Here is a 144,179-nt window from a genome sequence, read left to right as displayed (position 1 = left end):
ATAGCAAAATAGAGTGGAAACTAATCATTCACTGAACTCAATATAATAATATGCCATTGCGATTTTGTTCACAAGCCGATATGGAGACAAATGTGAGGACCTACGTAGGAGCCTCACATTTCCAATTCTTTCCAGAAATGACTATGAGAGAGCTGGAGAGATATGCTATAGCTAGAAGACATGGGAGGGATGCAGAGATGGAATTCAGACAGTATTATTTAGGCTCTGTATATTAATATGCCTTCACTTGTACCCATTGAATCATAAGGCTGGGCGAAAACACATAACTGCACTCTCTCACCCACAACAGAGATGTGTGATGCATAGGGATGTATGATGTAGACACACTTTTTGGGGGTTAACCAACTGTTCTTATCTTCTCTTAAACCAGTTTGAGTTGGTGATGGCTTGAAGCCCATCCCCTTGTTCTTTATCCATATCATTTGAAGACAGGCCAATCTGTTTTCACGAGGTGCATTAATGGAAGTATAATCCATTTTAATGCACGGCTAAAGCACATCAAGAAAAGCACATCCCCACATTCCTGTGTGTGGAGTAAAAGCTGCTCAGGGCTACCATGTCCTCAGGATGTGTGTGTGGAACCACCATTAGTATTTAATAGAAGCTGGGCATGTGCATCAAGAAGATAATATTATAGTTCCTGAGAATTGGAAAGAGCTATATAATATTAGGGTTTTCTTGTGGAATAGACATAAAAATGATTGAAATCCTGGTTTAAGAAAAAAAATGTATTCACTTTAACTGCCTTCTTTGGTGGTATTTATAGAAACAACCTTTATTCTTCTCCAACAGTTTTCCTGTGGAAAAAATAAATGATCTCAATACAATGCAATGTAATCTATAAACCCGGTACTTGCAGTTGTCCTGTGTAGCATTCAAGTACAAATAGCCATTTGGCTGGAATTTGAAAGGGCTAAGGTGGACTACTTAAAAATTTGCTTTCAATTGAGAACAAATTAAAAGATTCTTTTGGTGAGTCTTTATGCGTATGTTTGTGCATATAGGTATGAAATGATTCCATGGCACATTAAGAGATGGAGGTAAAGCAATCAATGATCAAACTCAAATAAAGAGTTTTTTTTTTTTTCCTAAGTGTCGATTTACTCCAAGAGACCATCTTTTCAAGGTTGTTGGCTTAAAAAAACTATAACACATGTTTAAGCCTTTCTTCTTAAATTTCCTCTTTCTGGTTCTCACAAGATAAAAATAATTTATTTTAAAAAAAAACTTCCTAATAAACTGTGATTGATTAAAATGGGGAGATTTAAAAAATTCTAATTATCTTCCCACAATTATCACTAAGCTTAGTGTGATGAGGCTTCGTGGCCTCCATTACATTTTTTTAAAAAAATTTTTTTAACGTTTATTTATTATTGAGAGACAGAGAGACACAGAATGTGAAGAGGGGAGGGGCAGAGAGAGGGGGACGCACAGAATCCGAAGCAGGCTCCAGGCTCTGAGCTGTCAGCACAGAGCCTGATGCGGGGCTCGAACTCACAAACCGTGAGATCATGACCTGAACCGAAGTCGGACGCTTAACCGACTGAGCCACCCAGGCGCCCCCATATGTGCTGTTTTGATTGTGTTTCTGTGAGGGCATTTCATTTTTTAAAAAGTCAATCCTTTCATTATTTAAGTCTTTCTAAATTTTACAACTCCCCATTACTTATATTTGAGCTCTTTTTAGTAAACTCTAAGTGAATGACTTTGTTTATTTATATTTCCATGATTTTTGAGGTAATTCATCCTGAGTATTTATTATATTGCCATGTATACACAATAAATGAAAGTGTTTTTTCATTATCTCAAGATTTTGTAGAAAACATGTCCATCAGTGGGGTGCCTGACTCAGTACATACAGCATGCGACTCTTGATCACGTGGTCATCAGTTTGAGCCCCACATTGGGTGTAGAGCCTACTTAAAAAAATGTGCTTATCAAAAAATAAGCTAAATTCTAACAAAAAAGAAAAAAAAACACATTTGCTTCAGTCTCAGCTCTATTTATTCTTTCTATGGTTGATCCCTTCCATTTTTTTTTTCTCTTTATCCTTACTTAGAAACAAACTAAAATCTTCCTTTTTCTTTGATCCGGTCTCCTTTTCTTTCCTGTTGTTCTTCATTTTTTAAAATCTTTTTCTCCCCCTTTGTGAATATTAGTGGATTTTTTCAGGTAATTGCTTCTTGGGTTGGAAAATGCAGGTTCATTCAGTTCCTGAATCTCTTGCTTTTAATAAAGATTTCTCCAGCAGGTGGCACTAAAACACTGTAAAAAGATAGAGTCACAACTAAATTTTAGTCACCTGGAAAAAAATATCTGATGGGTCATGAGGTTGTTACATGTACAGAAGGTATGTTTGCAAACAATAAACATTTTGCACTTGAAAAATCTTAGCACTGCGTACATCTAAACTACTACCCATAGTTTAGTCAGACCTCTTCCGTACAAAAGAAATCAATATGTTTATAGAAATAGTAGGAGTTTATATGAATATGTTTATCTCTGTTGGGGAGAATGAATTGAGACAATTTTTGTCTCCACAGAGTTTGCTAAGTGTTGTATAAAATATTATGTTAAATCTGCATAAAATCAGAATTAAAAATGTATTTATTAGTATCCATATGGTTATGTTCCCATTTTGACACAAGGGAATTGGTACACATACTCTAACGCCTATTAGTGTTAATGGGAATTATATGTGTAAATCCCTAAGTCCCAGTGCACTGAGATGAAAATCTCCATAAGGATTTTAAAATCGTATTTGTATTGCTTTTGCTTATGAAGAAACTAAAAGTACGGTAGTTGTTCTTGTATCTTTAAACTTAGTAGGGAGAAGTTGCACCTGAAACAACAGACCTTGAAGTGTTATTTATTCCAGTTAAACATTCAGTTTTAGTGTGATGATCAATTCAGAGCCAAAAACTGGAGAGGTTTCTCAGATTGCCAACCCTGAGTTCTGGAATGTAGCCATCCCCAAAGAGCTACCACAGCTGTTCCCATAGTAGCAGAGAGGTTGCTCCTGGGTCTAGCTTCCAAGAAGAAATATCTTCCTTTTGATGCCAGTTCAAGCACATTAAAAACAGCATAGCTTTCTTCTCCCTTCCAACCTTTATCTCGGCAGTATTTCCGCCTCCCCCAATAGGGTTGCACAGTCTCCTGGGCACCTGTTGTTCCTGGGATCTTTGGAACACCACCTGAATTTGAAGCTGCTCCCCAGTGACCCTGTAGAAGTAGGTTCTTTCCAGAATACCTCGGGCCCAGTCAATGAGGAGTAAATGCCAGCTGCACCATGGCAACCAGCTCTTCATGATTGACACTTCTGGTTTGGCGCTTAACCAGGAAAGTGAAGAGAAGGTTTTGACAGCTGGGAGATCTTCTGCCCTACAGATCTAGAAGATTCTTGTGCCAAGAAAGAAACCCTTCCATGCGGGAATGCAAGGAGCCAGCCAGTCTTCTTCTCAGCTGACTGTCTTTCCCAGTTCTGCTTTTTTGAGCTTCACCCTGCCTGGATGACTACTAAGTCTGATACCTTGAAGAGTCTGTGTGGCCTCCATCCAGCTGCATTCTGCACCTCCCCTGGTCCCAAAGGCTTTCTGGCCCTAGTTAAAAGCCCTCCTGTTCTTGCAAATATATTTCCAGTAGCCGGAGACTTTAGTTTTCTGTCACTGGATAAGTTGATTAGCCAATATTTATTGAGTATCAACAACGTGGCCAGCACTATTTTATGCCAATTATATGAGGAATAGGGGAAAAGATTCCCATTCTTTTTCAATTTTCTCAACCCTCTTGATTCTGATGAACCAGCTCTGAAGTAAAATAGCCTTGCCTTTTCTTTTCTTTCCTTTCCTTCTTCTAGGTTGGCTATGTCTACCATTTCTGTCTCTGCTTGCTGTATTTGCCAAGGTGATCGCTGTCACGTATTTATCTGACCTCCTGTATCTAATGAGCGGGTTTTTAAATGCATGATTGGAGACAGTGTATATGATAGATAGAGAATTCCCCCTCTGGTTTGAGGAAAAGATGAAAAAGAGTCTTTTATGTTAGCCTGGAAATTCACTCTCCTTTGTATCTTGTCGGATTTTAATTCCTAAAGCAAAAGCAAAAGAAAAAAAAATTTCTTTTCCATTTCATGCTCAAGACAGACTGGAGAAGTGCGACACCAGCACCATGTGGTTAGTAATGATCTGCTTCACTGATAGAGCAAATTGGTTGTTGACAATGGCTGACTGCAACTGACACTGCCTAATAAGGGAAAGAGGCATTTTATTGATTATAAGACAAAAGTGCCCAAACTGGGTTTTGTCCCTTTAAATTTTATGGACTATAAGATGGAGACCTTGTACCTTTTAAATTTGAATGTAGTCTGATATTACAATTACTTTTACTATCATTCTATTCATGATCTCTAAAAGGGTATACATATTTATTCGCAGGAAAAAAATCCTACTCTTTAGCAGGTATGTTGCTGTGGAATACTTACATACAGTCTCATGCAGAGAAAAATTCAAAGGGAAAGATAAATGTTTAAGGGGAGCTCTGAGGTCATTGCTAAAATTTTTTGATTTGAAGTCATTACTCCAAGTTGAATATGGCAATATTTCTTTAGCACAGGATTCTCAATCCATATCTCATTTACCATATTTAAATCTTTAATCCTCTAACACCAATTCAAATAACAGTCCACTTGCTAGCTTCCAGCTTCAGGTCACTATTCAAAGAGAAGTGACAGGCAGTGAAATCAGAAAGGCTTAGTGGCAGGTAGGTAACGGATGTCAAAGAAAGCCCACATGACTCATAAACAGCCAGAACTTATAAATTATCTATTAAACAAATATTATCTGAGCACTGTGCAAGGCAATGGGGGCAGTGACCGAAATAATCACCATTTTCAAAAATTGTCACTGTTCCCAAGGGACCCATGGTCCGGCAACAGAGGTTGATAGTGAGGAAACTACAACACCGAATAACCGCCATAAAGCTAGTAATTCTAAATGTCACATACCTGCTAAGCACGTAATATATACCGTCTTGCTAATCTTCACAACCACCTCATGAAATGTAAATTATTATCTCTATTGTGTCAATGAGGCAGTGAGGGCTTAGAAGGATTAGGTTACATGGCTAAAATGTACCTCATTAAGTGACAAAGACATCTCTCGAACCCGGGATTGTCAAGCTTTGGAGACAGGTCTCTCTGCACACGTTGCTATTCCATCTCTTGGGAATGAAACGGTCAAGTCAAACTTTCTGCCAGGAACACTGAGGCAAACAGGTACACAGAGAAGGCATTTTTGGGGACTGGGGACTACGTTTTCTTGGCACATTTCATTAGCTAATTTAAAAAGAAGTGTTGGAGTGTTGCTAGGTAGTTTATATTTTATTCCATTTGAAGTTGGAAAACTACCTTGCTTTAAAGCTTTGTTTTTGTATATATTCTTTGTGGGGTGGATCACATTGTAGGCAATTTGGAGAAAATGTTTATAGTTGTACAGGCTGAGAATCTGGTCCTTCCCCAACACATATTTTAATGTATAGCAAAACACAGCCACAATATAGTCCTGCTGTTCATGAAGCAAAGCTTGATTCTGGGACATAAACACGAGTGTAACTATAGAAGACATGAGTTAATCCTTACAGTTCTTAGTGTTTGTAAAGCTTTGGTAAGAGCCTCGTGTTTAGCACTGACCAAAGAAATTTAAATAGATATGTGGAACCTGGAGAGAATCCAGGGGAGAGAGCAGGAATGATGTTAAAATTCCTCATGTAAAGAAAGTTGCCTTGTGTAAAGAAAATAATTCAGTTCAGCAAACACTCACGTGCAAGATGTCCCTGTGGGAAAGCCACAGCCCAAGCGGGCTGGGCCCACATCTGTTTTTTAAATTAATATTCCCGTAGTTCTTTGCCCAGTTCTGGGTACATAGTAGCACCTCAGTTCTTATGTGATGAATTAGAGCCTTGGAATCTAGTAGGGATGCAAAAATAAAGGCAGGTCTGCAATCCACGGAACAAGAGGTCAGCAATACAGTACATGCACAGATAAAGAGGGAAGAAAAGGATTCATTCTGGCTGGATTATCATCGAAGGCTTCACGGAGCAGTCTAGTGTTTGAGATGGGCTATGGACGATGGGGAAACTTGCACAAGATGAAGAGAATGTACATTTGTGGATATGGGGTCAGTCTGAAGACAGTTTATGCTGACCTTGGAATGCAGAATAGAAGAGCTGCGCTCTGACGTTTTTGGGGGAAACTGAAACAGAGAAACAAGACTGGAAATTAGGTGGATTTCAGGTTACAGAGGCTGGAACATCATGTTAGAAATTTTGTGCTTTATTCTTTAGGTAGTGGAGAAGATGAGCACTACAATCGAGCTATGGTAATACCACGTTTTATAGTGAGTAAATACGCAATTTACAAACACTATCTTACTTAATCCTCAAAACCAAGCTGAGGCTTAGAGAGTTGAAGTAATATTCCCAAAGTCACATATGTGGCTAATAGCATATCTGTCTGAATCAAGATCTATCTGACTCCAGAGCCAGGCTATTAACCATTATACTAAACTGCTTTATTATCAAAAGCTTTTGGAGGAGGAAGTGGTGTGATTGGAACCATGTCATCAGTGTAAAGAATGCAGTGGAAATAATGAAACCGTAAGATGATGGCAAGAGTCTAAGCAAAGTGTAATTTAAAGCCTAGCTCTAGGAATGACAGTGGAAGAGAATTTAGGGAGCACGTACTATGTGATATTTACTACTCATGAAGTTTCTTATTTAGTTCTAAGAATCTATTACGTAGATACCATTATTCTCTCTATATCTTGGTAAGGATCTGAGCTACGATTTTGTAAGAGAGCTTGGCTGATGATTTCTTAGGTAAATAAGATAGGATATGAGTCTAGGCAATTGTCCCCTAGTGACAACATTTTTATGCATCATGTTACCCCTTTCATCATGTTTTCTGGTCAGAAAAGCTGGCATAATGGTTCTGCAATATTGGTTGAAGAGGGAGTCGGTTCCTTGAATATATGTTCAGAGATTATTATCTTTAAAAATATTTTTAGGAAGACTTGGAACTTTCAGAAGCAAACATTGGGAAGTTTCATGTAACACTTGTGAGAAATGTCAAAGCTAGTGTGGTAGGCAGAATAATGCCCCTCTTCTCCAAAGATGTCCATGTCATAATCCTCAGAATGAGCAAATATGCCATCTTATAATCAAAGGATTTTGCAGGTGGCTCAGTCGGTTAAACATCTGACTTCAGTTTAAGTCATGATCTCGTGGTTTGTGAGAGCCTGTGTCAGGCTCTGTGCTGACAGCTGGGTGTTTGGACCCTGCTGCGGATTCTGTGTCTCCCTCTCTCTTTGCCCCTCCCCCACTCGTGCACACGCTCCTTCTCTCTGTCTTCTCTCAAAAATAAATAAACATTACAAAAATATAAAAATCTTGAGATAGGAGATTATCCTGGATTTTCTGAATGTGCTCAAGGTAATCACAAGTGATTCTATAAGGAAAAGAAAGAAGGTGAGGTCTTAGAGATCTTAGAGTCAGAGAAAGACAGGAATATGTTGGATTGTCAGCTTCCAAGGTAGAGGAAGGGGTAGTGAGCCAAGAAAGCAGGTGGCCTCTCTTAGCTGGAAAAGGCAGGGAAACCAATTCTCCCCCAGACCATACGGAAGGAATGCAGCCCTGTCCAGCTATTTTAAACTGCTGACTCTAGAGCTGCAAGGTAATACATTTCTGTTGCTTGAAGTCACTACTTTTGTGGTAACTTATTATAGCAGCGATAGGAAACTGATACAGCAGTAACGGTGTACATGGGATTTATCTAAAGCAGCTTCATAGCTGGGGGACTGGTGAGGGTGTTCGGAAGGGGAAGGTAAAGCGAAATGAGAAGGGCTCAGATACTGAGCTCAGGACAATTATAAGTTGTCCTCAGGAGGAACTCAAGGTAAGAGGACACAGTCAATGACAAATAGAAAATAGGCAGCTCTACAGGAGAAGAACTAGAAGTGGGATGTGGGACGGTTACAGGTCTGCTGTGAGCTTGGTGCTGCTCTCTCTGGAAGAAATGGTGAAATTGACTCATATGCCAATCACAGCAATAGAAACTTAAGAAAAATAGGGCATACATATATGGAGCTTTGGCCCAGCCAGTTCAGTAATGATACAACAACAATATTTTATTATTGATAGTTTACCATATACTGGGTACTGTTCCAAGGAGTTTACATTTGTTAATATTTTTAAACATTGCAACAACCCACTAAGGCATGCACTATTATTAGCTTAGTTTTGTAAGTGAGGAAATGATTTGTGACAGCAGAATTTTAAGTGGAAAAGCTAAGAATCCAGGCAGTCTGCCACAGAGTCTATATTCCTAACCCCAATGTGATAAATATTTAAGAGAAATAGAAAAGAATAAGACCATTGTAAAGGGGATCGATTCTTTGATTTCTCTTTCTGTTGCTTCATTATTTGTGTATAGGAATGCAACCAGAGGGTATTACGCTAAGCGAAATTAGTCAGTCAGAGAAAGACAAATATCATATGACTTCACTCATATGAGAACTTTAAGACACAGAACAGATGAACACAAGGGAAGGGAAGCAAAGATAATATAAAAACAGGGAAGGGGACAAAACATAAGAGACTCTTAAATATGGAGAACAAACAGAGGGTTACTACTGGAGGGGTTATGGGAGGGGGGGTGGGCTAAATGGGTAAGGGGCATTAAGGTATCTACTCCTGAAATCATTGTTGCACTATATGCTAACTTGGATGTAAATTAGAAAAAAAATTAAATAAAAATACAGAAAAAACCCCCCAAAGAATAAGAATCATTGTAAGTTCAATTCTGTTAGTCCATTTAGTAGATATATAACCTTGGAGATTTTTAATTGTTTTGCACTTTATTTCCCTTGTTTTTAAAATAAGTGCAATGATAGCAGTACCTATTTCATATGGCTGCTAGGAGGTTCACTATACCAGACCCAATTGGTTGCAGATAGTAGAAACCCAGCTCGGGCAAGCTTAAACCACCCTCGCTTCCCATTGAATAGGAAAGGTAGACATATTGGAAGTGTTCTGAGGGGGTTCTGAGATGGAAAGAGGATCAGGGACTCTCAGAAAGGAGAGAAACGAAACTCTCTGTGTGGATCCCAGCAATTCAAATGACATCAAAGCTTTTTTTCCTGCTTGTGTCTCCTCCTTACCTCTCTCTGCGTGGGCAATTTGTCTCTCTCCTACAGAAGAATGCTTTCCTCCATTCTGTGAGGAACATGAGATTTTGGACTTCTCAGGCTCTTCCCTGTCACCTTCAAGAGCACAGGCCCGAGATTTGGCCCATGGATATTTCTCAGATCTTCTTTCCTTCCACTCTTCTGGTTCCCCCAGCCAGTGATACTAAGTTTCCTTTTGTCCCTTGAAACTGCCAGACATGCTACCATTGCAAGTCCTCTCCTGGAATTCTCCACCCCAACAACAATAGATAACACTCAACTGTAGAGTATTTATTATGTTCAGGTACGGTGCTGTGCACTTTATGTAGAGAGTAATTCATTGAATACTCCGCATCAAACCTCTGAAAAAGATACAATGTTATCCCCATTATACAGATGAAAGAAACGAATTCACTGAAAAGTGTTTTACTCAATGTCACACAGTCAGTAGCACAGTCAGATTCAAGCCCGGGCAACTTGGCTTCCGAGTCTGTGTGTTTACATTTTCATTTTTACTTCCTTTAGGATGCAGTTCAAATACTACCACCTCAAAGACCTGACCATCCTATCAGCTAAAATAATGCTTTTGGTACTCTCTTTTTTCCATGCTTTATTTTCTTCTAAGCATTTTAGCAGTACTTGGGCATTATATTATATATTTGTTGGTTGTTATCCGTATGCTCCATAGTCACATAAGTTCAATGAGAACAGTTTTTTTAAATTAATTTTTTTTCATTTTAAATGATTTCTAGTTAACCTACAGTGTTATATTAACTTCAGGTGTACAATATAGTGATTCAAAATTCTATACATCACCCGGTACCCATCACGACGATTGCAGTTCTTAATCTCCGTCACCTATTTTATCCATCCCCTCACCCAGAAGAAAGTCTTGATCTGTTTGCTTGGCCACCTGACACATAGAAACATTCAAATATTGGTTGGATGAATTGAATGAATGAGTTATTGTGCGCTTACTATATGCCAAACACTATTCTAGATATTTGGAATGCATCAAAAATCCTTACTTTTGAGCAATTCATATTAGATGGGGACTTGGGGGAGAGAAAACAAATTAATTATAAAAGTACATTTTTTTTTGTAGTTTGAAGGTGACAGAGTCTATGAAATGGGAAACAAGTAGAGCAGGGAAACAGGAGATTGGGAATGGTACTGAGGAAGGCCGTTGCTAATTCTACACAAAGGTTTAAAGGTAACGGAGTAAACCATACGGGAGAGCATTTCTGGCAGAGAATATAGCCAGTGCAAAGGCCCTCAGGCTGGAGTTTGACTGAAAGTTGTCCATAATGTGGCCAAATTGAGTGAGGAAGAAATCAGAGTGAGGAGTTGAGGTGAAGGAGATCAGAGGCAGGGGAGAAAGAAAGGGGCCAGTTGACCAAGAGACTTGAGACTGACTGTCAGTACTTGAAAAGAAATGATACAGTTTTGCTGAATGAATAAATAAATGAGTGATTATTTAAAAAAGGAAAAACTATAACATGCTGGCTCTACTTTAAAAAAAAAAATGCTTGGGGGTGCCTGGGTGGCTCAGTTAAGCGACCAACTTTGGCTCAGGTCATGATCTCATGGTTGGTGAGTTCAAGTCCTGCATCAGGCTCTGTGCTGATAGCTCAGAGCCTGGAGCCTGCTTTGGATTCTGTGTCTCCCTCTCTCTCTGTCCCTCCCCCACTTGCCCTCTCTCTCTCTCTCTCTGTCTTTCAAAAAATAAGTAAGTGTTAAAAAAAAATCCTTGGAATACCTGAGCCACTCTGCTTTGGCCTTGGGTCTATTTCTTTCTTTCTTTTTTTAATGTTTACTTATTTATTTTGAGAGAGAGAGTGAGAGCATGCACGTGTGTGGGAGGGGCAAAGAGAGCTGGAGAGAGAGAATCCCAAGCAGGCTCCTCATTGTCAACACAGAGCCTGATGCGGGGCTTGATCCTACAAACTGTGACATCATGACCTGACTTAAAATCAAGAGTCCTATGCCTAGCCAACTGAGTCACTCAGGCGCCCCACCCTGTGTCTATTTCTGAATAAATTCCATGACCATGACTAGGAACGGAAGTAGCAAGGTTAGCTCACATTTGGTCAGTTGCCCACTCCTCAGAAAAGAAAAATGAAAACAAAAGTACTTTTTGGATAGAAAGGTGAATTAATATGAGAAAGTGGTGATTCAGTTTAAGGACATTTACTTAGATTGGAGGAAAAAGAAAGTTCCCCAAAAAGTCAGAGTGGGATCCTAGATATTAGCTGGGGAATAACCTGGCAAACAGTAAATTTTAATTAAATGGAAATGTTCTTTTATCTCTTTTGGTCATTTAGAACCATTCTGTTTGCACTTGCGGTATCAACTTTAGATTATCTTTCATTAAACCCACTGTTCCAGGCACTGGGGACATAAAATTAATTGACCAAGATGTGCCCTCAAGAAGCTCACAGTCTAGCGATACAAAATGTAAACAAATCACATTAATATGATGTGCTCCCTGACATAATGGAGAATGCACTGCCTGCTATGAGGACATGCTGGATGGAGCACTTACCTTATAATTTTCACAGATCAGAGTGTCACAAAGTGTCCTCCATGGGCTGCCTGCATCAGAATCACCTGGGGAGTCCTTATTAAAATGCAGATCTCTGGGCCCATCCCAGACTGATAGAATCAGAATCTCTAGGGATAGAGCTTAGGAATCTGTTTTTTATAACAAGGCTCCTAATGACTCTTACCCACACTAAAATTTAGGAATGATTGCCATATATTCTTTCTTTCCTCCCATGCTGCCTGGTAACAGTGCTGAGCACAAAACCAGCTGCAACGAGCTGGTTTACAGCTTCACAGAGTCACAGGGGAATTTGCATGGTAGTCATTCTGCCACAAGGCGCACAGATCTGAAAATTCAGAACTGAAAATAGAACAGCACAGGCCCCCAAGCTACGCTTCAGATTTGTAAGCCAATGCTGTGGTTGCCTGTATTTAGAAACTAAATATTACTGTGGGTGATAGGCTTCATTATTTTTTTATTGTCCATTGTGACTTAATTATTTTTAAAAACACTAGGCTTTTGAGAAAGTCATTCTTTGACCACTGATAAGCCAATTGTAGTTTTCCTCAGGGTCAAATAGACATAGTTATCCAAGTTAACCTGATTGCCTGATTGGGGGCCTGGTGGTTCAACCAAACTGTTCTTTACATAGAAAGAAAGAAAGAAAGAAAGAAAGAAAGAAAGAAAGAAAGAAAGAAGAAAGAAGAAAGAAAGAAAGAAAGAAAGAAAGAAAGAAGAGGAAGGAAGGAAGGAAGGAAGGAAGGAAAGAAGGGAGAAAGAAACTCTCTTTTTCTGTTTAACTCTCTTCTGTTAAAATTTTGGATGTAGGTGTTATTTATTGTCCTTACAAAGAATTTATTTGTTATCTATGAGTTCAATTAGGGAATCAGTTCTGATGATGTTCAACTCAGTAATCCAGACCTCTCGAGCTTTGTTTCTCAGGATCATACAATAAGTGTCTCTTTTTTTCAACATTCATTTCCATTATTGTAGTCTATGGCTCTTATGTTCCCAAATCTAGCTTGCTTCAATATATTCCTTGTGGTTCCCTTTGCTTGTCTTTTACCTAGCTGTAAGATTCAGCAGTACTGCCTAATAAATATGCCCTAATGTATCACTTTCATAATGCCAGTGTACTACTTAGGGTTATTATTTTTTTTTTTCAATTCTTGCAATGAAAGAACAGACTTCTCTTTATTTGGTATCTTTATTTGGTGTGTTTTTTACATAATACTTTGTTGTCTAGTTGGCTTCTGTGGGTCAGTATTGGCCTTGCACTGGGGTTTGTGGGTATTTGGACCATATATTACTGTGCTTGTGTGGTATAGTGCTCAGTCCAGTTCTAGACACGTAGCACTCAAGTAACCATTGTATAGACAGCGAGAAACAGTATAAGCAATTGGTAAACAGGAAATTACCCAAATTACTGCCACAAGGGTGATGATCAGCAATACTATCCAGAAAGTATCATGTTAATTCGTCAGCCGGAAAGTTATTTTCAATATGAATCCCCATCAGTGAGAATGATTCTTTTTACTAAAGAAAGAGGATTTTTTTTCCCTCCTTCATCAATGCACCTCAAAAAGGTCAATCTTGATTTGTAAAGGCACAAAAACTAGAAAGAAAGTCCCCGGAATGGAGTAGAGGATTTAATTCTAGTGCCAGATGCTGTAGGGGTGAGGTTACTATTGGGCATACAGAAAAGCTACAGTGGATCTGTGACATGAGTAAGTAAAGAGAAACCCAGATTCAATTGATTCAAAAATTCAAAAATTTTCTTTTAGTCTTCATTTCCAAGGTTTCTTACCAGTTCTTAAGTGAGCAAATTAACATCATAACTTATGTTGTAGTATCCAAAGTTGCTTTATTAATGTGTACCTGGGATATCTGTATGAGAATTTCTGTCCTTCTATATTCCTTCTCATATAAACCATTTTGATTGAAAGTTATTTCTTGTTAAAGATTTTCTTTCAAGTATTCTTAATCATAGGTGACAGAACTAGGTAAACTTTACTCAGATCAGAAGGACTTTTCAGCATAGGTGTTGGAAATTCAATTTAAATCACTGTGAGCACAAAAGGGAACTTATTGGGTTGTATAAACTGGAAATCAAGGGTAGATCTAGTTTCATGGACATTAGAATCTAGGACTCTAATGATGTTATCAAGCTTTTCTCTTCATCCCTCGACTCTGCTTCTAACTATGTATCAGTTTGAATTTTTTATACACCAGATGAGCTTTTCGCATGCGGTTAGCTAAGGAGACTACCAGAGGGCACAATTATCTGTTTCTAGCTTAACAACACTAGAGGAAATAGATATTCTCTCTCTAACCTTTGTCTTCAGAAAAGACTGATTGGTCCTGCAAGACATTCAGTTCCTAAGAACTAATTACAAAGGCACTGGGTTTTATGATTAGTCAGGTTGGCTGTGTCCCTCCCCTCTCACTTCCAGTAGCCAGGGTATGCGGGGCCCCACATGTAACAGCACCGTACGATTACACGAATTCTTAGACCAAAAAAAAAAAAAAAGTTATGTTGGCCATTCAAACTATGTCTACAATTATGATCTGATAGTGGAGATTACGCTGTCCGTATTGGGAACACTGAGGGAAGCAGGACGCACCCCGACAAAATTTATTTTTGCCTTATGGTACTTTGTAAGACGGTATGGTGTAAAGATGGCTACAACAAATCTTCTATCTCATGTATTTTCTTCAGTGTGATCTTACCACATCCTAATCAAGAAATGTCGTCTAACTCCTTCCTGCTGCCACCTAAGTCTGGACTGTCAGCCATAGAATGTGGCAGAACTGGTGCTGCAGAGGCTTCTGGAGCCAGGCTAGAAGGCTTGCAGCCTCTGCCATCATCTCTTGGAAAGCTTGTGCTTGGAACATTCCCTCCTGGAACCCAGAATCCACACTGTGAGAAGCCCAAGTCACACGGTTTGGCCACAAGTACATGTTCTGATCGACAGAGCTAGCTAAGCCAAGCCTTTGAGTGATTCCAGCCCAAACACCACCCATGTGAATGAAATAACGGTCTTGGAAGTGTCTGCATCAGTGCCAGCCTTTTCCGCTGCTGGTCATTTGTGTCCCTCTCAGCCGAGACTCCAGACAAGAGTCTGGAGAAGGTAAATGACACCATTGTGTCCCGGTAAATTTGTGAGCCTCCAAATTAGTGAGCCTAATAAAAAAGCAGTTGTTTTATGCCATTAAGTTTGGGTTGGATTGTTCTGAAGCAACAGATAAGAAAAGCATATTTCATGTTTTAAGTGCCCAGCATGGGTTTTGGCAGAGGACAGAGAATGTATTTCCCTCTGGACATCTGAAACACAATTATTCCAGATGAGAAACATATATTCTGGAAATAGCATTATCAGAGAGGAATTTACAGATAGTAGAAGAGACAATCAGATATATTATTTTAAAAGGGTGAGATCTGAATTTTGTGATCATAATTCAGTGAAGGATATTAATTATTGGAGAGAAATGTAAAATAAAATCCAGGATAGGGCAATCAGTGATCAGCACGTACTTGGGAGAACAATGAGATGCTGACTTGATTGAAATGTATGGATGGGAGTAGAGATGAATTTCAAAACAGGATAATTTATTGGGGTCTTAAATGCTCTGCTAAGAAGTTTAGATTTAGATAAAGACTAATAGGAGAGTGTGAAAATGCATTCTATTTGAAAGTTATATACCAACTATGGTAAAAGAGATTGCTATAACCATGTTTAAATGACATAGAGTGAGGAGTAAGAGAAGCAGTAAAGGTAACAATTTCATCATGCAGTGAGTGACAAGAGTCTGCAAAAAATATTAGCATTGAATACGTGTAGAAATGGTGGAAGGAAAATAGGATTATTGTGTGGCTGATTGTAATTGGAGGTTAATCATAAATTCTTGCTTCCTATAGATAATTAATCTCCACAATAATTCTAGAGTCTGGCTACAGTTGGTGGTAGGGAGCAACTGGGGAAAAAAGCTACTTTTAAGGGAATTTTAAGCATAAGTGGTTAGTATGGAGATGTAGTTTTCAAAAATAGCAGAGGAAACAAAAATGTTCCCACTTGACATATTTGTGATCTTAGGTTTTTCACACCAGTCTTATCAATTGTGGTTCCCAAACCAGACTAACAGAATACGTTGCACTTGATAGACTGTAGTTTTGGTTTAGGATTTTGAAATCTCTCCACTAGCTATGGGATCTAGAGCAAGTAACATTCTTAGAACTTAGTTTTAACATTGGGAAACTACTAGTTGACTACTTCATTGATTTTGTGGGAGAATTAGATAAATACATAGATGTGAAATGTTTTTGCACACTAACAAGTGGTATACAGTTAGGATTCTGAAGATGAACCTATTTTAGGAGGACTCACAAGAATAGATTAGAATATTTCAGTTATATCAAAGAGTACATTATAGAGATAAAATCTCTGAGAGATATACAAACTAGGGTGGTGTCCTGGATTCTATGTGGTGCTATCAAGAAGGGTGGGTTGGGTGGCTCAGTCGGTTAAGCATCCTACTCTTGGTTTGGGCTCAGGTCATGATCTCATGGTTTGTGAGATTGAGCCCTGCATCAGCTCATGCTGATAGCGTGGAGGTTACTTGGGCTTCTTTCTCTCTCCCTCTCCCTCTCTCTCATTGCCCTTCCCCTGCTCATGCTCTCTCTTTCTCTCTCAAAGTAAATAATTAAACATTAAAAAAAAAAAGAAGGGTGGATCAGCCCAGACTGAAGGTTGGGGAACACGACTGGATGTTGGATTAGACTTGACCCATTTTATGGGACAAGGAGCCAGAAGTGGGTGCAGAAGTAACAAAGCATAGGTACCAAAAGGTAAGAAATGAGGAATCAAATAAGGTCAGTCAGAGAAACAGATTTAGATAGACTGAACGGCGTCATAAAGATATCATTGGGTATCAGTAGGAGAGACAGAGACACTGGTATGACCAGTTTGTTCTATTCATTGGTCCTCTTGGTGTGGGGCTTTCCCCCAAGGGGTTAATGGGGATTTTCTCATATGTGTATACTTTGTTATGACCTGTATCCTCTTCATTCTTAACAGTTATCAAAACTGGTGTACCTGAAAGTTTGAGTAAAAGAATTCCTGTTCATGTCTCGAGCTTAAACTCTGAGAGGTAAGGAATATAAAAGCTCTTGTCCTATTTGGCTCAGGCTCAGCATCACTGACAGAACACTTCAATTATGAGGGCAGGGGATACCATAGGCACCATATATAAAGTCTCTGCTTTGTGTCATGAATCCCAAAGCTGCTACTATAGTTTCCTTTATCCCTTTTACAATCCTGTTGCCTCAGAAGTCACTCTACCACCTTGCTGTCTTCTTTGGATTATTCATTTTACCAGCTTGGGTCTTCACCCTTCTTTTGAGCCTAGAGAATGTCCATCGTCTTTTGATTCCATGCCTCACACAGCCACAGACCACCCTTGCTCCACTCAAATATTTTAATTTGGTTCCTGTTGTCAGGGTCAAAACCTTGAAGAGATTAGTCAGCTATGGCAATTACATATACTGGTAGGTAGGCGTTAATGTGGTCAGTTATATTTCAGGTCAAATGCTGAGGTTATCTCCTGTTTCCATATGTTATTTGAGTGATGGAGAAGAATTTTATCATTACCAAGTAATGCTGTGTATCTGAAATAAACAGAGATTGGACGGTGGGTACAGTTTACAAATAAAAAATGTAAGACATATATTTTCCACTTGCAAATATTTTTTCACTTTCTGGCATAGGATTTCAATTACATTTCAAGGTAAAATTGAAGGAAAGATTCATTGAATTAAAAAAAGTCTTTTCTATTTCAGAATAAAAATCCTATATTTACATAAAAATTGTGCAGATAGTACAGAGTTCCTACGTAACCCCAAACCCAGTACATTTGTCACACCCAATGAATAAGTACAGATACATTATTATTATATGAAGTCTAAAACCTAAATAGGTTTTTTGAGTTTTCATCTAATTCCCTTTTCTGTTTCAGAATTCCACTGAGGACACCATGCTACATTTAGTCTTAGTCTTTTTAGGCTCTTTGTGATAATTTCTCAGATTTTCCACGTTTTGGATGCCTTTGATAGTTTTGAAGAGTACTGGTCAGGATTTTTGTAGAATGTCATTCAACTGGAATGTGTTTAGGTTTTTCTCTTTATGATACTAGGATTATGGGCTTTGAAGAAGACAATCACAGAGATAAATTACCATTCTTACTGTATCAAGATTACAATCTAGCAACATGACTTATCACTGTAGATGTTGACCTAGATCACCTGACTGAGGTAGTGTTTATCAGGTTTCTCCACTTTTCTTTTTTCCTTTTTTCCATAATGTAATCTTTGGAAGGAAGTTTCTATGCACATTCCACAATTAATATGTGGGGAGTTAAGTTCCAACTACTTTAGTGGTCATATGTATATGAATTTTTTTGAATTATATTGATGGAAGATTTGTTTACTCTCTTCTATTTAATCTTCTTTTATATCAGTATGAACTCATGGGTATCTATTTTACACTTTGGGCTATAATTTAATACTTTATTTAATAAATTTCATTTTAGAGAAGTTTCAGGTTCCAAACAAAATTGAGTGGAAGATGCAGAAAGTTTCCATATACCTTCTGCCCGTACACATGCACAGCCTCTCCCCCATCAATATCACACACCAGCGTGTTATATGTGTTACCATAAATGAACCTAAATTGACATGATTATCACCAAAAGTCCATACTTTACATTAATGTTCACTTCTGGTGTTGTACATGCTATGAGTTTTGACAACTGTATTAGAACATGTACTCGCCATTATGATATCATACAGAATTACTTCACTGACCTAATAGTTCTCTCCACTCTACCTACTCATCCCTCCCTCCTGCTAATCCCTGTCAACCACTGATCTTTTTACTGCCTCCATAGTTTTGCTTTTGCCAGAATGTCATATAGTTGGAATCAAACAGTATGAGACCCCATCAGATTTTTTTTTCACTTTAATAATGTGTGTCTAAATTCTCTCTGTGTGTTTTCACACATTGACAGCTTACTTCTCTTTAGTGCTGAATAATACTTCATTGTTTGTATGGCACCACAGTTTATTTATCCATTCACCTACTGAAGGATGTCTCGGTTGTTTGCCAATTATGAATATAGCTACTATAAACATCTGTGTGCAACTTTTTTGTGGATAGAAGTTTTCAGCTCCTTTGAGCAAATGCCAAGAAGTGTGATTGCTGGATCATTTGGTAGGCACATGTTTAGTTTTGCAAGAAACTGCCAAACTGTCTTTTGAAGTGGTTCTACTATTTTGCATTCTCACAGCAATGGATGAGAGTTGCTGTGGCTGCACATCCTTGCAAGCATTTGGTGTTGTAGTGTTCAGGATTTTGGCCATTCTAATAGTGATATCTTGTTTTAATTTGCATTTCCTTAATGACACATGCTGCTGAGCTTTTTCCATATGCTTATTTTCCATATGTATAATCTTTTGGTAAGGTGTCTGTTTAGGCCTTTTGCCCATTTTTATATCAGGTCGTTTTATATCAGGTCCTTATTGTTGAGTTGTATGAGTATTTTTAATACTTTGGATAACAGTCCTCTATCAGATACGCCTTTCGCAGATAATTTCTGCCACTCTGTGGCTTATCTTTTTATTCTTTTGATAGTGTCTTTCACATAATAAGATTTTAAAATTTTAAAATTTTAATGAAGTTCAACTTATCAATTATTTCTTTCATAGATTATGCTTTTGATATTGAGTTTAAAAGTCATTGCCACACTCAGGGCCCCCTAGATTTTCTCCTACTTTATCATCCAGGAGTTTTATAGATGAGCACCTCACATTTAGGTCTTTGTTCCATTTTAGAATAATTTTTGTGAAGAGTGTAAGCTCTGTGCTTAGATTTATTTATTTATTTATTTATTTATTTATTTATTTATTTACATATGGGCATGCAGTTGTTATAGAACCATTTTTGAAAAGACTGACTCTTTCTCCAATGTGTTGTCCTTACTCATTCATCAAAGATCAGTTGTGTTCTTGCTTTTACCAATGGGAACTCTTTCCATTGACCAAGTATCCCCCTTTGACATATTGCCATCATTTCAATTTTTTTTTTTTTTTTTTTTTTGAGCACTTCCTTACCTTCTGGCATTACAAGATACTCCAGGCTCATTTTATATATTTCCTGCCCCACTCCTAGAACAGCTATTTATTCAAGACTGTGCTTCTTTTTATTGTAGAGTGGTATTTGAAACCAAGATCTGACTATGAGATATGCTCATTGTTCTTGGGTATCGTTGTTTTAGTTTACATGAAACTATCTGTATCTGTGTATGATATCTCCAACCCTAATGCACCACATATATCATTCTAGCCTTCTCCCCTTGCCTAACTGTGACTTCTCACTCCAAAGAGAAACTTGGCTACCACCATCCATCTTACTATTACTTAATTTTTCAATTCTGGTAAACATATATAATGATTTCAGAATTATTAACCCATACCTCTACAGAAACCAACATATATAGGATACAATATTATACACATTTCTTTTTTTCCACTTTAGTTTTACAGATTCTACTCGCTTTCAAAATTCCTTTACGTGGCACCCTTTGCCCTCATCTTCTTTCACCTTCTTTTATACATTTGTAATAGAGTTATATTCTTTCATGGCATTTTGCGTTACATCACGGAATCCCTCAACTTTCTAAATGATTTTTTTTAATATGCATGTGTTAATGTTCACTCTTTGTGCTATAGATGTCTATGGATTTGGACAACTGCATAATATCATGTATCCACCTTTATAGGATCATACATAACAATTTTACTGCATGAAAAGTAATCAATTTTTCCCCTCTCCATAGACCCACCTGCCACTTCTCCCTGGCAACTACTGATCTGTTTATTGTCTTTAAAGTTTTGACCTTTCCATGTCATTTCTGTGGAATTATACAATATGTAGACTTTTCAGTCTGGATTCTTTTACTTAGTAATTAATATGTATTCAAGGTGCATCCATATCTTTTCATGGCTTCATAGCACATTGCTTTTAATCTCAAATAGAATTCCATTGTATGGATATCCCACAGTTTGTTATCTGTTCACCTTTTGAAGACCATCTTGGTTGTTTACAGTTTTTAGTAACAATCAACAAATCTTCTATAATATTTATGGGCAGGTTTATGTTGACATTAATTTTCAAATGAATTGGATGAATATCTAGGCACACAATTACTGGATTATATGGTAAACTATGTTTAGCTTATAAGAACTGCCAAACTGTGTCCTAGAGTGGTGGCCTAGCATTCCTACCAGCAATGAATGAGAGTTCCTATTGCTCTGCATTCTTGCCAGAGACAGATATTGTCAGTTTTTTGGATGCTAGCCATTTGAATCAGCATGTAATGCTATCTCATTGTTGCTTTAATTTGCATTTACTTAATGCCAAACGATGTTGAGTTTCTTTTCCTAGGCCCATTTGCCATATGTATAACTTCTTTGGTTAAGTGTCCAGGTCTTTTGCCCATTTTTAAATTGTGTTCGGCTTTTATTGTTGAGTTTTAGAGTTCTTTGTATGTTTTGGATACAAATACTTTATCAGATGTGTGATCTGCAAATATTTTCTCCCAGTGCGTAGCTTGTCTTTTTATTTTCTTAACAGTTCTTTGCAGTTCAAAAGTGTTTAGTTTTTTTTTTTTTAAAGTCCAATTTATCATTTTTTTCTTTCATGGTTGTGTTTTTGTTGTTGTATCTAAAAGATCATCACCAAATTCAAGGTTACATAGATTCCCACTCTCACCCTGTTTCCTTCCAAAAATGTTATAGTTTAAAATTTTATATTCGGGGCTATGATCCACTCTCAGTTATCTCTTTGTGTAAGATGTAAAGTCTGTTTCTAGTTTTGTTTTTGTTTTTCTTTTAATACAGATACCCAATTGTTCTGGCACCATTTATTGAAAATACTATTCTTTCTCTATTGAATTACCTTTGTATCTTTGTCAAAAATCAATTGACTATATTTGTATGAGCCTGTTTTTGGAAATTAGCCAAATATACAGTCAGAAGACACAGTCCCCACAAGACTACTCTCATTTCGGACACCAGCCATAAGGTCAGGGGTTCCCTAGGATTACCCTCACTTGAGACCAGTTGGCCACTGTTATTACTAGTCTTATGTGTCAATTAAGCGAGGCTATAGTGCCCAGATATTTATTCAAATGCTAGTATGGATGTTGCTGTAAGAATATTTTGTAGATATTGTTGACATCTGCAATCAATTTACTTTAAGGAAAAGAAATTACCCTCTATAATGTAGATGAGTCTAATCCAATCAGTTGAAGTCCTTAAGAGTAAACACTGAGGTTCCCCAGGAAGAGAATTCTGCCTCAAGACTGCAACATCAACTCTTGTGTGAGTTTCCAAACTGCCAGTCTGCCCTACAAATTTTGGACTTGCCAGCCACTATGAAATTTCATAAGCCAATTTCTTATAAAAAAATTCTTCCTCTCTTAATGATTAGTCAGGGTTCCCAAGAGAAACAAGGTTTATGTATGTAATATAGCTACTATACATGATACAACTACAAATTCAAGGGGTCCCCTTGATCACTCACACGTTTGATAAGCCACTAGAACAACTAATCCAGGAACGCACTATACTTAGGATCCAAGTTTTTATTACAGTGAAAAAATACAAATTAAAATAAGCCAAAGGAAGAGATGCATGGGGCAGAGTCCAGGAAGGGTCCAAATGTGGAACTTCTGGTTGTCGTCTCCCATGGAATCATAGGCGACTTTACCTTCTTTTGGCCACAGTGTGAGACAATGCATACAGAGGATTGCCAGAAAGGGAAGCTTACGAAAGCCTTGGGTGTACAGAGTCTTTACCTGGGCCTGACTTTATACTTCCTGTACAGCTGACCTTTGGTCTCCAGCCCCTCCTAGAGATTGAGCTAATGCCATTAGTCCCTAGTTCCTCAGGGGTTCAGAACCAATATGGTGTGACTCAAAGCTTCTGTTAGAAATCACACTGTTGGGCTGTCTGGTGGCCAAAGTCTCTGAGCCAACAAAGGCACTCCTATCAGGCAGGACATTTCAGAGATCTGGAGATAACCTTCCAGAAATTGAAGGCAAAGCTCGTACCTCTCTTCGAGCAAAGTTTATTCTTCATTACAGATCACGTAACAGAAGAAAAAATAAGGATTTTAGATATCATGAAACAGAATTTATATATGCGTGGTAGTGACAGTATTTACCAGTGCTGAAAGAATACACACTCTGAGATTTTTAAAGAGCTTACAAATTTTCTTTGTTTAAGTTGATTATAAGTTATAATATGTTTCAGTATTTTGTAACACAAACTTTTTAATAAGAAAGGTGCTTCAAATGGTCAATTTTTATATTTGGACATTTTAGTTGTTGAAGTCTTTCTATATTATCACGCGCCAGTCTTTATAGGCTGTTGTTTAGCTCTAACATTGTATGAAAGAGAATAGCCCCGCAGGTGGTCTTTCCCTCATGGGTGTATTCTTCCAAGGGTCATAATCCTTTAAAGTTAGCTTACCATTTCTTGCTTATAAAATGATATTTTTTGTGTGTTTTGGTTTTTCAGTGATTGGGTTATTACATAAAGCTCTCTTCATTGGTTTTCATTAGCTTACAGTACTTTCAAAATGCCACCTCTTGAAAACAAATTTAACTAAAAGCTAAGTAGCTTTATCTTCATTTCAAGCATATTTTGTGCCTGTAGTGCCACCAAAAGGCAATGGCCACCTACTTGGGGATACAGCTTATTAGAGACAGAATGCTAAAGGAAGACAGGCTAACTTTTGGTGGCGGCTATTTTCCCTTTAACAATGAAAGGCATAAGCTATGGTTAAGGCCACACGATGATGTGTGCGGTGTTCAGAGACTGTGTTGCTTGGGTGGTTTCAGAGGAAAACACTTTCTGAATGTAGGATTTTTCACTCTCCCCCTATTATCTCAGGCTGCCCCTGCTGGGTCTATAGGATGATTATGTCTGATTCAGTAGTCTGTAATACTCTCATCTCACTTGGAAGTGTTGCATACAAATCATCCATTAAAAGGGCAGACTAGAAGATAACACTGAATGCGGTTTTAAGATTCGGTAGATGCCTTTTCAATTTTGTGTCGCTTCAGGGGAGGCATCCCTGCAAACTGCTTTCATTTAAAGCTTCTTTCATTTCCTCACTAATTCATAAGTTCATTTTCCATTAAACACAACTTCATTATTTCCCTTTTCCTTTTGTGTCTTGTCAGAGTGAAGCAAGGACCTGAAAGTTCTTTATTTTCACGGGCAGCACACACTTCATTTTTGAATCAGTCATTTTGTCTTGAAAAAGTTCCTCAACCAGATCTAGGCTAGATGAAATCTAGTGTTAGCAGACCATCTGTTTTAGGTCCTAACCTTTTGACTCAGGTTGTCATGTAATAAGAAAACATGACATAGTTGAAGTTTGGGGTTACTAAATATATCAAACTTTTGAAATAGATTTCTTATATTTATAAATGTTTCTTTCTAATTTTTTTTGTATTAAATATTTGTCTTCCCTTATCTCTGGTCAGAAATATTATTTTGTAAATGGCGTCTACTGCCTAGAGCATTGAATTAACTAACATTAGGTCATTCACATTAATTTAGAAAATGTTACCTTGTCACTAATCTTACAACGGTTTGATTTAAAATAATATATTATGGGTAACATAAGATAATTTATATGCCATTTTATAAAAAGTAAATATTTTCATCTTAATTTTAGAATTGTAGTTTTTTTAAGAACTAATTTTTTGCAAATATGTTCTAAACTTGAAACTATTTTGAAAGGTATCAAGCAAGTGACAGAAAGACATTTATAGATTTTTACACTGACTTCAGATTTAAAATATTTTTTAATGTTTACTTTTGACAGAGAGAGAGAGAGAGAGAGAGAGAGAGGGGGAGAGAGAGGATGAGTGGGGGAGGGGCAGAGAGAGAGGGAGACACAGAATCCAAAGCAGGCTCCAGGCTCTGAGCTGTAAGCACAGAGCCCGACACAGGGCTCGAACCCACAGACTGTGAGATCATGACCTGACCCGAAGTCGGACGCTCAACCGACTGAGCCACCCGGGCGCCCCGACTTCAGATTTTATACTATAACCCGGAATTTAGTATTAGCATTACTTTATTTATAAAAGTTCACCTTGCTTGATATTTGCCTGTATACTGACCAGTGAGGATTTTAACTAAACTATTCTCAGGGTGCTACATATATGGTACAACTCTGGGCTTTCAATCACCCAATCATTTGTTATATTCTCTGGTTTATGCCCATGGTTTGCCTCTTTATAAACTCCTGAGTACTCTTATGTTGTTAATTTTACAAAGAATGCCGACTATATTCTTGGATTGATTGAATGCAAAGAGACATTATTTCATATATAACAGGTACTTAGAGTTTACTCTCAAATAGAGTACTACTCAGTATTTCTGAATGTGATAGAGTCAATAACTGTGGATGAATGACGGTAGAAGGATATGAAAACTGTATTGTATCATATCAGCACCCTCTAGTCCATGTTCTGTGCAGTTTCCCAAATCTTAATTGGTTATCCTGAGTTTAAAAAGGTATGGAAAAGCTATGTTAGACTAGCATCAACATTTTGGTTTGTGTGAGTGTGTGTGTTTAAAAAACAACAGTACTTCTCAAAAAATTTTCTATACTAAAAGAATTGACAGACTGATGCCCAGGGTCAGTGGCAGAATTGGATAATGGTCTGGGCAAACTGCACGAGTTTTTCAAAAATGTTCACTTGTGGAATACCTTTATTGTCTTATTTTTTCAAATAAGGCCCTATTACCATTAATCAGAATACTGGTGTTCAGAATACTAGGCTATAGTATGGGAAATACTGATATAGACCTGGATTTTTGAATCTACATTTGGATTAAGATACGATAGCAAACAATAGTTACCTGGGTCATATTACTTGGAACTTTTATAGCTTTATTGCTTTTACTGAATTGTTCTTTAGTGTGATTTCATTGGCTTACACTCAAGGACACTTGAGGAAAACAGTCCTATGAAATTCATTGCTTGGTCTAATGTAAGAATATTATGATATATAGATATTAGCAAGAATATAAAACTTACGACAGATTGTATTTTCCTAAAATGACCTCAATAAATATTTTCCATTTCCATATACTCTTATGCAATGTGACCTTGCCACTCCGCCATTAAAACATGGATCTCTTTCTTCAACCCCTTATATATGGGTGGGCTTTGCAACTGGCCGCTTTGGCAGAGGTCAACTGTATGACTTCAGAGGTTAGGTGATAAGAAGGTTTTCAGTCTCTACCAGGGTCTCTTGGAATGCTTGCTTTGGGATGCTTCCTCAAGGACCCCAGAACCCATGTTGTGTGAAACCCAAATGATGTGCAGAGACCACTAATGGATGCTTGGCTGGCAGCCCCTTTGGAGATGGTAGTGGACAGTTGTATAAGACGGCTGCAGCCCTGGAGAGCATCAGTCTGCAGCTTCATGAGATCCAGGGTGGGAGCTGTCTCACTGAGCCCCATCAACCAACAGAAATGTGAGAAACAGTAATAAATCCTTTTTTTTAAGGCACGTTTTAGAGTGGTGTTGTTATATGGCAAGGGATTATAGGACAGAACTTGAATGAATAAAGCACTCATGTTTAAAGTTCTTACCTCCATTTTATGACTGTACCTTTGTTTTTCCTTTGACACAACTCTAGTATGTGTTTCACATTTATGCCATCTAGCTTCTATTTTATCCATCTTTGTAAAGTGCCTTAAATTCATTTTGTAAGAGGTTTCAATGGACATAATTCTTCGTGTATAAAATTCACATCATGTCCAAGTCAAAATTATATATATTAATCTACTTACCTTTTTGAATTTTATAAAGAAAATGGAAGCATGCTAAGAAACAACACTGTACTCATAGTCTCAAGGAAATTGAGATTTGGTGAGCAAAAGAGAGCTTCGTATTCAACTCGTCTCTACAAGTAGAAAATATGTTTGGCTATGTATTTCACTTATTCAAGCTCTGCATGCAAATCTACTTGGTAAAAAAAAAAATCACACAATACTAAACATGTCTTATGCTTTAGCACATAGAAGAATAAAAACTATGTTTCTGAACTCTGAGGCTCTGTTTATCAGAACGATGAGGTACGCAGATGAGGGAGACAGATAAAACAAAATGTCTGAATCCCTAAATCTACTAATAGAATTCTTAATTCCTTTATCTCAAAATTTTCAAAATCTGGTTTCCTAAATATGGAAACTAGAAATCACCTTTATGTAAAAACAAATACATCTTATTTTTTCAGGAAACAATAATGAATAATATGTAAAAACAAATGCATCTTACCTATGACTAACAGACATTTATTAAAGAACATTTCTCCTTTCCCACTGAAAATTCCTGTATTATTGTTTTTCTCAAGTATTAAAATAGCTCATTTGCTTTTGCCTCTAAAGAAATCAAGACTGTGTTTTAAGGAACATGGTTTCTATGGTTTTACGTTCAGCAAGAGCAAACGACTACAAAAGTGTCCTGAACAAAGAACACGAAGTATCCAAATAATGCCAAAATTTTTTCTCTCTCATCTGAAGGGATATATGGAAAGCTGAGAATACCAAATTATCTTTGCTTATGTGCACTGTTTTTTTTTTTTTTTTGTTTTGTTTTTTTAACGTTTATTTATTTTTGAGACAGAGAGAGACAGAGCATGAACAGGGGAGGGTCAGAGAGAGAGGGAGACACAGAATCTGAAACAGGCTCCAGGCTCTGAGCGGTCGGCACAGAGCCGGACGCGGGGCTCGAACTCACGGACAGTGAGATCGTGACCTGAGCCGAAGTCGGACGCTTAACCGACTGAGCCACCCAGGCGCCCCAGCTTATGTGCACTGTTTAAAGAGATTATACTTTTCAAGTTCACGTAAATGCTAATACTATTTATATTTAAGTAAAAATATATTGACGTACCTTTGCACAGGAAAGCTATTTTAATCCAACTGTAGGACATTAGCCCCAGAGGGGCAGAGATTTTACATGTAGAGAGCAGTGTGAGGCCTGGGCTGCACCCCTACTTCAAAGATACGGGTCAATAACATTAAGCCTTAGAAATTCTCTCCGCCATCCTACCAGCCTCACAGAGCATGGCAGTGAAATTCGAGGTTGGAGGTTTTCAATGGGGCAGGGTGGGAGTTGAGAAGGCAAATAAGGAGGTGGTAGAAACTAGAGACAGTAACTTTATCATTACCGATTTTTATTTTTACTGTTTCCTTGCTGTTTCAGATGCAACTGGCTGATCAATCAGTACTGTAGAAATCCGCACGCTGAACAAGAGATTTATGTCTATTTTTTATTAGTTGGGTTTTACCAGTGAATTCTACCACACACCTAGAACCGCTGCTGGCACCTAGTAGGTGCACAATCAAGAGCTGTTCACCCAGGTTATAATACTAATAGCTAATCCTTCAATGTCACTTGCTATATGCCAAACACTGTAGTCATTATCTTCCATATATTAAGCGATACAATTCTCACAACGGCGTTATAAGACAGGTACTGTCCTTATCTCCATTTCTGAGATGAAAAACTAAAACACATGGCTGTAACTTGCCCAAGATCCTATGTCACCGGAGGTAGAAATAGAACTCTAGTCCTGGCAACCAGCCCGTGGAGTCTGGTGCCAGTATCGGCAACACTGCCGTGCCTCTCTGCACATTAAGTCCTGGGACGTGAAGGTGGCTGTTTACTTATGCATTCCTTTAGCGGAATCTGAGAAATTGATCTGAGTGGGAAGATCAAATTGGGGAGCACTGAGGTGGTTCTACAGAGGAGACGGGTGGCACAAGAAACAGTGTTGCTTTGTATAATTACCTTCCCCACTCAGGTCGCATAAGGTCTGGCAGAAAAGCCTCCTACATAAGATTGAGTGAAAGATGTAGTTGTCATGATCGCCGAGCAGGCTGAAGTGACAGAGTAAATGACCTCGCTGGAACAGTGCCGCTCTCCAGGAGCCAGGATGCACAGAAAACCAGAAGAATTTTAGGGTAATTTGAACAATATTTTCAGGGATGGCAGCACAGGTTTCTTTCTTCGCAGCAGGCAGGGAGTCCTTTTTAGGGCTCTGTTCTTATCACCTAAAACTTCCAAAGCTTAACTGACTGCCAGGATAATTAGCCCCCCTGCATACTGGAGGTTCTTTTAGATCCACTTCCGATACATTAACGAAAAGAAAGAAAATAATCATTTTCAGGTTGAACAGCCTGGCCCTTGGATTCTGATATATGGCAAATTGCAGCCCAACAGGAAACGAAACCACGTTTCTTTAGGACAATTTTGAAAGAAACCTATGATTTTTTTCCCTTATGTTTGAGTGCGTAAAATGGTAATATACATTATAGATTTTAGTATTTACGATGCTTCCAAATGGGGGGTTGGAATCAGAATCACGGCACATTGGTACCGGAACAGATCGACTGCCGCCAAACCAACCCTCTCATTTTATATTAATCACAACCACCACACGCACCTGTGGTGCGTCACGTCTGAATGAAACACCAAGTAGAATGCCCCGTACTTTCAGATTGCCTACTCAACGCTTGCTCAAGCCTTCAGTCTAGGGTAAATGATTCAAATCCTTTTCGCTTATAATGCTCAAGGAGATTTGTGGATCTCAAATCCATGGTACGGTTTCACTGAATACTTACAAGAAATAACAAGGAACCTCTACATCAAAGAAAGGGTTACAGTGTTTTGTCTTATCAACACAAGCCCACATCTATCAGAGGAAAAAAGATGGCTGTTGGCATTTGGTATTTTCGTCAACAAAACCAAGGCATACGGCATAGAGAACATTACTTCTGAAAGATACTGAAGTCTTCTAATGTATTACTGTATTAGTCCAAATTGCACATCAGCTGTACAATTTATGGTCCATCCTCAATACTGAATATTATTTAGTCACCCAAAAAGAGTGAGCTATACCTGTTAGCTTCCCAAGTGAGAAAAACAGGTAGAAGAGATGTTTTTATAATGTAATCTCATATTAATGATTTGAATATGATGATATAAACAGGAAGAACAATATGGAAGAATATGTAACAGGTAATTACAGTGAATTGCCTAGCTGAGGGTGTGAGTGGGGATGAGAGATAGAAATAAATGTGCAAGGAAGTGGCAATCAAGCAAAGAGAAAAGAAGAAAAACATTTCACCTTAAAACGTGTGCTGTGTGCATTTCAAATTGCACATGCATATAGAAAAGACATATCAAAATGCCATGTTAAAAAAGCATGTCGTCACCCAAGAGAACATAATTATAAACAGGAATACAGTCCTCATACTATATGAGTTTGTGGCCATGGAATGGTGGACCCTCCTATCCGAGAATATGAGCAAGTTCCTGAGTTCACACGAGGGAGCAGAACAAGCTGGGCTTTCAGTTTGAACATGAACTTTGCAAGTTCCCAGCTCTGTGATATCAAGTACTGTTCACATTGAAAAATGAAGATAGAATTGCATATGTTACTGTGAAAATTAAATGAGATCATGCAATGCAATAATTGAAAACTGTAGCAAGTTTTGGGGAGAAATAATTTTTTCCTCCTTTAAATGCCTTTTCTAAGTGATTTCTCTCCTAGCTGTCTTTTAAAACCTAGAAGTTTTAAGTTTGAACACTGCGTGACAATTTCACAATGACTCCTATCAAGTATTATGTTATCTTGTACACTCTCTATGTGGTATAGCTGTAGTAGATTGGGGAAATCGACAAGGACCAAATTGATCAGAGAGGCTTCGTGGAGGGAGATTTTGAATGACGTGTGGAATTCTCATGGGAGTAGACATTCCAGGTAAAGTAAAAACCTGAACAAGGGTACTCTTTCTGGAACCATAATTTGTGTTTTCTTCAAAGATTTCATGTTGGAGAAATTAGAGAATGATGTTGGTAATGCAGAGTTATTGTCTAACTTTAGGGAAGTGGCATTGAATTGAAAGGGACTAAAGAGATGATGTTATCAAATTATTAAGTACTCTTTGTTGGTTATGTCTAGCGTGTAGATTGTGGAGTACTTGCTGATAGATTTTTTTAAAACACTTTTCCTAATTGTTATATTGTGTATAGATACATTTATATAAATATATTTCTATTGTGTGTAAATATATTTATATACAGTGTAATCAGTCAAGCAACTTTTTTTTTTTTTTTTTACAATTGGGACATTATTATATCCAGTTAGTAGCAAATTTTCATGGGGAATTTATCTTATACTTCTTTGGTGTCCATTCTTCTCATTGTTTGAAGCCAACCTTAAAGTATCAAATTCTTTGACTGAATCCTATAACCTTGTCTCATTCCCGTATATTTATCAAGTAAAGAAGAGTTTGTAAATTAATATGACAAAACTTGTGATGCGTTTTAGAGGTTGAGGAAATTGAATCTAAAATCCTAATATTTACCACACTCACCATCAAACAAGGAAGTGAGTGTTACATGAGGAATAACGGCCAAATGGAAAATAAATCACTACTTTATTAGCAGTTTGGCAAGCTCCTTACAAATCCCCAAAGAAGATCTTTCCTGGAAAAACTGAGGTAAAGCCATATTCTGAGCTCACGTCTACACTGGTAGCCTAATCCTTCTGCCTGCTGTACCTCACCAATTTGAGATTGCTGGGCCATATCTTCCCCTGAACACTCTAACAGAGACAAGCATCGAGGGCTTTACCTGAGAAAGCCAGTTCACTGAATGGGCTTCCAGTGTGGAATACCTAAAGCAAAAGGCCAGACTATTCAGAGGGTCCAGACTCTCTTATATCAGTCATATGATCACAAGGCAGCAGAGGGCAGTAACACTGATTCATGAAGCAAAAAGGAGAAAAGGTTCCTGTCCTCAATGAAGAACAAAAGTAGGCACAATGAATGTCCTGAGTTTGGCCTAAACAATTGCAATACAATGTAATGAATATTAAAATAGGATAAGTACTAGAGAAAGTGCTGACACAAAAGTGGAAGTGATTAATTCCTCGCATGAATCCAGGAAGGCTTCATAGAGAAGATACGTTCAAGATACATGTAAAGATACATTAGGGATAAATAATGTTTGTCAGAGTAATGATGTTCACAAGGAGGAAATTCTAGGAATTGGGAATTTGGTAACTCATGGTAAGTTTTGGGAAAAAGAAACAGTTTGGTGTGACTAAAGAAATTTTCAGAGGGAAAAAAGTAAAAACTGAAAGGTCTGAAATCTTATTATTGGAGGAGGTCATCAAGAAGACTTGACATGTGGTTGACCTGCAAGCTGGACATGGGCACTTGGAGGCTCCTCACCCCTTCACTGTCCTTGGAATGTACATCCTGCTTGTCTTCAGTGCTCCAAGAAGATACCCCAACAATGCAGTCTTGAGATTGGAATGTGGCATTGAGACCATCTGGATGGTATATGTGACGGTCTCTATATAAACTTTTTTTTTTAACTTTTTTTTAATGTTTATTTTTGAGACAGAGAGAGACAGAGCATGAATAGGGGAGGGTCAGAGAGAGGGAGACACAGAATCTGAAACAGGTTCCAGGCTCTGAGCTGTCAGCACAGAGCCCGACGCGGGGCTCGAACTCACGGACTGCGAGATCATGACCTGAGCCGAAGTCGGCCGCTTAACCGACTGAGCCACCCAGGCGCCACTCTATATAAACTTTTAAGATTTGATGGGTGGGTGTAAAGATCTACTTATTTGTGGCAACCTAAGACAAATCCCATAAGACAAATTTTCTTGCTTATTGAACCTGCCTTGTACCAATCTGGAGTGGCCTGCCTCTTTCTTCGGTCTCACCCTGTCCTCCACATATGGGGGCTGTTTCAGAAGCCACCCAGGAGGCTCCTAAGGAGGTTTGAACAGTATGCTAAAGAATACAAGCTTTATCCAATAATATCTAAGGGACGGTTGATAAAAACAAGACACTAGAGTCAAGGTTTGTCCTAATGATATGAATAGTTGATTATCTCTAAAGATGTTATACATATTTCCATAATATTCCCTATGGTAGCTATAAAAAATTATCAAAAATTATCAATAAACTTGTGACAAATTTTCAACAAACTTGGTGGCTTAAACAATATACATTTATTATCTTACAGTTCTGGAGGTTAGAAGTCCAAAATAGGTCAGCCTGGGCTAAAATAAAGGTATCAGCACATCTACTTCCTTTTAGAGGCTCTAGGGAAGAATCTGTTTCCTTGTCTTTTTCAGCTTCTAGACGGTGTGAAGTTTCCTTCATTTGTAGACTTCAGAAGTCTTCAAAGCCAGCAACGGCTGGTCAAACCATCTCGGGCTGTGTCACTCTCTCGTGCTCTCCTTTCTCCCTTTCTCATTCACAAGGACGCTTGTGGTGACATTGGGCCCACCTAGATAATCCAGGATGATGTCCCCATGTCAAGGTCAGCTGATTAGCGATCTTAATTCTTCTCTCCATGTAACCTAACATAGTGGCCACAGATTCTGAAGATTAGGGTGTGAGAGTATTGGGAGAGCTATTATTCTGCCTGCCATACATCATTCGTATGTATCGATTGAACAGATTAGTTTTTCAATATCACATGCTTATAACCCTGTTCTATAATGACAATGGTAATAATAGGTCACAGGCTTAGCATATAAGAGATCAGAAGATATAATGAAAATTTATCATGGATTCTCTAAAAATGTGTAGGGACATATTGGCAGGTAGCTCATCTTTCTTGAGAAAATGACTCAGCAAACAGTAGCTGTATTCATTTAGATAACATTTTATTTGTTAGAGCAAGTTTTGACAGACTTCATTTTAAAAGCTGGAGAAATTAAAATCACAACATTTAGTGTGTTGGCATACTTCTACAGGCAGGTGCAGACAATTACATATTTTTGAAATAAAATCCCTGCTTCCACATTTTAATGAGAAGATTTGAGGATAGATAGAAACCATACATTTAAGCAGATATGCTTTAATAGATAGTAGAAAACTGTCAGAAAATATATCCACTGTGAACATTTCTACAGTTCTCAGTGATTCCTTTGTTATAAATAACATTTTTAAATGTGTACTTTTCTGAACAGAAAAAAATGGCAATTCACTTTCTGAATACTTTCATATTTACAATGCCCTTTTAAAAATAGTAAGTTAAAAGGGAATATTGTCACGTGAACTATAATATTTCCAAAATTAAAAGAAATAAAGAACTCAAATATACTAGCCTAATGAGATCCAATATTATTCACTACACTGAAAGGTTATAGAAGAGAATACTTCAATTTTTATATACACTATTTTTACATTTACAGCCATGAAAAATATTATAGTTTGACACATTTATGTATTTCTGATTAAAGATTTGAAGTTATAATCTATGAAATTAGTATGGAAACAGCACATACCTCCTTATGATGTTAACCCAAAAACCAGAACATAATTGCCTGCCTTTTCATTTGTAAAGTTTTGTGGGGTTTTTTCGAATATTAGGAAAGAAAATAAATATAGAAAAGGTCTAAGTAGTTTTAGTCTAAATTTAAGTTCAGAAAAAATCGTGCAATGGTAAGAAGTGTTTATTCAATTATTTCATCTATAATTTCTCATTTAGTTTACAAAAAAACAAGTTTACTCAAAATACATCTCATTGTTATAATAGCCATTTCCCTTTTACTGCTTTACATTCTGCCCCTTCATTCTCTCATATTCCACTTTCTGTAACAGAGCTCATTACTAAGGTGATAGGGGACTAGTTTCAAAGGCAACATGAGTCACAAAAATATCAATCCAGTGGTTTCCTTCAGGACATTCATATATTTCTTGTGTTAGAAAGAAAGTCTTTCCTTGGGCGCAGTGATATCACTCCTGAGAAACCAATTACTTTTCAAATATTTGCAATACTATTTTGACATAACTAACTATGTCATGTGGGAAAGCAAACTATAGCTATATGGTACATAATTATGGTATCTTATCTACAGTTTCTACACTGTAAACAGAAAAATGGATTTAAAATACTTATCTAGTAATTAATAATTAGATCATTGATTCAAGTCATTTTTATACATTGGCCATCCACAGCTTGGTTTTCTTATGTAGAGCAAAAATTATCCATAGTTCTCTATTTTTACCTTAAACATCCAAAACAACAAGGGACATTTTTGAACAATCTATAATATTCTTCTTGGATCTAAAAAGAAGAAAAAAAAAGAAATGTTAAACATAATTGCAATGGTCACATCAAATTATTTTCAAATCACATTAAATTGTTATATTTCGTTTTCTAAAGTATGATTTTCTCATTATCTGTCAGAATATGCTTAAATTAATATAAGCTATGTTTACATTCCTAAGAGCAAGTTTTTTTAAAGCATATTTCCGTACGAACAGATAGATGTTCCAATTATTTTGATACTAAAATGGACTGCATTAGGCAATAAAGACAGCACAAATCCATGAGAATAAGAATTTTTATCAATTTGGTAGCCGATGCTACATGAATATGCTATAGGGTTGACCGCAATTATAATAAAAGAAATGGCTTACTTTTCTAGATAAGACACACAGGAATAAGAAGATGAACATCCCCTGGAAAGCATTGCTGACGGTGAAGAGGTAAGCTGTTACCACTGATGCGTGCACGACATGGAGAACCCCGAAGATCCAGGTGGTGCCGAGAAGGAACAGGAGAGCAAGGGCTCCTCTGGCACAAGACCTGTAACACATTTGAAATGTTTCGGTTAAGAAAATGACATAGACTCAACACATCCCTAAACTCCTCAAATTATGTGGGAAATGGCTTTTCGGTACAATTAAGAAATCTTCTGCAAAGACCAATAAGGATTTTGAAACTGATACATCATGCTGGTTACGTGGGACAGCCTTTAGGGTATGTTACTGCACCATGACAGGGATGCACTTCCAAAATGAAGGCAACGCTATTAAAATATGGTATTTTTCAAGGAATTTCCTTAATCTTTAAAAAAATTTTTTTTTTAAAGTTTACTTACTTTAGAGAGAGAGAGAGAAAGAGAAGGGGAGGGGCAGAGAGAGAGAAAGACACAGAATGTGTAGCAGGCTCCAGGCTCTGAGCTGTCAGCACAGAGCCCGAGGCGGGGCTCGAACTCAAGAACTGTGAGATCATGACCTGAGCTGAAGTTGGCCACTTAACCGAGAGAGCCACCCAAGCGTCCTGGAACTCCCTTAATCTTAAAATATTTTTATCTAGTATACTGCAGCATATGTGCTTTGATTTCAAATCAAATGTTGTAATAATTCCTGAAGGTAAGACATCTATCTGTTAGGGAGCATTTTCCCTAAGAAACCTTGCAAAGTATACCGGGTGGACTTGGGTGAGTACATGTGCATGACATCAAAGGAAGGTTCTGCTTTCCTTTCAGGTTTAGTAAAGAAGAAAGCATAAGATATAAAACTAGATTCTTTTTTCTGCTGTTACAATACAGTTTTCTCAAAATAAATTCATGTCAGAATACCGCTTTCTTAAAAATTAAAAAAAAATACATGCACATACTCTTACATATTTTCAACTTACTGCCTATGACTTCTGGTAAAACAACATTCAATCCTGCTCACTGAGGACATTGCTTTGAAAATGAGGCAACTAATGATTATTTTCTTATTCATTCTTTGTCCAATCATTCTCTCCTGCAGAAGATGTTTTAGCAGTATACCTCAGAAAATGAGTCATTTTCAACTTTATTAAAACCAGCACACTACATGAAGCTATGAATGGAGAGGAGTAAAAGAAAGTAATCGATCAAACGTTTGCTAAATCCTAACTATAAATCTTGTGTAAGGTATTGAAACTACAGGAGTGTTTCCAAGCAACACAAACGTTAGTCGTTTCTAATGTTCCCTATAGTACACTTCAGTTTTTCCTGAACAAACCATTTTCGAGGTCTCAATAAATCAGTTTTAAAGAGAGGGTTGAAGGAAAAATCATGGCAGCATGCAAAGTAGGAGTCACAAGAAAGAAACACAGTTACTAAGCTCTGAGGAATGTTTTCCAAAGAAAATCGCTAAGGCCAATTTTTGCCTTAAAACACAGCCATCATCTTTTCTTTCAAAGGGGATTATGTTAGAAAAGATGGCTTTACTTACCATTTAATCTGTGGTGATTATAGTCTTATTAAACATATTTAAAATGCTATTTGACAATAAGTTTTTTTAATATGGCAGAAGAAAGTTATAAAAAAAATTAAAAAATAGCCTTTCCAAGAGTTATTTGTGCCTTAAGGTACTCAATCTTTTAACTACTAAAGAAATAGAGTGAAAGAGACATTTACCTTATGTTCTCATAGCAACTAACTTCTGGTTTCAACCCTGCAGTGTGACGAAAAACTTTGTATATGATAAATCCAAAAGCCAAGAGATTAACCTGAGAAAATAAATGAATTTCAAAGAAAAGACCATTTTCATAGTAAATTAGATACATATAAAAGGAATAAATAAATAGTAAAGATTTCAAATAAGATGGAAACTAGAAAATCTTAGAACTTTTATGTATATTACAAAGTACAAACCCTCTGGTAGAAACAGATCTGGGGTTGATCTTTATAATATCACTGAAAATTGTTGGTACAAATGGTAATACAATTTGCCAGACTGTATTAAAAACAACATGTTCAAGAAACTTCTTCAGATGTATGATCACATCTACAGATTGATGATTATCAGCTGCTGCCAATAATAAGATTAATATGCACATTAAGTAAAATTTTGGTTTGAAAAACTTTGTGAACATTTGAGAAATCAAATTTTTCTTCATTCAATTGTGTGCTGTTTCTTCGATGAGAAGTGTTAGTGATAATTCTGTCAGCTTTTAAAAATTTAAACTGGAAAAAGATATCAGAGGGATTAGAAAACCCAACAAAACACCTTCAAATACCTAGAAAATGTTTGAATGTACTTTCTTTTGTATGGTTCATCTAGCAATGTCGCCTAATATTTATGCTGAAATTTCCTTCCCTTAGATTTAACCTCAGAATCTTTCAAAATATCAATCAATGAAAGAAATGTTTCTGAAGGCATATGTATTTTATTAATAAACATTTATCATTCTATTATTTATATTTCTTATTATGGGCTACAAGGAATACACACAATTTTTACTCCTTTTAAAGTGACTGCTTATGAAAAGTTTCCTCTTTCCCGTATTTTTGGAAACCTTTAGGTCATATTTGTGGTCCCAGAAGACTAAATTAAGGGTACTTTTTAGTGTATGTCCACTTTAATATGAGAATTCTAACAATTAAAAATATTAAATATTATAAAAATAATTTGTAGATTAATCATTTATTGAATATATTTTATTAATCCAAACATTTTTTCAAAAGCCATTTTGTAAAAATAGCAAAATGCAGTATTTTAATCTAATTCTTATACTAGTATTTCAAGAGCTTATAGCTATGGAAAAAATTGGCTTTTTTCCCCTATATTCTAAGAAGTTTTGTATAACTTCTCAAAATTTACTAATTACTATTATAAATAGCAGTATGAAATAATGGGTCAGATAATTTCATATAGTCACTTCTCCATGGAGAAGTCCTTGAGAGAAAATCTTAGAGGGATGAGGGTCTATTCTGTTCTTTCTGCTTCCAAATGTCTATTACTTCTAATTATATGATTAATTAATTCCAAGTACAATAATTCTTTGATAGAAAGAAAAGAATTCAGCAACTGTAGAGGGGGAGAGAAAGCATATTAAAATTGATTGAATTGATAGTTTCACCCTATCTTAGCTCAAATAACTAACTGAAATGATAATTTAATAATATTTAAGTTTGTAAGGAGACTATACTTATGAAGGAGGGATGCATCATATTTTCTAGGGTTTTATAGCTATAGCTTCTTTAAGTAAATTTGGAAACAACTGTATTTAATACTATAATTATATGCATATGTTTTTAAATAATAAAAAGTATTATAATTTGGCTAGTATAAATAGTATATGTCAAACCACTGTTGGTTTGAGTATTTTCGAAGAATTTTTATGAAGTATTTATATTGAATATGTCATCTCAGCAAAGAGTTGTGAGATAGCTTTAACAAAAAAATTGTTTTCTAGTTGCATACATTTTCCATGTGACTAATTTATAATATTAACTAAAGTTTCTTAAACTGTTTTCAATAAAACAGGCTTGAAAAATAGTTGCTCATACTGCTATGTCTTCTCAGAAATACGTATATATTTGAAATGTTGTTCCACATCATTTTATAAGTATGTAAACTTATTCCCTATGGGTGATCCAGTTCTGGAAAGTACATTTTTGTGTCCAATAGGGAGAATGTTTACATACTTATAAAAACCAGGTGTTGCTGGACAAGCAGGAGACTAATTCCTATTCCATAATTTTATACTTTCCCAATTATAAGAGAACACAGATTAAAATATATTTATCAAATGGTGTTACAGTTTTACGTAATGAATAAAATCACAAACATGTTGATTATATTATCCACATTCATTGGTACTAATTCAAATATATGAAGCTTTTTACATGTATTCTAAACATTTTATAAAGGGCTCAAGTCTCTGGGATAGTGGTGAGAGGTGGGTATATTAATGAACAAAACAGACATTGTCCTTTGTTTTCATAAATGTATTAAGACAATTCTATAGTAAATTATCACATAAATACTTATAAATCTACAAACTGTGATAAATGCTATCAAGTGACAAATGTGGGTTATTAGGAGAGACAAAACGAGGGTGGATTAAGATAAAGGTTCAGAAAGTACTTCTCTTAGGATTTAGTATTTAAACCAAGACTTAATAAGTTATAATACATTAGCAGATCAAAGAACCCATGAGGCTTGAGAGAGTTGAGGATATGGTATACGCTGAAGGAATTAGCAAAGGGGACTGGGGTGTAGTAAATAAAGGGAAGGGTAGTATGAAAAGAGGTGAGTGAAGTAGACAAGGCTGAATATTACTTAGATTTTATGTTAAATGCAAAGGATTTTAATTTATTCTTCCACTTCCCTTAAAAGAACACTTTTAAGCCTTTTCCGTAAGAAACTTACAGTATAATGGAAGAGATGACCAGTCAATTGATAGGTACAACACTATTCAGTAAGTGCCCAGTGACTGTTTGCATAGTAGTGTAAAAGAACACAGGTAATGGCACACTAACATACGATTTCTAAGCCAATCTTGAATGACCAGTGAAGCCAAAGGAGGCAACGCAGAGAAAATAAGAGATTACTCAGTGTCTCAGTCATCAGATCTATCTATACATACTCATTTCCTTGGGTTATCAGACCCAATGGCTCAAAATATTATCCTTTTTTTGTTAATGTTTATTTATTTTGAAGGAGACAGAGTGTGAGTGGGGCAAGAGGCAGAGAGAGAGAGAGAGGGAGAGAATCCCAAGCAGGCTCTGTGCTGTCAGAGCCTGACGTGGGGCTCTGTCTCACGGTTAGTGAGATCATGACCTGAGCCGAGATCAAGAGTTGGATGCTTGACTCACTGAGCCACCCAGGTGCCCCTCAAAATATTATCCTTAACATCCTACCCAACTGCTTCAGTAGGTCTAGTGGCATCAGGAGTTGAACATGTCAAAAACCAAGCTGCCTTTCTTCCCCCAAAGAACCTAGTTTTGCTTCAATCTCCTCACCTCAGAAAAAAAAAAAAAAGTTACCTCATCCTTCTAGAAGATCAGGCTTCTTCATGAGCAAACCCTTCTCCTCTACCTTTACAGCATATTCAGAATATGACTACCACTTACTGTCTTTGCAGTGCCTCTCCTGGGAGAGGCCACACTGTGTCTCATCTGGACTATTGCAAAAGCCCCCTGATTGGTCTCCCAGCTTCTGTCTTCGCCTTCTATTCTCACATTACAGCAGTCAGACTGATCCCTTTAAAATGTAAGTCAGACCATGTCTCTATTTAGAACCTTCTGATGGCTTCTCATCTCACTCAGAGTTAGATCTAAGGAGTTCACAATGGCCTCTAGATTTGTCTCACTATACTTCTTCTCTCACGTCCTACATCTCTATCCTTTGATCTCGTCACTACATTCACATTGGATTCTCTGTCCTTCCTCCAGCCCACCAGCGTGCCCTAGGGTGGTTGTATTTGCCGGGCTTTCAGGAATTGCCAGGGCAAATTCCTTCACCACTCCTGTTTAAATGCCACCTTGTTACATACTGCCTCCCAGTGTATGTTTATTGAAAACTGAAACCCAAATGATAAAATCAGGCTTGAGTTCAATTCGATGGCAGTGTAAACCGTGACAGTATTCTCTACTGTTCTGGACAATGAAAATTCTGTATGCAAACACGTTCTTCCCTTGCCTTAGTCATTAGAACACTGACGAAATTCTTGACCAAACTTCAGTGAGCCTCCTCTGAGCTCTCTTCTCAACTAGGCCTCAGCATTTGGCTTCAGTGTCCATCTTTGTAGAGTTCAGTTTTATCAAGAATCCTGCTAAATCAGCCTAGAGAGAATCCTACCTCCCTTGATATCTGGTCACTCTCAATATCTAATTAAATTCCTCACCACCCCCAACCTTGGTATCTGATCACACTGGCCTGCCTTTTAGCAAGAGTCCTGTTAAGTAAATTTAGCAAGAATTCTCCCTACCCTTGCTATCTGCTCTTAGTAATTTCCCACGCATCTCCTTTCCCCAACACACAACCTGATCCTTGGCTATAAATCTCCAGCTATATTTCTTGTATTCAGAATTGAGCTGACTCTCTCTCCCCTACTGCAATAGTTTTGACACCTATCACAGTAGTCCTGAAAAAGTCTTCCTTACCAAATATAAGAATAGTTTTTTTCCTTAACAAAACTCAGAGACAAATCCACCATCATATTATAATATTCAGCAAATTTGGGGTAACGAAAAACTTACATTTGCTGCTTTTACACTGCCTGCATTCTCTCTTAATCCATAAATATATAAGCTACTTTAGATCCATGTTTAAATAGAGTGAAAAAACCATAACTAAAGAATCAGTGTCACCCAAAGGCACATGACTTTATTTACTTAGAGGTGGAAATTAAGTTGAAATTCTGCATTCTACATGGCAAGGAAAAATATTTTCAGGAGGGAATGTTTTATGAAATAAGTACAAATAGTCTGAGAAGATAAAAACAAAAGCCAAAACCAAGATTATATAGAATTAAAAGTTATTTCTGATCATGAGGAATGGTTTGCAATTATTCCAGAAGTAACGACTTTGAGGCTAGATAAATAACTGCATTTTAGGTTAAATAATTGGAAAGGTACTACTAGCACTGTGTTTATGGGCAATTCTGGCTCCATGATAACGGACTTGAATACTTGAGCGATTCTCTAAAATACAAGGAACATCATTAATATGAACCTTAATTAAGAAAATGGTGCCTTTCAAATGATTCACACTCTTGATCATTAATGTTTACCAATGTGTGCTGATTTTATCAGCTGTGGTTCCCTTTTTATTTATCACTAAATATGAGTTCCATGAAAGCACAGGGGCTAATTAATGACCTACAATTGAACAGAGTCATTCATTATCCTTTTTGTTTCAATTAAAAAAAAAAAAACAGTTTTAGCTTGTCAATTAGGAGTCCTTAATACTTTTCTGGGAATAATAAGCAAGACAAGCACGTTAGGTGGCAAACAAGAACTCTGAAATTCATTGCCGCACTTGAGAATATAGAGAGAATGAAAATAGCTGCGAAAAAAAAATCACTCAAAATCATGAAAACTTAACCCTTGAGAGAAAGCAGTATTTTAAATTTAAAGTCATTCCCCTAGCTTCATCTTAAGGAATATTTATCTATACGGAGGTCTATTTCTTACCTTTGTTAATACGCGCAGTGGCTTCAAAGCCCGGCACACACGCTCTGATGTTTGATGGAGTGCATTAAAAATGTTTAAGTACCTTATTTTTTTTTAAACAAAAAATTTACATAGATAAGCTGGGGAGAGAGCATGAGCTAATTCTGAAAGATTTAAACCTACAGGTACATTCAACCCAAGGGCTTCAAATTCAGACATCAAAATGAAGCATCCCAATCAGTCATTTTTCTTTTCTTAGTCTTTTTCTCAATAATTGATGAAGCCATCTATATGCTGATGTCAGATCTCACCAAAAAGAATGAGAAAATTTCTCTTACAGCACTTTTAGACCTATGCTTTAATTTTTCATATACATCAAATGGAATCTGGTTCATTTAAGAATGTGTCATGATTACAACTGCTATGTCCTTTCAAATAGTTTTATTACCTTTAAATTAACTGGCCTAGTTAATCTGCTTCTGCCATGGACAAAGGGTGGGTTTCTACTAGCCTACTGAGAGGGCACTAAAAGCAAAAACAAAACTCACAAAAAACAATGACTCATTTTCAGTCCCTAGATCACTGCTGAGATGGCTCAGTAGTTTGCAGTTGAAGCTTTAAAATGAGAAGATATCATCTCTTACCTAAAAAAAAATTTACTAGCTACACTGGAATCAGGTAGTCAGAGTTTTGTCTTCATTCAGATTTTATTCCTTAATTGGAATCACCCCTTACTTACTTACTATGCTAATTACAGAGTATCAGAAAAAATTAGAATATGTGGTAAGCAAAAAATGTACCCCTCTTCTGAGAAAATTGGCACAGCTAATGTCCGGAACCTGTGAATACAGCAGAAAGGATTGTGCAGATAGAATAAAGTTATGGGCTTTAAGTTATCCTGAATTATCCTGTTGGTTCCAATGTAAGCACGTGAGTCCTTAGAAATGAAAGAGAAAGGCAGGAGGGATTTAGCAGCGAGGTGCTACGGAAGAGAGGTGGGAGAGAGGAGGCAGAAGTGGAGGTCAGAGAGAACTGAAGACAAAGGAGGTCGTCAGTCAGGAAATGTGGGAGGCCCCTACAAATTGAGACTGACCTCTGTCCGACAGCCAGCAAGGAAATCAATTGCATGAAACTGAAAATGGCCAACAACCTGAAGAAGCGTGGAAACAAATTCTTCCCCCAGAGCCTCTAGAATGGCTGAGGCCTTAATTTTAGCCCGAGAGGGACTCTCAGAAGAAGAAACAGCTGAGCCATGCTGTACCCAGACTTTTGACCTCCAGAACTGTGAAACAGTAGATTTGTTGTTTTGCCACCAAATTTGTGGTAATTTGTTTTGACAGCAACAGAAATCTATGCAAGGTAAAAGACATGTAAATATAAAATATAAAGTACATATATATATATATATGAAATACCCTAGAAATACTGTGTTTCCTATATTTTAAATAAAAATTTAAAATCCAGTTTAAAAAAATACGAACTTATCAATAACTCGTATTTATTATTGATGTTCTAGATATGTGGTGAATAATCAATTATACAAAAACCTATTTGTGGATTCTGTTTCTATGTTTCTTAGAAGATCAACACAAATTATAACTAGTACACAACTTCCTTTTCAGTAAGTCAGAAATACAGTTTATACCTTCAAGCCCCTGTCACATTTTCTTCTGTATAACACACACTTTGATAAGCCCTTCTCATAGGGTTGTCTCATTAGTAAATAAAAGGACAAGATGCCTGTTAAATTTGAATTGCAGTTAGATGACAAGAACTTTTTTAGTATAAGTATCTCCCATACAATATTTGGGGCATGCTTAAAAAATAATTTGTTGTTCATCTGAAATTCCAATTAATTGGGCACCCTGTGTTTTGTACGGCCACCACAACTCCATAGCTTTAAAATTATTTTCACATCTGATCTTTTTTGTAACCTGATGACACTAGCTTCTTAGTAGAAACCCCCAAGGACATCACCCTCTCCACATATGACAGCTTGAAAAGAGATCTCAAAGGAAGAGGGGGTAAATTTTCAGATGCTGCAATTGTTGTGGAACCAGAACATGTGTGTATGTGCGGAGACTGATAAAATATATAGTATACAGTGGACGAAAGCACATACAAAAGGTTTGAGCCCAGTAAAGAACACATCCTGGCCAGGCAGAACTTCCCATTAGAAATCCCTTGATGTGCACGGTGACAGTTATGCTGAGAAGTGATGGATTAGGCCAGCACCTGTTAACAAACTTGTGTTAAGGAAATAATGGCTAGAAATAAATTTTCTAAAGCTTAGATGTAAAATTGCATTAGTACAAATTTAGTGAAAACTTGGGGCGCCTGGGTGGCTCAGTCGGTTATGCGTCTGACTTCGGCCTAGGTCATGATCTTGCGGTTCATGAGTTTGAGCCCCGCGTTAGGCTCTGTGCTGACAGCTCAGAGCCTGGATCCCGCTTCAGATTCTATGTCTTCCTCTCTCTCCCTCTGCCCCTCCCCTGCTTGTTCTCTCTCTCTCTCTCTCTCTCTCTCTCAAAAATAAATAAACATTAAAAAAATTCAAATTTGGTGAAAACTCACAGAAATTATGATGGTACAGTATTTGAAACAGTTGAAGCAATCTGAAAACATACTAAATATTTTTAAACAGGTTCTAAGTATTATAAGAGGAGAGTATCCTTCACAGAACATCTGAGATATTAACAGTATTCATGGTATAAATACCCTGAGGTTCATTCTTTAGAAGATAGCAATGCTCTCCCATCAAGCATGCGCTGCTGGGATTTACAATTGGGTGAACAGTTGTTCTGGGATAAAAAGCATTTTGCAGGTAGTTATAAATTGCTGTAACATTGAAACTTGGGTCCATAACAAAAACAATATTTATGAGCATATCTGTGTGCTAGACATTATTGTTAGTGTTATTTTTAATTCATTTCACCCTCACTCCAACTTTTATGGGGGTAATTCTTAATATTCTTAATATTATCACTATCATTACATTTATTTCACAATTAGGGCAACAGAGGCACAGAGAGGTTAAATAATGTGCCCAAGGTGACACAAGTAGGAAGTACCAGGGCAAAGATTCGTACCTAGTAGACAGGGTAGGGAAGATAATGGCCTTAAGCTCTTTACAAAACTACCAAACCACAGATGAAGGGCCAGTAAAGAAAAATTAAATTGGCATTGAAAATTTCACAAACTTAAATGTTTAAACATTTATTATATTAACTGCTAATAGTTACTTAATTTTAAAAATGGTCAAAAGTAGAAGAGTGAAACAGTAATGAGTAGTGACATGGTCAGCTGTCTGGCATTAGTGTTCATTGAACTTAGTCAAGACATCAGTGGTGAAGGTCTTGTAAACATGAGTAGGATTTAGTGCGTTATGCCAGTGATCCCCTAGTGGAGACGCCTGTCTTCACTGTTCTCTGTGATCAAAGAATCTAGGAATGTGATAGTCTTCAAATGTGGTCCATGTTGGTGGTCAAGTAGAATGCCTTAAAATAATCTACTGGGACATAGGAGAAACACATTAGAATTGCCGTTGATACTTTTCCAAGGAATATAAAGGTTTATTATTATTATTTTTTAATGTTTATTTATTATTTTTGAAAGAGAGAGTAGGGGAGGGGCAGAGAGAGAGACAGGGAATCTGAAGCAGGCTCCAGGCTCTGAGCTGTCAGCACAGAGCCCTACCCCACGAACCGTGAGATCGTGACTTGAGCCGAAGTCAGACGTTTAACCGACTGAGCCACTTAGGCTCCCCAGGATTTACTATTTAAAATATATATGACACTCATGCTCTCAAACCATTCAGCAAGATGAGTGTTTGTTCCTAAAGGTAGAGAGGTTTGCCCCTGTTGTTATGTAGTTATGTAGTTTTAACAAAGTAACACGAACAAAGTAAAAAATTAGGACCTAAAGTGTCTCCAAGTATACTATAGGTTAAAATTAATCCTGATATGGGGCGCCTGGGTGGCGCAGTCGGTTAAGCGACCGACTTCAGCCAGGTCACGATCTCGCAGTCCGTGGGCTCGAGCCTGGTGTCGGGCTCTGGGCCGATGGCTCGGAGCCTGGAGCCTGTTTCCGATTCTGTGTCTCCCTCTCTCTCTGCCCCTCCCCCGTTCATGCTCTGTCTCTCTCTGTCCCAAAAATAAATAAATTAAAAAAAAAAAAAAAAGTTGGAAAAAAGAAGAAAAAGAAAAAAAAATCTTTAAAAAATATACACATGGGACAATGACAGAACTATTTTTCTACTTATATGGTAAGTTGCTATCCAAGCTCTAAGTCCATGTAAGTCAACCAAATTAAAATACATAAAGTTCTACTCAGATTTGATAAAATGTCATTTAAAAACTCAAATTATTAAGAGGGCTATTTGAAATATGCATTTAGATCCACAATTTTCAATCATATTTAAAGTAATAATCAATTCAACACATAATTTCTCTAAAGTCAATAATACATGTTTAGCAGTTTCTTAATGTTTTCTACTTCGAGTTTTAAAAAGTCATGCACCATTGGAAAACAGCTTTGCTCTCCATGATGAGGTACGTTAATTGAAATAATATCTGGAAAATAATATGGCACAAACTTAAATGCATTCATTTATACATTTAAATACACATTCCTTTTAGTAATATTATTTCAAAGTGCAATTAGAAAGCATTACTGAAGATGTGAAGAAATGAATGTTAGAACAGAGCACTCAGTGTGATCTATTGGCTATACATTCACACAAAAGTACAGATTTAATGTCTCTTGGTGAAGTATCAGTTCTGATAACCATTAAAACCAAGTGTTAAACTGAACTTAGATCTACACTTTTGGATTGCTGTATTAAAAGTGTAATCAATATTCCATTTAAAAATATAATAATATTTTAGTGAGAATTATTAAATTGAAGCATTGTTATCTTCAAAATTTTGAATTTATATTTTCAGAATGTGTAATAATATATATTGTATATATCATATAATGTGACAGATCATATTAGGCAACTACTAAGTATATACAATTTTTCTTTTTTTTTTTTTTAACGTTTATTTATTTTTGAGATAGAGAGAGAGACAGAGCATGAACGGGGGAGGAGCAGAGAGAGAGGGAGACACAGAACCGGAAGCAGGCTCCAGGCTCTGAGCCGTCAGCCCAGAGCCCGACGCGGGGCTCGAACTCACGGACCGCGAGATCGTGACCTGAGCTGAAGTAGGACACTCAACTGACTGAGCCACCCAGGCGCCCCTATATACAATTTTTCAAGATGTAAACTATTTATTAAGGTACATATATTTTACTGATGGGCTCTTGAGTTGAAAAATTTGGAGATCATTACCTTACATATAATTTGACAGTATGAAAAGAACAACAGATGTGGAGCACCTGGGTGGTTCAATTGGTTAAGCGTTGGACCCTTGATTTCAGCTCACATCATGATCTCAAGGTTTGTGGGATCAAGCCCCACACTGGGCTCTGTGCTGACAGTGTTGAACCTGCTTGGGATTCTCTCTTTCCCTCTCTCTGCCCCACATTCACTTGCATGCTCTCTGCCTCAAAATAAATAAATAAACACTTAAAAAAAGTAACAGAAGCAACTTCAAAATAAATAGGATAAATGGACTCAGAGCCACACTTCATGGGTTTGAGTTTTAGTTCTGATACTTATTTACTGGTCAATTTATTTAACTTTTTGTATTTCATTTTGTCCTATGTAAAATATGGATACTATTACTATTTATCATAAAGGGTTATGTATAGTAAGTTAAATAATATAAAGTACTTAGAATAGTGCTCAATATATAAATTCTCAAGGAACATCAATTATTATCACTAATGGAAATTATGTTTATATAGAAATGTGTTCTTCCAAATTATCTCAACATTTGATGTGCCCAATGATAAATATAACATATTTACTCCACACTTGGATAAGAATTGTTTTGTGATATAGTCTCACTGGACCTATAAAAAGCACCTTATATCAGACTTATACCTTTCAGTCTTTATTTTGGGCAATATGACCTCAATAGAAAACAGATGATCTTTTTCCACTTTCAGGACTTTCCCCTAAAACAATGTTAGCAAAATAAATACTTTAACAATATGTAGTATAATTCAACAATAAGTCAAACATTTATTGTTCATATAAACAATTTCTTATTTTTTGTTGAAACTCCTCTAGGGTAGAACTGAAGTTTCCAGGTCAAAAATCTGGGTATCTTCAAAGGTTTATAGAAAAGGTAGGAGTAATTCAAAAGGCAATCTATAGCTAAAATTACCAGATAACTTAAATATAAGAAACATATTCTTCAGGAACCCAATATTATATTCTGGGATATTTTATGGGAGAGGATAGCTATCTTTTCTTAAATCACTCAAGTGTAGAACAGAGGTCAGGAATTTTTTTTTCTGCAAAGGGACAGGTTGTAAATAGCTTAAGTTTTGAGGACCATATGGTTTCTCTTACAAACACTGAACTTTGCCATGCCATTAAAGCAGACTTAGACAATACACAAACAAGTGAATGTGTTTCAGTAAAAAATAAAATAAAATAAATAAATAAATTTATAACAACAGACTGTGGACTGTGGCCATTGCTGACTCCTGGTCTAGAATTCAGGATCCATAAGGGTAAGGACTTTTCTCTATTTTATTCACTGACATATTCCCTAGGCCTAGAACTATGTCTGGTACATAAAAGATGCTCAATAAACATTTGCTGAATGAATAAAAGGATGAAGGATGGAATACCTAAATCTCAGTTATCCTTTATGATCCATGTGAAGAAGCATTCAACCATTAATTTGATTAAACATTTAAAAAATTTGTTTTGTTTCACATCATGCAGATTTTGACAAAACAATATCTTATTAGAAATCTATTATCCATAAATAGATATAGCAATAGAAACTGAGGGATATATTATACATTATTAAAATGTAATGACCCTCAAGGAATAATTTTGCATAGAGAAATGATGAAGTTGTACCTCCTTTATTTTATGTGTGGATACCTTGGAGTATATGCAATATTTTGCCTCTAACAGAAAGGTCAGACCCTTGGATTTTATGATGTGTATTCATTATTCACAGTCTTGGGCACGTAAGTCACAACAACAGTCTTAATCACAAGTAGGAAGCATATGGCCTCATTCGGAAAATATCTTCCCACATCCTCTCAAGTAATTGCTGAATAATTGCTCCATTTTATTATGGCTAAAAATCCTTTTTTTTTTTTTTTTAGTGTTTATTTTTGATAGAGAAAGCATGATCGGGGGAGGATCAGAGACAGATCTGAAGCAGTCTCCATGCTCCAAGCTGACAGCACAGAGCCCGACGTGGGGCTCAAACTCACGAACCACAAGATCATGACCTGAGCCGAAGTTGGACCCTTAACCAACTGAGCCACCCAAGGCACTCCTAAAAATCCCATCTTGATATACAATCATCTTAGACATTAAAAAATTCACACTCTGTATTTTTAACATGTTTCTATTAGGAATATTTCAATAGCCGAACTTGTTTTCAGTGTTTGAAAGAGTAATTTACTGTCTTCAAAATGGAATCAAAAGGTGGAGAGAACTAGAAATGTATAAACATGAAGAATAAAGTGATTCCGTGGGTGTAAGTGAATTCCATGGGCTTATTTTTGTAGCTGGTTTCAACTGTAGATGGTTATGAGCCGTAGCAAGATATTAGAAAAGGAACAAAAGCAAATGAGAAAAACTATATGTGAAGCACATTTATAACAGTTCCATTTAATGTGACAATGAAAAGCTGGTGATGAAATCTCCCTTGTTAAGATACAGGCAAGGAAATAATTTCCTTATGTATACTTACTGTGGAAAAAGAAGATAGAGGTTAGTAAAAAAAAAAAAAAAAGTGTGTGTTTACACACACATACACACACAATACACACACACACACACACACTTTATATACACACACCACACACACACACATAAGCTTATATATAGATCATTTGACTGTAACTTATATTTAAAATATCTTACCCAATTAAATTCAAAGATGTATCTGATGTTATTGCCAATTTTAAAGGTAAAAATGGAAAAGTCATAAGAATGTCTCCTAAATTATTAAAAATTTTCCTTTTTTAACTTTTGAAGGATGCTTTTATTCTTTAATTTCATTTCTTTTCTTATAGTAACTCTGTATATAGAATTGGCATCAATATCTTCATGTCAATGTTAGAAATCCAGGGCACAGAAAGAACCCATGTTGTATACTTTTTACCAGTTGGCTTCTGAAATCTGTCACATGATTTGGCCAGGACCTCACTTTATTCAGCTAAACATAAAATGCCAATGTTAGAATTCTGAGTGAAAGCATACCCTAAATAGAGAGATCAATGCAGACAGATACATATAACAGTCATTTCTAAGGAGAAAAGAAATGAAGGAAAAGTGATGTGCTCTAAGGAATGCTTCAGGTATTATCTCTTTGGAGAAGTCCTCTCAAAATAATCCCATTTCTGCGGTGGTGATGATTTCTTTAAATTTCCTTTTGGGGGAAAGGAATGAACATTTTTGACTAAATACTGTGCTTGCTGCATCATTTATTTATTTACCCAGCATTATTGCCTGAGTGATAACTACCTGGTAAACCTCAAGGATAATACAGTGAGAGAAAATCCATAAAGCTGTTTTACTCTCAAAGAGTTTATGGTCTCCTGGAGGAAACATATGAATCAATTACTAATCAGTTATTCACACTAATACATGGGTAATTATAAATTAAGGAAAACAATTTTTAAAAAAGTGAGTTTCTGTGAAGTCATATAACACAAAAAAGTACACTACGGATCAATGAGTCAGGAAGGACTTTCCTCAGAAAGTGTTTTTTGAGTTGATATCTGAAAGACAAACAGGAATTACCTAGATGAAGGGATGGCGGGAGGGAAGTGACAGGGAGCCATTTTACTGCAGAGGTGCTGAGATGGGAAGGTATGAAGCCCTGCTCAGAAAATGTAAAGCAGGAAGTGTGATTAAAACACAAAATCCCATGGGAGGGTCATGTGGCTGACAGGGGCCAGAACATGCAGTGCCCCCAAAGTAAAGTGTTCACTTTATCCCTGTTAGCTGGGCACGGTATTTTTAACGCCTGTTGCCCAGTGTTCTGTTCAGATTAGCATTTGTCCGAGTTTTTTTGTTTACATCTTATTAAGATAAGCCCAGTATGTTTGGTAATCTCCACTTCTACCCTGTCATGTCTCTTGGGGCACTGTGTGTGAGTCACATGTGCTCAAACATGGAAGATAACCAGTAATATCCCACCTCCCTCTCCAGACTCTGTCCAGATATAGCATAAACAGCCCCTTCTGCTCAAATAGGCTCAGGCATGAGTGGTTAGGGACAGCTTTCTCCTTTGTCATCAGGGAGTAGTGGAAGAAGGTTTCAAAATGGCCATCACTGTCAGTCACACGGTGCTCTATTCAAAATCACTGTTGTTGTGTCAAAAAAATTACTTTTGAAAATAGATTTTTGATTGGAGCTCTTTTAAGGGTCCATCAATAAAATGAACCCAATCTGAATGATTTTTCATTACCTACTTTCACTAAAAGTGAACCTAAAAAGGTACAGATTTTGGTGATAAGTAAGTGAATATGGTCACCTTACTGTAGGCTTTGTTAAAGATTTTAGATTTGACTCCAAGAGCAATAAAGCCAAGAAAGAGGTAAACAAGGGGTGGAAAGATGTTCAGCTTTGCCTTTCCAAAATATTACCTCAAGTACACTAATGTGTGTTGTCTTAGAATTGTTTATACATGTCAACCTGATACACTTTTTTTATTTAAAAAAAATTTTTAATGTTCATTTGTTTTTGAGAGAGAGAGAGAGAGAGAGAGAGATAGAGTGCGAGCAGGGGAGGGGAAGAGAGAGAGGGAGACACAGAATCTGAAGCAAGCTCCAGGCTCTGAGCTGTCAGCACAGAGCCCAACATGGGGCTCGACCCACAAACCACGAGTTCACCACCTGAGCCAAAGCTGGATGCCTAACTGCTGAACTGATTGAGCCTCCCAGGCACCCCAACCTGATGCACTTTTTGAGAGCAACTGTCTCCATTTACATCCCCTTAGTTTTTCTAGCACAACCTCACCTGGGGATTTAATACTTGATAAAGTTTTGACCTATTCTGAAATATTCAAAGTGTTGTACCTATTTTTTCCCAGGTTTTTTCTTTTCATACTACTTGTACTTTTATTTTGATTTAATACTACCTATATTGGTAGAGTAATATTAGTTAAGTAAAATCATAATAATTTTTCAAAGAACCCCAAAGCCTTTTTTTCTAAAAAAAATAAATCTTCTAACTAGAAATATGAAATTGAGGACAATTAAAAATGGGTGAAGCATTAAACTCACCTTTTAGCTTCTTCTCAATGACAGAAAATGGAAAAAGGAATTTGAGCAATTATTTTTTTTTAAATTTGTTTTAATGTTTATTAATTTTTGAGACAGAGAGAGACAGAGCATGAATAGGGGAGGGTCAGAGAGAGAGGGAGACACAGAATCTGAAGCAGGCTCCAGGCTCTGAGCTGTCAGCACAGAGCCCAACGCGGGGCTTGAACTCACGGACTGCGAGATCACGACCTGAGCGAAGTCGGACGTTTAACTGACTGAGCCACCCAGGCGCCCCGTAATTTGAGCAATTAGATGTCAAACAGGGCATTGGAAATTACTGATTGATGAATATGAATTAATGAAACAGTAAATCTCTATACTATCTGTATTCCACATACTGATCTGTAGTCTGATATAGTCAGGATTTTAGGTAGGGTATTTTGGTTAGTTGTTGGATATTCTTGGCAAGATTTAGATAAAGCAAAACAAAATGAGGGAAGAGATATTTATAAGGGCCAAGATTTCCCTCATTTTCAATAATATGGAAAATAATTTATTTTGACACCTTCACAAGCAAAATAAAGAACTGAAATTTTGTGAATGATTTTCTGAAACTCTGTAGTTGCTAGATCTTTCACAACTCAACCCTAAGACAGTTTGCCAGAATCTGGAAGAGAGAACAAGATCTTCATGGACCTAACAAAAATCTGCCACCTTCAGAAGGGAAGGACATGTGGTAGTGAAAAGGTGCAGAACATGAATCTGGAAAACATGAGCTTGTCTCTACCACTCAGTAGCTGGGTAATCCTGAGTAAATTGCCTAAGCTTGCTAAACCTTAGTTCTCACTTATTTAAAGTACAGACAAAATGGTGTCTGTTACCCAAATAAGTGTGAATTAAGCTCTAATGACTAAAGGCTGCACCCTAATAGTGAACAACTTGGGGTCTCTTTTTGATCAGATGTCATTGGGAGGCATGCTTTCTTCATCAGAAGGAATTTTAAATGTTCCTTTCTTGGAAAAATCTGAAACTAGATATGACATTTACATATGAGAAACAGAAATCAAGACACAGCCACACAGATAGTCCATGGTCTCAGAATGAGTCATTTGTATTTTGCAGAGAATATTGAAGGAGATGGAGGGTTATAATAAATACTTACAGGAAAGATTAAATATTTTCTCATGTGTGGAATAAGATTTCTGCAAATGCTAATAAAGACTGATTGAAAGAAGGGCTCATTTTTGTTGCAGACCAACCAACAATGTCAGCAAGGACATTGTATTATGCTCAGAGTTAGATCAGAGGTACAAGAATGATCAGAACAAGTACTGAACTTTTGGCCAAGTTTAAGGATTTTTAAGTGAGTAGAAGCTTTTATCTGTTGTAGAAGGTTTTATCTGTTGCCCACATAAGAATGTACATAATTTGCTTTAGTATAACCAGTTCTCAAGGAATTGGTATACTTGAAAAAGTTATAAATAGCAGAACCCCCATAGGGATTTATAAATAAGTCAAGGTTATAGTTAATAGATTTAGTGAAAATCTAGTAACACATTATCTCTTACTAAATGCTATTACTATTTACATTTTGTTGTACTACCAAAGCTTTTTGTGAGGATTAACTGAGGTGTTAAAAGGGTTTTGTAAAGATTAAAAGACTATACAAATGTGAAGTGAATAATAATTCTAATATACCTTGCTTTACCAACTCACTTTCACTATATCATGATGTAACATCCCTCACTGTAAAGCTATATTTATAAAACAAAATACCAGTGATGAGCTTCACCTTGGCCAGTGTTTTCTAATTGGCCTTGAGAGACCCAAGGGATATTTTTTCCAGTATTCTTTTTGGATCTCTAATTTCTATAAAGTTATTCAATTTTTATGAAACTTTGTTAGTACAAATCCCAAGGAGATTATCTGAGAAGGTATGAATATAACTTCCACGTATGAGAATGCATTGAAAACTACAAATGTATTATTTATGTTAAGTATTGTTTTAAAACTCCACTTTTTCTTTTTTAAACTCTAGCTATTATTGTTCCAAGAAGGTTGGAATAATACAAAAGAAAGTAACAAAATGTTACAGGCACTGAAATGCTTATTAATATGTAATATGAAGAAAAGGTTAGAATTGTAAAATGCCTTGAACCACAGAGGTCACTAAAAGATGCATCTAACAAACACGATGGTATTAAATTAAAAGATGTAATGAAAATGTCTGTGTTGTTATCCATAACATGTAAAATATACAAGGGCTAGTGTTTCCAGTATAGCTTCAGCGGGGTTATCTAGAGGACATTGCCCAAGTTATGATTTTAATTCTTTTTTTTTTTTTTAAATATTTTTGTTGTTTAAAGAAAGCTGCCAAACACACTCCTATAGAAGATGATTAATGTCCAAGTCTAGACTAGTGGTTCCTAATGGAGAGGATCAGGGATATCATTCCCCCTGGGATGTTTGGCTGTACTGGAGCCATTTTTGGTTGTCATGTCCAGGCAGCTGTGGTAGCAGTGCTATTGGCATCTGGTGAGTAGAAGCCAGAGATGCTGCTACGCTTCCTATAACGCAGAGGATAGGTCTTCCCACAAGATCTGGTCCAAAGTGTCAGCAGTGCCATTGTTGCAGAACCCCAGTCTATCATAATCCTTCCCTTGGGTTTATATATTCCAGGGTAGCTATACAGACACTATAGTAAATAGTAATATCTAGTGTTGGCAAAAATGTCAGAAAAGGGACATCCTCAAATATTGTTGGTATAAGTATCTACTGAAGTAAATATTTTGGAGACCATTCGTAAGTTTAGAACATTGTGTTTTGTTGCATTTCTACTCCTAAGAAGCATTTCTTAACAATTTTATGTAATGGATGTATGTAACTATATTGGAACAAGAATTCCCTGTGCATGCGGTATTATTTATAATAAGAAAATATTAGGTACAAATTAGATGTTCATCAATAAGTGGTAAAATTAATTAGAGCATAATATACACAATATGTAATGATAAAATGGGAGAATTGCATATCATAACAAAGAAAGATGAATATGACGTATTGTGGGTTATAAACGATTCAGGGTTTTTTTATTTGTAATCAAATTTTTTGCTTAAGTTTGTATAAATGTGTATGTGAAATGTGTGTGCACATATACACGCACATGCCAAAGGTCTAGAAGGAAGCAGAGCAAATATTAAGAAAAAGAGTGGTTATGAAAAATATTGAGTGTGGGATAAAATATCCACTTTTTACTTTATATTGTTTTATAATATTTGCATTTCTTTCAAGATTGGGCAGTCTGTGAAATTAAAAAATGTAGTATGAATAGCTCACACAATAATAAACATACATGGACATTGTCCCTTGTGTAAGGGTTATGTGAGGAATTCACTTTTGAGGAGGTTTTAATAGGCATTTCCTGGTGAAAGGGAATTAAGAGATTGCAGACATAGAAAGAACAATTAGAGGAGGCCACTACAAAGAACTGAGTGGAAATCTGGGCAAACCTAAAAGGAAGGCGCTAGGAGTAGTAATATAGAAACACTCAATTATAAGGGTTGTGATTTAAATTCAAATGGAAGCTCCCATTTTTAAAAGAAAATGCCTTATTTGGACACAGCTTAATTAGTATTTGCCTCAATCAAGCAAATTCTATTCTTCAATACTGAACATGTCTATGGGAAACTTCCATTTCTACTTAAAAGTTAAATTATTTTCACCAACTCTTTTTTTATATTTGTGTATTTGAATCTAATCGCTTGTGCAGTTTTAGTTGAAAGGATTCAGCATTAAAGATTAAAAATATTGAAGAAAGAAATGAATTATGGAAATTATCTTCAGTTTGCAGCTTGCTTTACAAAGATTTAGAAGCCTCTTTCTTGTACAGCTCCATCTTTCAAAAGCATGGCTAGGGCTTTTTATGTATAGTTACAATCTTAACATTTTAAATGTAGCGATTCCTAGATAGAATCCGAGGGGTCACTGGTTTATACTTCCAATTTCTAAGAGATCCTTAATATTAATGAGTCAACACCTGAGGAAATACTTTCATTTGATCAATGCAGAAAATGTTGCTCCTCAAGTACCCAAATCGTTAACACTTATCAGAGGAGATTAAAAGCTTGAGTATTCCTTTGAAGCAACATACCTGGGGGTAGAAAAAGCCACCAATGCTGATTCGAATTCAGTTCTTACTCATTTACATATTGTCTTAAAGGTATTTTACATTATAATCCCAAACCTGACTTACTTCAGGGTTTCATTCATAAAAACAAACAAACACCATTTTGCAGGACTTAGTCCCTCCTCTACAGAAGAAATGCAAGAATTCCATGTATGAATGAAAAGTACTGCCATTGTTCTACAGAGATGTCTACTCCGGAGTGCAAGTCCTCCCAGATTTGTTTAGAGTAAGTCACGAAATTAATCATATAACTCGTTTAAAAGGCGAAGCATAACAGAATCAACACTAATTTATCTATTTACATTTGAAGTTTGCGCTTACATTTTGTCTTTATCCTGTCTTTTTATTCTATGTAATTTTGATTGCTTTTAAGATATTTTACACTTTGTTTCAATTTCAGTTAAACTTTGTCTGGCAGAGTGTTCTAGAGACTTTTAACACATTCCAAAAAGTAACAGGCACGTATGTTAAATCTTATCTTGCCATAATTAAATGCTGCCACATCTTCACCAATATTTTAAAAATTAGGATTTATGCTTATATATGTATATATATGTATATATATATATACACACACACACACACACATATATATGTATTATATATATATACACACAAATACACAGTATTGGCCAAACATACCTTTCCTTGAATACATTTTTTTTTATTACTGTGCAAACCATGGCTTTAAAATTAGTCTTTATTTTCTAATACAAAACGTATAAATAAGAGAGCCAAAAATTATCCTCCAAATTATTGTGCATTTTCGCATTTTAAGTTTAAAGAATGGATGCCTTTCCTAAAACATTTCTTTTTGCTTTACCGTAGCCTTATTGTATAGGGTGGGCACTGATACCTTCATTTTAGGTGTTGGGCATCCAGGACACGGAGCAGTCACGCAGCTTTAGAAGGATCTCATGGTGTTTCTTCCTGCCCCATTTATTACTGTGGTCTTTATTAATGGATTAATTGAAATATACAGATAATTATTAAGGACTTACTAAATACTCCTATATTCTGGGTGGCCAAAAGAGCCTGTTTGATAGTCTTGGGTTTATAGAAAACGCAATGTGAGTGTTGCTCTGTTAACAGTGATTGTAATTTACTGACCAGAGGCGGCCCCTAAGGTTGTGCAACAAAATGACACTGATTATTGAGCAACATATGGTCAGCAAATCAAGAAACTCATAGCTCTGTTTGGGCATTTGGATGTAGGGGATGGGTAGCATAACGCATAAAGAAAATTACTGTGTGCAACAAAACAGAGCATTAAAAGTACTATAGAGAGTTTGAATAAAAATTCTATGGTATGTATGTTGGAGAGAGAGATTGGTTGCAAATCTGGAAAGGTTTCCATCACGTCCTGTGTTAATTAATGATAAGATTTCAGGCAGAACTGCAAGGTGGTAGGATTACTGGAGTGCAAAGGAACAAGAAAATATCCAAGAATATCTAACAAGGATGAAGTTTTTGAAGGAGTTGTTTTGTGGGAATATGCAGTGTGAAAACAGGCTGGAAATAGGCGGGATTCAGCTAAATTACTGAGAACTTCACATTCCAGCTTCTAGAATTTGGGCGATAGACAAAGGGAAATATCAGCCCTGGAATTAAGAAGGCAGGCCATGGGTTCAACTTCATGAATGTGAGTTTCAGCTCAGGTGCTTACTAGCTGTTAAGCAAGTTGTGTAATCACTTTATGTCTCAATTTCTCCAACTTCAAAATAAAATACATACATACAGTCATATTTGAGTTGTTTGGAGGATTAGATTAAATGTGCTAAAACATGGAGAATGATTAGGTTAATATCAGGAATATAATGAGGTTTAACATCAATGTTATTTTTTTAATAGTTGCTATTGTTTGAGCTGAGTTGGGGGAAGTTTATTATGGGAAGGTTAAAATGAAATTGATAATGGCAGCAGAAATGTAGGTTGATAAGGCAACTGCAAAAGAGGCAAGATAAAATGGAAAGGTAGTTTCTAGTTTCAAGTTTTCGTATCAATATTTATTTGTAGACTTAGAGCCTTGAGCCAATCACTTAACATTTTGAATCAAATCCTATTTTTTGTTAGTTATAACATGGGATAGATGGTAACAATGTGAGTGATTTAAGGAGACTGAGTATTAGCTATGAATGATAGTTGTTTAATAAACTGTAAATTTAAAAAAATCCCATTATTAATACTAGAATCTTAGGAAGGGATAGCAATAGTTTGATTCTGAAAGTAGAGGAGAAATGGATAAGTTTATGGAAGAAAATCTGATAAATAATTAATGGCATCCAGACTAGGAAGTGATGAAGCCGTGAAATGACAATAATCGAATATTCTTAGTAACAGCCAGATGATAATAATTTTGTTATTTCTGGCATTGTCTTATACACAGTGATGACCATTTGTCTGTGTTCTTTGTTTACCTTCAAAGGAAATCTGGCAAATTTATGGGGCCTCTTGTTAGAAACTTAAATTCACATTAAAAATCTGGTGTATGTAAAGCAGAATTTGCTTCTTTCCCCTTCTACAAACAATTCATTCATCTCAATGAAGATCTGTTGAATGATTACCTTGGCCCATATTAATCTCTCCCACATCTTATCCGTCATTTCTATTTTATTATATATTGTTTTTTGTCATTTGTTTTGTCTTGCTTTATCCTCATTGGTACTGTAGTGAGCAGGGGATAATTCTTCTATTTCCTTTTCTCCCCTCATGCCCATACCACCTAATTAACATGGAGAACTTAACTGTATGGCTTGGCATCCTTACCTACCAGAATATACCCAAACATAGGATAATGACTTTCCATTCAGTACATCAATGTAGATGAGTGTGGGGCAGATGAGTGTGGGGCAGCCTAGTTGCTTCTCTCATGCTGTCCCTTCACTGATAAAGCTCAATTCCTCTGCTTCATGACATCACTTTGGTTTAGTTTAGTTTTTATTATTGCTGGTAACCTTGGCTTATGTGATGGCCACCACTTAGAGGTATATGTGATTTTCTTAGTGTTTATAGTATTTCTTTTCCATTTTGGCCCCTTCTATTCTTCAGAGAAGGGCAGTCATGCCACCATTTAACCTCACCTTTCTTCAACCGATTCTCTGAGTTGTGCATAACTTCACTTTGACCTGGCAACCTTCTAGGCAACCCTACAACTTTTGTCCACTTCTCTAAGTTTCCTGTGTTTATAGGAGAGCTGAAGTTGTGTATGTTCTTTCATCATTTTATTCCTAGGCATGCTATATAATGATCCCTTCCATCCCTGATGTCAAAGGATACTCTGGTAAACATGCAGCTTGCAAGAAACTCTGAAAAAAGCAGGTCTAGTCTCTATGTTCAGATTTGGCCCAAAGTCAGGGGACATATATCAAGCTCTCATAGATACTGGATCATTTTTTTTTAATATTTACTTATTTTTGGTAGACAAAGAGACAGAATGCAAGCAGGGGTGGGGCAGAGAGAGAGGGAGACACAGAATCTGAAGCAGGCTCCAGGCTCTGAGCTGTCAGCACAGAGCCTGATGGGGGGCTTGAACCCACGAAGCACGTGGTTTCAATGACCTGGGCCAAAGTTGGACGCTTAACTGACTGAGCCACCCAGGCATGCCAATACTGGATCATTATACTCTGCTCTTATATATCAAGGAGACATGAAAATCCAGTCATGCTGGCATTCAATCTGGAATCAGAATGATAATTTTATTCTTACTATATTTCTTTTTCTTTTAATTATTTTTTTAATGATTATTTTTGAGAAGAGAGAGACAGAGCATGAGCTGGGGAGGAGAGAGAAAGAGGGAGACACAGAATCCAAAACAGGCTTCAGGCTCTGAGCTGTCAGCACAGAGGCAGACGTGGGGCTTGAAGTCACAGACAGTGAGATCATGACCTGAGCCAAAGTCGGATGCCTAACTGACTGAGCCACCCAGGCGCCCCTATTCTTACTATATTTCTGATTCCATTCTGCAAACCTTTTGGAGTACTCATCCACAACTTGTCTTCAAAATATAGGGGAGCACTTAACGTTTTTTTATTGGCAGCAAAAAGAAAAGCTTTTCAAAAAGAACATCGAACTCCTGCAAAGGCCAAGGACTCCCAGTTCTAAGACACTACTCCTGAGGCCCCCATCTCCAGTCCTCTTACTAGGCTACAGCTGGTCCTACTGTCTCTTTAACAGACCCATGGGAAGTGTCAGGCCCAAACTGTTAGGGGCTCTTTTTTCAGATGTTTGGTTCCCAATATTTCTTTTACTTCATCTCTGAACTAGAGATGTATACTATTCTGGGATGACAGGATGTGTTTCACTTAACAGTGTGTCATAGAGCAGAATAATAACAATTACGACAACATATAGCTGAATATAAAATTATAACAAACAATAACAACAACAACAACAACAACAACAAAGATAATAATAAGCCAGTGTTAGCCAGAAAAACTGGGAATAACAACAATAAATGACTTCACTTCAATCTGATAATTATTTAAGGAATTTCTGCTGTTTTTAAAGATACTGAAGAAGATAAACATTGTTCAGTTTTAGAATAAAACTGAGGTGCCTCATCTATTTCTTAAGTAGCCTGACCGTCTGGTTAAATGGAATGATTATCATACTGAAACTATGGAAGATAAATTGCTTCATTAATTCCAGCCTAGGACAGTGTGACGTTATTCATTTAGGCATCTAGGAAAGTTTGTAGGACTCATTTTTAGATAAGCCCATCTAAAGTCTGTGGACTTTACTATAAGATAATCCAAAGTTATCTTTTCCCTTACATAAGCAAAAGTAAAAAAAAAAAAACAATTTCAGGGAACACTTTCCATTTCTTACTTAAGAGCAGAATACTCCTATTTTTCTTGTTTTCACTATAATTTCTAGCTCACTACTTCTTATCTTAGTTATAAGAATTACTGATCCAAAAAACTTTCACTTGTACAAAACAGTACCAGAGATGGCCCATTCTGTAGAGAGGGAATCAGTAAAATCAGAATATACAGGGAGTGTGTTTATACAAAATGCTCCTATCAGGGCAATGCACAAAAATACAGGAAAGGAACAACATGCAGTCTATCTTCTCATGTGGGTTGAAAATTTTGGAATTACAATAAACTATGAAATTATTTTAGCTGAAATCTAGCTAATGATTTCTTGTTATATTACTAGATTCACTGTGAAAATTAGAAATAATTTTCTGTGATGATTAGGAAATACCGCCTCTGAATGCACTCTGTTTCCCCAACACCATTAAAAAATAAACCCTGATGAAACTCTCTGCTTTACATTTCAAGTCTTTCACCCTTTAGCAGCTTCCTTACAACCATAAAAACACAAGGGGAAAGAGTGAGAGAAAAAAACAGTTCAAAAAGGATGGCTAGCTTATGGTCAAAACACAGGTGACAGAGTTGTCCAAAATACTGTTACAGCTTCTCCACTGACAATTCACTCCATTCTAGAGCCTTGTCAGCCCTCCCAGATTCATTGACCGACTATTATATTCAGAATGGCTCTGAAAACTTAACAGCACTTAGAAATGCTCTCGAGATATCTACAAATGTCTTTCTTTAGAAAGGAAAACATAACACCCGCCAAATTTGTAGGTTTGAAAAACCACTTCCAATAAGAATTAAAAGGCCCTCTTCCTCACTGAAATGGGACTATCAATATATGACTTGTCTGTTCATGAAAAATAGTGGGTTCTTGTCTCTGACGTCGCAATTTAGTTTAAAATCACTTTCTTGATGACAGGGTACATACAGATGATGAAACTATAAAGATGACAGTCTAATCTTCAGAGATCACTGATCATTGATAAAAGATTAAATAACGTAAACATCTGAAACGCCAGATTATCAGCTGGTTGGCAAACTCTCAGTATTGAAGTGTGCTGAGACATTACTGATAAGTGAAAAATGCTTTTCCTGTATGTTATGCAGAAATATATCCTCCTCCAGGAGAGGCAGATGAGTTTTAGTACCTCTGAATTTAATGTGTATACATGTATTTTTTCTCAATAATGATGCAATATGTGTAAAATGTTAAAAAATGATATAGTGTAAAGTGCTCAAAATTATTGTTTTCCCTCAGAGTAATGCCTGATTGCTGAGAATTTTGATCATCACTGGAATTTGAACCAATTTTAAATATACGTACAAGAATGATTAGACATGCTGGTCCTATAAAACTCCAAATAAAGTTGTTTTCTGTGCTAAGCCAACATCTGAAAAGTAAATAATAAATCTATAAATATGTTTGTACGTACTTCACAAAGCAACATTTTCAATGATACACAAGCATATTCAGAATTGCATTTCAAATACTTACGAGATCATCTTAACTTACACTTTAGTGGTGCCATAATATCTATATCCTAGTGATGCTGAAAATCCAACTACCACAGCTGGGCTGAGATAGCCAAAGATATAAAAATTCTTGTGCAAAAATCCCTTGTTGTAGATGACACCCACAACAATGAGATAGAGGTGTATGCCTTCAATGCACATCCATGCAAAGGCAGCTAAAAAGAAATAATGCAGCAGCCCAGCAATGATTGAACAGAAGAGCTAGAAACCAAAGAAAGAAAGGAACCATAAGCAGGGTTTGCTTTAACATTAGCATAACATAACATCCTGACTTTCTCCATAAATTATGCCACTTGATACAATGCTTGCTCATATTAAAATATCCTCATCAAGTGCCAGTTTTTTAAGATGTGCCACTTCCAGGTGAGCTTCTTCAATGTGAAGCACCAGTTGCGAAGCAATCCCGTGACAGAACTAAGTGACTGTTCTTGTCCAGAGAGAGTTACAGTTTTATACATTTATATTATGGGATCGGTTGTGGATTCGTCACAGGTAAAACGTGATCTCTGTGTTATGATTTAAGTTGATTTCTGTTTTGGAGATGCCTTTACCCTCCTCAATTTTATTCATGCTCAAAGAATGAAAATTATTGCTAATACCATGCTAAATGAAATATAATAAATATCTTGATTATCATGACAAACATTAATTTACAAAATGGACGATGGATAATATATTTTACAAAAAGAATTCATTATGGAAGCACTGTAAGCTGTAAGATTATCAGGTAAGTTCAAGATGGATTTCAGTTAAATATTACTTATTAGTATTTACTTCACAAATAGAATTGGAGTTAGGCTTAGAAGAAATAATATAAAAAGAAGTAGTTACACACTTCTGTATTAATAGAACTAACAGTATCTATTGCTGGAAAAGGAATATAATTCACACTTACATACCTATTGCACTTAATAAAAAGGAGTATAATCCAAGCATAATGAGATTATATACAAAATATATTAGGGGGTACTATATAAAGTTGGGAACAAAGAGGTCACTGGTAATCAAAATTTGGGAGCTACTTTAGTGAGGAATTGAGATTAAACTATGGCTTGGTAAGGAGAAAAACTTGATAAGTGAAACAGAATTGAAAATACTCTAAGGAATAGTTTTAGGGAAAGGATAATGGGGGGATGAAACTGAAGAAAAATAAGGCATTGGAGGATAGTGGGTGGTATATAAAATTGGCAGGTGTTGGGAGCACCACTGCAAAACAACAACAACAAAAACAGTTATGAAGTTTATAGTCTAGTGTATACTATTTAAAATAGATGTTTGGTGGCATCTACTTCTGAAGAAAACCTTGATATCTAGGGGTTAGTGTCAATACTTGAAAGATTTCTACAAGGACGGCGATGTGGAGACAATTGAATGTTTTGTGGCCATGAGAATGCACTTCTCCAATCTCCACCTGCAGGGAGGGCAATTGACCTAGAGCTCCAGAAGCTGCACTAGGAAAGACATTGCCCTGTTCATGTTTCCCATAGGCTGCTGCTACTAAGACCTTCCTCTTCTTGAGATGAGAGACTAAGAGAAAAATTACCAGGTGTACTCACAACTGCAAAGAAAAGACACCCCCCCCCCCCCCCATTCCCGAAACCAGCCAGGGCGTGCCCGGTTGTGGTTTGAAATAAAGGCGGGAACCAATCAAGTTCTGCTGAGCGTTCAAATTTAAATGTCAACCAATAACAGCTCTGTAAGCTCAAAAAAATCCCTAACTTGTTGTGCCTGTCTATAAAAGAAGCTGTAAGATCCTTGCTCGGGGCCTCGTAGCGTCACCGGCAACGAGTGCAAGGAGGACCGGGTTCGAACCTGCAATAAACGACCCTTGCCACTTGGCTTTGATTCTGGACTCTTGAAACCACTCTGGTGGTTTGTTTTTGGGGGGTGTCTCGAATCGGGGCATATTCAGAGACACAGATTTGACTCAAGGTCTTCTCAAAGGACTCCTTGACAACCGTGCTGAACTTTCCTGAAAAGTGCACTGCTGTGTCAAACACTTCCACCTACTTGTCCTTCCTTCCTTCTTTCCTTTACACATCTTCTCATGCAAATACTCACTTGCGTCTTGGTCTGATGACTCTCCAGTCTCTCTCTTCCCATCATCTCTCAGCCATTCTGCCTAATTAATTTACTGCATGTTTAATCCCATTTTAATGCCTGCTCCTAGGAGGACTCAGACTAATACAATATAGAAACTGGTAAGGCCCTAGATCAATAATGGTGGGGAAGAGGTTGTTAGGAAAGTGTAATGACTAGGTGGAGCCTATTTGTCATAGCTCAACCTATGAACCCAGCTGCTTTTATGTTAAGATAAACTTTTAATTTCCAATTCTCGCTCTGTCCCTTCTGCCTTTGTTTAATGCCCAGGTAAAAACACAGCAAAACAAACAAACCAAAAAAGAAACCAAAAGGTTATTTCTTCAGTTTGTAGCAAAGTTTTCACTTGTCCCAATGGTTCATCCTAACAAGGGACACTGTGCCTAATGAAATTCACAGGCAGGTTTTAGTTATGTTAACATTAGCAAACTTAGAAAACACTTAGGAACAAAATATATACTATGTTTGCTCATTAAGCTCTTAATTACAATTCATGATTTTATGACATGTATATTTAGGGAAAAAAATTAGAAAATAAAATAGATTGAGAGAGATCTACATACCTTATTAGTATTTGTATTGATCCCAACCAGAAAAACAAGTTCAGCAAGGAATAGGTTACAGCAGAGATTTTTGTGAATTGTCGTTCTGGTGCTTTGAATTTCACTGAAGAACCAGAAGGTAAAAATGCATATGGCAAGGCAAATCAGTGAAATAATTATTCCTAGTTGAGTGATCCTTGTAAGAATATTATAATCTTTAATACCCTGAGGGAAAATAATAATAAAGCTGTTAAGAGAATAACTCAGTAACTTGTCAAAGGAACTACAACATATAATGAACTTCCTTTTTGGTGTAACATTAATCAAAATGTTCATAAAATGTAAAAATACAAATGTGCATTTAGATGAGAAAAATTTTGTACCTTTGAAAATGCTCAATATTCAGAGAAATATGATATAAATCATGTAGCACTTTAAAAGTTCTGTAATTAGTGATTTTTTTCTGGGCACAGTGTATATTAGTACATGGTTTAACAATGTTATCGTCATCAGTTTCATGATATTAGAAAGGCAATTCATTATTGTAATGTGAAAATGGTTAATTAAAACAGATTTATCAATGGTAATAACAAGTCTTATTTCTATGCAGCAATTCATCTAAAACACATTAAACAAAGGTATCAGAAATACTGAATATATAGAACATCAAAATAGTAAAGCTGAAAGACTTTGAAATGAGAAAAGTTGGTTTTATTCTATTTAAATATTAAATAGATGTCAAATATGTCAAAGATGTCAAATATTTTTACCTAATTTGTACTCGGTAAAAATAAACTTTCAAGACAAAAGCAAAGGCCCTTAAAAACCGTGATACATTTAAATATGTAAATGGTTTTTTTTCATGTCTTTCTTATTTATTTATTTATTTATTTATTTATTTATTTATTTATATAATTTATTGTCAAATTGGCTAACATGCAGTGTGTAAAGTGTGCTCTTGGTTTTTGGGGGTAGATTCCGTGGTTCATTGCTTACATACAACACCCAGTGCTCATCCCAACAAGTGCCCTCCTCAAAGCCCATCACCCATTTTCCCCTTTCCCTGACACCCCATCAAAAGCAACATAAGAGTCAATGGAGAGATATTTAACATACAGTCTACTAGCTATTATAGACTGGATAAGTCCTAGACTTTTTTAGGTTATGGTAGGTAAGAAAGCAAAGATTAAAAAAAGATAATGTTGGGGCTTTATCAATTAACTAAATATGATATTTACACTCAAAGAAACACAAAAAATCAATTCTCTTTCCTGAAATAACCAAGAAAAAAGAAGGAAATAGGCAGGTTTGTAAATATGAATTGGAAAATTATCTTACAATGGAAGGACCAGAAGACATCAAAATTGCAAAATGTGTCAGGTGGTTACAGCGGCATGAGGTATGGGTCTCATTTGAGTATGTCAGCTCACAACCCACTGAAGACCAGCTGCCATTCATGGTGTCAGGTGAGTAGTTCCAAAATGCACACTGACTCCTATACTTATCTGTAGTCTGAAAAAGAGAAATTTTACTGATGGAAAAAAGAGAAAAAATTATACATCTAGAATCACATTTGTCATATTTAATATACCATTTTGTATGTCAATATAATTAACACCTTGCCTAAAAGTAAAGTATAAAATCAATGCTAATAAATGAATGCCATTGTTATGTGGAAGGATTGAAGTTACTGCAACAGTGTTACATTTTATCAATTCCTGTGTCACAAAAGTTGTTGTGAGAATTACTTATTATCCAAAGAGATCATTTAGAATAGTGCATGACACATAATTATCATGCAATCTTTATTTAATAAAAGTTTATTGGGTACATACTAGATATTAGTCACTGACCCAAGTACTAAAAATAAAGTATTGAACAAAACAGTAAAAGTATTTGTGTTGTTGATTTTATATTCTCATGAGATGAGAAATGATTAAACAAGAAAAATAAACCAAACAAAGGAAAAAAAAAAAGTAGTTGAGGTTGGTCTGAGGAGGTCTTAGGAGATGATGTTAAAGCAAATACCTCAATGAAGTTAGAGAGAGTAAACCCCGAAGACTTGGGAACACAGGGTTCCAGCTGGAATGGAAAATGAAAAAGCTCTGAGTTAAGACTGAATAGGAATCTTCCAGAAGCATCTAGATGACAGGGTAGTTAGGGTATAGTGAATGAGATAAGGATCAGTTGAAGATAAGATCAGAGATTGGGTCTGATCACATAGACTACAGGATGGTTGTTTAGTAAATAGAGTTTTCTTTACCATATACTTAAGTAAGCATAACATAATACTATTATGACAACTACTTTTAATATTCCTTTGAGGTAATGGAGAAGTGTATACTAATTGGTGAAATTGCAAATAAATTCTCAGGGAATCAGGAAACTGAAGCTGTTTTACAGGAGATAGCTTCTATTTTTTTTGGGGGGGGGGGGAAGATAGGATCCAAATTTTATTCTAAGAAAGAGGGAAACCATGAATTAGTGAATGTGTTGTCCAAAGAAAGTGATAAAATTTCAAAGTGGTCATTAATTTGAATGGATAAAAGATTTGAACACAGAGGAAGATTAAGGGCAATCAATTTTCCCATTGGTTTTGGTGAAGAATTTTTATTTAAATGTGTGTTGTGTTTTATTTTGTCATTGTATCAGAGATTGGTGAACTGAGTTGTCCTTGGCATCTCTTCAGCTGCCAAAACATTCTACTAGTAAAAACTGCAGAAAAACCATCAGACAATGTGAAAGAACAATGTTTTGTTTCTAGTGTCTAAAGGTCATTTAGCATCTGAAAATATCTAAGTTTTGTTTCCATTCTTAAAACATTTCACATCTTCTTTTGCACTGAACATAATGCCTACCAATGTTTAGGTTTGAGCTACTATTTTCTTGTATTTTCTATACATTTAGTTTCTTTCTACATTAGATGTCTTTACTTATAGTGACACATTTGTATTGTATGTAAGCATATATGTTCTTTTATTATATGCCAATACAACTGTCTAGCTTCAAGACTCTTCAAATGGAGCATTAAAGGTACCTTATTCAGGTACTAGGACTGAAATTCTATTGAAAGTCCAAGAAACCATCAACTGTAAAAAAGCAGTGAGTAATCTATAATCTTTAGTTTCCTCATTCATTTTTAGGTATATAAAAAAAACTATTTACTTCTTTCTAATGTTTATTATGGTATAATTTTAATTTTTTGGAGCTTCAAAAAGATTTAGAATAACAATTAAAGAGCAAAGTGGTCTCAGCTAATTTCTTTATGAAATATTGTAAACTTCTCTGTGGTTTTATTGTAATCAGCATCTAAATCCCTGCAGCAAATATTATTTCAAATGGCAATTATTAATCAAACATCTCTGTCATTGCACAAATGACATTTATCTCTTTGATACATTTTTTATAACTCATTCATAAAAGGTACAGACACTTCCAAAGTGAATGATGTAATTAAAAATAAAAATAAAATATAGCTTAATTTCAGAGAATCACATGTGTAAAATTCCTTGATATTTATTAGAAAGTTTAGAGAGCACTGAAAGTAAAAACCTATTTTATAGAAAAATGAGTTGAAATTACTTTACTCTTTTATTTCTATTTTTCAACTGAAGAATTCACATATAATTAAAGTGACACAATAAAAACGTTCACTTCGAATGTTTCACAATCATAACCAGAAGTCACCAGAAAAACAGCTTACCTTTATGTGACTTAATGTAAATGTTATTTTTTCAAGTTCATACAGTGTGGGTGGGTTCGAGCTAATAGAGACTGAAATCACTGAAGAAACAACTCTTTCTTCCTCTTCAGAATTATCATAACTTTGAGGTTCCAATAAGAATTTGTCAGATGATGAAAACAAGGGACCAATACTCTTATAATATAAAAATGTAACTGCAACATTGCCTAGCAATCAAATAAGTGGATTTAGTTAAATTCTTATAAATATATACATATATATATATATATATTTAAGCTCTCAAACATAAAAATTCAACAGTCAAAATGTTTACTCTAAGGCAGTTGTACAAATACCTAGACACCAATACATTGGTCATAATAAGTCCATGTCTATATAATCACATCATATTAAGACATATTCTCTGACCTCTATGATTCTGAAACTGATCATGGACTATAACATCCCCTTTGCACAAGCTATATTTAGGAGAAAAACAGTCTTAGATAAATGTATATCCAACTCCTAAGAACAAAGATGTGAGATGCATTCACTTAAAAGGTAAATTTTTTTATCTTTGCTATGCAAATATAGGAATTAGAAAGACAGTGGAAAAAAGCTATCACTGATTTAAGAGTATTCAGGAACTTTAGAATTAAACAAGTTGTCACATGCCACTGAGTTCCACCTCATGCCCTCTGAAATGTTTCCTATTTAATATTGATGACATACGGTTATGCAGTCTCAAGGCAGGAAATTTATTGCCTTGCCAGGCAGCCATTTATCTGTGCCCCTTGACACTCTCCAAATGCATAGGAGACCCGCATATAACCCAGTACTAAAAATGTAACCTTATCAGTACAGATTACCATGTGACTATCTTCCCCTTAGCTTAGACAGTACACCTATATTAATGGATCTCACATTGTCTTGGTTTTTGAAACAGCTTATTATTACTGATATTAAGTGTGTGAACAACTCAAAATCTAGATCTATTATCTTTTCAAAATTCCTCTTGCCACTTAGATCATACACCTCCTCTATTTGTTGCACAGAATTATGGATACTAAATTTAGAACTTTGCATTCTGAATTTACTCTTGGAATCAAAAGTTCTGGTTTCAGTCATGGCTCCTACTTGTGTGGCTATGGATGAACTGCTTTGAACTTCAGCTTCCTCACTTATAAAATGATGATAGTAATACTCACCCTAGCTACTTACTAGGCTAAGGTGGAGACAAATCAAATGACACATGAGGCTTCTGTAAAATTTAACACACTATAGTAATATGATTATTGTTATATTTATTAACTAGGGACATTATGTTTTGGCTTTAGATTACTGGGACAATTTACAAAGAACTCTGTATTTGTTCCCTCAAATTTGTGACACCAGCAAATAATGTGACAGGCATCAATCAATCAAAACCATAAATACAAATGTTGGTTACATCGCCAAAAAACCCACAGAACTGTGCCCTCTAGCTGCCATCTTGGATCCCCATGTACGTGCACCTAATCTCAGGTGGTCTTCCCGAGACCCCCGAGTGTCAACCCTAGACCTCCATGCTGTGCCATTTCCACTCCAACAAGATGAAAGAAAGTATCATGAACCAGGAGACACTCGCCAAACTGTCCAACTGTGCACTGGGAGAGGAACTGCTTGCTTAAAGAAGGTGGTTCACAGAAGGGCAACAGCAGATGATAAAACACTTCAGTTCTCCTTAAAGAAGTAGGGGTAAACAATGCCTCTGGTACCGAAGAAGTGAAAATGTTCACAAACCAAGGAACAGAGATCCACTTTAACAAGCCTAAAGTTCAGGCATCCCTGGCAGCAAACACTTTCACCATCACAGGCCACAGTGAGACGAAGCAGCTGACAGAAATCCAACCCAGTGTGTTAAACCAACTTGGTGCAGACAGTCTGACTAGTTTAAGAAGACTGGCTGAAGCTCTGCCCACACAGTCTGTGGCTGGAGAAGTACCATTTGCTACTGGAGAGGATGAGGAGGAGAATAAATTTCCAGATCTTGTGGAGAACTTTCATGAAGCTTCCAAGAATGAAGCAAACTGAACTGAGTCAACTTCTGAAGAAGATAAAACTTGAAGAAGTTATTAGGAGCTGCCTTTTCAATCTTTTTTCTTTAAGTTTATTTTTATTTATTTTGGGAGAGAGCAAGTTGGGAAGGGGCAGAGAGAGAGGGAGACAGAATCCCAAGCAGGCTCTGTGCTGACACAGCCTAATGTGGGGCTCGGACTCACAAACCTCGAGATTATGACCTGAGCCAAAATCAAGTCAGACGCTTAACCGACTGAGCCACCCAGGTGCCCTGGGAGCTATTTTATATTATGACTGCTTTTTAAAATTTTGTTCACGGATCTGATAAAATCTAGATCTCTAATATATTTAAGCCTGAGCCCCTTGGATACCACAACTATTTTCAGTGTTTGTTTATAGACAATTCACTCTTTGCAGCTAATGAAGCTGAAGACGCCTGGGAATAGAGTTTGAAACGAGGTTAATTAAAAACAAAAAACAAAAAACAAAAAACAAAAAACAAAGAACCATGATACAAACCTGAGTCCTTCCACATCACAATATCACATTAATGAATAACATTTTTGGACATTGCTATGGGTATGTGAGCTAGACATTGCCAAAGTATATCATGATTCATGTTTTCTATCTTATCTAAAAAGGTATCACAAGAGAAGAAACATTGCTAAGAGGTTGCTGAAATCTACGTGTATTAGGTAAGAGTATTTTCTTGAACTGTCAGCTTAAGAAAACTTATATGAAAGAAAGAAATGAAGTAGTCTCACATGGTTGGGCTAGTGACATCATGAGGACTCCGAGTGATGGCAACTAGTCCAGCCTTTGCTGTAGACCGACCAGGGCCTGAAGCAGGATCTGAAAACCTCTGAGGTCAACTTGACCCTGTCTGGTGGATGACCCTTTCATGTTGCAGTGACTTCTCAGAAGTTGCAGTAGGAGGTGGTCCAAAACCAAATGAAGCCCCGAAAAGGTAAGATGGGTTTTTAAAGTCTGTTAATCACTCCTTTCCTTTCTCAAGGAAAATATTTAACATTAATTTTTGACTTTGGGTAAAATGTGATTCTTGCTGCATAGAATGCTTCCAAATCCCTTGTTACCTCTGTTCTGAGTACTGTTTCAGTATCTGTCCATTCTCCTCATCTGAACCTCTTCTAATTCTTAGAGGTTTCACACTAAATCTCGGCCTGATCTAGCTTTTAAGTCCTTTATCAGGTATGTACCTTCATTCAGTAAATGAGGAGTTTATTTACTAATGACAGGAACTAAAATTCAGCCTATAAAAAAGACTAAAAATCTACCTGTTTCTCCATAAACCTTCCTTATTTTCCTATGAATGACACTATGCAGATTTTAACTTGAAGCCTGTGTTTTACTAATGGGTTTTTATCGGTAAATGAATCATCACATGCAGACATCATAAAGCAGGTTTTATCAGTTTGTTAGACTTGCCCTTATTTTTAAGATACAGCCCTTAAGGAGATCAAATTTTCTCCTCGTGTTTTGTTGAGAGCTGATATTATGGTCTCTTTCAAGTGTCAGAGTTTGCATGTGTGATCTTCAAATATAACAAAGCTATCATACATTCAGACAGGATCTCTTCGAGATATTAATTCCATGACAATTTCATCATCTGTCACTATAATAAGTATTGTCAATGGCTTTATTCTTAACTTTTAAACATTACTCAAATTGTTTTTGAAATTTCAACAGTTTAACACAGTCTTTGGATTTGCTCCTAAAAATTATATGTGTGCTTGGTGAATTAGAATATGATGTAATAGGGTAAGAGCCTTGAGTTCAATGGTAGCATGGCCTAGTTATTTTTTCTTTGTTTTGTGGCCTTCCGTGTCTTACTATTGTATAAAAATGACAAGAAAAAAAAAGAGGATAATATCAACAGATTAGGAAAAAATCCCATATTAGTGTCATACAAATTTTTTTAAAAGATATTCTTCTGAGAATGAATGTGCAGGATGTTAAAAAAAAAGACACATCCATTTATGAAATGACATCTATAAAAAACCATATGTGTGTTATTAAATATGCTTTTCATTTATATTTATGACCACCCACATATTCTTTGAGAAGCTATTATAATTCATGTCTTTTCTAGGTACTATATTTTGACCTATATGAAAACAAAAACAATTCTTCTATTGGCAGAGATTTTTTTTTTTCCTAAGGGCGTTGCATTAAGAGAGCAGATAAATGGTTAAAATAGCTGCTTGCTTGCCTTTGGTTAGGTGACAAAGACAAGCTGGTCAGGGTTGATTTCTTTGTTAACTTCCTCCCTACTAGTACTGGTTCTGTATTGTTTGTTGATGTGCATGGAGACAAATCCATTAACTTCATTGTGCCTTTGCTCTAGTAACCATAAAATGAGGAAATTAAGTTAGATAATCATCAAGTCACCTGCTGGTACTGGCATTTTCTGATTCCATTTCCTAAGAAAGCCTGCCAGTTGAAAAGTTTACTGTACAAAGACCAAGAAATGACAAGTGGGAAAGAAATCCAAGCCTAAACAATAACTTTCTGTCTTTCTGAACATTATTTGTCTTCCTCACACACTCACAAATTCAGTCTCCCAATGAGGAATATGAAGGATTGCTGAAGAAGAAATATTAAAAGAATTCTATGCAAATTATAGCACCTATGACTGATGAGAAACAAGGAATGAAATGACAGTTCCTTTATATATTTCATTAGAATTTCAACAATATCAGACAGTTTCAGAGATTGGGCATAACACAAGATGGATACAGATACTGGCAGCTAAAATTCTCACCACGTATTTATATCAGAATGAAAATCTCAAGTACAAATACAGAAATTCTGTATAGAAACATCAAATATTTGCTATAAGAAATCACATGGGTATATATGATATAATCAAAGGCATGATAAGTATTTATTGCAAATCACTGACATTGAATATGAGACTATCAAAGTCTTACCATATGAATCATATGCAGCTTTTCTCTTTGGAAATATCTTTATATAATCTCCATCCACATTCATATGGGGATGAATATATTTCATGTGATTTGAATCAAAACAGAAAGCTTTGAGAGCTGAAACAAAATCATGAAAATCATAAATTCTCTGAAATTAGTTTAATCAGTGTATTCATTTAGTTAGGAACATTGTTATCCATCATTATTGTATTTCAACTTTTTTATGGTAGGTAGAATGAACACATTCTGAACATGCCTGGACCTTATAGTTTATATCTAAAAATCTAACTCAAGTTTTAACTTTCTAATTTCACCATAGCACTCATGGTTTAATTTAATCTTTATTGAGTTAAATGAAAGACAAAATATGTATGTACACCAGGGAGCTATAAACTATAATTACTAAATCAAAGATAAGCAACCACAATGGTATAGAGGATGGTGTCTATAATTTACTATACGGAGAGTGATTGAGTTAAATTCTCGAGTGATAATTTCTTTACCTGGGGTAGTTCACCTTTTTTATGCAAGAACATCACAGAAATGCAAGGCTCCTATATATTAGTCATAAAGCTTGCTACTTTAATTTGGAGTAAGTGGTAAGTATATATAACACTCTGATATAACAGAGTGATTTTTGCTTACCTGCTGTTGCACAGCAAGATGTCTCCCAGACAATACAATATAGATGAATGCAATGATTATCAGAAAATATACTTTGTTTCCTCAGAACAACTTTATAGGCATCTTCACTTTGATTCAAGATTCTGAATGTTCTAAGTACGAGATTGCATGAAGGAGGAAACGTTCTAGTTTGCTATGTTGATTGTTTCATATCAGAAAAATCTGTCTAGAACTGTCTTTGGTCAAGGTAGACCCTAAGAAGTCCTGAGATGACTAACTCAAAATGACAAGGGAGTATTGTACTCTGAGCATTTAAATGCTAAATAGCTCAGGAATAGGATAAGGTGCAGAAGGTACAAAGGAGGCAATGGTTAGGTACCCATCCTTTTGATTCATACTTCATTCATATTACTCTTGCAATGTGCATTGCCATTAGCTTCTGCATTGATCAAACAGCTGCCAATTCAATTAGCAGTATTCTATTTTTTTTATTTTTATTTTTTTATAATTTCTTTTAAGGTTTATTTATTTTTGAGACAGAGTGAGACAGAGCATGAATGGGGGAGGGTCAGAGAGAGAGGGAGACACAGAATCTGAAACAGGCTCCAGGCTCTGAGCTGTCAGCCCAGAGCCCCGACGTGGGGCTCGAACTCACGGACCGCGAGATCATGACCTGAGCCAAAGTCGGCCGCTTAACCGACTGAGCCACCCAGGCACCCCCAATTAGCAGTATTTTAAATACATTCCCTTTTTAGAATGGCTTGTTTGGGAAACACTATTGTTTTGAAATTGACCTTGGCTTCTTACCTATATCACTTGAATTAGTATCGAACTGAGTGGTCTTTTGGAAGTTCTGAGCTATCCTTAAAGTAGCCTGTTCAGTAGCATGCATCAGTTTTGTAAGATGAGTTCTTCTACGATTCGTAGGTAACTTGTCCCAAACGATAAATGTGTCCTTTTGAACAAAATTATTCACAGTTTTTACAAATTCCTGTTAGAAAAAAAATAGTGTGTCTTTTAAAAAAATGTTGGAATCTTACATGAATCACAGATGTAAGGGAAAGTTTAAAGCTCAGTTATATTGAGTTAAAGCTCAATATACTTACAGTAAGAGTTGAATTAGAAGGAGTGTCCTTGGTTGAATTAGTGCTATTCATGTCACCCAGTAATGGGGATGATTCAGCTAATATTTCTATATATGTAATTATATCCATTGGTGAAAGATCTTTCACGGAATTTCTATAGACTTCTTGTAGCAGAGCCACAGGTTCTTTTATGTGTCTAATCTGTACAAAAATGAGTCCAGAGAAAAGAAACCAAATTAGAGTAGTACTGGAGCTTTTCAAGAATGTCAAATTTATCCTAAGTTTATTTTTCTTGTGCTATGTATTAGTAAGTTATCAGACTACACCTAAACCATAACATGCAGCACTAAAATTTGAAACTATTTACAAAGGGTGACCAAATAAAAAGCACAGAAATTGCTTTAGAAAAGAAACTGCATGCTTGAATTAATAACCTTTAAACATTAGCTTTTAAAAGTTCTGAAAAATTATAACTTAATTTGAATTAGATTTTAATCAACCTGAGAAAATTCTTTACAGTGTGATATATTGGAAATTTGCTTTTAGTTGATTGTTAATCATGTTGAGAGTCACACTTTCAATCACATGACAATAATTTTGTGAATGTCCTACTTTATTTACTCTTTGAAATATTTCCTTTGAAGTACAAAACTTAGTTGCATTCATTATGTCTTCTTAGAATGTGGGAATGGGCCTGGGGTCAAAGTATGTTTTTACTATTTTATTCATCAACTTTTTTTGTATGTTAAAAATTTTTTTCCAGTATACTAATAGTGAAAAAGTAATATATGTTAAATATCTAAAAGTCTTCAATGCTTTGGGGATTTTCGAATTGCTCCTTTCTATGACTCAAACAAATTATTTAAATCTCTATACGTAAATACAAGAAGATCAACTGGTTGTTACTTTTTTTTAATGTTTATTTATTTGATAGAGAGTGCTAGTGCAGGGAAGGGAAAGAGAGAGACGGACAGAGAGAGCCCCAAGCAGGCTCCACACTGTCCGCATGGATCCTGATACGGGATTTGATCTCACGAACTGTGAGATCATGACCTGAGCTGAAATCAAGAGTTGGATGCCTAACTGACTGAGCCACCCAGGTGCCCCTGATTGTTAGTCTTTTTTACATGTGATGCAGGAAGGATTTTAACTGGAACCAAAATGTCAAAATATAATAAATTCTTAATACAACTAGTTTACTTACTTTTGTTAACCTCTTATCAATATTTGCAGCAATACAGGCATTATCTAGATGGCAGTCTGCACTCACATTTTCTGTAGAAGAAAAAAGAGTATATAGTAAATGTTTAAAAATACTTTTTTCCTAAGATGACTATATTAATTCTAATAACTTTGCTCCCTTATTTAAATATTAAAAACACATTCTTAACACTTGAGTTTTGTTTTCATTTTTTGTTTTTTTCATTAACATTTATTTACTTTTCATTATTTAAAGAATCTTACTCATAATAAAATACAGTGTTTATTTTCATTGCATTCATTTATTTTTCCTTATTTATTTCTATCTATTCTTTATTTTTACTCAATAAAATACACAATATTTTATGGCAAAATGGAAGATTGTAGTCACCCTACAGAACAAAGTATGTTAACTATGTGAAACGTATGGTGTACCTCTTCCATTAAATAAAGCAATAGCTTTTCTTATTTCATTTTATAGACAATACAGGAATACTGGAATATTTCTTAGAAGATGCAGTTCTTTGTATACTTCACTACTGTGCAGTATTATATTTTATACAGTTCTTCGATAATACATAAAATTTCATCATATGATTTACCTTGGCAGTAAGTGCCATCATTAGGCGTGAACTGAGATTTTCCTGTGGATGTCTGATAACCTTCCTTGCAGGAGCAATTATACCCACCGTCCACGTTTTCACATACCGCATGATCACCACAGGCAGCTGATCCACTGCACTCATCTATATCTGGAAATATTTAAAAAATTAAATTTTTATTTAGTACTTACACAGTTGCTACCTTGCTGATACAATATTAGGTATGGTTAATGATTTCATATCAAATTTTACAGGAAAGCAATGAAAATCCCATCATTTGCAGAATGACAGAGCAAAGAGCCGCATATCATTTTTTTAAACCCTGATTTGGCCAATCCATTTTGAAAGTGTATTAAAAACTGCCTTTCATGGAACAACCAAACTCTTGAATTATTTTCTGAAAAGAATGAGTCATCCCCAAAGCCATTAAATGAATTTCTATCATTGACAATTTTAACATTGTCCTAATTTAATAAAGAACCAATTTTTAAAATACATCAAAAATTCTTTGTTTTCTAGTATTATGCTAAACTCAGTTTAGGGTAATCTGGAGGATAAAAAAGAATAGCCCACTTTCTTTCCAAAGCTTCTTGTTTGCAAGTAAGTTATCCTAAAAATTAGCAGAATGTGTGATGTGACTCCTTTAAAATTTTACCACAACTTATTTATTAATTTTGTCCAAGTTATATTTTACTATGATTCTTAATACACAGTCATCATAGATAAAGTAACAAATTGTGCAGAATTAAGTCTCAGATTTTCAGTAGCCATATATCAAAGTCACAATAAAAATGTTAGGTTTTAAGCTCACATAATTTATATTCTTAATTTAAAATTTTACATACTGCAGTGAAATATGTCTTGAAGTTATAAATGCAGTATAAATACTCTGCCAGTAGGCAGAGTTCCAATAGGGAATGCTTCCAAGGAAGAGTCCAAATCATTACCTTAAACTAATGCAAAGATTTTTGAGTTCTCAGCCTGGCTCTGACATCTTAGAGATACTCTGTGTTAGATTAATGAATAAGCCTGTAATCTTACGTATAAAATTTGATTAAAAAAAAACTAATAGAGTGCCACAATACTGTTTGTCATAAAAAAAGGGGGGGTAGTAATCACAGTCCAATTTAAAAAGCCATCTAGCTAGTTATCTTAAAAGTAGCTGATCCTAACTTCTCACTTCCAAAATGTAATGAAGGGACAGGATACCATTAAAAATTGAACCACCCAAAACTGGAACTGACAGTGAGCCTCCCGGCAGTTCTTGAAGAAACTTCCATTAGCCAGAAAGGCAATGGTCTTAGAATTAAGACAATTCACAGGCCTGAAAAAAAAAGGATGAGAAACTCCTAATTCTTCTGTCAAGTCTGTATATTCATAATCTGTATGACCCAGGAATCCAAGTATACTACCTTTAAAGAAACAGGAATATCGTCCTGGTACCCTCAAGCTCTTCCTCTCATTTCTGCGTATGTGTGTTTAAAGACTGCCGCTCTACACACACACATACACACACACAAAGACAGAAAATAAAGTAGGAGATGAGCAAAAGCAGGTTGACTCTTAAGATTTAGTGAACCATCCACTAAAGGATTCCAGGTTAGGGTAAAGAAAAGAAGCCAGGTGGAAGTGCAGACTAGCGTTATTATTTTTAATGACATCAATGAAGTGAAAAAAATATGTATAAGAAAACTAAAGAGTAGTTCTTTCTGGATCATGGCTGAAGAAGTAGCATGTACTGTATCCAAATAGGATAACACCCCAATGAAGATGTGACAGACCCATGTGACATCATAGATAGAATCATTTATTTCATGAATAAGAAACTTAGGTTCTCTGAATGCTCATGTTATATATTTTTATTTTATTTTATGTTTTTAATTTTTTTAATGTTTACTTACTTTCAAGAGAGACAGAGAGACAGAGAGAGAGACAGAGAGAGAGTGTGAGCAGGGGAGGGGCAGAGAGAGAGAAGGAGACGAATCCGAAGCAAGCTCCAGGCTCTGAACTGTCAGCACATAGCCCGAAGTGGGACTCTGACTCACAAGCCATGAGATCATGACCTGAGCTGAAGTCAAACACTTAACCGACTGAGCCACCCAGGCACCCCATGCCCATGTTTCATATTTTTAGATGCCTTATATGGCTAACAGGAAATGAGGTATTGATTTCTCTTAATTTTAAAATTATTTAAAGGTGCAACTCTTCTTGGCAACTTTGTCCCAAACCCAATGTCTAAGCAACATAGAAATCTTTGCAAACTCAATTTCCACCCTCTCTTGTGCATTTTGGACACAGGTATATATAACGTTGGTGTTCGTAACTGACGGTGTTTCAGTTTTTCCCTGTGCATCCTCCATGCCTGTGGTGCTTCTTGGGGTCTCCGCTCTAGTTCAAGCCTTTCTACCACCACTCACTTTGCTAGTTATCATCCCAGAATGTCAGCCTTGGATCATGTAGGGTATTTCAAGCTCTAAGTTCACCAAGTGACAAAACAGTAATCAAAAATAATAAGGAGGTAGTAGCTTGGGAGACCAGCATTCAAGATTAACATTATGAAAATTTTCATATTCTGACTCCAAATGTTATACAAGAATATTAATTAACCTACCAAAGTAATCCTTTAAAAATCTTAATCATCCCATTAAAGGACTGTTTTCCAGATTATTTATACTTTTCTTGCTTATACTTTTTGTTTTTATAACTTATTTACTCAAATGTGTAAGTGCAGTTGGCTGAATTTGATATCCTTCTCACTCTGTGCCTTGGTAGTAGAGTTTATTGAATCTAACCTAATAATGGAGTGTGTGACAACTGGCTATGTACCAGACTAGTCAAAAAGCTTCTACTAGTGTCAGGATATCCCTCTACGCCCCTTGCAACCGAGTAATGTAGACAGAATCATCAGATATTGAAAGAGTATGCCATGCCCAAATAAGATGCAACTGGTTTACCAAAATGAACGTGATATTTTGCAGTAAGACCTACACTAACTTCTCTAGCATTCTCTTGCAGGGCCTCATTAGCTGAGATCTAATCAAATCACTATGTGTCCTTCTTACAGGTAAAGGCCCTGTAGAGGATCTTAACTCAAATTCTAGCTGTAATACTCATTAGTTTTGTGGCTTTGGGTAATACTCTAAAAAATACCTTTTACTTCAAAAGAGTTCTTTTTTAAAACAAATGAGGAAATGTACATGAAGGTGTTTTGAACTAGTGCCCAAGATATAATAGGCCCAGTGATTCTATTCAGACTGCATGTTTTCTTAATAGCAGGAGCCCTGTGAATATGTAAGTTTGGAGAAAACAGACTGATAATGAGTGTCTCATTAGACTGCCATGTCTTGGTACTCCCCAGAGATGTAAAAGAGGAAAAGAACCCCCACCTCAGCTTAATAAAAGTTAAATTGCTACTCTGGAATTATTTCAGTCAGGCTAGAATTGGCATACCATATTTAATAACTGATCCACTTTTTCTACCACCAACCTAACACTGGGCTTAATATTAATAAGGTGATTTTGCCAAACATAAGCACATCATAACAATTGTTTGCTTGGTTTGCACATCAAAAAATTCACTTGGTACTTTTTCATTAGTGAGGTTGTGCTTGTTTTTCATGTCTACAATGAGCCAACCCAACAGTGTTTTATCATAATCTTCTTTCAAAACATGATCATATGATTGTTTTGATTCTTACAATTTTCATCAATAACTGATTTGTCTAACGTTTAACTCACACACTGCGAAGAAAAGATAAAATGTTCAATTACTGAAAGTAATTTGTGAAGACAAACTGGATGTTAATATTATCCAAAGCCATAAAAAAATCTGAAATTATCAGCATACCCAAGGCAATGCGGCATAAAAAATTACAAGCAGTAAATGCTTGGTCTTAAGCACTTAGTAAATGTGAAGCTTTTAGGTTCTACTCATTTGGCCTTGGGAGAACCACTTTCCTATTGGATGCCTCTTTTTTCCCATTTGTGAAATGCAAGTCTGGAACCAGGTCTCTTGGGAGGAAGCTAGGTATCTGAAATTCTGTTTTACTGTAATTACAGGGGAAGGCAAATACACAGGACACTAAATCTGCCTCAAATCCTTTTGCAACAAAATGATCTTATCTGTGGCCAATAGTATTTGAATATAGACTAAAGGCAAAGAATTTTGCTTGGGTCTTTTCTTGCCCTGAATTGGAGTTTTTCATTATTTATTTTTAGAGATTCCTAATGACTATAATTACCAGACATGTCAAATTTAAGGATCAGGTAAACTTTCAAATCAGAGGCAACACAGTACAAGGTGATACACTAATGTAAAAGGAAACAGAATTATAGTTCTCTGTTCAAATTCTCCTGAAGATTATCATAGTGCACAATGAAAATTACTATAGGACTAGAGAAAAAAAAAGATACAACTGTTCTACTTCTCAAAAAAGCTTAATCCTTAAGGACAACAAAATTGGTGAGAAATAACAATGTTCCAGAGAACGAGTTTTTCAGTGAATAATCCATCAAATGAAACAGGTAGAAACTGAAGGACTCAATATTGGGTACTGGGTTTTAATATAGTTCTTGTGTTTACTGATTGCTTAAAATAGCTAAAAAGGGAATTAACCAAAACTTAGGGGCATTCTATAGTATCTCAATAATAAATGAGTGTTGGGAGAAAGAGTCATAAATTACAAATATGTTATACCTCCATGAAACGTTGGCATTCAATCATCTTTGTGTGTATGTGTTTTTTCTGTGTCTGTGATTCAATTTTTTTCTAATATAGGAATTCTCTACTTGTAAGAAACACAGACAGAGAAATACAGCGTTTTGTGAATTGAAGCATATTAAAAGTAAAAATGATCAGATGAAAAGACTGATGTCTTCCAGAGACAAAAGGGAATGGAGAACATAGTTAAAATTAAGTGATTAAGATGTTGTGAGTTATATTTCTTCACTAACTGGAACATTTCTAGTAAAGCTTACAGAGCTACGTAATTAGAACTTAACTACTAAAGCTAAAACACACATATGCATAACATTCTAAGAAGACAAGCACCAAGAGCAGAGGTTTGAGAATATCAAATGGTGAGGTATTACAAGTTTTCTGGGGAGCTTCATAGACTAGATCCTGAATATACTGTAAAGCTATATTCCAATAAAATTTTTTGCTGCAAACACTAAAAGTGAAGTTATCATTCAATTGTCTCATATTTTAAGTCTTTTATGCCCTTGCAAAACTTGATCCTCTGCACTTGCAAGATTCAGATCAATGCATAAGATGTAGATGGCCACCTGCTTTAGCCTCCTGTAGCTTTCTGGATACAAGACTGTGATTCTAATCCTCCTTTTACCTAAACATGTGAATCAGAAGTAGCCCTCACTTATCTTAGAGGTCAAATGAGGAGAACAAACTCTTTTCTGTTTATATAGCGGAGTAAATGTTATGAACCACAGGTACACGAGACAGGATAATTTCTTTGATGGAGACATTTCACTGATGAAGTTTCTTTGAACACTGTCTCCTAACTTCTCATGTGTTAATAAGAACATAGCTAGACTTCTCCTTAGCTCACTAAGGAGAATCTCAGTAGGGAACTCAGCAAAGCTTTAGTGTGATGTAGATTAGCCTGGGTATCTCTCTTTTAGCTAACTGTGTAAAGTGAAAGCAGCATATTACCTTGGCCACGTTGCATATAGAGTCATGAGTTCTAATAAAATATCTTCTCTTGGCCATGTGATTTCACTCTCAGGGTCTCAGTTCATGTATTCATTTTGCAGATTAGTATCAACCATAATTAATTATACTAGTTGTTGGTAAATTGGACAGTGTTGTATAAACCGTGATTAAGATGATTTATAACTTACTTTTAAAGTTAAAAGTCTTTGGCCCCAGAGAATTTGCCCCTGAAAATTGTTCAACTTTTTGAATTTCCGAAACAATCTTTTTATTCTCAGACTTTAATCCAAATTCTATAGGATCTGATATATCAAATGCATGACCAAATTACAACAGAAGGACATTAAAAAAACTTCTAGATACTCTCTTCAGACTCAGAATAATATTTCACTTAGGGATTTAATTGAAATTATTATCATCATTCCAGAAAACATTTTAGTAAACCTGAAATGATTTTCTAAATAGGACTCAAGTGTTTAGAAAAACTTAATGCAGATCTTAAGTGTAACTACCTTTCAGCTGACAATACTAAAAGCAGTAGAACAATTCTTTTATTTATTTATTTTTTATTTATTTATTTTTTTTTTTTAAATTTTTTTTTTCAACGTTTTTTATTTATTTTTGGGACAGAGAGAGACATAGCATGAACGGGGGAGGGGCAGAGAGAGAGGGAGACACAGAATCGGAAACAGGCTCCAGGCTCCGAGCCATCAGCCCAGAGCCTGACGCGGGGCTCGAACTCATGGACCGTGAGATCGTGACCTGGCTGAAGTCGGACGCTTAACCGACTGCGCCACCCAGGCGCCCCATTATTTATTTATTTTTAAAAAATGTTTATTTATTTATTTTGAGAGAGACAGAAAGCGAGAGCAGAGGAGGGGCAGAGAAAGGGAGAGAATCCCAAGCCGGCTCCATTCTGTCAGCATAGAGCCGGATCTGACAACCATGAGACCTAAGCTGAAACCAAGACTCCGATGCTTAACTGACTGAACCACCCAGGCGCCCCTAGAACAAGTCTTTTAGAAGTAATGCCTTTCTGAACATTTTCTGAGAAAATGTAGAGCCTATCTCAGAGTGCATATTTATAAAAGCATCAATATCTTGCCATGCAAATCGTAGTTTTCTTGAATTAACATATTATTCTCAAGTGTAAATATTTATCCTGTGGTTTGCCACCACACTAGATTTCATACTTTCATGATTTTTTTTCTTATGAACTGCTTGATTTTCTCCCCTGATTTTTTTTTCTTACATCTTTAGATAAATATTCCATAGTAACTGACTAAACAGTGTTAGAAGACTAAAAGAATTAATGAAATTTCTAAAAGTACTGCACATCTAGGGTACGCTCAAAGACTGGCAGAATTTGGTTCAAATATTATTTAATCTCTGGAGGTAATAAGCAATAAGTGAGAGGTACCGATTTTAAGTTAGGTAGTCAAACTTACCTATGCAGAGGGTTCCATCATTTGTGATAAACCTGTCCTGGTTACTGCTGGATCTGAAACCAGGTGCACACATACAGTAGTAACTTCCCTCTGTGTTAGTGCAGTTGGCATTTTCACCACAGGACTGGGTCAAATTTCCACACTCATTATCATCTGTGGACATATCAATTTAAAACATTATTTTTATATAATTGAAATTGATTTCTAATATTTCCTACGAGGATTTGGGAATTGTGACTGTTAAACAGTATAAGGTAATGCGATGTCAATTTCTAGGAAAAATTAATGGTCCGATCGACATTCCACCCTGTGTTATTCTTATTTACTGTGGGAAGCCTTCTTTGTTGTTGCAAAGCAAAATAGAATCTCTTATTTCTGAAACACGGAACATAGTTATCAGATGTATACTGGGACATTTTCCAGATTTTATATGAAATTTAATTATAATAATGTCAATACATATATACTCATTTGTAAGTTTATAATTCTCTTTATAATTAGTCAAAAGCATATCGTAAGTTAAAAAATCAGAGATTACAAATTGACATGTTCTAATCATGTACCATTTATCTTTATTACTTATTCCCTAGAAGAATTTCGCATTACTAGGTTTCTTCACTTATTCATTAATATTTTTATTCATTACTATGTGCATTTTATTGTCCTATAGAAGAGTACACAAATACAAAAAAATTATATCATCATCCAAGGTTTTGCTTAATAGTATTGTAATACAACTTATCAGAAAATATATAGGTTCATAAGCCCTTTGTAAAAATTAGAAAGCAAATTGATATAATCTGTCAAGTAAATAAAACCAAAAGTACGTGCTTTTCCATAGTGATCATGAGGGACTGGAAGAGACAGAAAATATTTTCAGGTGGCACTAAATCTTGCTGTAGGTTGAATTATGTCTCGCAAAAAGATATGTTCAAGTCTTAAGCCTGTGTCTTGTTGACTATGACTTTATAAACAGGGCATTTGCAGATGTAATCAAGTTGAGGTTATACTGAATTAGGTGGACCCTAATCCAGTGACTGGTATCCTTAAAATAAATTATATGGGAAATGTGGACATGAAGACACAGAAGAGAAAGCTATGTGAAAACAGAGAAAGAGCTTGAAGTGAATGTAGGATAGATAAGTATTGGGTAGAGAGCAGGAAGGTCACTAACAGGAAGGCAGAATGTTGGGCAAAGATGCAAGCAGAAGGTCATTGAAACATTTCTGAAGGTACAGGGAAGCCTAATTGGGGAACACAGAGAGAAATCATGAGGGAATTGTAAAAACAAAGTTGGAAAAATGCCTTTGATTTTTACCCCCCGTTTTTATCAAACCAAATTTAATTTCTCTTTAAAGAATGAATTGTTTAACATTTAATTCACACACAGGCTATTGCAGACATCTAGTGATGACTAAGAGTTGGAGAATTTTCCAACTGTTTTATAAATATGAATTCACTGAATCCTTACATAAGCTCTAGGAAGTAGCTGCCATTGTTATGCTAACTGCTGAAGAAAATAAGGACTAGAGAGAAAAGTAACTTGCCAACATCACACAGCTATTTAGTTGCAGAGCCAGGTAGTTTGGTTCCAAAGCCTGTTCTCTTAACTGTTGCATCCTGCTGCCTCTATGAGAATTATTTAAAAATGCTAAAATGTATAATAAGAATTCATCAAATGAATTATGGGTCTGTTTTGCAAGATGGAAAGATATCGAAGTAGTGATTTCAGAAGGAAAATGGAAACTTTATTCAAATTCTATTTTTTAAAGTTTATTTATTTATTTTGAGAGAGAGAGAGAGAGAGAGAGAGAGAGAGAGAGAGAAAGCAGAGGAGGGGCAGAGAGAGAGGGAAAGAGAGAATCCCAAGCAGGCTCCACACTGCCAGTGTGTAGCTGGACGTGGGGCTCAAAGTCACAAACAGTGAGATCATGACCTGAGCTGAGATCAAGCATCGGAGGCTTAACCGAATGAACCACCCAGGCGCCCCTGCATTTCATCTTTAACTTACATTTTATTTCCACTTCCTCATTTTCAAACATTAAGAATATAAGTATAGAAGTTAACATATGGCAGACAACTAAAGATGAATTCCTCTCTTTTTTCAAAAATGACTACTGTGGACAGGTCAGGTAAGATTTGCAAATCCCATTTATATGCTTTGTCACTTTGAATTATTATATTAATTATAATAGACTAACTGCTATAAATGTATCTAAACATGTAATGGCTCAGTACAATAAAAAGATTATTGACTGCTCTAGACAGACACCACAGTTAGTGTTCAGGTAATTTTTCCACAATCAATGGTTCAGGGACACAGGGTGTCCTGTGTAATGTAATGACTCCACCACCCCAGAGGCCTTCCAAACTCTCTGTATTGATCCAGGTAGGGAGCTAGGGTTGAACAGAGCGTAAGAGAGTCATGGGTCATGTCTGTAAAAGTCATCTATCACTCAAACCCATGAACCTGAGACTGATCTGAGCCAAGATCAAGAGTTGGACGCTTAACTGGCTGAGGCACCCAGGTGCCCTCATATTATGGAACTATTAAAAGATGTTATGGAAAGAGAAGGAAATAATGTCGTTGATGTCTTTTCAACTCCCACCTAACTGCAGGGCAGTTTTCTACCTTGTAGTTTTCAGGAGAACACCTTTTTTATGATTTATTTTTTATTTTATAGAGACAGAGTGTAGTGTGAGTGGAGGAGACAGGCAGAAGGAGAGAGAGAGAGGCAGACAGACAGACAGAGAAAGAGAGAATCTAAGCAGGCTCCACACTCAGTGCAGAGCCCGAGGTGGGACTTGATCTCACAACCCTGAGATCATGACCTGAGCTGAAATGAAGTTGGAAGCTTAACTGACTGAGGCACCCAGGAGCCTCCAGGGGAACACCTTATAAAACAGGGTTGTATGACTAACATTACTGCCATTCACTGAAGGCTCCCAACGAACCAGGGCACCATACTAAACACATCATATACATTATCTGACACACATTTTTAATCCTCACATAAACCTTATGATGCAGACTTTATTCCCATTTTACAAACAAAACTGAAATATAAAAAGTTGGATTACCTTGCCCAAAGGCACACAAACAATAAGTGGCAAAGTCTGATTCAAGCCTGGACCATTCTGAATGTTGAAATGATCTCATCTTTCTTAAATACATTATAAAAAGAGTTCATAGTGGTAACAAGCTCCCATTTATTGAGTGTTTATTATGTGCTAGTCACTGTGATAGAAAGATTACTGTAAAATGGAAAATACATTGTGACTAACTCAGAAGACTGTCAAGAGGATTAAAGAAATTGATGTTCAGACAATGCTCAGAGTAGAGCCTAGCATGTTTTAAGCAGTATATACAGGCTGCTAATGTCTTTATTATTTGAAAAATAATACTCCTACCATTTTAATTGCTAGAAATTTGTTTGCACTCTGCTTAAGATTCTTAACAGCTACTTGGCCACTAGCATGTAATGTCATCCCTTCTCTGTGTAGAGGAAGCTTCCAAACTGTGGGAACCAGTTTAAATCACTTATCTTTATCCATCTATAACAATAAAGATATTTGTAGGGGCACCTGGGTGGCTCAGTCAGTTGAGCATCTGACTTTTTATTTCAGTTCAGGTCATGATCTCACGGTTTGTGAATTTAAGCCCTGCACTGGACTCTGCCTTGACAGTGAAGAGCCTGCTTAAGATTCTCTCTCTCTTTCCCTCTCTGCCTCTCTCTCTCAATCTCGCACAGACTCTGTCTCTCAAAAATAAATAAATAATTTACAAAAAGAGAATCTCTAAGTTCTCAAAATTAGTTTTCCCATAATTCAGTTTTTAAAAATTTCAGTAATTTAATGCTGCTCATTATAATTCTTTGGAAGAACGCTGAGAAGAAAGAAAGAAAAGAAAATTCATTTGTAACTCCATTACACAAAGATAACCACTCATCTCTTGAGGCATTTTTATTTGAAACATAATTCAGATGCAAAATATCTAGTTTTGTATATGGCTTTACACAGTACCATTATATTAACATTTTCCCCCCTAGGAATTACATGTTATTTAAGTTAGCTGAAATATCAACAAGATGGTGTTATTTCACTTTATGATGTGGAAATATACGGTTTCCTTAAAAAAAAGATCTCTGTGAACAGACTTTTGAATATTTGAGACCTGATCTTGACTGTTAACGATGAGGTCCAAAGCTCAACAAATATAAGATCTTAATGACTAGTAAGATGTCCTACAATTCAGATCTATTTCATGGTAAGACTTGTAGGACTCTGTGTTAGACTCCTTTCCTAGGCCCAAGGGAGGCCTGTTCCTAAAACAAAGGAAGCACTTTGGAGTGTCTTTTGCTCTGAGCACACACCTAAATTTCTACAATGGGCATACTACCATTTCAACTGCTTAAAAAAAATCAGTTCAAGAGAAAAACCAGTCAGCCTTCGAGAAGCAAGAACATTGTCTCTAATATCTAGAGCAGGGCTAGGCCAGGCCTTGCACCTAGATTTGTGTGTGTGTGTGTGTGTGTGTGTATGTGTATGTGTGTGTGTGTATTTGCATCAGGCCTCTTTCTACCTTACCTTAATAGACAACTCTCTCTAATCCCTTGTTCACTGAAAGCTCTAAACCCCAGCATAATACCTGATTTATTCTTGTATAAATACGACAGAGCAGCAAGAGAAGAGTTTTGAACTCCCCTGAGAGGCCAACAACTCAGAGATAGATAAGAACAAAGATTGAGCTCTCAAAACTCTATGCTCTATAGGCCAGGTAGGTGACTCCACCAAGTGTCAGATAACAGAAGGCAGTATGGCTTGTGATACTGGGAAGTACATACTTTACCTAAAGGATTAACATTTTTAAAAATTCAAAAAGCATATTTAAAACACTTAGTTCATGTGTAGCATTTGGCTAGACATTTGTCAACCCTTAGCTAAAACACATGGAGGCTGGAGGAGTTGAGAAAAATTGCTGAGAATCTGACAGTAAAGTCAGAGAAATTTTGAATGGCTTTATATAAAGTGGGCTGAAGAGTTAATACTTTATTAACATGTATGTATTTAATTATTAATTTATTCTGTAAACAGAGATATCTTACACAACTCTAATGACAATATGTACATATACGCTCACAGAGCAAGCATTTGTTTATGTACACACACAAAAACCTAGTTTATTAAAATTAACTGAGAGTAGCTCACAGATTGAACACAATCATCTAAATCAAGTAAAAGAAAAATATCTCATAACACTAGGTTTGATTCAATCATTTAGTTACTCAAATATTTATGGAGTTTCCTAGTTCCCAAATGTGGATATGGTCTATACTGGGAAATAAGTAAAAATTAATCAAAAAGTCAGGATATGTGCCCTGCTGTCAGAGTTCACATTCTAAAGCAAGTTAACACAGGAGCATATAATTGAGTTCTTATTAAAATAAAAGTTTCAATTTTTATCTCAAAATTTGACTCCTTTTACAGCATACTGGGAGAAGTTTATATTAACTTTAAAAGAAATTGTGCTCTCAGATCAGTTATTGGTAATATAGAGAACGATGAAGATTTTATCCCTTGTGGCCTACAGCTGAAAAATGATATGCAAAAATACAGAGAAAAAGGACTCACTAGGTCTGAGGTATTGGTAAGAGTCCAAGAAAATGAGACACTATATCAACTGATTATGTTTCTAAAAGTAAATTAAACATGGCAATATGTTATTGGACCTCAACACATTTTTAAAAGTCTTGGGTGACATTATGAATAGGCAGAAAAAAAGAGATTAACAATGAGTTTTGTGTCTTTCTCTACTGTGTGGTTTTGAGCACTTGACCTTTTAGCTTTCTTATCAAGAATTGGGAAATAAAAGTATTTTGTTATCTCTCGCCCAATCTTCTGGACTGGATATACAATAAGGACTAATTCCCTAATGGTCCCAGTCAAATCTTGTTTCGTAAAATAGCACTTATCTGGAAGTAACCTCCTCACTTCCCCCAAGATAGTGGAGATAGGCAAGAAATTATCTTTGTGAAGTAATATACAAATGTGAAATATTTAAATAGACTTAAGCTTTCCAGTGTCCAGCTTCATAATAATTAATTCTCAAGGAGAAAGTTTCTTTGGGTGGATATCATATAGGAAAACAGAAGGCTGCTTCTTTTGTGCTCTTATTTCCATTGTTCAAATCAACTTACCAGTTATGCTACCCACTCTCTGGAACTCTATACTGAATCCTTTGTGTGGCATAATAAAATAAATATTTAGATTAGAGTATTACTTGAAAAGTTCATTGTAACACCATTAAGTGGGAAATAAAATTTTTAAAAGTTATAAAAACTGTTAAGGAGAAATAGTAACATTTTTTCAGCCAAAATTTTCAGTGGTTCATGTCTAACACACTGAGTTGAGCACTCCATGCACAAAGGAGTGCTCATAGCCTGTTACATAACAGGATCCACGGCTACTGGAGAGAAGATGTACAAAGGCCCAAATTATTAGAATGTAGTGTGTGTAACAAATATAAGAGGTATTTAGCAGTGCAGTGGTAACTCAGGGGAATGGTTTCCTGGGCAAATTTTCAGGATAGAAGGGTGAAGGTTATTTGTAGGGAAGGTTTAGAAGAGGAGGGGATGCTGGAAACGGCAATGAAGTATAAGAAATTAGACAAACTAGGGTGCCTGGGTGGTTCAGTTGGTCTGACTTCAGCTCAGGTCATGATCTCATGGTACATGAGTTCGAGCCCCACACTGGACTCGCTGCTGTCAGCACAGAGCCTGTTTCGATCCTCTGTCCCTTTCTCTCTCTGCCCCTCCCCCACTCATTCTCTCTCTCTCTCTCTCTCTCTCTCTCTCTCTCTCTCTCAAAACTAAAAAACAAAACTTAAAAAAAAAAGAATTTAAATGAAAGGAGCCCCCAATAATCCTTTCAAAAGAAAGAGCCTCCCCAAATGTCTGGAGGCCTGTAGGAACAGCATATTTTATAGGAGAGCTATATTGTTGAACACTGGGTATGAGGGTAGAGATGAAGAGCAAGAAACTGCGCAGGTAGGCGTGGCCTGAACTGAGAAAACACTTGCTAAGAATTTGGGACTATATTCAGTGGGTAAGAAAATAGCCATCATCAGGTTTATGTAGTAGAGAAATCGGATTAGATTTGGATTTCAAAACAGTTTTGGAAATATAAGGAAAAATAGCTAAGATCCAAGTAGACCCAACAGAACACTACAAGACATGAAGAACTAACTTAGGGGCACCTGGGTGGCTCAGTGGGTTAAACGTATGACTCTTGGTTTTGGCTTAGGTCACGATCCCGCAGTTCATTAGATTGAATCCCATATCAAGCTCTGCACTGACAGCATGGAACCGGCTTGGGATTCTCTCTTTCTTTCTCCTTCCACCCCTCTCCTGCTCATGCTTTCTTTCCCTCTCTCACAATAAATGAGTAAACTTAAAAATTAAAAAAAAATTGTATCAGCTGGATAATGGTTACATGTGGTTCTTTATATTATTATTATTATTTTTACTTTTGTGTGTTTGGATTTTTCATAATAAAATAATTTCTAAACCATTGGTGAGGATTGGAGACTAATAGGACACGAGTTAATTGGAGATAGAGGAAGTAGGGATGACTCCCAGGTTCCAAATTGGAGGAATTTCACTGACAAAATGATCCACTTACCAGGACAGGGGGAGGCAGAGGAGGAGCTTCCTTAGGGGCTAAGGAGAGAGTTTCCTTTTGGACACGGAAAGACTGAGGTGCCTTTAGGACATTTAGAAAGGAGTATTAACAGTTGGGCAGTCAACTATATAGCCATAGATTGTTTAATCGCCAGGTAAAACACAAGGCTTCCTCCTCTTCCAGGGGATGCATCAGAATCAAGAGCCTGGCATTTATTCAGCTCTAGTGCAAAAAACAAGCCTGCTGTCTTTGTACTTCTCTTTGGGTAGGCCCACTCTCCTGACTCAACCTGCTTTGATCTCCATGGTTTTCATGAGTGTTGCTGTCACCTTACTGCACTCTTGTTTTTCCTTTTGTTGTTGCTGTTGTTTCTTATATGTTTTTACTTGGGTTTGATCTTCCTACCAACTGAGTGATACAGCCCAGAGGTTAGGATGTGAGAGTAAAGGACAAGGACCAAGGAAGCCTTTTAATTTATATTTGTTCCCAGTGCTGGCCAGAAAAATCTTTGGGGTTCCACATGGTTCAATCCAGCTTACCCGAAAACCACACAGGAGTTTAAAATAATACACAGATGCATATGCCAGAAAAATCCTCTTTTAGCATATTTTTGGTCAACTTGTTCCTGTGGTTGGTGGTTAGCTACTCATTTTGTTACCATGGGCTTACATTAAAAATTAGATCAGCATGATTTATATCTTAATAATCTGAAAGAAGAGAGGAAACATTTCTCATGCATCCTGCTGGATGGCTCATTATATTTAATTGTTACAATAACACAATGATCGGTATTATTTCTATTTTATGTATGATGAAACTAAACCCCTGATAGGCTAAATCATGCAGTTTAAAAAGAAATTCTGTTGTACACAGTTTTTATACTAAAGACTACCTGGCTCTACCTTACATCTCTGCAGTGTAGAGTGACGAGTACTTTGTCATAAAGTGTTCTTTTTTTTTTTTTTAATTTTTTAAATTGATTTATTTTTTTATGTTTATTCATTTTTGAAAGACAGAAAGAGACAGAGCACAAGCAGGGGTGGGGTGGAGAGAGAGGGGGACACAGAATCTGAAGCACGCTCCAGGCTCTGAGCTGTCAGCACAGAGCCCGACGCGGGGCTCGAACTCACCAACCGCGAGGTGGTGACCGGAGCCAAAGTCGGACGCTCAACGGACTGAGCCACCCAGGCGCCCCATAAAGTGTTCTTCCAAACAAGGCACAATTAATGGGCATCTAATTCTCCAAACTCAAGAGTGCTGTGGAGTATCCAGGTAATGACACATTTTTGGCAACAAACCACATAATTGTATTACTTTCTGTATAATGAAGTTTTACTGGGTTTGTAAGACACTGGCTTTCTAGCAGTTGAGCATGATTTTAGTTTCTATTCCATTTTTTAATCCATTGATCTCAGTCAGGAATAAAAATAATTAAAGAAGAAAAAATATTGTTCTCTTTTCCAAGCACTTGAGATATTGGCGGGACTCAAATGGATTCTAACAATGTGAAAGCCACAGAACCTTAAGAGCGCATCACTCTTACACACATTTTCCCTCTGGTAATGATCTCCAGTATTGTTCCGTAAATTTGAACACTAAAATGACTATAACTATTATGTGGTTCCTTGTGAAACAGGGCCTCTATGTCAAAGGTGAAGCAATGGGAGAGGTTTTTGTTTTTTGTTTTTTGTTTTGTTTTTTTCTCTTTTCTATTTCTCCCCATGGCAGGCTGCCGGGCTTGTGTGTGTCCAGTGGCATTGGCAATTAATACTCTTCTCATCCCAATGCTCTAATGAACCGAGAAAAATCATCATTATCAGCCTCCTCAATTATGGACTTTCTTCGGTTTGTACTTATCTTGGGAATATTAAGGTTTGAAGCAACAAGTATAATTTCAAGGTTTTTGAAAGGAAAAGTATGCCTTCGAATACGGATTGGGAATTTTGCCAAGGATATGCATCCCCCTTCCAATGTATAGAATGGTTTTTGTTACTGTTTTTGCATTTACTTATTTTCTGAAGGAAATGTAGCACTTACGAAAATGTTCCCATTTTATGCTATGATCATTTTTTGGCCCTTTGTCAGAGCTATTAAAACACACATTTTAGAGCAAATAAGCAAAACCAAGTCTAAGCAGAGTAGGCAAACAGAAAGAAAACAAGCCATCTTATTTCTCTAGACACTGGAAACCACTTCTCTTGCTCATTGGCCGCAGAGGGTGGGATAAAAATCCTCATGCATTTATTTCAGATTATGAATCAATGATTCTAATTTTTTTTCATTCTGTTGTATCTATTAACTATAATAGTAAAGATGAATAATACTCGTATAATCTTTCTGGTACTTAAGTGATGGTTATGAAATACGTTTTGAGAAACTAGTTTTATTGATTTTTGTTTCTAATCATTAAAGTAATACATATTCAAGGGGAAAATCAAATCAATGATAGAGAGAAAAATCTTACAAGCTCTCAGTTACAAAAAAAGTCACCAGTTAACAAAGGAAAAATGATTAGAATAGTATCAGATCCTCACCAACATAACTGAGAGACAGTGGGGTAGCATGTGTAAGTTACTGGGATAAAATAACTGATCCTATTGTTCTCTCTCTAAGCAGCTAAAGAAATCTTTCGCTCATGGGAGTGCAAAGCATTTGTAGAAATGCATGGATTCAGATATTAGATCACCCACCCATGTACTCTGTGTTAAGTAAACATTCAACATAGTGTTCTAATCAAATAATAATGTATTTTGTATACAGGCCTCAATACAGAGGAAGATTAGACTGAGGTATAATAATGGTGGACAATCATCCTTACAATATATAAATGCAATTGGATGATGACTGTATGATTATGAATGTGTAAATTAAGAGATAATTAGGGTTCTTATATTTACTGAAATGAAAAACTAATAATACTAGGGACATAATAGGGTTCATAGAGTTGATATTACTTTGATCAAGGTGAGAATAGGGTACAGTGGGCAAGTAAAACACACTGCAGAAAAGAAATGTGGTTACCTAATTTTATTTTTTTTAATTTTTTATTTTTAAAAATTAAAAAAAAAATTTTTTAACGTTTATTTATTTTTGAGACAGAGAGAGACAGAGCATGAACGGGGGAGGGTCAGAGAGAGGGAGACACAGAATCTGAAACAGGCTCCAGGCTCTGAGCTGTCAGCACAGTGCCCAACGCGGGGCTTGAACTCACGGACAGCGAGATCATGACCTGAGCTGAAGTCGGCTGCTTAACCGACTGAGCCACCCAGGCGCCCCTGTGGTTACCTAATTTTAGTCAAGCACAAAAATATGTATTTGATGATGAGTACCAGGAATAGGTATAGAGGAGCAAGAATTTCCTGTCCTGACAAAATTTATTTTTGTCATCCACCTGTACATAGTATAATGATGATATGCTGCCTTCCATAACTTGTGATTGTAACTGTGACCTCAATATTTACCACATTTAGGCGTGACAAATGGTACTGACATGAGAAAACTATCAGTTTTGTCTGTATTTTCTTTTCTTTTTCTTTTTTTTTAGTTAAACTAAGATTTTGCTTGTCCTGTGTCTGAGTAATATTCTTTCCTGATGCCTACATTGATGATCCCAACTTCACCTATTCTTGTACATTTTATTATCCATTCCTAGATATATGACTGTATTAATAGCTGAGAAAAAAGTGGCAAAAAACTCAAAACTTATTTCTCTACCAGCCAATAGGTGCATCTTGATGTCGGACTGGTTGATATTAAAAAATAGTATTTGTTTAATGCTCAAACCTAACTTATTTTTTAATTTTTGGTAGGTCAAAGCCTAACACTCATTTTTTAAATCCCTTGATCATAGTACAAGGCCCTGAGAGCAAAGCACGTGCAGGATTGCAGGCTATCTGCAATAAACATTTAATGCATCCCTAAAATGCCTCAGTTAGCAGCCCTTTGTCCTTCTCAGAGATTACATTCACTTTGTGTTTTCATCTTTTACCCCTGGGGACACTCCTACTTTTTTTTTTTTTTTCCCTCCACGCTTGATCTCTCTGCATTTTAATTCAATAGCTACTAGATATTCCTAAAGTCTCCCAACAATTCCCTAAATTAACTATGTAAACTTTAAATTTATTACCTTCCTCTGCAAAGATGACAACCATTTTGCCTCCCTCAAGTTCTTTTTATCTACACCATTATTTCACAAGTCCTTGTGCAGAACCATGTTGAAGATACTGTTGATTCTTTCTCTCCCTGTCTTGTCCATCCAAGCATAAACTTTATCTTGACAATGTCAGAATGACACCTTTTTCTTTAGATATTTGCCATAAATCATATCAAACATTCTTCAAAAATTATACTAAAATGTCATTTATGTATTTTTGCTTTAAAACTAATGTATCTATACATATATGTACAGGTGTGTGTAAATGTAACATACATAGTTTTTATTTGTTGAAAGAAAAGAATACAGAAATTTAATTTCAATGATTTTTCCATCTTTTTGGTGACATATCCTTGCAAATCTCACAGATATCTCAATATGTACAAAATAAAGTACAATAGTGGTGAGGGCATATTTAAAAATCTACGGCCACATAAAACTAATCAAATAGCAAATTTTGGTTAATGCAAAATATGGTACTAATCTACTTGAGAAAAGTTGCCACAGAAGCTTACCATCCCTTAAGAAAACTTGACATGCAAAACTATGGTATACAGAAAAGCTTGTCTCATATTTTATGAATATTAAAATAAGATTCCCATATTTTGCTATTATAAGTTGATGGATTCTCTACAAATAGGTCCTTCATTTTAAACTGTGAGATTATCAAGGAAAAAGACCATAAATTATTGATATTTGTATATTTGGACATTTGTATATATTTGGTACATAAGAGATACACAACAAATGCTTGTTCAATGAGGAGATCGCAGTATGGAATCTTCTTGTTTGCACTCATACCTGAGCATGTCACACACCTTTTATTGTCAAACTGTTTAAAAATTTTAATGTCTATTTATTTTTGAGAGAGAGAGAGAGAGAGAGAGAGAGAGAAAGAGAGAAAGAGAGAGTAAGCAGGGGAGGGGCAGAGAGAGAGGGAGACACAGAAGCTGAAGCTGGCTCCAGGTTCTGAGCTGTCAGCACAGATCCTGACGTGGGGCTTGAACTTGTGAGCTACAAAATCATGACCTGAGCTGAAGTTGGACACTCAACCTACTGAGCCACCCAGGTGCCCCTATTGACAAACTGTTTAAAACTTGGTATGGTGCTTGTAAGAGGTATAAATCATACTAGTGTTCAAACCACAACAGAGGCTGCTCAGTGGACAATTTCCTTCATATTTCCTCCATATTTCCTTTGCCCTAACCCCACTCTGCTCCTTTGTGTACCTGTCCTTCCTACCTGATCCCAAATTCCTCTGATCCTGCCTATTTAGGAGTAGGCTCACTTCCAGAGTGCTGCCAAGATTATCTTTCTTTGCCTTCTGAAGTTTCTTTAGCAAGAGAGAACCCTCTAATTGGATTTGGATATTTGAGATCTACTTTGGGACTGTGAAAAATAAATCCTGTATTCATAGTTTTCATATCATCAGGATTAAATATGACATTGGTTTAAATTTAAATTAAATATGACATCTGCGTTAATCATACAGCATATCACAAAACTATTATTTTATCATTTATGTCTGGCTGGTCTCAAATCATCGGTCACTTGACTGTTTTATGGGATCTCTTCATAAGAAAAAATAAAAATAAATTTACACATAATAAAATCACGGCCCCAAGAAATAATTAAAGCATTTAAAGAAACGCTGTTTTATGGGGCATATAATAAACATATGGACATTTCTTCAATTCTCAGAAGAGTTCATTGACTTAAAACTTGTTGCTATTCAAAAAAAGGTGTGAGTAATTTATAGCTATTTAAATTGAAAATGATACTAGGTGTAATCAAATATCACGCTTCTAGCCCTAAAATAATTGCCTTAAGGGTCAGTTAGAAATTGCTTTCCTCCATAAGTTTTGTAGCCTCATACCACTGGTTAGGTACACTGAGCAGTAAGATGATTTAGCTAATAGTACCGACTCTGGGAAAAGACCTGATGCCTTATTTTCTGGACCAGTGATCTGACCCAATATGGGATGGTAAAACTGATTATATAACTTGAGATACAAATACTTAAGAGCAAGGGAGACTGATTCAAAAACTTTGTCCAACTTGAAAATGAATGTTCAAGATCAGAGTGATCCTGATATTACTGTATAATGTACATTTCCTTATCACTCTAGTGCTTTTCTAGCTCCGAGTATGCAGTTACCGCATTTTTTTTTTTATGTTTAATAGCATCCTTTTATGACAAGCCACTGAAGTCTTAGAGGTTTCTCATTTTTATTTCAGACACTATTTCTGATCAAAGTACAAAGCAGAAAAGGTTGCAACAATAACCTTAGAATTAAGTTGTTTACATCCCCGTATATGATGCAAAAGTAAGTGAAAACAGCAAGGACATTCTAGGCAGTTTGGATTGGGCTGCATTCCTGCTATCTACTTAAAATGTTTTCATGTTTATTTTTCCCCAGCACTATTGTTAGCAGTGTCATTTTAAAACCTAATAAAATTCTTCCATTTAAGCCCTTTTTTCCCCCCTAAAATGTTTCATCAATCATAGTAAAACTGTGTTCTGTCATGGGATAATTGCAAATTGGCAAGCCAAAAAGGGCATCTACATGTCCTCGTCCCCCTTATCTCTATACTGGGCAGGAATGACAGCCAATTTATTAGTTGAGATATAGTTAAACTCATCAAATAAAATACTGTTTTCTGCCTCTGTGATGTTTTCTGTTACAGTATCAAAGTTGTTTCTTTCAAAGCCCATTTACAGATGGCTGTGATAGCAGTTAGTTATGCCTAATGACTTTGTTGTGCAGACTTATTGAAAATGAGAACATCTTGGTTCTGGCTAAACGACTCATACTAGATATTCTGGTAGCAGAAGGACATATAATCAGAATAGAATTCTGCTTATTGCTGTGTTAAAAAATTTTACAAAAGCTTTGAGTCGAGAAGATAAGCCCCAGCCCTGGATTTATTTACAAACAGTTGTGTTATTTCAGGCAAGTCACTTAGTTCTATTTTGTCTGTGTTTTTTTCATCCACAAAGTGCTGATATTAATAATATACTGTCTAAATTTCTGCAGAAATGTTCTCAGCAATAAATAAGATGGTGAATATAACTGTACTTAAATAAATAAAACTTTGAAGCTATTTTATTCCTAAGTATTTTAATCTTTAAAATAAGAATTCGCCTACTCATAATAAAAAATATAATTGCTGCTTATGATTACTTAGTCCAGAGTTCTGAAAAAATCCAAGTATATATTTGGGGAGATTCCTGTTTTAATGTGAAATCTATAATTGTTGTATTTTTAAAAATCTTTATAACCAGGGGTGCCTGGGTGGCTCAGTAGGTTAAATGTCCAACTTCAGCTCAGGTCATGATCTTGCAGTTGTGGGTTCCAGCCCTGCATCGGGCTCTGTGCTGGCAGCTCAGAGCCTGGGGCCTGCTTTGGATTCTGTGTCTTCCTCTCTCTCTGCCCCTCCCCCACCTGCTCTCTCCCCAAAATAAATAAATATTTTAAAAAAATCTTCATAACCATCACAGTTAACTATGATTCAAAAAGCCATAACCTGTATAATACTTTGTGATAAAAATAAAACATAAGTGAAAAATTAACTGAGGATTTAATTTTAACTGTGCTAGAAAAGGAATATCTCCTTTGGAGCCCTAACTCCTTGTACTTGCTTGTTTATAGCAGGCAAACCTTGCAGGCTGACATAAAAATATAAATAATATAGACTAACATGCCAACATTTCAGCTTTTATAGTACTCCCAGAGATACCTAAACAATCAGTGTTAATTTAATGGGAAAAAAATGGAACATTTCCTTATCTCATGTCCCAACAATTTTGTAGCAAACAATAAAATGATTTTCCAAGATCAAGTATAACTAGAATCTTCTTTTAAATAACCTACTAAGGCACCTGGGTGGCTCATTCGGCTAAGCATCTGACAGTTGGTTTCAGCTCAGGTCATGATCTCAGGGCTCATGAGTTTGAACCCTGCATTGGGTTCTGTGCTGATGGTGTGGAGCGGAGCCTGCTTCAGATCCTCTGTCTCCTTCTCTCCCTTACCCTGCTCTCACGCTCTCAGCCTCTCAAAAATAAACATTTAAAAAATATATTAAAAAAATAAATAACCTACTCCAAAGACCAATACCTGGAAAGAACAAGAGATTATAAGTATTAAACTACTGGGCCCATTTACATCTATCTTTTTTTTTTTTTTTTTAATTTTAGAGTGAGAGTATGTGTGAGTTGGGAGAGAGGCGGGGTGGGGGGGGGGAAGAAAAAGATGGAGAATCTTAAGCAGGCTCCATGGTCAGAGTAGAGCCTGATGTGGGGCTCGATCTCACCACCATGAGATCATGATCTGAACCAAAATCAAGAGTCAGATGCTTAACCGACTGAGCCACCCAGATGCCCCTATCTATCTCTTATAAGAAGAAGAAAGTAATTGCTAACATTTATTGAACATTTATTATGTGCTAGGCAGTCACATTACTGTGTCATTTAAATACCAAAACAAAACTCTGAAGTAATATTGCCCCATTTTATAGATGAAAACACAGAAGGCACAGAGATGTTAGCACACAGCAGGACAGAGCATTAGACTGTCAGAGCTGGATTTTAAATCTGACAGCTGAGCTGATGCTATAAAATATTAAGCAAGACTTATATCATCTCCAATGAACATGGTGACAAAAGAACTATTTTCCAATGAGAAAGGAAAGTTTATTTTATCTTGACAGTAATGACAGCATAGAACGCCCCCCACCAAAAAAACAAAAAAACAAAAAAAAAGAAAGAAAGAAAAAAAGAAAAAAAACCCAGTAATTTGAATCCTGGTTGAAAAGAGCCATCATGAAATTGGGAAAAACACATATTGAAGAGTCACATAGGTCAAACTTTGAATCTTATATGACATGTCCAAAGTTTAATTTCCCCACCAGCAAAATGGAATCAAGGATGTCCACTGGAGGGTTATTGTGAAGATTAAGAATCCATTAAAGAGCAGAGAGGGAAGAACAGGCGGAATAAAGAGGATTTCCAGGACAGTAAAAATGGTCTGTATGATTCTATACTGGTGGATACATTTCATTATACATTTTTTCCAAACCTGCAGAATATACCCCAACAGTGAACCCTACTGTAAACTGTGGTCTTTAGGTGATAATGTGTCCAGATAAGTTCATCAGTTGTAACAAATGTACCACTCTAGTGGGGATGTTGTTGATAATGGAAAAGGCTGTGCATTTTGCCTTAGGGGGTGTATGGACAATTCTATACCTTCCTCTCAATTTGCTGTGAATCTAAAATTGCTTTAAAAAATAAAGACAAAAAGAAAAAAAAAAACATTAAATATCTTCAGGTAGTACTTGGCACACTGGAGGTGTTACACAAATATTAAGAATAATAAAACATACTAACTTTTGATTTTTTAATGTTTTTTATGTATTTTTCAGACAGAGAGAGAGAATGAGCAAGAGAGGGGCAGAGAGAGAGGGAGACACAGAATCCGAAGCAGGCCCCAGGCTTTGAGTTGTCAGCACAGAGCCCAATTCAGGGCTCGAACTCAAGGACTGTGAGTTCATGACCTGAGACGAAGTCAGACACTCAACCGACTAAGCCACCCAGGCGCCCCAAAACATACTAACTTTTGAATAAATACGAAGGAATGAAAACAATTACTTTTAACCCACTGCTTAGGTTATGCAAAGCCCATATTTATCTTTTTTTTTAATGTAAAGTCCATATTTATCATCATACTGTATGGTCTCTTTTATGTAAAGCCCATATTTATCATCATACTGTATGGTCATGATGAAAAAGTTTGAATTTTCTATCAGTATGTATTTTAGATTTAATATTTATAGTCAAATCTTCATTAAGACAGGAAATAAAAACTTATAAATTATTGCCTAATTTTAAAAGTAGAATTAATAGATTTAACTATAGATTTTATTGACTTCCAAGTTTTCTGGTGTAGCAAATTTAGAACAAATGGAAATTACAAATATGTTAAAAAGAATAAAGTCTAACACATGAGGAACTTACATTAAAAAAAAAGCTTCATTCCTATAGCAAAGCTTTATAATTTAAGGACTGTATAATTTCACATTAGTACATTGATATGAGTTTGTTAAATTAGAAAAGGAACACGCTGGAAATAAAATTTATTATTTAGAAAATGAAGAGAAGGGTGGTGGCTATTTGGTTTTACAAATATAACTGCTTACTGCCAAAACTTTCTCAAATTCTGCACAACAGTTCTGTTTTCTAATTAATTTCTCGAATTGTAAGACCTTTCACATAGTTTCATGGCCAAAATACATCTGCACATGTTTCCCCTCAAATGTTTTTTATACCACAGCGATACTCCATCTGTTGTCGCCGCCTTGCCTGTGCGGCACCAAAAGTGTGGGAAGTCTGCTTGGGAAATAAGATTGCCAGTGGACCCTGCTCCCACCGGGTGGGGGCCTCTCAGCTATGAACATCAGACTGGATTCAGTTGCAAAGCACATATTTCTGTGGTTTTAAAGGAAGCCAGACAGGTGGCACCCTTAGGTTGTTAGCATTTGCATTTTCTCTCAAATATCAAGTTCTCTCCACTTTATTCCAGATTTAGTTTCTTCTTCTTCTTCTTTTTTTTTCCCTTTGAGTTAGTTTCAAAGCATTTTTAAAAACAAGTTCCTGGTTTTGGTTCAGATTTTAAGAGTTAAACCAAGAACTTTTGTTATCCATTTTATATCTTTAAAATGAATTTAGTTTTGCTTCATGTAACAGAGCAAATATCTAGTAACTCGTTTCTGTATTCACATAAGCATTATACATAAGCTATGTATATATAGAGATTACCTTCAGTTATAAGGAAACAAAGGATTCTGAGTGACTCTTCTGATTATAATTAAAGATATTACTTAAAGGGGCCCCTGGGTGGCTCAGTCAGTTAAGCATCTGACTTCGGCTCAGGTCATGATCTCACAGTTTGTGGGTTTGAGCCCTGCATCAGGCTCTGTGCTGACAGCTCAGAGTTTTGACCCTGCTTCAGATGTCTGTGTCTCCCTCTCTCTCTGCCCCTCCCCTGTGCGTGCTCTGTCTCTCCCTCTGTCTCAAAAATAAATAGACATTAAAAAATTAAAAAAATATTATTTAAAAATACTCACATAAACATTTATAGTTTTAAAGGTATTCGTATTGGAGAACCTGGGTAGCCCAGGAGGTTGAGCATCCCACTTTGGCTCAGGTCATGATCTCATGGCTCTGCTTGTGGGGCTGAGCCCTTGGTCTGGCTCTGTGCTGACAGCTCAGAGCCTGGAGCCTGCTTCGGATTCTGTGTCTCCCTCTCTCTCTGCCCCTCTCCCACTCATGCACTGTCTCTCTCTCTCTCTCTCTTTCTCAAATACAAATAAACATTTAAAAACTTTAATAAAAAATAAAAAAAGACATTCCTATGACTATACTTAAAGTTTCAAATAAGGCATATTTTATGAGCAAGTACAATATATTGTACTTGAATATAATGTATATTTGAATAAAATGTAACATATATCAATTTCTCCTAAGTGATGTGGGATGTAGCATGCATGGCAATAGTTCAGTGACAACAAAAATAAGAAGGAAGTCTATTTATATAATGTTAATTTAAACACATAAAACACATTTTTCAATGAGTTTTGCCACCTAAAATCTTTACAATAAATTGCCCAGGTTATTATCTTTCTCCACTTGTAAACTGTGCTAAAATATCCATTATTGCTACAGGGTTTTTGTTTCATGTCATTTACTCATACGTATGCATATTCTATAGTTTTCCTCTTCAAAACTCTAAGAAGGGTTTTGACTAGTTTAACAAATTGTTTGGAGCAACTGAGGAAATCTTTGGGTATTCATGAACATTAACTTCGATTTCATTATTGGATTATTGAGCCTTTTGTGATAATCTTTAAAGAAAAGTATATTCTCTTTTCTTTGCTTGATCAGTATACTGAACACACACACACACACACACACACACACACACACACATACACACCCATTTCTTTCAAGCACCCCTTACTAGAGTGCACAACCACAGACCTTCTCCCCCTGTGATGCTACCTCTCCTAATATTCTCTCAAATATATACACAAACACAAGTATCTTTATTATATTCTAGTTCATCTTTACTGAAAAGTATTCTACTGGATTTCTAATTTGGCAGCAATTAGTCTGATTTTAAATTATTATTTAATTATTACCTATAAAATTACAGGGAAAATCACAACCCTTTGTTATATCTTCTTGTGGATACAGGTGAATTTTAGTGCCTATTAATTTTAGATTTATTTTCTTCTACTTTTTCAGGTATTTACTGGCAACTTATTCATGCCATTTGGCTTTACAATTTTTTTATAGTGTCTCTTTTAAACATATGACTCCAAAATTTTAGGAGGTAAAAAATAATAAAAAGAATGGAAATACATCCATGATGCCTTTCACTTTTATACTGTATTATACCCAAGGAAACAGTATTGCCGTATTAATTTCCTTTTACTGCTATAACAAATTACCACAAACTTGGTGGCTATAAGCAACACAGATTTATTATCTTGCAATTTTAGAGGTTGGAGATTGAAGTGAGTTCAAGGGGGCTAAAATGTGTCAGTGGGACTGAGTTTTCTCCAAGAAGCTCCAGGGAAGAATCCATTTTCTTGCCTTTCTGGCTTCTAGAAAGAGCCTCACTTCCATTGTCAAAGCTAGGAATGGCTAGTTGAGTCTTTCTCAAATCTCTTCACTCTGAAACTGATACATTCTGCCACCTTCTTCCATACTTTAGAATACTTGAGAGATACAATGGGCTCACCCAATCTAAGATAATTGCTCTATTTTAAGGTCACATGATTAGCAACCTTAATTTCATCTGCAAACGTAGTTTCTTCTTTCCATGTAACATGACATTCTTAGAGTTCTGAGAATTAGGGCATGGATATCCATGGGGGCCATTATTCTGCCTACCACCTATTTCACATGGTGAAGAAACATTAACAAAAGAAACAAATAGACTGCAGCAGGCAGGTGATAACATTTGTCTCTCAGATCCTATTACAATCACAAAGAAAAAAATAAATTAATTAACTTTTTTTTTCCTCCTACAGAATTAAAATTGGGAATTTATGTGATTATTAAGCAATCCTCAGTCTTGACCATTGTTTGTTTCTGGATATAACTCTGAAAAGTAGATATGAAATGGTTTCTGAGTTGCAACTCTGATGGAGGAAATGTTAATTATTACTTAGAAAGAATATCCAATGATAAATTAATGATATGACAATTATAACACAAAACCAATGGTGGTGAAAATCTATGGTTAAAACACCAATATAATGAGCAAAAAAAGTAGTCAAGTTTCATAGCAGGAAGAAGATAATCCTACACTAATATCGCATTCTTGTTTTACAAATAAAAAATCTGATATGCCTTATGTCACCCAGATGGCTAGTGAGAGAAGCCTAGATGTAGAAAATGAGTCAGAACAACCTGATGTTTGAGTGTGAAAAGAATATGTTTATAGAAATATAAGGTTTTAAAACTTTTTTGGCACAAAAAGTTATTATACCCACATGTAGAAAGGTGAACAAAATAAAGATGCATAGGTCAGTGGTTTTTCACAAAGGAAATATTTATGTAATAAACATTCAGGTTAAAAAATAGAACATTAGCAGCATCTCATAAGAACCCCCGTACCTCCTGCTAATCACTGTGCTAATTCACTCCCAGAGGTAACAACTATCTTGACTTTTATGAAATCTCACATTGCTGCTTATCTTTGTAATTTCATTGCACAAGTATGGTTACCTCAACACTACATACATTTGTCAGGTCCTGAGGTTTATAACACAATGTATATTCTATTATGTCTGATTTTTATTCCATTTGTTTATTTTTACTCAAAAGTATATTTGTGAGAGTCACTCATATGGCTTTATATATATACCTTTGCTCTATTTATTTTTATGATTCTATTTTTTTTAATGTTTATTTATTTTTGAGACAGAGAGACAGAGCATGAACGGGGGAGGGTCAGAGAGAGAGGGAGACACAGAATCCAAAGCAGGCTCCAGGCTCTGAGCTGTCAGCACAGAGCCCAATGCGGGGCTCGAACTCACGGACCGTGAGATCATGACCTGAGCTGAAGTCGGACGCTCAACCGACTGATCCACCCAGGCACCCCTTTATGATTCTATTTGATAATTATTCCATTATATGACTAGACTCCAATTGGCTTAACTTTCTACTGATAACGGTCAATTGAACTGTTTGCATTTTTGAATATTAGAAATATATTTTTTTTTATAAAATTTTTTTTTAATGTTTATTTATTTTTGAGACAGAGAGAGAGAGAGCATGAACGGGGGAGGGTCAGAGAGAGGGAGACACAGAATCTGAAACAGGCTCCAGGCTCCGAGCTGTCAGCACAGAGCCCGACGCCGGGTTCGAACTCACGGACCCCGAGATTGTGACCTGAGCTGAAGTCGGCCGCCCAACTGACTGAGCCACCCAGGCGCCCCGAATATTAGAAATATTGATACAAATATTTTTATGTTTTTTGATGTCTGTGTGGTAGAATTGATGGGTTATAGTGCATGCATATCTTCAAATATACTAGATAATACCAAACTGTTTTCCAAGGTGGTTATATCAACCTATATTCATATTAGCAGTGTCCCACTATTCCCAAATTTCATTTGTATTGACAATCTTTAAAAATTTTACCCATCCTGGTAAGTATGTATATTACCTGGTAAGTAAGTATATTAACTCATTGTTGTTTACTTTTAATCTCTGTAATTATTAACAAATGTGAGCATTTTTCTTATGTTTTCAGGACATTTAGATCTCTTTTCATGGCTTGCTTATTCAAGTCTGTTACCCATTTTCTATTGGGCTCTTTGCCTTATTATTATTTTTTTATAAGTTTTTTATCTATTCTATATAAAAGTCATTGATTATATGTGTTGCATTTATCTTCTCCCACTATATAGCTGGCCTTTTCTTTTTCTTTTGTATTTTTAAGTTTATTTATTTATTTTGAGAAGGAGAGAGAGTGAGAGAGAGAGAGACAGAGAATGGGGTAGGGGCAGAGACAGAGGAAGAGAAAGAATCTCAGAGCCTGCTTGAGATTCTGCAGAGTCAGTGCAGAGTCTGGACACAGGGCTGGAACCCACAAACCTTGAGATCATGACCTGAGCTGAAATCAAGAGTCAGACACTTAATGGAATGAGCCACCCAGGTGCCCCTGGCTTGCCTTTTCATTAATGATATAGTTCGATGAAAAAAATTAATCTAGTTACATTTATATTTCCTTTTATGGCTACTACTATTCTTTCCTATAAAAGAAATCATTTCTTAACCTCCCAATCTTCTTACCTCCTAACCTCCTAATCTTTTACAAGCTGTTCTGATTTTAATGTCATCTAAAGATGTACAATTCACCTGAAACTGTTATATATGTTGTAAACAGCAGACATGCTTTTCATTTTTCTATATGGATATCTAATTGTTTTATCACCACTTGCTGAGAAGACCATTCTTTCTCCAGAGATTTCTGCAAAATCTCTCTTATTATAAATAAAAACAAGCATGGAAAAGAAATAGAAAATTAACTGTTAAAGAAATTGAATCTATAATTAAATATTTCCACAAAAACAAAACACCAGGCCCTATGTGGTATACCATTTGGATGATATAAAGAAATAATGTCATTTCAAAAATTCTTTCAAAGAACAGAAAAAAATGGAATTCTATATAACTAATTATAATAAACCAGAAAAATCTAAAAATCTAGAAGCCTGAACAAGGATATTATGAAAAAGAAAAATTACAGTTCAACTTCATTCATAAACATTGATGCAAAATATCAAAACAGATAGCAGTAAATCTAATCTAGTCAAACACAAAAATGGGTAATGCATGATAGCTAATGATTTACTCAGGCAATATAAAGATTGTTGAACAATTGAAAATCAATTAAATTTACCGCACTAGTAGTATAAAGAAAAAAATGGCATGAACATCTTAAAAAAGAAGGACTTCACAAAATTTAACATCTATCCCTAATGAAAATTTTTATACGTTAGAAATAAAAGAGATAATACAATAAATACAATATTTAATGTTAAAAGAAAGTTTTTTCTTTGAGATTAGATATAAGAATGTCTGTTTTTATTACTTCTATTCATCACTGTACTGGAGGTCCAGTGAGGCAATAAAAAGCAATAAAAGGGATAAGTATTAAAAGGAAAAGAGTAATACTGTAGATGATTTAATAAATTATCAGAAATATAAATAAATGTAACACGCTCACTAGATATAAAGTCAAAATAAGAAAAATATCAGTTCCATTCCTTTTATACAGCAATAAAAGCAATAAGCTTTTTAACAATAAGAAATAAGCAATGAAGTTCAAATATCAGTTAAAACACCAAAAAGTCACAGGGATCTGCAAATAAGCTAAAAAAAAAAACTAAACAAAACAAACAAACAAAAAACAAACACACAAATAAAAAACTGTGCAAGCCGTCTACAGAGATGATTAACCACTGTTCAGAAATGTCAAATTATTGTAAAGCAGGAATATACCATGTTCATGGATTGGTTACCTCACTATTTTACAGATATCCATTTCAAACTATTTTTATATATAATGCTTGCATTTTGAAATAAAATCCCAGCCCCCCAAATCAAGCATTTATATGGAGCTATTCATGCTATTTTTTTCAATTTACATAACAATACAGAGTGATGAAAATGAATAAAAGAGATCAGATTTACTCTCTTGTCAGAAACAATCAACCTTAATGACAATAACAAAACAAGAAAAATATGTGAAACAATGGTTTTCAAGACCTTGGACAACAGATATAAAAAGACACTAATCTCTGGAGATGATTAAAAAAAAAAAATGAGGTAAGCTTCCTGCCTTGAGAGAATTTCTTGCCCATGACCCAGATGGAGCCTAATGAACCCTTTGAGTTGAACAGATGGAGCTAATAGTCCCAGAAGACCAGGGTATCTAGGGTTCACAGGACAGGAAAGAAAGGGAGGGAGGGAGGGAGGGAGGAAGGCAGGAAGGCTGGAAGGCAGGAAGGCAGGAAGGCAGGAAGGCAGGAAGGAAGGAAGGAAGGCTGCAGAGAGAAAAACTCCTAGAGGACTGCAAAGGTTCATCTGAGGATTCGGCAAGTACTGATTAGTGCTGCATGTGAAGAAAGAATCATCTGAAAGGATAAGAGCACAGCACCTCTTGCTCATACAGAAAGTTTCCGCTCCCATAGGCAGATGGAAAACAAGAAATTAGGTAGAATGTTTAAATGTTAAGTTTCAGCAGTTTCTCCCACATGTTCAAAAATTACATATAGACCTGGAGGGGCGCCTGGGTGGCTCAGTCAGTTAAGCGGCTGATTCTTGATTTTGGTTCAGGTCACGATTTCATAGTTTGTGGGTTCAAGCCCCACACCGGACTCTGTGCTCATAGTGTGGAGGCTGCTTCCGATTCTCTGTCTCTCTCTCTTTCTGCCCCTCTCCCACTCTCACAATCTCTTAAAAATAAAAAAAAAAGTTAAAAAATAATAACATAAAAAATACATATAAGCATGGAATATATATATAAAACAAAACAACCTAGAGATAAAATCTCCAATTCTGGTGTAAAAAATAACCTGCATGTCTGTTTTTGTTTTAATCTGAGTTTTGTTTTAATGTATTAAGTTCGGAAAGGAAGAAGTAAAACTGTTTTTATTGGAAAATTATACCATCATCTATTTGGAAAGAATAGTCTTTTAGCAAATAGTGATAAAATATTTGTATATTCATATGTTATAGAAACAAAAACAAAACACTTTAATCCATACCTTATACCATGTGTAAATACTAATTCAAATGGATCATAGACCACAATGTAAAACCAAATGCAGGATGAATCTGTGACTTATGTTATAAAAATGTTTTTTAGATATAGCACAAAAAGCAGAATCCATAAAAGATCAAACTGATAAACTAAACTTAATCAAAATTTAAAAATGTAAAGTCATAGACTGGGAGAAAGTTTTTGCAAAGCATGTATCTCAAGAAAGACATATCCATAATATATTGGAAAAAACCCTAAAAATTCAATAGTAAAAAAGCAACTTGGGGCCCCTGCGTGGCTCAGTAGGTTGATAGTCTGAGTCTTGATTTTGCCTCAGGTCATGATCTCACAGTTTGGGAGTTTGAGCCTGGCACTGGGCTCCACACTGATGAGGAGGAGACTGCTTGGGATTCTGTCTCTTCCGATCTCTCTACCTCTGTCTTTCTCTCAATAATAAATAAATCAACTTAAAAAAATATGAGATAATTTAAGAAAAAAAAAAGCAACTCAATAATTTTGGGCGAAATATTTGAACACATACTGCACCAAAGATAGGGAATGCAAAGAAGCACATGAAAGATGTTCAACATCATCAGTAACTTGGGAACTGCAGATTAAAGCCACAATGAGAAACCATTCAATATCTACGGAAAAAGCTAAATTTAAATGATGGCCCATACCAAATGACCATGAGGAAGTAGAGCACCTGTATCTCTCATACATTATCTATGGGAAAATAAAAGTCGTTCAACCATTTTGCAAGGCATTTTGTCAGTTTCTGATAGACTTAAACATACACTTACCAAATGAACTAGGAATTCTATTTCTAGGTGCTTACTCAAGAGAAATTTTCTACTCTAATGCTTGTATATGAATATTCATAGTTTTATTCATAATGGCCCCAAACAATAAATAACTCAAATGTCCATCAACAGTGAATAATTAATAAATTGTGAATGCTTCTCAGGAAAAAAAAATGGAATAAATTACTGACACATTCCACAACATGGATGAATCTCAAAATTATTATGCTGAGAGAAAGAAGCCATATGCAAAAAAAAGGATATATTTAATGATTGCACACATTTGAGATAAATCTAGTCTAGGATGACAGAAATTTGAGCAGGGTTTGTCTCAGACCTGGCTTGGGGCTAGGGACAAGATTGACTGTGATGGATTAAATGAAAGCTCTCTGGAGTGATGGAAATGTTCTATATATCGACTTAGCACTGGTTACATGGCTTTATAAATTTATCAAAACTCAACAGATACATTTAAAGTGGATGAATATTGTTGTATGCAAACTACGCCACAATAAAGTTGATTAAAACTGCAAATAGCTAAATACTTCTAAGATACTCTTGAAGAAAATAAGGTGAGATGAGTCTAACAGTAGAGACCTAATATAAAGCTACAGTATTTAAGACCATGTGGTACTGATGCAACGATAGACAAATGGACCAATGAAATCAAACACAGAACTCGGAAACAGATCCATATGCAAATATACGTGTGTATAGAAGCAGTAGTGATAACAGTAGTCCTAGTATGTGTGTATACTGGTAAGTAGTTGGGAGAGTAAGTGCTATTTTTCTGGCACTACTGGAATCTAGCTATGGACTATTTATGCTAATGAATACAGTGTATACCTAGGTGTGAACTTCACCTGGAATTAATCAAAATACCAGTCACCCCTATTACTTATTGGTAGTAGAAAATACTAGCAAAGAAATATAAGCCACTAGGCCAGAAAAGAAACTCATTAAATAAAAAAGAATTCAACAAATAATTAACATTTTACCAAGTTAATACTCAAATTAACAGCATTCTCCCCACCAATTTTTGCGACCTTGTAAATTTCCATAGCCATTTCTCCCTTCGGCTCTGTCCTTCCATTTACCATGACTAGGTAGAAAAGCTTTGGGGTTCAGCTTCTTTGGCATCTAAAATAACAAGACTTTGGGGCACCTGGGTGGCTCAGATGCTTAAGCCTCCGACTTCAGCTCAAGTCATGATCTCACAGTTCCTGAGTTCAAGCCTGGTGTTGGGCTCTGTGCTGATGGCTCGGAGCCTGGACCCTGCTTCGGATTCTGTGTCCCCTTTTCTTTCTGCTCCACCCCCAGGCACGCTGTGTCTCTCTCCCTCTCTCTCAAAAATAAACATTAAAAAAACAAAACGAAAACAAAAACAAACACAAAATAACAAGACTTCTATCTGGCTCTCAGACCCTAAGTCATGTGTCAAATCTTCAGTATCCCATTTTCTTCCAGTTTAAGAGTACCCATTGTGATCTTCATTCCTGACTCTACTCTCTGTGCCTATTGTCAGGCCCCAGATTTCTGGAGCTTGGGGGACTGACTTCTGGTGGGTTTTCTTGCCCTCTACAAAGCGTCTATTAGACCATCTATTGGCGTAACTGATCCTTTCATCCATACAACTATTTTTGCATTAAAAATGTACTGCCTACTTTATAGCTGACAATCTAAAAGTGAGAGGCAGTATCTTTGCCTACAAGAACATGGGGATGAAAAGCTACAATTTCCAAGTAAAAAATTGCCTGAATAATCAATGTTTCAATTCCTCTCTCATGTAATTACTTAGGCCATTGTTGCCAGACATTTCTGTTTTTATTATCATTTTTTTTCTCATAACCTTACTCTTAAGTGTATATGAAATATACTTCCCTTTGAGAAGGATTCCCTGAGAAACCTTACAGTATTTTTACAAATATGCACAAGACCAGACTAACATTTATCAAGTACATTCCAGGTGCTGAAATCTGTAAGTGCTTTACATGTGTTGTTTCAATTGATCCTTACAAAAACTCCCGTGGGTTGGATTTTATTAGTTCTATTTCACCAGTTAGAAATTAGAATCAAAGAGGTTGATTTTTCATTGTTTACCAAGCTGGAAAGCTTGGAGTCAAGACTCAAATACAAGTTAATGTAATGCCAAAGATCTTATCCATTTTTCTTCTCTATTTTAACATCTATATAATAGTATAGTATTAGTAAAGTATAGTTTAGTATAGCACAGCATATATATTAGATTGATAACTAATATCATTGTTTTACATTTTAATACTTTTGGACTGTTAATACTTACCATTTACCACTAGCAGCAGCAATATTTAGAATTAGTTATGAGTTAAATTTAATGAAAACCCATCTCCAAATGTGCCTAACTTAAATCCAGAAAACATCACAACCTCCTCTAGACCCTGCATAGTTATTTCTCTAATGGGGCTGGCCTTTCTAAGAAAATAAAACACAGTTTCCAGATAATTTGTAAATGGTTAACCTGACCCTCAAAATATAATAAACACTGTTCACAGTCATGACAGATACAGACCCCAAACTTAAATGTCATTTCCTTTCACAATTTAAAAAGCCTTTGTTTTCAAAATTAACTTCAAATCTTCTAGTTGGCTATTTAAGTCCATTGGCCACAGCTTGGTACTGAAACTCCTTCACAAGCCAGCCCTTGGTTGTATCTGCCTGTTCACCGCTCACCCCTTTGTACCCAGTGTTGCAGATCTATAAAGTGCTTGAAGATTTTCAGACAACTCACACTCTCATTTTCAGAGCCATTAAACATATGCTTCCAACATAGCATGTTTTCTTAACCTCACTTGAATAAAGAATACTAATGTTTTAGGACACACTCAGATTTCGTCATTTGCCGGCAGCCTTCCTCCTTACTCATCTGCTCATGCATGGGGTTGGGGGGTAGGGGGCACACATGCGTGCATGGAAGACTGGAAGGCTTCCCTCCCATCGTGTGCTACGTCTTTGCAGTGTTCATATTCACCCCGAGTTCTGATCTTTTGTATTTACTGTATGACTTGTTCATTTGGCGTCCTTCTAAAGAGTAAGGACACCTTTGCTTCTTTCCAGTACTTCATACTTTTTCCAGCTAATTTAGTTAAAACAAAACAAAACACTGCTTCTTACAATATAACATTGTCTTCAGGAGAGACCTATAAATCAAGTCCTTTTGAGTGTTTCATTGAAAACCAGTGCTAACTTCTACAATTAAAATACTTTACTTAATATTCTTAAAACAGAAGATTTTACAGTCACCGAGGAGTTAAAGCTTTATTTATATAGTAAGGTCAGAAAATTCAGAAGAAATCTTTAGTAACTAGTTTACCATTGAGAATACTAACTGAAGCCTAATGAAATTTATGAGCAGCTCTGAAGAAATATTTTATTTCTTCACGGAATTACAAGGCTGGGAATGAACCAGAGAGGTCGCTGAGTTCATCTCTCATGTTTAAAATCATCCTGGAGAAATAAAAAGCGACACTGTAAAAGTAGATATGACAACTTCTCTTTGTACTCCTTCCAGTACTTAACACTTTTCACCCTAAGCACCTCTCCTTAAACGTAACCTAAATTTCTATTGCTAGAGTTTAAACCCATTTCCTCTTGTACCATCACGATTCAAGCCTGAGAATAGCAGGTTAATTTCCAGCAGGTGAGCAGCAGCTTGAACAGTATCGTCTATTACTGGAGCCCTGAGCACCTCCTTTGTCTCAGTTTGAATAGTCATTTTCCAGAATTGTGTTACTCTTTATGACAATTCTCGCAATTCTTGCCGAAGGCACCAGCCTCTCTCTATAGCGGCCTTCTCATTTTTACTTCTGTCCCCTCCAAAAGCAGTCCCGTTATCATGCAAACTTCAAAGAGGACAGAATAAAAAACATCTGCTGAAAGTAAAACAAATTAATTAATACGAAGTGACTAATATAGACAAATTGGTCGTAATGAAGCCATGATTATATTATTGCCATTCCCTTCATGATGTCTCCAATTATTTTGTGTCAATTTATCCCAGTGCTGATTCAGGTATAAAATTTAAATTAACATTTTTTTTTTTTGCCTATGAAATGGCTACAATGAAACCCCCTACTTCATAGGATTCATAAGGATATTACGAGTGAATTATTGCATTTAGTAGGTGCTCAGTAAATGTTAGTTGTTAGTAGCAGTATTTGCAGTAGTACTGATGATCTTTCATTCTTTTTAAATATATGAATAATTGTGTATATAAACCACAATTTCTTTATCCATTCATCAGTTGATGGACATTTAGGCTTTTTCCATAATTTGGCTATTGTTGAGAGTGCTGCTATAAACATTGGGGTACAAGTGCCCCTATGCATCAGTACTCCTGTATCCCTTGGGTAAATTCCTAGCAGTGCTATTGCTGGGTCATAGGGTAGGTCTATTTTTAATTTTCTGAGGAACCTCCACACTGTTTTCCATAGTGGCTGCACCAATTTGCATTCCCACCAACAGTGCAAGAGGGTTCCCGTTTCTCCACATCCTCTCCAGCATCTATAGTCTCCTGATTTGTTCATTTTGGCCACTCTGACTGGCTAAGTGATAAGTCATACAGAGAAAGACAGGTACCATATATTTTCACTCTTATGTGGATCCTGAGAAACTTAACAGAAGACCATGGGGGAGGGGAAGGGAAAAAAAGAGTTAGAGAGGGAGGGAGCTAAACCATAAGAGACTCTTAAAAACTGAGAATAAACTGAGGGTTGATGGGGTTGGGAGGGAGGGGAAAGTGCGTGATGGGAATTGAGGAGGGCACCTGCTGGGATGAGCACTGGGTGTTTTATGGAAAACAATTTGACAATAAATTCCATTTATTTATTTATTTATTTCATTTCCCATTCAGTCATTCGTTAGCTGGCAGATGCCTTGCAATACATCAGTTTCCGCATCTGAAAGTCAGGTGGTATGAGGATTATATGAGTTAATATAATTCAAGATCCTAAGACAGTTCCTGGCACAAAGTAAGCATGTTATAGCTCTTATTATTTCTATTATGATTACTTCTATTATTGCAAAATAATAAGGACTAATGAAAGGAGCAAAAATAATACCAAACTAAAATACTAGACTATAAAAACAACTCAGACTAGGGATGGACGATTGGTATTGAAATATTTAAGTTCTCATATTTTGAGGGGGATGCAGAGATACTGATTATCTTTGGCTTGTTTAGTTAATTACACAAACTGAAAGTTAAAGATACTACTAAAAGAAAAGAAATGGAAAAGGAAAATGTCTGCTGGGCCCACCTGAATAAACTGTGAATGTAGCCATCTAGGGAGAAAAGGCAGGTCATTTGTGAGAGGTCAAAGTTAAACTAGCCTGAATCTTTGATATGTCTGCAGTCAGCACCAGAAGACAGAGAGTGGTGTAGGGAGTTCTAATGAAAAGACAGTTTGACTTAGAAATAGTATGTTCATACAAAATTTTTAAGTATAAAAGGGGTTGTTAGACATCTCCAATGTAGAGGACTGAAAACAGCAGTGGTCAGAAACCCTTCTTGAAAAAACATCTTCAATGATTAAACTCAGTTAATTAGAGATATTCTTAAATCACCTGAAATGGAGAATCGATAGTGAAAATTACTCAAGGGAAGCACTAAAACCTTTTAAACATAAAATCAAGACTAAACTTCTATGGGAATTGTGGTCGAACAGAATATCAATAGTACAAGCTTTGACAAAGTAAAAATAGTATAAACAAAAAATAAGCAGGTAAAAAAGAAAGAGAAGGGAGAAGAAAGTGTTATTATGATAAATGATTCATCTTTTAGTTTTTTCACTTTATTTAATTTGAGAGAGTGAATGAAGGGGGAGGGGCAGAGAGAGACAGGATCCCAAGCAGGCTCTGAACTATCAGCTCAGAGTCCAAGGGGCTTGAACCCATGAACTATGAGATCAAGACCTGAGTCAAAAGCAAGAGTCGGATGCTCAATCGACTGAGCCACCCAGGAACCCCAACTGATTCATCTTTTATAGCAGTGGACAAATCAGTACTATCTGAAATTAAAACAAATGGTTAAAAAATTATCTCAGCACTCGGATTCTATTTACACATTTTTTTTTTCTTACATTAACAGTTCTTTTAAAGTTTATTATCTTGCAGCTAAAATTAGAAATCTGCAATGAGCAATTCTTTCAGTTTTATTTCATTTTGTTACTTCCAGTAAAATGAGAGTGGGTACCTTTTAGTAACATAATAATCAGTTATAATTATCACACCTATATCTATCTATCTATCTATCTATCCATCTATCTATCTAATGTATCAACTATTTCCCTTAACTATAGTATCTTTTACAGGTACACATAAAAGGGCCACAGAATAATGTTTATTAAATACATAAAAGCTGATTTGGTGGGGGTATGGAGATTTGAGTGATGTTTTGCTTTCTCCTTCATAATTTTCAAATGGCTTAAAATTTTAATAATGAGTATATATCACACACAAAACAAAAAATTTATCTTATTTTATTTTATTTTATTTTTTTATTTATTTTAATTTAATGAGGAAGAGACTGCACAAGCAGGGGAGAGGGGCAAAGGGAGAAGGAAAGAATCCATGACCCTGGGATCATGACCTGAGGTGAAATCAAGAGTCAGATGCTCAACTGACTGAGCTACCCAGGCACCCCACAAAAAATGTTATTCTAAAATAATATTTATAAACAAATACTTATAAATAAAAGAAGTACAGAATTTATTCCTTATGTGATAAATTTAAAAACAGTATCTAAATCTTTAATTGTCTCACACAACTAACATAATATGCTTCCTGAAGTAGTAATTTCAGGTTTGTTGAGGGCTATTATAGAATCTCTCATTTCCCATCTAAATAAAGACAAGGATAAAAATTACACATAAGAAACCCTCTTAGGTTGTGGAAAATATGAGTGGCCAGACTTAAGCAATATATGAAAAATATGATTCATATTTAAGTTTTTATACAGCAGAATAATAACTAATTGACTGTTTTTTGGCAATGAAATCTACAAAAAATGTTAATTTTTTAAAAAGCAGTATGCATTATTTTTCTTCTCAAACTGTCAAAAGAGGAGAAATAAAATAATATTTTGCAACTAATAAAATAAAATTGAGATCCAAATGCAAACTATGTTTCTACTCAAATTCAAATATTTTCCAAGTTGTTGACTCATCATAACTAAAAGCAGCTGGTGTCCTATTCAAAATGACTGCAAACAATCTGAGTTAACACCTCAAAAGATTATCAAGAATAGAAAAAATGTATCTTGGCAAAGAGATTGGATAAAGTGTCTAAAAATGAATTTGACCATAAGGGAGGTGTTTTGTAGCAATAAGATGCTTTGAAGACACTTTAATCTCAATACATGTGTCAGGGAACAAAATTAGATAAATTATGGCACTATGGTATCATTTAAAAATGATATTTTGGAAGGAGCTGTCAGTGCTATTTTTAATAGCAAATTTTCAATTTCACATGAATTTTCTTAACGTTAGTTAAAAGTAACTTCAACTCTCAATATCTAAATCAATATAACAGCACAATAACCGAATTTTCCATGCATGATTTGAGATAGCCCCATAGTATACATATGACATGCTACCATGGTATACTTGTCAAAGAGAATCTCATTAGTACCAGCTGTTTTCAAATTACCATGGGGGAAATGCACTCCAAAGCGTGTACAAAAAGATCCATGGATACACAGGAAATGTTATTAACGTTTCTTCATTTATTTACATCTTTTCTTTTCTACAATTCAATTTTGGGGTGTTGCAAAATGTAGAGTAGTATAAATATAATTAATAAATGTACATATATTGGATGTGCAGTCTATAAAATTCTAATTTACAGCATAAATACAGAATCCCCCCAAATTTACTATCAATTTAAGTGGAATTGATTTTCTGACAATTCTAATCATTTGATAGTTATTGCACAATATACTGTTCTGAGACAATTGTAAGGCAATGTTCAGTCAATATTGATTAGGGATACTCTATGAATTAAATATTTATGTCCCCATAAAATGTATATGTTAATCCCCATTGTGATTGTATTTGGAGGCGGGGCTTTTGAGAGATAAGTAGGTTATGAGGGAGGAAACCTAATAAATGGGATAGGTGCCCTTTTAGGAAGATGAAGGGGTTGGAGTTTTCCCTCTCTTCCCTGTGAAGGTGCAAAGAAAAAATGGCCATCTGCAAATCAGGAAGTGTTCTCATCAGACATCTAATATGTGGGCATATTGATCTTGGACTTCCCATTCTTCAGAACTGTGTGACAGAAATGTTTGTTGTTTATAATCCACTCAATGATATTTTTTTATAGCAGCTTGGACTGATTAAGACAGAAATGATGATAATTATCTATGGGAGAAGATAGGAAACATGGCCTCATTGGAACCATCTACTGGCATGCTGCTCTAGGTGCTGGCAGATACTGTTTGATTATTTTATGTGGATAATGTTTTTGTTGCTATCCTTTTCTTTTCAATATTGCAAGACTCCTGTCATTTTTTCTAGACAAGCCACATTTATTCCCTCTTTGATCCCCACCACTCAAGAATTTGAAATAGCATGTTAGAATTCTCTAGACACCAAACTTGTGCCTGTGCTTTTGAGTAAGGCAGAATCTTTTCCTGCTCTATACCCTCACTTAGCTTGGGTGTGCTTTCCTGAGTCTGAGACCCCAACTACTTTTGTCTTCATTGAATCTGTTTCCTCTAGTCTTTTTTTCATCTTCTACTTTTTCTCAATTCTTTCCAATAGCCTTTACATTTGGTCAATTTCCATACTGGGTTTTCTGTTTGCTTTCATAGCCAAACTACCTAAAAGACTGACATTATTTCTCATGCACTGCTCAGTCCATTCTAGATTGGATTCCGTCACCAAAATTGCACCAAAGTAGCTCCTGCTAATGTCATCACTGATCTCTGTATTAAAAGGGTTACTCAGTGATTTTCCATTTTTATTGGACCTCTCAGTAGTGTCTGAAATTGTGAACTCTACTTCTCTCCTGAAATACTCATTCCCTTAGATTTAGTGGTAACATACACACTCTCTCCACATTTAAAGCCATATTTCTAAATACTCTATGCCAATTTTTATTTTCCTACTGATTAAAGATTTGAGTCTCAGAAATTGTGCTTAGTTCCTCTTTATTTTCATTCTATGGTATCTTTATCTATAGGTAATCATATCTGCTTCCATGGCTTCCATTATTACCAACATTCTATTAAGGATTCCAAAAATTTTCTGTCTATTCAAGAATTTTCTAAGTTTTAGACAAATATATACTATTGTCTGAAACTTAGATATATGAAGAGCATGTCAGTCATACCACGTCCAAAACAGAACGAATCATTTTTCTCCATATATATTTCCTTTTAACATCAAATTCATCAACATCTACCCAATTGTTCATACTACAAATCTAAGACATATCGTTCACATCTGTCTCTCACTTAGAACATCCAGTTCATCATTAAGACCTATATATCTCTACATTTTATATATTACTCCTGCCTGTTTTCTTTCATTAATCTTAACTAAGCCAATATTCTCTCTCCAACCAATGTAACAGCCCTACATTACAAGCTTGCATCCACACTTTGATGGCCTCCAACTTATTTCCTTTGTAGAAATTAATGTGATCTTCAGAAATGCAAATATCTAAAAATATAATCAAAATTTTTCTATGGATAAATCAGTACCCTACACCATATGGACACTGACCAACTTTTTAGATACATCTTCTACAATTCCAGCATTTTACTAACTTGTAACTTATTTTTATTCTTGGCCCTTGCATCTCTTTACCATTCATCACACCTTTCATGAGTGCATGCAATAATCATTCTTATCCCCCATTCCCATCCTTAAACACATTTTCATCAACTTCATTCCCAGCTCAATCCTCAGCTTAGACATTGTCTCCTTATGAAGGTCACTCAGGTCACTCAAATGATTAAGTAATCATTTGTGTGATTTTGTTTTTGATGTTTCTTTATCCTTCTAGAATCCAAAAGGGCCACATGTTTGCTCACTGCTTTACATTTAACCCTGTAAAGTGTCTAATAAATCACAAATGCTCAACTGTATATTTTGAGTGAGCAAATGCATGAATTTGTGAATAGTAATTATAAATATATTATAAATTATAAGTAAATATAAATAAATTAAAAATTAGCATCCAATTTGATTCAATATGACTGCTCTGTTGTTAAAAATTATGCTAATTATAAAATGGAATTTTAGATTTAGATTTATTGTTAGGTACTATTTATCCTATCATTTAAAATAGTTTTTCTCAGGGGCGTCTAGGTGGTTCAGTAGGTTAAGTGTCTGACTTCGGCTCAGGTCATGATCTCACAGTTTGTGGGTTGTGTCAGGCCCTGTGCTGACAGCTCGGAGCCTGGAGCCTGCTTTTGATTTTGTGCCTCCCTCCCTCTCTGTCCCTCACCTGCTTGCTCTCTCTCTCTCTTTCTGAAAAATAAATTAAAAAATTCTTTAAATAGTTTTTTTAACGGCAACTGCATTTTTTGTGTGTGTCTGTAATTCAGGAAAATTGACAAATTAGAATGAAAGTTGCAAAATATATTAGAATTAAAAATAACAAATTTAAAAGTGCAGAAATTTAAGATATAACCTGGTACTTTTTTTCTAAATTATAAAATGAAAGGTAATGGAAAACAAAGAAATGTTATTATATCAAGGGTTTAAACACTCTATTTCAGGACACTTTTTAAAACTTATATTGGTCACGAGTTCCTTGATAATAATTTTAAACAGTTTAAAAAAAGTGAGAAGAGTAAATTTAGACTTAAGAGAGCCTAATGGGAGTTTTCACCACTGGTCAAGTGCTTAAAAGTCTGTTTTGACATTTAAAAAAATATTTAGTTGAGATTTAGTCTCAAAAGGATGCCTTTTCATTCTTAATCAATTGAATTTGTATTTGGCCTCCTTACATTTCTACTGGAAAAATTTCCAAGAAATTACAGAGGGTTCAAATGCAGTGAATAAATATTTGATCATCCCAGGTTGACATAAGTTAAATTGTAACTCAGAAATATTGTTGAATTGAATAAGGGTGTCTAGACATATTTCCATTCAAATCTATCCTGATTCAGGATGAGATATATTACACTGATGAATGCTTGGACAACCACAGAACAGCAGAATCATGATAGAGTAATTCCAATCATTCCTCTCAACTAGTTTCTGTCAGTGAACGCACCTCACTTCTCCCAGGCACTGAGAATACCGGTAAGTGCTGTCCTGTGAGGTAACTATGGATCCGTGATTTCCCTCAGAGTTGAAGAATCTACGTGGAGATTATATTGAAAGGTAAGACACCAAATTCCCATCTTTGAAACAAAGTTGTGCCAAATATGAAAAATTACTTTCCCTTATACTTTTCTTAGAGTGATCCTACTCAATGAAAAGTAAATCTTGTTGTTATATTTGATGATTTTATTACATATATAGTGATGTTATATATATATATTATTATATATATTATGTTATATATATTATATATATTATTATATATATTATGATCTTATTATATATAATGTTATATATGTACACACAAACATGTATATTATGTATTTCTCTATTCTAATAAGTTTTATAACAAAGCATCCAGCCAGTCTTTTTAAACGTTGCGTAATAATAATTAAAAGCAACTATGTATGTATACATATCATCTATTTTTCTGTTTCTATTTATCTTCATATACTTTGAAATAGCTAACTTTAGTTAGAGAGTTGTTAAACAAAAAATATATAGAATTTCATAACAGAGAGAAATGTTCACATTTTTAGGTAAACCTTATTGTTTTCAAGCTGTAAAAAATGATATTAATATATTTGTTAATCAATAATGATACATAGTCATAGTAAACAAAATAAACTGTTTTCTGAGAATTTATGCTTCTTAAATCTATTTCCTACTATATTTTATATCATTCATTAGATACTATGCTTTCAAAGCTAAACATTTCAAAATAATTTTCTTTAGGTATGTGTGTGTGTGTTTGTGTGTGTTTTAAAGTTTTTCTTCAGACAAAACAAGCTTAAGATATAAGTTAAAGATTAATAAACTGTTACTAGGTCGGGAGTAATATGCCTGTATTCCAGATATATGCTGAAGTGCACATATGCATTGTTTGTTCATGGAGTCTCAGAAAAGCAGAAGAGTGTTTTGGTATTCTAGGTGTAACATCATCCTCAGACCTAGCTACCTAGATGATCTTAACCTGGTTTCCCAAATGGTTTGGGAAAGTAGAAAGAGAATGAACCTACCATAAACAATTTGGCAAGAGGTGACTGACAGATTTATGTTAATAACCGTTATCACTTATGGCCAGCGTCATAATTAAGTGCTGTATTTGTATTACCTTCTATAATCCTCAAAAAGTACTTTGACATTGATAAAACTATTTATACGGCAAAGATGTAGAAACTGATCCAAATCTGATAGTGAGTAGTAAATGACAGAACCAGGATTTAAGCCCAGGAAAGTCTTCCTCAGAGGCTGTGCTTCTTTCATGGCCCTTCATCTCCTAACAAGCTGTAATTCTACTTTTGAGGTATTTTGGTTGAAATTGTCAATAGTGTCTGAATCTAAAAAGTTGAGGCCCGTAGTTTCAAAGTGGGTCTCCGTTACAACATTTCGTCATCTGAAACCAACTTCAAAATAAATTAAAGTCATTCCTTTTCTCTTCTATATTTATTATCTGTACTTGATATCCTAGTTTTGAATACTACCATATGTCAAAATTTTATTTTAAATTCTACTCTCTAAGTGTATCATACTTACATTGATTATAAGTGTTGTTATAAGGATAATTTCTTTTCCCTTAATAAAGGGAAAGATCTGCAAATATTAAGGCATTAGTAGTAGTAAGTTCTTGGATCACAATTTATGAATCACTGTAATCTTTTATTAAAATTGTATCACCAGTAATTAACAAGTCATAAGTTTTCTTATCATAATAGTGGAATTATACTATGGGTTATAATCTAAAGCCTTACTTAAAGTCAGATTAACTCTATACTTATTTATTCTTAAAGCAACCATGTGATTTTTTTTCAAAGGATAAGTATCAAGAGATCATTGACTATAAAACAACAATTAATGCCTCTACCGAAAATTTTCTGACATATTTGTCTACTAATAAACTGAAATTCAAAGTGCAAAACACATTTAAAAAACCATTCTTCTCCACATGGTATTCCATTATGAAACTGCAGCAATGAACATGACATTAGTTGAACAAACATAACACTATAATCAAGCATCTGCTTGACTTCCTGCATTGCATACACAACAGAGATTTGTTATAGCTTTTTTTTTTTAGTATTCTCAATAGGTTTCTGTGTTTATAAAGGTCCAGGAATTATCTTTGGAACTTATCCTCCATATGGCACTAGGAAATGTGGCACAAGAACCTTTCTGACACAAAGGATACACAATTCTTTTTTTTCAAAAAATTGCTTTAAATACAAAACTATCAAACGACTGTTAGGACGACGTCAACTTCTGTTCAATCTCATCAAAATTGATTTAGTTGTCTGTATATGTGAACTTTAATTCTCAAAAATGCGCAAAGGCCAGCACATTTCTTTCCTCAAGTTCTAAATGTTAAACACAATTATATTTTTAATAGCAAATTATTTCAGACTTAGGATGTGTTCTTGTTCAGCACAGGGCCAACAGCATGACATTACTGAATCAACATGACCCAAATTTTGGTTCTTTTATTCACAAAAGAGAAATAAAATACAGATATCCCCTTTGCTGGATAATTCTTGTGTAGATAAGTGACCTGGATAGTTAAGTTTAAAAAATCTCATGGAAATTATATATTTGGGCATTCTTTGGGAAGATTTGCCAAATTGCATGATTTAACTCTTGTCTGCAATCTATTTTTCCTGAGTAAGCACAACCTGAGTCAATAATTGTTAAATAAGCTTATATTTAAAACATATTAAAGACACTTACAATGTAACCACCTTCATTCTATTTTAACTTCTTACAAACTGCATTCTAAAATGCATTGAATAATATCAATAACAAATAACATTTATGTTTTAATGGGCTTATGTGCACACACATTCTTATTTTTGATTTTAGAAATATAGCCTTTAAAATATTAGAAAATATAAATTATTGCATTTAATTTGTACATAATATCACTCCTAAATAACTTAAAGGTCTCCACCTTCAATATATTGAAACCAACTAAATACAATGTCAATTACGTAAAACCCACTTGTTATGCAATACAGGGAGATTATTCAGACACCACACCAGCAAAAAGTAGTTTCTTCCTTACATGGGTAACAAAGTGATTAACTTGCTAGTTCAACGTGAAGGAATATATATGGTTCCAAGTACGTATGGTTTCTTAAATCTAGGCAAGACACATGGCCAGATATTTCAATTAATGTGTAGCAAGCTCACAAAATCAATTTCTTATCAGTCAAAAACACTCATACAGTAAATTTTATTTTCAAACCATAATCTCTAAATTAAATCTGTGTACCTAAAAAATACAGTACAGAAACTCAGTCATTGGGTTTTCTCCCTGATAGCATTTTCACAAATGGCACAAGGCTTTGTATGCTATATATAGCCTACACTGTTTGGTTAGATTCTAATCTTCCTAGAGAACGTCATTATCTCTTTCCATGGCAAATAAAGGACCAAAGTGTTAATTTCCTCCTTAAAGTAAGTACTAGGTTTGAACAGTTTTGACATTCTATCTTCCAGCAATTTATCTGGGAACTTTTAAACAATTATAAAGAGAATCTCTGAATCTGTATACTTATCCAGACTTCTTGGTAAAGAAATTAATTATCTAAGAATATAAAATTGTGGGGAAAATCACGTTATTATAGAAAATAGTGGCACTTTTCAGTAAATCCGTATAAAGGGACTTTGTAGGAATTGAGCTTGTCTGACCAATGACACTCAAGATAATCACATTTTCAATGAAAGCTCTTTGACTTGAATATAAAATACAATCTGTTATATTCAGGTTGAAGTTCTTTCTGTATATTCCAATTTCTTTACACTGAATCTTTTTTCTCCTAATATCCTTATTCTTACCTTACTCACACTACACACAAGACTATAGTAATTTAAGTGTTAGTACCTTTTCTCTATACTCAATGGTAATGGACCAAAATAGTTAAAGGAACTGAAATACTTCAATAGCCTTGCCTTAATATTTTAATATTCAGAAAATTACAATTTCCATGCCAGATAAATGTGCTGTGTTCGCTGTTTTTTAACATTGCAAATGTTTGAGATATTTATATAAATGCTATATACACTATCCAGTGGTGTTCTCTCTTGCAACTGGCTAATAAATTATACAAATCTATTGTAAATTCAGATTGTTGGGACCAAGATGATGTTTGATGGTTGATACAGGATATAAAATTGTATCTTAAGCAGACAGGAAATAGAAAATTATCTGAGATAATACATTTAGAGTTGTTAAAATCATTTTCCCACAGCCTTCTAAACACGTAATCTTTTTAGTTGATTCCAGCACTGTCAAACGGGATAAGAATCTTTTCTAGAGCAAGAAAGTGAGTCAGTCTAGGGAAGGGTTAAAATGCATTAAAAAAAATTTTTTTTGTAGATGGAGACAATAGTTTCTTGATAATCTTTATATTTTGGAAATATCAACATTCTAAGGAAATGATTTAAAGATACAGAGAGTTAAGAATATTTCTTCCCTTTTCATGTGATCATTTATTCTATTTTAATCAAATTTAAAGTTTGATAAAAAAATGAAACAACAGTGCCTCACCTTAAACACATTAATGCAAACCAGATAAAACTTCATCTTAAATGGTTAACTAAATAATAAACACAGTTTCATATAAAGTTGTGTTTAAAAAGGTCAGTTCATTAGAAGGAGCAATAAATGAGGCAGGTGTTTTCAGTAACACATAAACTAAAATTCTTTTTTTGCAATTTAAGAAAGAACTATCAAAGTACTCTTATGATTAAAAGTAAAAATATCAGTTTTTTTAAAGTTTATTTAAAATTTTTTTTAACACTTATTTATTTTTGAAAGACAGAGTGAATCAGAGCATGAGCAAAGGAGGGGCAGAGAGAGAGGGAGACACAGAATCCAAAGCAGGCTCCAGGCTCTGAGCTATCAGCACAGAGCCTAACGTGGGGCTTGAACACACGGACTGTGAGATCACGACCTGAGCTGAAGTCAGATGCTTAACGAACTGAGCCACCCAGGTGCCCCAAAAATATCAGTTTTAAAAAAAAAATTTTTTTTAATGTTTATGTTTATTTTTGAGACAGAGAAAGAGCATGAACGGGGGACGGGCAGAGAGAGAGGGAGACACAGAATCGGAAGTGGGTTCCAGGCTCTGAGCCATCAGCCCAGAGCCTGACGCGGGGCTCCAACTCACGGACCGCGAGATCGTGACCTGAGCCGAAGTCGGACGCTCAACGACTGAGCCACCCAGGCGCCCCAAAATATCAGTTTTTAAGTGCCAGTATTTTCATACTACCTAGGATTTTTGTAAAAAAGGCATTTTTGATAACATAAGACACAAAAGGAAATACCACAGTCAACATAAATAACTCCTGGGACTTAAACATGAATACCAGGGGATCGTCCTCAAAACTAGGGGATGATCATGAAGGATTAGTGCCAAAATTGCAAATGACCCTGCCTAACACATGCTGCTTCCTAACTCATGAAAATTCTCAAAAGTGCAATAAATAACTTAATGAACATTCAGTATTGTATGGATGATCCTCAAAATAAAGTAGGAAAACAAAGATGTTATGGAAAGAAGTATGTGAAGTTTATGATGTTCACTGATCACACAAATCTTCCATATGGCTACATTGGACACTATGTATAGCAAAATATTTGTGATGGGATCATACCTAAGGTAACCTTGCTATATCAGCGTTTTACAATGCATAAAATTCAATGAAATCTAAGCACAGATTCGTACAAGTAGAGATATCATTCATTGCAATATCTTAATACATTCAGCATAGGGAAGGAACAATAAAAATAGTGCACCAACCTGTCAGAGTAGCACCTGAAAAATAGTTCATGATATTTTATATATTGGATCCAATTTTGGTAGTTTTCAAGGGTACAATCAAGAATAAGGACTAGTCACTGTCCTCAAGCAGCCATCACTGTCCCCAAACAGCCATTCCCTCAGGTACTATTAAAAAGCAGTTAGACCCCATCCAAACTTACTCCAACATTATGTATTAGTGCAAAATAAAAAGGAATTATGAAGAGAACATGAAAACATGAGCAATTATTCTTAATAGATAGAAATGAAAAAATCTTCCAAAGAGAATGACATGTACTGTGTCTTACACAATGAGTCTCAGCTTATAGTATTTCCAACATGGAAAGTGCCCAATTTCTCCCCTGAGCACAAACACAGTTGATTATCCCATCCCATTTATTGGGCATGACACAAAGCTACTTTGATGCCTATAAACACAGGTAATCCTCAGAAAGGAGAAATTTGGTCCAGGTTTCCAGCTGAGAGGATTGCTCTGGTCAATTCCATTCTCACTGTCCCTGGCTCATCACATATTCATAAACACACAATCATCAATGTACTTTTGGAATTGCAACACAAAGACAAGTTCCATTTGTAGCATTTTGTTCCAGATGTCAGTTAAATGGTGATTATAAAAGCACATGAATCACAACCCTCTTACCCACAAAATGGATATGCACACCATCTTATTCAAAGGGAGGTAGTCTCAATAACATATAAAAGTAGCTAAACCTCTCCAATAGGAAAGCAAATATAAAAATCAAGATTTTATAGCCTTCTTGATTGTTTTTAATGGTTCAAATCACTCCGCTACAGTACTTAACTTTCTGGTTGCATTATATTTAATAGCTTAGCTTTCAGCACTGCAATAGTGCAGTGCTCCTGAAGACTGGTCCAGAAATTCCTTCCAAGAGTGGAAGGTACCAGAGAAAACATGGAAAATAAGTTTCACCTATGTGCCAATCCCTATTCATTTGTAGCACCTGTCTTGAGAGGAAATTTGAGGTCACATCCTGGCTCAGCAAGAAAGAGTATCAGGATGTGTTATGGCCATGAGTCAGAGGGAATGGAGCAGAAAGAGGAGATGAAAGCATTGCTTGCCTAGGTCATGCCAGCTCCAGAGATCAGAGTTAAAAAGCAAACAAACAAAAACAACAATGAAAAGTGTACTGAGTTCAGAGGCAAGAGACCAAAATCTCTGTTTCACTTTCAGGTTTCAAATAAAGCCCCAAATCCAGGCTATTTACCTCAAAAGCGATTGAACTGGAAATTAACTACAGTTCAAATACATGTCTCACAATAATAGACCCAAATAATTTTAAAACCGGAATAGACATTGATAGTGATCCTGGTGAAATCTGCTCATTTCACAGAGAAACAGGCTCAGATGCACTTTGTGACTTATCATGAGAATCCCAGATGAACAAGACTAGAATATTGAAAACAAGTTTGGAAACCCTGCACAGCAATATTAGAATTTATATCAGAGAATCTAGTTACTAGGCCATGGCATAACAGGAAGGCTCCAATTTATAGGGCTGGGTCTTAGCTACTGCAATATAAGGATATAAGGGATGGATCTAACAATGGGAACTTGAAAAATAAGACCTTGATTTAGAAATTACTTTTCATGCCCAATTACTTTTCTTGATTTAGAATTACTTGATTTAGAAATTACATGCCTGGGTGGCCCAGTCAGTTAAGCCTCCGACTCTTAATTTCAGCTCAGGTCATGATCTCAAGGTTGTGGGATCAGGCCCTGAGCGGAGTGTTGAGCATGGAGGCTGCTTGGGATTCTCTCTCTCTGCCCCTCCCCCACTTGTTCTCTCTCTCTGTCTCTCTCTCTCTCTCTCTCTCTCTCTCTGAAAATAATAAATACATTTAAAAATTAGTTTTAAGATAATGATTAAAATCACAGGACTTTTAAATATACTCTCCCTCCCTTCTTAGGGCTACAATTAGTCTCAGAAAAGTGATGAAATGAAGTAGGGGTTAAATGAAAGTAGACTAACGAAGAAATGAGGCTCAAGAGTTTGACAAAAACTTCTCCTGTAGTAGGCATCTACATTTTTAGGCTGCTCGGCTCATCTATTCACTCTCCTGATGGCCACAGCCACCCTAAAGTCCTTTCTCTCTCTGTCCCTATGATCTGAAGAGGTCCTCACCCTAGGCTCCAGGAATGGAGTAGCCCGATAGCCAGTATTTCCATTATTATTTAAGGACATGAAGGTAACAACTTGAATGTATGAATAAAAGTGACAATGTGAAGTGAATGATACTCCTCTTTTATAGCAGGATATCAATCAACAGACATTGAAGCTGAGAAGGCTTCAATAGGCAATAAACTGAGAAGTGAAGGCATAAACATATTTTGTAGAAGATAGGTTGGATTAGAGGGCTCTTTTTATTAAAGACTCATGTCTGTCTTAAGCTCTGGGAAATTGTCAGACCTTTTATTATTTCCTTTGCTAAAGTTTGTCTTATCCTTTCTTCAGTAAGACTTCTATTACATGGATGTTAGGTTCTCCATGTCTAGTCCTGTTTCTCTGTTTTGTTCTCATAATTTTCGTCTTAACTTTTAGTTTTGCAATTCCTGGGTTATTTTTTTTACCACTTTTTTACTACTATATATTATCAATTCAACTTGGGACTAAAATTGATTCAATGATAAATATATTTTATTGGAGGAGAAAAATACATTAGGTGTGTCTGGCAGGAACCATCAAAAGTATGAGCAGGTGAATTCAGGAAATCACTTGGGAAAACAGACAATATAGTGAGACTGCATAGGGGTTCCATCGCTGTATTAATGACATTATAATGTGAAAACCACAGATAAATCAGGCAATTAGGATCAGAAAACACATCGGCTACCTAGTTTCACGTTGAGATAAAGCATGGAAAGAATTTGGGAGAGGTTTTGGCACAGATGAAGGAAAAGATCACAAAAGGGTGAAACTGTGTTATAAAAAGGATGATTGTGTTGAGCTGATCGGCTCAGAATATCTTCACTTCTTGAGTCCTGATGTATCTTCCACTGATTTGTTAATAAATTTGATATTTATAACCTCCCTGTTCCTTGTGTGACCATCTTGGTAGGGGTGGAAACCCAGGAATGGAGACTATGCTCTCAATCTTCTGGTGACTTTGAAACATTGGCTTTCATTCCTGAGAATTACAGCTATTGTCTTGATGCCTCTTGCTACAAAATGAGAGCAAAAACAGGGGATAAAGGTACGAGGAATTGAGCAGCACAAAGGTTTAAAGACATATTGAAGAAGAAAATTTTTTGTGGTATGATAATTTTTCTGTACATAGAAGCCTATTCTACTTGTTTTTGTTTGTTTGAATGCAAACTTTTTCAGAATCTCTTTGAAGATATAAGCTAGACTTTTCCCTTCAACTTCTTTTCTCTTCCTAACAGTATCATTTTCCAGGCCGATTGTTCTATTTATTCAACTTTGTGCTTTGTATTATTGGCTCTTCTCCAATGACTGATTATTCTTAAATGATCCTCATGTTTTTAAAGAGCAATGTTGATTATCTCAGGTAGCTTGGCCCAGGTTTTGCCTGCCAGCCATTACAACCTCCTTAGTACATACAAGACAGTTCAGAATTCCCTACATCTGAGGGTGGAGGGGCAGAGCAATCTCCAAGAATTATTCCTGCTGGCATAGATGGGGTATAGGCAGAAAGGTGACATCAATTTTTACTCTCAACAATTCCTTTCAGGCAGATGCCAGAGTTCCCTTTAAGAGTCTTTTTTCTTGTCTTTATTTGGGCTCAAATGCCAATGGGGAATAAGGAGCCCAATCAGGGTAACCTTTGGAAAATCACATCTAACTAAACCAGTCACCGAGACTGACACTTCCTTTCTGGGAAGGGTATAGGATATCACCACAAGGAAGAGCTGCCATTTTTGCAGAAGCCTTCTCTGATTCTGCTTTGAGAAGTTCACTCCTAATTTATAGAATTCCCGTGCCCATCCCCCTCACCCCAATCTCACTGGTTGTATTGTCAATACACTGGGTTTTAAGGAGGTCGATGAACAGGAGTTAAACAACTTTATCTGATCTATGAGTTTCATCAAGATATTGAAACTTGTAAATAGTTTTAACTTGCTTGCACTTATTCCTAAGGTATCTTAAGTATATACACCTCATACTTTTTTGTTTTTAATCAATTTCTTTGATAACATAGTAATCAGATAAATCAGGTAAAAAGCAGATTCAAGGTGGGGGCAACAACCAAAATAATTCATTTATGTCTCAGGGAGATTCAGTTTTCTTATTTGCAGACTTACTTCACAGAGTAGCTTGAGAATTATATAAAGCAATAGTTTGAATGTGCTTTCACTGGAAAATTATTTAATCTATAAATTGAGGGTAATACTAGCCCTCATTTCAAAGAGTTGTTATGAGGATTAAATTTATAAATTCATGTAAAGTGCTTAGAGCAGCATTTAGCTCACAGAAAGCACTAAAATCAACATCAATATTATTACTCTTTTTGTAAATAAACTGTAAATATGCAAGTTACTTCTTTAAGCATGAAAAAAGCCTAAATAAGGAAAAAGAAATAATGGAAAAATGGATAATCAGGAGACTGGATAATTTGCTTCTGAAATAAGCAGGAGTTGGCTGTAAAGTATGCTGATGTCCTATAAAGCTGGGGCTGTAGATAACTGACACGCCCCGGGACACAGGAAGTATCAATTTAGCAACATAAAGTTTGCGATCTTAAAATGCTGACAAAAGATCAGAGCTACAGTAAACAAAGCAGAAAAACTGGAACTCGGTGAGTTACTTCGTGGAATTGAAAGTGCTATCCCTATGATCCTTTTGTTCTTATTTCTACCAGTAGTTGTCTTGAAAAGCACAGAGGATTAAAATGTATGAAAATTCCACATTGAGAGCACAATTTCCATGTAATTTTAATTTCCTAGCAGTTCCTAAAGATATGGCTGAACAGAGAGTATAAGATGGTGTAGCTGCCATGTTCACTCTGCATGCAAAATGAACACTAATTCCAGAAAAACAATATCCATTTCCATTTTTATTGATGCCTTAGCATCAGCACATATCATAGGGCGCGCACACACACACACACACACACACACACACACACACACTTATACATAGATATATACATACTTTGTGAACTGATGTTTTAGCCTGGAACAAAAAACAAAAATGGCAGTCTTAACTTAGAAAAAAAAATCAGGACACTAATAATGTCAAATCAGATGGTAAGTCTTATTTAGAATTGATTTAACTCAGAATTTTGAACAACTCTTTGTGATTGTTTAAAACAACTCAGAAGCAATGTGTTTATTGCTAAATCTCTATGCTGATATTACTTTTCTGATTCTAAATATGCAATAAATCCACCTAGATAATACTGATTTAAAAAGATTACAGGGCGTCTGGGTGACTCAGTTAGTTAAGTGTCCACCTCTCGATTTTGGCTCAGGTTATGATCTCATGGTTCATGGGACCTAGCCCTGTATCAAGCTGTGCCCTGTCAGTGAGGAACCTGCTTGGGATTCTCTCTCCCTTCCCCTCTGCCCCTCCTCAACTCATGCCCATGTGCTCTCTCTCTCTCTCTCTCAAAAATAAATAAATAAATAAATAAATAAATAAATAAATAAATAAAAGATTAAAATGATTACAAATAAAAGAGATTTTTACATGAAGAAAACTTGTCATGATATTTCAGTATAAATTACTTGAAAAAACCCAAAATCATATGTTCATATTAAAACCTCTTTTAAGATCTCAAAATATTTCTTAGTTTGTTATCTCATTAATTCTTATAATTATCCTGTGCAATAAACATGAAAACAGGATGATTTAAAAAAATGATTTCTGAAACAGCCTGCAAAAATGACATTGTCAAGTCAGATGAGATAAGTGTTTATTTATAAAATTGTGCAGCTTATCAACAAAACTCAAATGGCACAAGTAGTAGCCAGGACCAGAACTTTCTTTCATTTTCCCTGCCTTCATTTCCCTCCCTCTCCCTCTTTCTCTTCTTCTTATTGCAATCCCTAGAGGGAGGTGGCTCCTGATTTATACATAATATTTAAATAATATTTGAACAATCAACTGGAGGTTCTAGATGGAAGAAAGTTAGATAACTCCAAGATTCATTTTCCTTCATATGTGATATACTAATAAAAAGTATTGAGGAAGCAAAGTTTTTATTTTTTGGTAAAACAAATGCATTTTTACATACTCCAGATGATCTTCTTAGGTACATGAATACAAATACAAACTTGAAAAAGTAGGAACTCTAGGGGCGCCTGGGTGGCTTGGTCGGTTAAGCGTCCGACTTCGGCTCAGGTCATGATCTCACGGTCCGTGAGTTCGAGCCCTGCATCAGGCTCTGTGCTGATGGCTCAGAGCCTGGAGCCCGTTTCAGATTATGTGTCTCCCTCTCTCTCTGCCCCTCCCCTGTTCATGCTCTGTCTCTCTCTGTCTCAAAAATAAATAAACATTAAAACAAAAAAATTAAAAAAAGAAAAAGAAAAAATAGGAACTCTAATGTGCTTTTAGATAGTCATGTATCAGATGTATTTAAAGTGAAGTACATATTTCCTTGGGATGTCTTGTACTGAATGGAAATGTAACCTATTTAAGAAATGACAGTCTAAATTAACCCAAGGCTTACATTCCAGGATGCATGATTTTCATGAACTTCCTCCAAATAAATAAAGTGCCTTTGCCAATTCCAGAAATCCTTTTCTTGTACTAGAAGTATGACCTCTTTCGTGTGTTGACAAGAAGAGGTTACACATTCGAGAGAACAAACTCTACCACAATAATTAGGTGGAATTTCCTCAAAAATATCCACTTCATAAGATGACAAATACCTTCAACATATAGGAAGAAAAAAATAAAAGCATAAACCATTTTAACACTTTCCTTAAGCTTATATTCTATTTTAATTTTTAATTCTTTAATTTATTTTGAGAGAGCCTGCAGTGTGCATGCACCCCCTCCTGAGCGGAGGAGGGGCAGAGAGGGAGAAGAATCCCAAGCAGACTCCATGCTGTCAGATGTGGGGATTGATCTCACAAAACCTGAGACCATGACCTGAGCCAAAATCAAGAGGCAGATGCTTAATTGACAGAGCCACCCAGGTGTCCCACTAAAAATAGAATTATTTTTAAAAGGAAAAGGAAAAAGAGGACTTGCATCATTTAAGTTTTGCTGATCACGTGTCTATTATGGAAATTACCAAACTGTTTTTTTGTTAAATATTTAAAACTGCAGTTATTTTTTGTAGGAGATAGTTTAGATAGTATATCTGTGGCAACTGGTGATACATGATGTACAAACACATGCACACATTTTGTGTGCTTTGCATCTGTTCTGATGACATTCGGTTTGCCCATTTTGATAAGCATCCTTTCATTACTAAAAAACAAGCTATTATGGAAGAAAATTACATGTCCTTGGTACTTATATTGTAGCCTGGGCAGAATGATGCTAGCAGATTATTCTAATGAATATTTCTCCCACATTCTGAACGCGCAGACCATTTCTTCTTCCAAACTCTTAGATAACTATTGCGACATTGTTCTCTCTACATTTACTATTGTCACAATGCTCTTTAGTTTATTATGATATTCTCCCAGCTGAATTTTGCAAGCATATATATGGCTATTAGATAATGAAGAAAACTGTTTTTTAAGCATAGAGTATGTCTCCCTGAGTGCAGGCACTGAGACTTCTTTATTTCTTATAAAGTGCTTGCGATGTTATTCATAACAAGCATGTCCCAAGCTATGAAAGATTTTTATACATGCATACAAGCTGTCAATTATATCTTTCCTGACCTTTCTTATCCTCATCTGGGACAACTTTTTTCTTACCCATTCTGACTCCATGAAATTTTCCCAAACACAGCACCACTTACTGAGTTCAGATGTGAGTAGGAAGAGAAAGTCTACTACCTTCTTCCTGACGCCCACACCCAATCAGGCACTGTACTGCATCCTTCCCCTTGTTCTTGCTTCTTACCTCTCCCAGCTCAGTTTATTTCAAATCAAGCAATATCATGTTTTGTACGTACACAAAGATTCTTTCAACTTTTCCAACCTTCCAAATTACTGAGGGGAGATGGGATGTCTCACTTTTTAGATTTATAACTGTGTTCCAGAGAGTAACCAACACTGTGCTGAGAAGCAAAACATATAGCAACAATATTTGTTTAAAAGACTAAAATAATCCTAAATTTTAGGAAAATATCATCAACAATTTCAAAAGCCATTAAATATATCCCCAAATTTCTACACTTCTCCAGCTTCTGCCTTAAAATACACTCATTGTCAGCATAAAGATAAGTGTGTAAATAAATTCATGTTAATACCTCAGTAAGGTTGTCGAAAATAAATAATTCCTATTCAAATGATACTGTTTTACCTATTTGATTTAAAAAGCTGTACTACACTAATCTAATTACATCAGCTGATTAGTAATACTAGTGACATTTTTGGTAATCTAGAGAAGGTTGAGATCCCCAGGGTTTGAGTCCTAGTTTTGTCACTGTAGCCTTGGGACACTGGGAAACTCACTTAAGCTTCAGAGTCCTGCTTCTCTCATATGCAAAAAGCTATAGCATTGAGCTTAACAAACTAGTTATAACCATTCAAAATGGTGTTTGTAAATAAAAGACAGCATCCATACATTTTATTTCAAAAGCTTATGAAAATTAAGATATATTGGATAGAAGTGACATAAACTATAAGAATTGTACAAAGTACTATTGGATTTTTTTCTTTTTTCTTTTCTTTTTCTTTTATTATTATTTTTATTATTATTATATTTTTTTTTTGAGAAAGAGAGAGAACAAGCAGGAGCAGGGAACCCAACTCGGGGCTCAATCCCATGACCCTGGGATCTTGACCTGGGCTGAAATCAAGAGTTGGAGGCTTAACCAACTGAGCCACTCAGGCACCCCAGTGCTACTGTTTGTATAGGTTGGGTTGACTTTTGCTAATTCATTCTTATTCTACCGAATGGGGTCATCTTTCTAATATACACTATTTATCATGTAACTGAGCTACTTAATATTTGTCAATGGCTCTTTTTTTGTTAGGAGGAAAAAGTCCATATCTTGACACCCAAACTTAATTCCCACTGACCCCCTCAGTTAATATGCCCTGTGATATATACATCCAGAATGAAATACTTGGGGCTCCCTAAAACATACTACACATGTTCAACTTCTAGGCCTTTGTTACTGCTGATTCATTTTGCCTGGCTTTGTCACTTTGTCAGTCTTAATGAATCCTATTTATTCTTTGATTCTCAGCTTAAATGTCACCCCCACTTGGAAAGCTACCCTGCAGTTGATTACATATCTCAAATTTACCTGTATTTGCATATTTTATAACATTGCATCAAGTCGTTAATATAGTTCTGAAGCTGTCCCTAGATATCCTGGAAATCAAGGCCAATTCCTTATTTATTACTTTAACCAAGGGCATAGCAGTATTTGTTAAGTGGAGGTCTTATGGCAAACATAGTGAGTAAGAGTACAGGCTCTGGAAACAGACTTAGGCTGAAATCTCAGCTCTATTACTTATTTGTTGTTATCACTTGTGATATTCACTTAACTTTTCTAAGATTCTACTTTTTTATAGATAAAATGAGAATAACAACCGATGAAGGTGTTGTGCTAATTAATATCTTAGATATTAGCTATCTTGATGTGATGGTGATAATGATAATGATGACAATGAAAATATTCAATAAATATTTGTTCAATAAAAAGATGATTAAATGAAATAAAGTCACTAGTATTAAAACTTGTTTCAGGGCACCTGGGTGGCTCAGTCGGTTGAGCGTCCGACTTTGGCTCAGGTCATGATCTCAACGTTCGTGAGTTCGAGCCCCGTGTCAGGCTCTGTGCTGACAGCTTAGAGCCTGGAGCCTGCTTCGGATTCTGTGTCTCCCTCTCTCTCTGCCCCTTCCACTCATGCTCTGTCTCTCTCAGGTTCTCAAAAATGAATAAACATCAAAAAAAAAAAAAAACAAAAAAACACTTGTTTCTACGGGACTAGGTTACCCAAATTCTAAATGACTTGTATAAAACTAGTTCTTGGAACAGAGTTCATTTAAGTGAGGTCTGGTTACTACCATAACATTTATTTGACAGGTCTCTGAGGGAGTCAAATTGGATGGAGATGAGGAAGATGATGGTAATGATACCAAAAAGAAATTTACTTTCACTCTTCAAGAAGTAGCCATCCTTTATAACAAAACTGTCATCTGGTCATTTCTTATTGACCTAATACCAACTTTAGAGAAAGATAGGAAAAGTGGGAAATCTCTTCACAGATGAAGAAAGCCAACTGTTCAAACCCAATATATAATCTAGACAATTCAGCGGTTGAGAACATAGTGTTTTAACTCTAAAACGCATGTTAAATATGCTTACTGACATAAATTTCAAAAATCTACCAATGAATTAATAAAAGGTGCAAACCACTGTTTGAACAGTTTTAAGAGGACATTATAAACCTCACATAGTGAATATTAAGACAAGTAAATTTATTTATTTATTTTTTTAATTTTAATTTTTATTTTTTTTTCAATATATGAAGTTTATTGTCAAATTGGTTTCCATACAACACCCAGTGCTCATCCCAACAGGTACCCTCCTCAATACCCATCACCCACCCTCCCCTCCCTCCCACCCCCCATCAACCCTCAGTTTGTTCTCAGTTTTTAAGAGTCTCTTATGCTTTGGCTCTCTTCCACTCTAACCTCTTTTTTTCCTTCCCCTCCCCCATGGGTTTCTGTTAAGTTTCTCAGGATCCACATAAGAGTGAAACCATATGGTATCTTTCTCTGTATGGCTTATTTCACTTAGCATCACACTCTCCAGTTCCATCCATGTTGCTACAAAGGGCCATATTTCATTCTTTCTCATTGCCACGTAGTACTCCATTGTGTATATAAACCACAATTTTTTTATCCATTCATCAGTTGATGGACATTTAGGCTCTTTCCATAATTTGGCTATTGTTGAGAGTGTTGCTATAAACATTGGGGTACAAGTGCCCCTATGCATCAGTACTCCTGTATCCCTAAGACAAGTGAATTTATAACATTCTTTAAATGAGGGATCTGTTAAAAAGAACTTGAAAAAAAAAGTGCCATTACAAATTCTGTTCTGTGTGAAAAGAAATTACAGGCCAAAAGACCTTGCAGTATTTGTTTTTTTTTTTCCAACAGAAAGTTTTTTCTGCCCTTCAGCTGGCTATTGACTGAGGCAGCAGGGCGGGGTGGGGGGGGGGTGTTGTGGGGGAAGAGTGCATTGGATAATGGAAGATGTGTTAAAAAAAACATTAAAAAGATGATTATGATCTGGTTAGTTGCTGAAGGTCCAAATTGTGAAAAATTATTGATGTTAATGATGGTAATCATGACAGTTGAAAAGAATCTAAATAACAAAAAGGCAACACCACTTATGAAGTATCATAGTGCAATTTGTAATGATTAGTGGAAAAGCACACTAATATATTCGATGCAATATTTTGAAGGTCACTCGACTATCAACTTGCGATAATGCCATTCAATTAAATACACAGTAAAAATCTAAGATTATTTATAGAAAGAATTTCGTAGTGCTTGTGGAATAGTATATTACAAATTCTGGCTGTATGTACAAGCAGAAATGCCTGATCTAATGCACCATTAAGCAACTGTAGCTTTGCTCTACATTTTTTAAACATTAAACTAATTATGATGAGGTCTGGTCTTACTAAGAACTGCATATTTAATCTTTTTTAAGAGCCTATCAAATTGAATCACGAGATACAACTTGTTTACGCTATAAGCAAACACATGCAATATTAACAATGTACAATATCCTGGCTTAATTAGAAAAAGTCCATGTTATCTTAAATACATTTAGGAGTATAATACCACATAGTTCTAATTTGAAGTTGTCATTTAATTATATTTTAAAACTAATTTATATGACTTGGAACTGCTTCTCTCTCTAATACACAGAATGTTTTTCCATTGACCCAGTTAAAACTAAATTCTACTAAAAATGAAAGAGAGAGGAAGGATAGAGTGAGGCTTGAAGGAAGAGAAAGAGTGGCGGTTGAAACCACAGACAAGAAGTCACTGAAATATGATTTTCGGACAAGGTCCTGTTTATCAAATCAGTGGGCTGAATTGCACCCTGCTAGGACCTTTTCTACCATTCTTGCTCTGGATTGTAGCCTCAAGTTCTATAAGTGAGATCTACTTTTTCAGAAAAGAATACATTTTCAAAATTCTCTCTCTCTCTCTCTCTCCAGGGTATCATGCAGGATATACAGGCAAAACACTTGAATCTCTTAATATTATCCTCAAATTTAAGTAGTCAGGTAGTAAAGAAGGTACCCGAAGGCAACACATATCCATATAGCCTGGACTTCATGAACCCTGTGTTCTTTCGTTTCCAAAGGTATTGACTCTGCTCTCTGCAACTTAGTTTTCCAGCTTAAGTTCAAGGACAATGTTCAATAGTTACACCAAAAATAAGATATACATGGACTCCTCAAAAATCAATAATCAAGTATACATTTTCAAGTGGGACCTTCAAACTTGTTTAGTTAATTAAGCTTTTTTTTTTTTTTTTTTTAACCAATAGCTTGAAATCATACAGCTTAATGTAAACACTTAATTTCTGGACAAGGGAAAAACAATCATATCAGAATTTAATCTTACCAAAAAACCCAAAAGAGGTAATAAAGGTTGTTTACCTTCACAAATTGTGACACCATTTCCTGAAAATCCCATGTTGCAGTAACAGGCTTCAATTCCATTTCGTATTTCACATTTTGCATTTGGAAGACAAGGTGTCTTGGTGCAGTTCTGAGTGTAGGAACAATTCAGCAAAGTGGAAAAACCCACTACGGAAAATAGAGAAATATACCTTTTCAAAAAAAGGAAGAAAGAAAAGAAAGAGAAAGAAAAGTTTCTCCCCTGCCCCCCCCATTGTTGAGTCATACTATAGTAAACACAAAAACCCTTCTTTCTTTCCATCTAGATAAATGGATTATGAGAATTTCCCAAGAGAGTATTTAGCTAACTAACAGCACAAGAGCAAGTAAGCAAAAAGATGAGCACTTTCTTCAATGTCAGTATTTATTGAGTAAATCTCAACAAAGCTATAATGTAGTAAACAACCCAGCTCTATACAGAAAAGAGTATTCCTAGATCACTGGACTCTTGGTTCTGAGACGAAATATTGTTAAAGGGGATTGCATGATTGTAAAGCAATTTCTTGCCTCTGGGAACGATTCTGTGCAGAGATCAAGGTGACTTGATGGTCTGGGTCTTGTCAAATTCAAATCTCTGTAATTTTTAAGATGAAGAGCAACATATCATAACATCAGGAGGACAAATGCAATTATTGTTTTTTTTCTGTAGTCTAATTTTCTTTTAAATACTGCCTTTTCCATAGTAAAATTTATGCTACATGTTCCCCCAGTAGGAGAATTTAAGATAAACTCAACATATTGGTCAAAGATTGATCTTCTGGGAACGGACACCATACAAACACAACCAATAAAATGAAGCAGAAAAGAGAACGAGGCTTTATTTTGGAGTAATTGAAAACAAAGTTGGGAATGGTATTTTGTGGGCTGTTCGGAAATGATAAGGCAAAGCATGGGCCCGTCCTTTTTTATTGTTGTCCCAGGTCTTCTGAAGTCACACCTGCTTGAGGATGGACAGTCAGGAGCCATGCAAATCATTGTTCTTAGAACAGTCATCTGAGATAAACTGTCCTTATCTGGTAACAAGAGAGTGTTAACATTTGATTCTAAATCTCGGCCTCACATAGGGCTGGATATACTGTCTAAACCAGAATTAATTCAGCTGCAAAGATGTGATTTATAACCCTTCTGCACAGCATCATCCAAATGGTATTTTAAATGAACCCAAAGTCTGGGCTGGCAGTTCCCTTAAAATGCCGGGAAGCCTCCCTCAAGCGTTACCGGGTTGGATTTCCCAAATTTTTTGAGGGGATATCGAAAAAAAAAAAAAAAAAGGTCAAAGGAGACGTTGGGGATTTTGCGGACTTTGTATTCAGGAATAAAAAGGTGACTTGGTCCCTGGGCCCTGCATATCCAATTCCAGAGTTGAAAGGCCAAGGAGAAAAAACATCCTGAGAAGTACCGCCGTCCACTCTTCTTGGAACCCGGGCCAAATCCACTTGGCACGCGAGTTCCACCTCGGAAAAATCCCCTTCCCTGCAAGCCCCGGACCCTCCGCGACCTCGCTGGGCACTCACCTAGGAGCGGGAGGAGTTTCATTGGCGGCGGCCGCGGTGCAGGCGGTGGCGGCAGTGCGGCTGGGTGTGCGGGCCGTGTCCCCGGGACGCAGCTGGGCGGCCGCGGCAGGGTCCCGGCTCCGTCCCCCGTGACGCGCCGCTTCCTCCGGACACTTTCCGGCCTCTTTTGTGTGAGCCTGTGGGTCAAGCCCTGAGTCTGCCGGTCACGTCCGGCCCCCGGCCGGTTGCTCCACGCCACCCTGACCTCCATCCCCGGCCTCTTGACCGCCGAGCACTCTTGCTGACCCTTGGAGGGATCATTGTGCCCCCGGGCTCAGCGTCCAGAGGGCCGCCCTCAAACCCCCAGCTCGGTAGCCAAAACAAGGGGGCCGCCCACGGAGTGTCCCTCCCGGGAGAGCATCCAGCACCTCAAAGGTCGAAGGGGTACTTCCGAAGTTCCCGGACACAGCGTTCTTTTGTTCACGAGCACATTTCCATGAAGCCTTCGCAGGTAGGCTGAGCCCTGGCTCCCGACAATGGGACACTCCTGGCCAGTGCCGAGTCCTCACCTTGTTGGGACTCAGGGTTTCAGAGGGCAGAAGGATACCTTGTCTACAGGTGAAGATTGGGCTTCGGATGACTGAGCAAAGAACAAGCAAACAAAAAAAAACAGTTTCAAAAGTCCACACATTTGTCGGAACTCATCAAGTTGGTGCATCTTATTGTGTGTAAATTATACCTCAATAGCGTTGATTTAAAGAAAAGAAGTGACTGAAATTTGTGCCATCAAGACAAGCTATTTT

General features: G+C 35.9%; 1 protein-coding gene and 1 pseudogene across 3 annotated transcripts; one reads left to right on the top strand and one right to left on the bottom strand.

Annotated features, from left to right (window-relative positions):
- Positions 1-33,609: 33,609 nt before the first annotated feature.
- ADGRL4 (adhesion G protein-coupled receptor L4) lies at positions 33,610-143,925 on the bottom strand. Of its 3 annotated transcripts, XM_060625296.3 has the most exons (17): positions 143,398-143,917; positions 141,863-142,012; positions 85,501-85,653; positions 78,382-78,531; positions 77,784-77,854; positions 76,601-76,780; positions 76,302-76,485; positions 74,871-74,987; positions 69,883-70,088; positions 68,208-68,261; positions 67,518-67,691; positions 66,201-66,404; positions 63,518-63,738; positions 63,329-63,395; positions 37,153-37,244; positions 35,393-35,561; positions 33,610-35,036 (listed from the first exon to the last, which is right to left on the bottom strand). In XM_060625296.3, exons 1-17 carry the CDS (start codon positions 143,645-143,647, stop codon positions 34,974-34,976), a joined length of 2,505 nt encoding a protein of 834 aa, XP_060481279.1. In that variant the 5' UTR covers positions 143,648-143,917; the 3' UTR covers positions 33,610-34,973. The 3 variants fall into 3 exon arrangements, with proteins under 3 accessions (XP_060481279.1, XP_060481281.1, XP_060481280.1); XM_060625298.3 differs by lacking the exon at positions 37,153-37,244 and having other exon boundaries at positions 143,398-143,925; XM_060625297.3 differs by lacking the exon at positions 68,208-68,261 and having other exon boundaries at positions 143,398-143,912.
- On the top strand, positions 71,246-71,934 carry LOC132672928 (transcription factor BTF3 pseudogene; annotated as a pseudogene).
- Positions 143,926-144,179: the final 254 nt, after the last annotated feature.

The sequence above is a fragment of the Panthera onca genome, chromosome C1, assembly GCF_046562875.1.
Source record: "Panthera onca isolate mPanOnc1 chromosome C1, mPanOnc1 haplotype 2, whole genome shotgun sequence".
Classification (NCBI taxonomy): domain Eukaryota; kingdom Metazoa; phylum Chordata; class Mammalia; order Carnivora; family Felidae; genus Panthera; species Panthera onca.
Note: the sequence above shows the minus strand (reverse complement) of the source record. Positions and strands in the feature narration are given on the sequence as shown.

What these genes read in the sequence shown, in the direction of transcription:
- ADGRL4 (XM_060625296.3), bottom strand. Translation starts at nt 143,647, where the DNA reads ATGGAGGTCAGGGTGGCGTGGAGCAACCGGCCGGGGGCCGGACGTGAC. An exon ending in CAGCATGTCTAATCATTCTT is followed by an intron (nt 37,245 to 63,328) that starts GTACGTATATTT and finishes TTATTTTCTCAG; the next exon opens with GTTAATCTCTTGGCTTTTGG. An exon ending in TGTGTGTCTTATCTAGAAAA is followed by an intron (nt 35,037 to 35,392) that starts GTAAGCCATTTC and finishes TCTTCTTTTTAG; the next exon opens with ATCCAAGAAGAATATTATAG.